The sequence below is a fragment of the Caretta caretta genome, chromosome 2 (genome assembly GCF_965140235.1).
Source record: "Caretta caretta isolate rCarCar2 chromosome 2, rCarCar1.hap1, whole genome shotgun sequence".
Taxonomy (NCBI): domain Eukaryota; kingdom Metazoa; phylum Chordata; order Testudines; family Cheloniidae; genus Caretta; species Caretta caretta.
This window is the reverse complement of record NC_134207.1, coordinates 259,180,174-259,288,457: the sequence shown is the minus strand read 5'-3', so window position 1 is coordinate 259,288,457 and position 108,284 is coordinate 259,180,174. Positions and strand designations below refer to the sequence as shown.

Below are 108,284 nucleotides of genomic sequence, written 5' to 3'. Positions count from 1 at the left end.
GAATAGCTTGGTTGGAGACAGTAGTCTGCCGGATTTGGCAGACTGCAGTCCACCCACAAAAGATAGAGGGGGCCTGGAGATAGGCCAGCCGGAAAGTATCAACATGGCTGAAGTCGCAAGGTGGCTCAGTTATTGGACATGGCTGCATAGCCCAGAGCCCGGTCGAGCTTTATCGAAAGGATGGCACACACCTCTCTGATATGGGTGCCGATGTGTTCCTGGATGAGCTTGGTATTGGATTGGCCAAACTCCTAGGTAGTCCATGTGGGGTGGGATGGAGGCAAACAAGTTGATGCTGGCATCTCTTTGTGGCATGTGCCCAATGCAGGAACTTGCTGATTTATATTCCAGATCCCCAAAAGGTAACACAGTAGGTGTGACCCTAACCGCCCCTTTGTGCCAATTGGCAAAGGACACCCCTGCACGCTCTTGTCAGAATACTTAGCCAAAGAGTGTCTTGTAAGGTATCATATGAAGATTGGTGACGTGCTGGTCATGAAAATAATCACGTAGTTTATGTACAGGTTGTGTACAAAGAGTTATGTATGTGTGCTGGAAATACGTACTTAAAATATGTTCTAGAGGCACTGGATACCCAAGCCTGCCCTAGACAAAGGAATGTTGTTTTGCTGTGTCTCCAATGCAAAGTGAGCAAGATGAGGCCAGAGCTAATTTACATTTACATCTAAGGTAAATAAAGTGATTAAGCTAACAAATTCAGCAGTCATGGGATAAGAGGGAAGATTCTCTCATGGATTGGTAACTGGTTAAAAGATAGGAAACAAAGGGTAGGAATAAATGGTCAGTTTTCAGAATAGTGGTGTCCCCCAGGGGTCTGTACTGTGCCAAGTCCTATTCAACATATTCATAAATGATCTGGAAAAAGGGGTAAACAGTGAGGTGGCAAAATGTGCAGATGATAAAAAACTACTCAAGATACTTAAGTTCCAGGCAGAATGTGAAGAGCTACAAAAGGATCTCTCAAAACTGGGTGACTGGGCAACAAAATGGCAGATGAAATTCAATGTTGATAAATGCAAAGTATTGCACATTGGAAAACATAATCCCAACTATATATATAAAATGGTGTGGTCTAAATTAGCTGTTACCACTCAAGAAAGAGATCTTGGAGTCATTGTGGATAGTTCTCTGAAAACATCCACTCAATGTGCAGCGGCAGTCAAAAAAGTGAACAGAACGTTGGGAATCATTAAGAAAGGGATAGATCAGTGGTCCCCAACCTTTCTGTGGGAATAGCACATTCGTATTCCCAACAGACTGTGGCGGGCGCCATATACCCCGCCGCTGTAATGCCGCCAAGAAGCGGCAGCGCAAAGAAGCCTCGCTGCTGAAATGCCATTGAGAAACGGCAATGCTTCTCGGCAGCATTTCGGCAGGCGGTTCTCAGGTGGCTGTGCTCGGTGGCGGCATTTCAGCGGCGCGGTGGCCCCGGCGGGTGCCATTGTGCCTGCAGGCACCACGGTGGGGACCCCTGGGATAGATAATAAGACAGAAAATACCATATTGCCTCTATATAAATCCATGGTACGCCCATATCTTGAATACTGCGTGCAGATGTGGTCGCCACATCTCACTAAAAGGAGATATTGGAATTGGAAAAGGTTCAGAAAAGTGCAACAAAAATGATTAGGGGTATGGAACAGATGAGGAGAGATTAATAAGACTGGGACTTTTCAGCTTGGAAAAAGAATGACTAAGGGGGGATACGATAGAGGTCTATAAAATCATGACTGGTGTGGAGAAAGTAAATAAGGAAGCGTTATTTACTCCTTCTCATAACACAAGAACTAGGGGTCACCAAATGAAATTAATAGGCAGCAGATTTAAAACAAACAAAAGGAAGTATTTTTTCACAGAACGCAGTCAACCTGTGGAACTCTTTGCCAGAGGATATTGTGCAGGCCAAGACTATAACGGGGTTCAAAAACAAACTAGATAAATTCATGGGGGATAGGTCCATCAGTGGCTATTAGCCAGGATGGGCAGGGATGGTGTCCTTAGCCTCTGTTTGCCAGAAGCTGGGAATGGGCAACAGGGGATGGATCACTTGATGATCACCTGTTCTGTTCATTTCTTCTGGGGCATCTGATGTTGGCCACTATCGGAAGACAGGATATCGGGCTAGATGGACCTTTGGTCTGACCCAGTATGCCTGTTCTTATGTTCTAGAGGAGCAAATTGACCAGAGGAGGATGGAGACAGCATGACATCTGCACAAGCAGCAAGGGAGAAAACCTTTATCTGGGGATACGCTGCAAAGGAATACATTTCAAAGGTTCACTGGACTATACAAAGAAGGGGAGAGAACCCCAGGGAACAGCACTCTCTGAGTCTGTGAAAGGTGGATCTTCTTGGCGTGAAGGGCAGAAGCTGTCGATAACTTGCTGTGAGTGAGAAACAGTTTTAGGCACAGTTTTAGCTTGCAGAGTGAAGTCTGAGGTGCATTATTTTTTGTTTCTTTGTAACCCTTTTCTGCCTCTTTGATTCTTGCCTGGTATCACGTAAACCTGTGTTCTTTGTTAATAAACCTATTCTTGTATTACAAAATCATCTCAGTGCTGTTATATTGAAGTGATGTGTGAGTCTTCAGCCAAACTAAGAGTCTGGCATGTGCTCTGGCTCTTTGGAGAGAGCGAACTTAACTTTTGTGAGTGTCCAGCGAGAGGGACTGGACTCTGCAGGGAGACATCTCTTAGAACTGAGGAACTGGGCTTCACTGACTGGTACCTGCAAGTCAAGGTTTGGACAGGCAGAGCTACAGGGAGTTTGCTGGCAAGGCAGACAGACTGGTGTGGCAGGAGGCTGACCCATAGCTTAGCAGCAGAAAAGTTCTCACGTGGTGAGGCACTGACGTAACGTAGTGGCTTACAGTTTTGAGGAGAGCGTCACAGTGGGCATCCCGACGGCATCTCCTTGTGAGATGGGAGGCAATGTGTTTCACCCTCTGGTGGAAAATGCAAACCAGGATCCAGGACACTACCCTCAGGCAGACCGCCCCCACCAATGCGCTGTTTGGTGGTGCTGGCTGGGTGTTGAGGTCTCCTCTCATCTCAACCTCTGAAAGAGGGAGGGATGCTAGCGGGTGGGTGGAGGTACCCAGAGACTCTCCTCGTGTGATGATTAGCTCCCCCTGAAGTGGGAGCACCCAAAGAATTGGCCAAAAAATGGGGTGTGAGTGACTGCGTTGGGCTGTCCCCAGATGGGAACCTTGGATGTAATTTGACTCATAAAGTTGTGGCCTGGCTAAAACCCACAGAGTGTGTCCTTGCTTTCTTCCATAGAGTGAGCACACCAACAGAGCTGGAGCTGGGAGAACATTTCTTTTTTCTACATTTGAAGTGAACTAGACAAGATTGAAGCTGTTTATCACAGAGTCGCAGATCCCAAGGCCCAAAGGGAACACTGTGATCTAGTCCAGGGGCGGGCAAACTTTTTGGCCTGAGGGCTGCATCAGGTTTCGGAAATTGGATGGAGGGCCGGTTAGGGGAGGCTGTGCCTCCCCAAGCAGCCAGGTGTGGCCCGGCCCCCTATCCACCCCCCTCTCCCGGTTCTCGCCCCCGATGTCCCCCCCAGACTCCTGCCCCATCCACCCCCCCTGCTCCCTGTCCCCGACTGTCCCCAGAACCCCTGCCCCTGATTGCCCCCTGCCACCCCATTGAACCCCCCCCTCCTTCCTGACTGCACCCCAGGGACCCCTGCCCCCATTCAACCCCCCTCTTCCCCGCCCTCTAACCGCCCCGACTCCTATCCACATTGCTGCCCCCTCAACACCACCCCGAACTCCTCTGCCCTCTATCCAACCTGCCCTGCTCCCTGCCGCCTTACCGCGCTGCCTGGAGCACCAGCGGCTGGCGGCACCACAGCCGCACTGCCCGGCTGGACCCAGCCACACACTGCCCAGCACAGAGCACCGGGTCAGGCCGGGCTCTGCAGCTGCACTGCCCCAGGAGCTCGCAGCCCCCCCCCCCGCCCAGAGTGTTGCGCTGGCCATGTAGTGAGCTGAGGCTGCAGGGTATGGGGGCAGCAGGGGAGGGGCCGGGGCTAGACTTCCGGGCCAGGAGCTCAGGGGCCGGGCAGGAGGGTCCCGCGGGCTGGATGTGGCCTGCAGGCCGTAGTTTGCCCACCTCCGATCTAGTCGGATCTCCTGTATAACACAGGCCAGAGAACTTCCCTTAATTCATTCTTGTTTGAAGCAGAGCAGATCTTTTAGGAAAACATCCGGTCTTGACTGAAAAATTGCCAGTGATGGAGACTCCACCACGACCCTCCATAAATTATTCCAATGGTTAATTACCTTCGCTGATAAAAATTTACATCTTATTTCCAGTCTAGCTTCAACTTCCAGCCATTGGATCTTGTTAGATCCTTGTCTGATAGACTGAAGAGCCCATTATGAAATATTTTTTCCCTAGGTAGGTACTTATCAACTGTGATCAAGTCAAGTTTAGTTAAAGAGATTGGGCTTCTTGACTCTATCACTAAGAGAGGAAATGAACAGGATGGAACAAGATAAAGGTAGACAGGATATTGAATGGTACAGAGACGGTAACCTGGCACTTGTCCTTTCCAGCAACAAAAAAACAAGTTTCAGTGAAGCTAAAAGGCAGCAAATTTGAGACAGGTAAAAGGAAATACTTTCTAGTATAGCACACAATTAGCTGGTGGAACTCATTGCCAGTGTACCATTGAGGCCAACAGCTTAGCATGAATTTAAAAAAGAAAGATTGTACATTTCTATGGATAGCAAGAACATCCAGTGTTGTAATAATAAGGATTTAAAAAAAACAACAGCCCAGTAGGTTTGGAAAGGATATAAACTCTCATGCTTCAGGATATAGGCCAACCTCCAACTAATGGGGGTCAGGAAGAAACATCTTGAAGGCAGAAAGAAAATGAGTACTTGTGGCACCTTAGAGACTAACCAATTTATTTGAGCATAAGCTTTCGTGAGCTACAGCTCACTTCATCGGATGCATACTGTGGAAAGTGTAGAAGATCTTTTTATACACACAAAGCATGAAAAAATACCTCTCCCCATCCCACTCTCCTGCTGGTAATAGCTTATCTAAAGCGATCACTCTCCTTACAATGTGTATGATAATCAAGTTGGGCCATTTCCAGCACAAATCCAGGTTTTCTCACACCCCTCCTCCCCACACACACCCACAAACCCACTCTCCTGTGGTAATAGCTTATCTAAAGTAACCACTCTCCCTACAATGTGCATGATAATCAAGGTGGGCCATTTCCAGCACAAATCCAGGGTTTAACAAGAGTGTCTGAGGAGGGGGGGAGGGTAGGAAAAAACAAGGGGAAATAGGTTACCTTGCATAATGACTTAGAATCATAGAATATCAGGGTTGGAAGGGACCTCAGGAGGTCATCTAGTCCAACCCCCTGCTCAAAGCAGGACCAATCCCCAATTAAATCATCCCAGCCAGGGCTTTGTCAAGCCTGACCTTAAAAACTTCTAAGGAAGGAGATTCTACCACCTCCCTAGGTAACGCATTCCAGTGTTTCACCACCCTCCTAGTGAAAAAGTTTTTCCTATTATCCAACCTAAACCTCCCCCACTGCAACTTGAGACCATTACTCCTTGTCCTGTCCTCTTCTACCACTGAGAATAGTCTAGAACCATCCTCTCTGGAACCACCTCTCAGGTAGTTGAAAGCAGCTATCAAATCCCCCCTCATTCTTCTCTTCTGCAGACTAAACAATCCCAGTTCCCTCAGCCTCTCCTCATAATTCATGTGTTCCAGACCCCTAATCATTTTTGTTGCCCTTCGCTGGACTCTTTCCAATTTATCCACATCCTTCTTGTAGTGTGGGGCCCAAAACTGGACACAGTACTCCAGATGAGGCCTCACCAATGTCGAATAGAGGGGGACGATCACGTCCCTCGATCTGCTCACTATGCCCCTACTTATACATCCCAAAATGCCATTGGCCTTCTTGGCAACAAGGGCACACTGCTGACTCATATCCAGCTTTTCGTCCACTGTCACCCCTAGGTCCTTTTCCGCAGAACTGCTGCTTAGCCATTCGGTCCCTAGTCTGAAGCTGTGCATTGGGTTCTTCCGTCCTAAGTGCAGGACCCTGCACTTATCCTTATTGAACCTCATCAGATTTCTTTTGGCCCAATCCTCCAATTTGTCTAGGTCCCTCTGTATCCTATCCCTGCCCTCCAGCGTATCTACCACTCCTCCCAGTTTAGTATCATCCGCAAATTTGCTGAGAGTGCAATCCACACCATCCTCCAGATCATTTATGAAGATATTGAACAAAACCGGCCCCAGGACCGACCCCTGGGGCACTCCACTTGACACCGGCTGCCTACTAGACATGGAGCCATTGATCACTACCCGTTGAGCCGAACAATCTAGCCAACTTTCTACCCACCTTATAGTGCATTCATCCAGCCCATACTTCTTTAACTTGCTGACAAGAATACTGTGGGAGACCGTGTCAAAAGCTTTGCTAAAGTCAAGAAACAATACATCCACTGCTTTCCCTTCATCTTAGCCACTCCCAGTCTCTATTCAAGCCTAAGTTAATTGTATCCAATTTGCAAATGAATTCCAATTCAACAGTTTCTCGCTGGAGTCTGGATTTGAAGTTTTTTTGTTGTAATATTGCAACTTTCATGTCTTTAATCGTGTGACCAGAGAGATTGAAGTGTTCTCCAACTGGTTTATGAATGTTATAATTCTTGATATCTGATTTGTGTCCATTTATTCTTTTACATAGAGACTGTCCAGTTTGACCAATGTACATGGCAGAGGGGCATTGCTGGCACATGATGGCATATATCACATTGGTGGATGTGCAGGTGAACGAGCCTCTGATAGTGTGGCTGATGTTATTAGGCCCTGTGATGGTGTCCCCTGAATAGATATGTGGGCACAGTTGGCAACGGGCTTTGTTGCAAGGGTAGGTTCCTGGGTTAGTGGTTCTGTTGTGTGGTATGTAGTTGCTGGTGAGTATTTGCTTCAGGTTGGGGGGCTGTCTGTAGGCAAGGACTGGCCTGTCTCCCAAGATTTGTGAGAGTGTTGGGTCATCCTTCAGGATAGCTTGTAGATCCTTAATAATGCGTTGGAGGGGTTTTAGTTGGGAGCTGAAGGTGACGGCTTGTGGCGTTCTGTTATTTTCTTTGTTAGGCCTGTCCTGTAGCAGGTGACTTCTGGGAACTCTTCTGGCTCTATCAATCTGTTTCTTCACTTCCGCAGGTGGGTATTGTAGTTGTAAGAATGCTTGATAGAGATCTTGTAGGTGTTTGTCTCTGTCTGAGGGGTTGGAGCAAATGCGGTTGTATCGCAGAGCTTGGCTGTAGACGATGGATCGTGTGGTGTGGTCAGGGTGAAAGCTGGAGGCATGTAGGTAGGAATAGCGGTCAGTAGGTTTCCGGTATAGGGTGGTGTTTATGTGACCATCGTTTATTAGCACTGTAGTGTCCAGGAAGTGGATCTCTTGTATGGACTGGACCAGGCTGAGGTTGATGGTGGGATGGAAATTGTTGAAATCATGGTGGAATTCCTCAAGGGCTTTTTTTCCATGGGTCCAGATGATGAAGATGTCATCAATATAGCGCAAGTAGAGTAGGGGCGTTAGGGGACGAGAGCTGAGGAAGCATTGTTCTAAGTCAGCCATAAAAAGGTTGGCATACTGTGGGGCCATGCGGGTACCCATAGCAGTGCCGCTGATCTGAAGGTATACATTATCCCGAAATGTAAAATAGTTGTGGGTAAGGACAAAGTCACAAAGTTCAGCCACCAGGTTAGCCGTGACATTATCGGGGATAGTGTTCTTGACGGCTTGTAGTCCATCTTTGTGTGGAATGTTGGTGTAGAGGGCTTCTACATCCATAGTGGCCAGGATGGTGTTATCAGGAAGATCATTGATGGATTGTAGTTTCCTCAGGAAGTCAGTGGTGTCTCAAAGGTAGCTGGGAGTGCTGGTAGCGTAGGGCCTGAGGAGGGAGTCTACATAGCCAGACAATCCTGCTGTCAGGGTGCCAATGCCCATTGTAAGGAGAGTGGTCACTTTAGATAAGCTATTACCAGCAGGAGAGTGGGTTTGAGTGTGTGTGTGTGGATGGGGGGTGGTGAGAAAACCTGGATTTGTGCTGGAAATGGCCCAACTTGATTATCATACAAATTGTAAGGAGAGTGATCGCTTTAGATAAGCCATTACCAGCAGGAGAGTGGGGTGGGGGGAGGTATTTTTTCATTCTTTGTGTGTATAAAAAGATCTTCTACACTTTCCACAGTATGCATCCGATGAAGTGAGCTGTAGCTCACGAAAGCTTATGCTCAAATAAATTGGTTAGTCTCTAAGGTGCCACAAGTACTCCTTTTCTTTTTGCAAATACAGACTAACACGGCTGTTACTCTGAAACCTGTCATTATGCAAGGCACTGAATTTAGCTGTATGGAGTGGAAATCTATCAACTGCATGAAAAAACTTGTACAGATACAAACAGATACAGACATCATCTTCCTTTCCAAATGCAAACAGATGGACATCGTACCAAAAGGACTGAAGGTAAAAAATCCATTACAATCTACATACCACACAGACTATGCTGACAGCTTGTGCCACACGCTCTCAAAGAAACTGCAGAACCACCTGATCAACATCCTCTACAGCAAACAGGGAAAGATTAAGAATGAGCTCTCAAAAATGGATACTCTCATAAAAAACCAACCTTCCACACAAACTTCCTCGTGGCTGGAATTTACTAAAACTAGACAAGTCATTTACAACACACATTTTGCTTCTCTACAAAAGAAAAAGGACACTAAACTTTCTAAACTACTACATGCTACAAGGGGCCACAGCAATGGTTCCCTCAACCCACCCAGCAATACTGTTAACTTATCCAACTATACTCTCAGCCCAGCAGAAGCAGTTGTCCTATCTCGGGGCCTCCTTCTGCCCCTCCACCCCCATGAACATGATACAGTGCTGTGGTGACCTAGAATCCTATTTTCAACGTCTCCGACTCAAGGAATATTTCCAACATACCTCTGAACAACATACTAATCCACAGAGACCTCCCTACCAACACTATAAAAAGAAGGATTCTAGGTAGACTCCTCCTGAAGGTCGAAACAGCAGACTGGACTTCTACATAGAGTGCTTCCGCCGACGTGCACGGGCTGAAATTGTGGAAAGCAGCATCACTTGCCCCATAACCTCAGCCGTGCAGAACACAATGCCATCCACAGCCTCAGAAACAACTCTGACATCATAATCAAAAAGGCTGACAGAGGAGATGCTGTCGTCATCATGAACAGGTCGGAATATGAACAAGAGGCTGCTCGGCAGCTCTCCAACACCACTTTCTACAAGCCTTTATTACCCACTGAGAGTTACCAAAAGAAACTACAGCATTTGCTCAAGAAACTCCCTGAAAAAGCACAAGATCAAATCTGCACAGACACACCCCTGGAACCTCGACCTGGGATATTCTATCTACTACCCAAGATCTATAAACCTGGAAATCCTGGGCGCCCCATCATCTCAGGCATTGGCACCCTGACAGCAGGATTGTCTGGCTATGTAGACTCCCCCCTCAGGCCCTACGCTACCAGCACTCCCAGCTATCTTTGAGACACCACTGACTTCCTGAGGAAACTACAGTCCATCGGTGATCTTCCTGATAATACCATCCTGGCCACTATGGATGTAGAAGCCCTCTACACCAACATTCCACACAAAGATGGACTACAAGCCGTCAAGAACACTATCCCCGATAATGTCACGGCAAACCTGGTGGCTGAACTTTGTGACTTTGTCCTCACCCATAACTATTTTACATTTGGGGACAATGTATACCTTCAGATCAGCGGCACTGCTATGGGTACCCGCATGGCCCCCAGTATGCCAACCTTTTTATGGCTGACTTAGAACAACGCTTCCTCAGCTCTCGTCCCCTAACGCCCCTACTCTACTTGCGCTATATTGATGACATCTTCATCATCTGGACCCATGGAAAAGAAGCCCTTGAGGAATTCCATCATGATTTCAACAATTTCCATCTCACCATCAACCTCAGCCTGGTCCAGTCCACACAAGAGATCCACTTCCTGGACACTACAGTGCTAATAAACGATGGTCACATAAAGACCACCCTATACTGGAAACCTACTGACCGCTATTCCTACCTACATGCCTCCAGCTTTCACCCTGACCACACCACACGATCCATCGTCTACAGCCAAGCTCTGCGATACAACCGTATTTGCTCCAACCCCTCAGACAGAGACAAACACCTACAAGATCTCTATCAAGCATTCTTACAACTACAATACCCACCTGCGGAAGTGAAGAAACAGATTGATAGAGCCAGAAGAGTTCCCAGAAGTCACCTACTACAGGACAGGCCTAACAAAGAAAATAACAGAACGCCACAAGCCGTCACCTTCAGCTCCCAACTAAAACCCCTCCAACGCATTATTAAGGATCTACAAGCTATCCTGAAGGATGACCCAACACTCTCACAAATCTTGGGAGACAGGCCAGTCCTTGCCTACAGACAGCCCCCCAACCTGAAGCAAATACTCAACAGCAACTACATACCACACAACAGAACCACTAACCCAGGAACCTACCCTTGCAACAAAGCCCATTGCCAACTGTGCCCACATATCTATTCAGGGGACACCATCACAGGGCCTAATAACATCAGCCACACTATCAGAGGCTCGTTCACCTGCACATCCACCAATGTGATATATGCCATCATGTGCCAGCAATGCCCCTCTGCCATGTACATTGGTCAAATTGGACAGTCTCTATGTAAAAGAATAAATGGACACAAATCAGATATCAAGAATTATAACATTCATAAACCAGTTGGAGAACACTTCAATCTCTCTGGTCACGCGATTAAAGACATGAAAGTTGCAATATTACAACAAAAAAACTTCAAATCCAGACTCCAGCGAGAAACTGTTGAATTGGAATTCATTTGCAAATTGGATACAATTAATTTAGGCTTGAATAGAGTCTGGGAGTGGCTAAGTCATTATGCAAAGTAACCTATTTCCCCTTGTTTTTTCCTACCCTCCCCGCCTCCTCAGACGCTCTTGTTAAACCCTGGATTTGTGCTGGAAATGGCCCCCCTGGATTATCATGCACATTGTAAGGAGAGTGGTCACTTTAGATAAGCTATTACCAGCAGGAGAGTGGGGTGGGGAGAGGTATTTTTTCATGCTTTGTGTGTATAAAAAGATCTTCTACACTTTCCACAGTATGCATCCGATGAAGTGAGCTGTAGCTCACGAAAGCCTATGCTCAAATAAATTGGTTAGTCTCTAAGGTGCCACAAGTACTCCTTTTCTTTTTGCGAATACAGGCTAACACGGCTGTTATGCTGAAACCTATCTTGAAGACAGGTTATTCCAGAACTACCTCTTGCAGAGTTTGTTGCACGTTCTTCAGAAACTTCTTGCACCGGCCAGAAACAAGATACTGAACTAGATGGACCTCAGGTCTGGCAATTCCTATGCAGGGTTCCTGCATCCTGGCACTCTAAAAATGGAGTTGTTCACCTTTTTTTTTTTTTCTTCTTTTTTTACCAGTAGGTCTCTTCTCCTCCCTGGGTGCTTTCCCCCTCTCCCCACCCCTAGTAATGGGCAGAGGGAAGCCAGCTATGTCTCCTCTTCCCAGGATGTTGCATTGTCTCATTGTAATAGACCAGGGTGTAGGGGGTCTGGCCTAGCAATCACAGCTGGGCTGGGATCCATATGTCAAGGATGGCCAGCAGACAGCATTCAGGGAGCAGAGGAATCACTACAGCCATGTTCAATAAGCAAGAGTCAGAATCAGGCCAGGGTTGGAGACCAGAGATCAGAAGCAGTCACCAGGCTGGAGTCAGAAGGCAAGAGTCAGGCCAGGGATGGAGACTGGCAATCAGAAGACAAGGCAAGGTCTGGAGCCACAGTAGTTGCCCAGACAACTTCCTGGGAACGCCCTCCAGGATTAAATAGTACACTTGGCCAATCAGAGGGCCATGGGGTACTGTCACTCTGGATCCTTTGGGCGATACTTCCTGTGGCTCCTATTTCCCACAGTGCTCCCTAGCCCGTGGCATTGTGGGAAGGTCAGTAATTCCAGGCTCTGAAGACCCAGATTCTAGTCCATGGTTCCTTACATTACCAGCACCCTTCCTCCAGGTTAGCACCTGGCCTGGTTTGTCTGAGTGGTCTTGATGAAACCTTTTTACCAGGACACGGGCAGCAGATTCCCAGGAGCACTCTACAGGACCAGAGCTCTCCCAATCCATTAGGTAGTACAGTCTCCCCCTCTACAAATTTAGAGTCATGGACAGTGTGGACTATATATCCCTCATATCCTTGGACCTGGAGCAGCAGGGGAAGCTGTTGGGACCAATTGGGAAAGGGGTCCTCTAAGTAAGGTATCAGGAGAGATACAGGGAGAACAGGATGTATTTTAAGGGATTGAGGGAGCTGCAATTTGAAGGTGGTGGGGTTGATTTGCTGACAGATCGGGAAGGGTCCAAGGAACTGGTGGTTTAGCTTGTGGGACAGCCAGTTGGTACAGAGGTGTTTTTCTGCAAGCCACACCTTTTGATCCGCCATGAGAGATGGGCCTTCCTGGTGTTGGCAGTCTGTGTACCTCTTGTAGTCCCTTTTCACCTTTTCAAGATGGTCCTTAAGCTTCCCCTGGATATGGGGAATCCATTGGATCCAGTTGGCAGCTGCTGGGTTTGGGGAGGCTGCTGGCCAGGCTGGGTGGAAGCAAGGGTGAAGCCCGTAATTTGCTTAAAAGGGACTCTGCCCTGTGGAGGTTTGGTCAGCATTGTAGTATGAAAACTCAGCATAAGGAAGAAGGGCAAACTAACTATCTTGATGGTAGTTTACAAAGCACCTTAGGTATTGCTCTGCCCATCTACCTGTGGGTATGTGGCAGAGTGCAGGTTGAAAAGCCCTTAATCAGCTGCTGCTACTCCAGCCCCAATCAAGGGGAATGGATTGGGGCTGGGTGAATAGCCTGGTGCCTGCCTGGTAACTGGCTGCACCTTCCAGTCTTATTAGCCTGGAGCTATAAATGCTGGGAGGAAGCCAGAGAAGGGGAGAGGGAAAGGGAAGGGTCAGGCACAGAAGGAAGTGGGAGTCTCCTAGTCTGTTGCTGGCCAGGCCTGTTGTAGGCAAAGTAGCTGTGAAGCCTGTATATAGTTGGGAACTTGTGGTGGGAAACCTTCTAAGAATAAAGAGCTCAGGTGTTGCACCAGACTGAAGTGTTCCTGACTCATTGAAGAGGGAGGCCCAGGAGCCAAATACCCAGGGGCACAGAGTGAATCCCATTACAGGGTAGTACATGGAGATGGTAAAAGGGGCAAATGTCCATTAACTGGAGTAATTCATGCCAAAAGCGTGAGACAAACTGCGGGCCTCGGTCTGAGGTGATATGATCCAGAAGCCCATGAAGATGGATCATGTGCACCAGTAGGATTTGAGCCGTTGTTTCAGCAGAGAGCAGGTGGTCATGAGAAGCGTATTAACGCCTAGGCCAAAAAGGCCTAGGCCTAGGGCGGCAAATTTGCAGGGGCGGCAAATTTATAATAGCTGCCAGAGGCACAAGCACTGGCAGGGAGCGGGGAGAAGCAGGACCCAGCGGCGCGCTCAGAGGAGGAGGAGGCGGAGCAGAAGTGAGCTGGGGCGGGGTGGCAGGGAGCTGCTGGGGGCGGGGGGGCAATTATTTCAGGGCCTAGGGGCGGCAAAATCATTAATCCGCCACTGGTGGTCACAGGGGATGAGATGTGCCATTTTCGTCAGTTGGTCTAAAATGCACAAGACCAATGTGTGGCCATCGGCCTCAGAGAGTTGTACTACGAAATCCAGGGTGACTGAGGCCCAGGGTCTAGGTGGGGTATCCAGGGGTAGCAGGATACTGATGGGCTTTGTGCAGAGCATCTTGGTGTGAGCTCACAGGTCACAAAAGTCAACACAGTCCTGGACTTTGGCTTGCATATAGGGCCAGCAGAAGAAATGGGAAGCTGTGTGGGAAGTTTTAAGGCAGTCAAAATGGCCTGCCAATAGAGTGTTGTGACAGAGATTGAGCACTTCTAACTGGGGGCACCCCAATGGAATGTATATGCGCCCATCAAGTTAGGTGATCTCATCCTGTGTGGAGCATTGCATTTTGGTTCTGGCTCTTGTTTCCTCAGGTTGTTCCGTCACCTCCTGGGCTACTGGATTGCCCTGCAAAGTGGGTCAGATTAGATCAATCAGGTCTTGGAGTATTGTGGTACTAAGGAAACGGTGAGGTTTTCAGAGACAAGATGGTCTTGGTTAGGCTCCTCACCCACTTGGTAGTACTCCCCTTTCAGGATAAGGTATCTGCTTTCCTGTGCCTGGTTCTCGGGTGACCGGTGATGATGAAATTGAACTGAGAGAAGACTACCCACCTGAGCTATCTTTGGTTCAAAGCTCGAGCCTTACACGGATGTTCAAGGTTCTTATGGTCAGAAAAGGCTTGTACCGGGGTGTCAGGCTCCCTCAAGGTGATGACACCACTCTTCAAAGGCTGATTTAATTGTGAGCCATTCTTTATCTAATATCTCATAATTCCACTCAGCAGGGGTGAGTTTTCAGGAGTAGCAGGCGCAGGGTGCAACACTTGCAATGGACCATGCTTCTGAGAGAGTATGGTGCCACTGGCGGCATTGGCTTCCACTATGAATGCCAGGGCCGGGTCCAGATCTGCTCAAATGGAAGCAGTGGTGAAAGCAGCCTTGACCTGTTTGAAAGCATGGTGAGCTTCAAGCAGCCAAACAAATTTGGTGACTTGTGGAGGAGGTTGATAATGGGGGCGTTTTGCTCTGAGAAGCCTGGAATGAACCATTGGTAAAAATTCACAAGACCCAGGAAGTTCTGTAAATCCCAAGGGGACCTGGGTGCTGCCCCACTGTAGATGGCCTCCACCTTCTGGGTGGTGTATCTTGATGCCCTCTGAGGAAAGAATATAACCCAAAAATTCTGTGAAAGACTGGTCAAAGATACATTTCTCCAGTGTCATGAACAGGCTGTTGTTCAGTAGTCTTTTCAGGACGGATTGAACATGGTAACAATTCTGCTCAGGATTATCTGAAAACACACATATGCCATGAAGATAAAATGACTACATACTGGTCTAGCATGTCTCTACATATGTCATTCATGGAGTGTTGAAAGGTCACGGGAGCGCTGGCCAGAATGGCATTACTAAATATTCAAAGTGCCCATAGTGGGTTCGAAAGCTGGTCTTCCATTCATCTCCTGCCCTGTTGCACAGTTGGTTGGAAGTGCCCCGGAGATCCAGTTTGGTGAAAATCCTGGCAGATTGCACATGATCTAGTAACTCCAAAATTAGGGGCATGCAATATAGATTTTGGATCATCATCTGGTTTAAGCCTGATAGTCTACGCAGAGGTGTAGCATTCCATCCTTTTTCTTAATGAAAAGGACCAGAGCCCCTGGAAGTGGAGCACTAGATGAAGCCCTTGGCCAGGTTTTCCTGGATGTATGCACGAAGGGCTGCCATTTCTGGATGTGATATTGCATAGATCAATCCGTAAGAGACCTTTGCCCTGCATTGTAAGTCTATGGGGCAGTCATTATCCCAGTGCAGAGGTAGCAAATCTGCATTCTTCTTTACAAAAACATCTGCATAATCCCAATACTTATCAGGGAGATGGGGATTCAGGTTTGGGAGTGGTTTCTCCTGATTAGCCACCACCATCTGGGGTTTCCCCACAGATGCTGTTGCTTCTGATAGGCTGCACGAGCCCCAGATCAAAAGGTTGGGGCCTGCTGCACGCAGGCAGGCCCTTGGGTAGTATTCAGAGGGGAAGTTGATCCTCTTCTCTTGCCAGGAGATGCAAGGATCATGCTGCTCCAGTTAGGTGATATTGAGAATTAGGGGGAAGTGTGGAGAATGGATCACATTGAATTGTAATGCTTCCTGATGACTCTGGCATATGCCCTCTAGGGATACTATTTCCTGCGTCACTGTCTCCAGGGAAAGGATGGACTCATCTATCATCTCTACAAAGACTGATGTAGACTTAAAACAGAAGGGGATTTGTAGTGCTTGAGTAGCTTTATCCGATGAAGTGAGCTGTAGCTCACGAAAGCTTATGCTCAAATAAATTGGTTAGTCTCTAAGGTGCCACTAGTCCTCCTTTTCTTTTTGCGAATACAGACTAACACGGCTGCTACTCTGAAATTTAACCTCTATAAAATTATTGGTAGCCCCATAATCGATCAGGGCCCCATCCATGGTACATAATTTTATTTGTCCTTGGAAGCATGGGGAGGGCCCACATGTTCCGGATTGGGTTTCCCTCAAGGGCTGGGAGGGTAGTTTAGGAGCATAGTGCCAGTGGTGGTGCCCAGGCCACCCTCCTTCCACATGGCCTGGGCTCACTTGTTTCTTGATTCCTCGGTGGTAGAGGTCCGCGACTGGCAAGGGACATGGGCATGTCCTGGTGCTCTGCCACAAAAGAATAAGTTATTGTTCTGTTGCTAAAAGAAAAGGAGTACTTGTGGCACCTTAGAGACTAACCAATTTATTTGAGCATGAGCTTTCGTGAGCTACAGCTCACTTCATCGGATGCATACCGTGGAAACTGCAGCAGACTTTATATACACACAGAGAATATGAAACAATACCTCCTCCCACCCCACTGTCCTGCTGGTAATAGCTTATCTAAAGTGATCATCAGGTTGGGCCATTTCCAGCACAAATCCAGGTTTTCTCACCCTCCACCCCCCCACACAAATTCACTCTCCTGCTGGTGATAGCCCATCCAAAGTGACAACTCTTTACACGTTTCTGTTTCTCTTCTTCCAGGGTCAAGTGTCAGTGGCCAAGATCAACCTGCATCGGTTCATGGTTGAGCCCTGGGGTTTTCAGCGTGGGATATGGGCAAAGCAGTGGCATGGTGCCTCTTCTGTCCTCCTTTTGCTCATGAAGCCGGTTGTCGATACAGAGAGAGAGGTCAATGAAGGCATCCAAGCTGGTCGGGGTCTCGACCCGGGCAAGGTCATCCTTTACTTCCTCACTAAGTCCACACTGAAAATGATGCAGTCGGGGTGCCCCATTCCACTCAGTGTCAGCGTATGAGGAAGCTGGCCCTTGCTGGAGCCTTCATAGTGAGGCTTCCTCTGAGTGAGCTCAATGAGAGTCGTTAAAAATTGTGGAAAAATCTGGCAGGAAGACATTCCAGTCCATTAACATTGGCCGGTCCTGCTGCAGCAGCAGGGAGGCCTAATCCAGCGCTTCTCCAGCTAGCAAACTGATCGTTAGTCCCACCCTGGCCTGGTCAGCAGGGCACATTCCAGGGCAGAGCAAGAAGAGGAGATGTCATTGGCTTAGGAATCCACTGAATTTCTGGTAGGTCCTATCAAAACATTCCAGTAGTGGTACTGTGGAACCCTGTTTTTCAGAAGGCAGTGGCTCAACCCACGCCTGGAGTCTGGACTTCTCTTCCTGGGACACTGCTAGCTGCTCTTGGAGTATCTGATTTTCTCCTAGGAGCTGTGCCCCTTGGGACCGCAGCAGATGGTTCTTGGTTTGGAGTTGTGTGACCCGCACCTGCAGACCTGGGATTGCATGGGGTCCAATGTGTGGTGATGGACCCACCCCTTCCGTATACCTGTTAAGGGGTTCCCACAGAGGGGGTCAAAAGTGGGTCTCAGCAAGCTGTAAGGGACTGGGGGCACAGGCATCCAGGCCTAGCAGTCACTGCTGGACTGGGGTCCACATGTCATGGATGGCCATAAGACGGTAGTCTGTGAGCAGGGGTGGGAAAAATGGCTAGAGCCAGGTTCGATAAGCGAGAATCAGAGTCAGACCGCAGTCAGAGACCAGAGATAATACCAGGCTGGAATCAGGAGGCAAGAGTCAGGATCAGGGTCAGAGACCGGAGATCAGAAGACAAGCTAAGGTCTGGAGTTGCAGCAAGTCAGAAGTTTGGATGGTTGCCCAGACAACTTCCTGGGCCACCCAGCAGGGTTAAATAGTGCGCTTGGCCAATCAGAAGGCCATAAGGTAGCATCACTGGGCGGGACTTCCTGTGGCTCTGCACAGACTCCCAGTGGCATGTGGGAATGTCAATCATCCCAAGCTCCGCAGACCTGGGTTCCACTCCATGGATCCTTACAATCCTGAGTATAAAGTAAAACCTATATAAACTCCCTGATATATGGGGAGTCTCTTCTTATAAAAAGGAGCTGTTAGGCAACATGGGGATTGGGGGCAAATGAAGAGGGGATCCAGGCTTTCTCATCACCAATAATTTTTATCAGTAGATCTCAAAGCACTTTACATTATCGATATTTTTCAGGTGGGGAAACTGAGGCACAGCTTGGTGACGTGACTTGCCCAAGGTCATCCAGCAAGCCAGTGGCTAAGCCAGAAATAGAACCCAGGTCTTCTTTGTCTCAGTCAGTGCTCTGTCCACTAGTAGAAGGAAGCAGGGACATTCAAGGCAGTGCCAGTAAGAGCAAGGGGGACAGAGATGATGCTGCGGCAAGCAGAGAGAAGAAGGGGAGGCAGGAGGCAAACAAACCCAGGAGACAGAAGAGGGGGGAGGTAATACAGAGTGGAGCAAATGAGAGACAGGACAGGAATGGCAAGGAAGGAGAAGCTGCTTTTCAAAGAAAGGAAAGGAGAAGGAATTGTTTAAAAAAGGAATAAAGTCCAACTATTGAGGAATGGTTCAAAAAATGTCAGGACGACATTATGGAAAAATTAACATACCAATTACATACCCAGCAAAATAGACCAAGGACAAACAGATACTTAGATACTAGGTTACCTTTTATGCAATACTCCGACAAAGTACATTCACCTGCAAAAAACAAAAACACACCTGTCCAATTTTTGTGACTATTACCATTTGATAGACGTGCCTGGTCTGTTCAATGTGTGTAATCAACGATTTCACTCAATTTAATCAAATCACTAGAAACGACATGTCATAGGCATTGTAAAGATGCTCGCTCTGTTATATGGTAACACCCTGTTAAAGAGAGAGATCTGATAACTACAGTCCCGGATAACATCCCTTTCAACAAAGGCTCACTGTTGTAATGATTCTTGTTTTGTTTCTGATGGTTGCATGGCAAGGATTTGTAACCCTGTTAATGATTCCTAAATAAAAAAATAGGAAAAATATGTAATAAAGAGCAGGAAAAAGCCAGTGGGACTTTAGGTGGATAGAATGAATCAGAGGTGGGAGAAGAGGGGAAGACAGGCTGGAAGGAAAAAAGCAAGAGAAGAACACACAGCTGTTTGATTTAACTTTTTTAGATCAGTGTATTTTATTGAATGTATTTATGCTCTGATGTCTCATTGCATTTCTCTGGCAGATGTACCCAATAGCCCTGTACGTCTTGGGAGAAAGGCCAAGCAGCCACTAATATCGCTGGGTTATGCAGTTCAACTGGTCGAGAAAATGTCAAGGGGAAATAACCTGAGATTCCCCAGAACTCAGGCACATTCCTCTGTGTTTCAATGATCGGACTCGATTTGCATTAAAAACAGTTTGGGGTGTTTTTTGTCCACCCCCCTCCTCCCATTTGCAGGTTATATAACTGCTGACATGAAGCAGCCTGCAAATCCCGCTAGATGGCAGGCTGTCTCCTTCCCTTTCCACGTATTTTTCTTCTTTGCAGACATTACGGTTCTTTCCTTCCCTCGACCCACCTCCCCAGTAACGTGGGGCCTCTTCAGTTTTCAACATTCCTGTTTTTTTGGACTACATAGCCTGCGTCAACATCTCCACGCTGGGGTGCCTCACAGGAGGGGCACTTGCAAACCCAGAAAGGCCCTTTACAGTTAAAACGGATTAGACATGCCTTTGAGCTTTTGCTGCCCCTTGCGCTCCCTTCCCTGAAGAGAGAATCATCTTTTTTTTAAAAGAGCCTGCCTCTTCTTGGCCTAGTATTAGATGCATTGAAAACACACAAATACATTCCCCCACTCAGGACACAAGCCAGTCTGAAACGACAGCCGTGCCAGGTTCACGGACCACGTTGTCTAGAATACTGCACAAACGGTGACAGTAGCTGCCCCTTTAATGCTCTCGTCACAGTAATGGAAAGGTTACATCTGTCTCCCCATGCATCTTGCCCTGTGTTAAACGGGTCAGTCAGTGTCAGCTGCTTTGGCTGGCCTGAGGATCTATAGGGCTCTGAGACAAGCCAGGCATGTGGGTGCCTGAGGCAGACACTAGCAAACTCTGGGGGAGGAGGGTTTGGCAGCAGTGAGATGGCCCCACTGTCATGGGGGAGGTCAGAAGTATTTTGTCATTTGGGAGCATGAATCCATCTGGATGTTACCAGCAGGGAAGTGAATCAGGGAACTAAGGATCAGGGATGGTCTGGATCTCTATCTTGCTGGGCCAGGAGGCTGGGGAGATTGGTGGGATGGGTGGGACTCCCAAAAGCGCAGTCGCATGCTTCGAATGTGGCTTCGATGAAGGATGGATAATGAACCAGTTTGGATAAAATAAGAACTGACTCGCCACACTAGAAAAGATTTTGACATGCTTCTGAATTCCCTCCTTTCATGCAGAAATCAGAAGCAGAAATACCAAAACACCAGTTCCTGGCCCCCTGGTTGAAAATAGGAGTTGCTAGAAAAGCTATGAGAAATCCTGTTTTCTTGTGATTTCTGCCAGCCCATTTTCTACAGGGCAGAAGTTCAGGTGAACTTTTGAGAAGGGTCCAGCCTTTTGGATGTTTTCCCAAACTGAATCACTGTCAGGTTCGCTCATGACTACTTACATGAGCATAAACCACGGATGTATGCAGGGTTTTAGCTCCAATTTCTTGTTTTAAATTTCTTTTCTAGCCGTTAAAATTGCAAAGTTAAATTTCTGAATGTGAAACAAGTTTAAACAGCACAGTTTCACCTTCCTGAGTCTGCAGATGGACAGCACCGGTGCCTCTGCTGCTGCTCAGAGATTTACCAAGCTGTGGCAGTGTGAAATGAACATCACTTTGGTTTGGTATTCAGAGCTCTATAGGCAGCAGTAAAATTGTCAAGAATCATGCCATTTTCCCCCTACTGATGCTTGTGAATAGTGATAGAGGCACTCGTGCTGTCTGTCTGCAGACTCAGGAAGATCACACTGCACTGAGTTTGTACTTATGTAATGTTATAATAGTGTCTTATTGTTTCTTTGTGCTGCCCCACTGGTATGTCTGTTATTCACCTGTTGTCTTTTGTCTTAGCTTGTAAACTATCTAGGGCGGGGCCTATCTTTTTGTTCTGTTTGTTCAGTACCTAGCACAATGGGGCCCTGGTTCATGACGGGGGCTACTAGTCACCACAGTCATATAATAAATAAATTAATTAAATAATATAGAGCTATTCAGGGAGAGGAGGCCCTTAAAAAGCTGGGTTGGGAGTGGGGGACAGATTAGCAGGGCTCAGGGCTGGGATCAGAAGTGGAGATGTGGAGAGGCCAGAGAAAATTTCTTATTCAATCCAGCATCTAGTTGATGTTGATCAGGCATATTATTATTATTCTTTATTGTATATACAGAAGCACCAAAGGGCCTCAGTCTGGGATCAGCACCCCCTTGTGCTCAGTGCTGTATAAACACAGAACAAAGAGAAGGTCCCTGCCCCAAAGGGTTTACAATCTAAGGAGGACAGCCGCTATCCCGAGGCTGAGTGGGAGGACGAAAGCCCCAAGCAGGGTTCAGGGACACATCCCTGTACCAGACCCAGGATTATAAAACTCCACAAGGGTATGATGCTGCATGTTCTCATGGTGTGTTTGAGAGTGATGGAGTTTGCAGCTCTCTATATTGCACTGTAGCAGGTCACTACTCATCCTGCTGTTCACACTGTTTGCACATGCTGGATATTATCCCAACACCCCCTGCCCCCCGTGGACTGACCTTTATTTGTACTTAAATAGCAGACATAAACCTCTCCCCAAGCTTCCTCTTGAGCCTGGCTCTTCCTGGAGCTTCTCCTTGCAGGACGTCTCTTCTCTGGGCCCCTAGGCATTGATCCAGCAAAAAGCTTGAGCACGTTTAACTTCAATGGGACCATTCACGTGCTTCAGTGCTAAGTTGGATCAGGGCCCCAGTTCCCTCTTGCCCCAGAGAGACTCTCAACCTCGTGTACTCTGGTGTTGGAGCCAATGTGTCTCCCCTGATCTGGCAGCAGGTGACTCAGCCAAATTGGCCTATGGCTCCGTGCCACGTCCTAGAAGCTGACCCCCATCACCTGCATGTAAGCAGGGACGTCACTTATTCATTAATATGCAGGATATACAATGTGGGCACATTAACAGTGCCTGTGAGGACCTTGAGTTCCCCCACCTCTGCCTTGCTGTTATGCTTGAGGCAACACCTGGGATGGACGCATCGCCTCTAAGGTTGAGAGGGCAGCTTGGTCTCCATGGCCCATTCCATCCTTGGCATCTCTGATTTTTCTGCCAGCAAGAGGGTCAATTAATACTTATGTAGCCAAGGGTGCCAATTAATACTGATATAGGCCTAGCTGCCAGGAAAGGTGCCCATTGCACTTACGAAGAAGGATCTCCAAGAGCTTCACAAACATGAATAAATGTCAGTGTCTGTGATCTGACATCTGTTCCCGAGGCACTGGGCTGAAGCTAACAATTCATTGCAACACAGGCTGATCGCTAAGGGCCTGGCCTGGATTGAAACCAGTGACCTACAGATGATAGCTGCTGTGTCCTATTGCCAACCCCCATTCAGTCTCCCCCCTCCCCTTTTTTGTGACCACATGGGAGTTCCATCTAATTGAAATGCTGGGGGCGTTCCAATCCCTCGCAGTGTAATGAATTTAAATTCTGCAAAGCCTAATGCAACTCAAATGCATTTTGGCAAGGGGTCTTTTATGAATGCCTTGCAAAGCATATTAAAAATAATTTAAAACGTACATTCCTGTATTAATGGCTCTGGGCTCAGGCACTTTTCAATTATTCAGGGTTGAGTTTTAATTGTAATACTTTAGTTAAGACAAACTTTTTAAGTGAGACGATATAAAGTGCCCCTCCTCGTGTGCACAGCATCAGAACGCTGCCCAAGGGCATTTGAGAGAGAGTGGATTTACGCACACTGCAGTGAGCCCTACCTTGCTGTTCTGCTGGTTACAGGGGTGCAGGTTACAGAGACGAGTCGCCCAGTAAGACCCACCTTTGTAAAGTGCTTTGGAATTCTCAGATGCCAGACACTATAAATGTGCCAAATACAATTGTTCCCCTCTGTTGTGCCTTCGGGCTCCTCCATCTCACTCCTCCTGTCCTGTCAGTTATCTATTTCCCTGCACTGATTTCTGACTCCCTGCCATTTCCCTGCCTTGAACCGCTAGTCAAGAAGGAGAGCCTGGGTAGCTGGCATACATCCTTCACAGCAGACAGGCTGGGTTTGAGGACTGGCAATGGGAAACAGAATCTCCAGGCTGGTGGGATGAATCTGGCCTAGGTTGTTCATGACTAAAAGCTGCTAATAGCTGCTGGCTCTTTGGTGGCCAGAATTAAGAGCTGGTGACTTCCTAGTGTAACCCATACACCTTCTGGGTGTGGTGGTCTGTCCCATCTAGTAGCACCGAGACCACTTAAAGAGAGAGAGGTTGAGTCTGCTTTATAGCCTTAGCTAATAGCCAGTTGGCTTTCAGCTCACGCTCTGAGCTCCAGAGGGCCCAGGTTCAATCCTGCCTGCTGACGACCAGGATCTGTTGGCATTACACTAGCAGACAGGTTGCCACTAATGAGCGCTTCAGCAGAGATGTCCAGGGTCCAGCTGACACAGACACAACTTTCCTTTCACTCCTAGAGGGGATGCCTTCAACCTGGTGTGGCCTCAAGCCCTATAAGGGAGCGAGATGCGAGCTTGTGCAAGGCCCCAGCGGGTCGCTCACGTTGCTCACACAAAAGACCAGCCTGGCAGCATTGCTGTGCACTGGGAAAGCAGGTACTAGGCAGCATTTGCTCTGCTTGTTCTGTGACCAGAGACAGCCATAGTCTCCTTGTCTGACAACCTGGCTCTTTTCTTCAGCACTTAGCAAAGAAAGTCAATACTTTCCCTGCAGTCATTCTTGCTCATGCCTACACCTCCACCTCCACCATTCCACCTCCACCACTCACAGTGAGCACAGGGCCAGTTGAGGGGGGCACTAGGACTATAGGGACTTCAGGACCCCCAAATGGCAACGTCTCTCTATATGCTTTCCAACCAAAGTGAAATCCTCCTCCATGATGCACATGGAGGATCACAGCTGCCCTGCTCTGTCCGAATGCCGGGGACAGCAAAGGAGCTGAGATCCATTGAGAGGGGTCGCAGAGGCAAGTTCTGCCCTCATGGTTGTTATTTAGGATCATTCAAATCAGGTTCTGGGTGGACGGAGTGAATGTAGGCACAGGTACTGACTTTTATCTTTCCCGGTAGGTGCTCCACCCCCACTCCACCCCGAGGCCCTGCCCCAACTCTGCCCACGGGCCCCGCCCTTGCTCCGCCTCTTCCTGCCCCTGCTCCGCCCCCTCCTGAGGCCCCGCCCTTACTCTGCCTCTTCCCATCCCTGCTCTTCCCCCCCCCCCGAGCGCTTCCTGCCACCGAATAGCTGATCTGCACCCCCGCCCCCCAAACAGCTGTGGCTGGTGGGTGCTGAGCACCCACTGTATTTTCCCATGGGTACTCGAGCCCTGGAGCACCCACAGAGTCGCTGTCTATAAATGTAGGACATTCATACAGTGCCGGAAGATACACATTCCAGGAGGTGCCTGGGTAACGGAGATAGCCTGAGCCATTTCAGGTACTCTTCTCAGACCGAACGCAGAGGGATGCTATGGATTGTTCTTCCATTTCCGGAGCCTGCACCTGCACAGGCCTGCAGAGCTGACTTCGCTCCCCCATATTATTCAACATCTGCATGGCACCAGTAGGGAACGCAGGCTGCAGGGCCAACGGTATGCAGCCGACACCCACCTACAGCTCCCGTCTGTCAAACAGCACCATCTCCCAGATCTCTCAGTACCAGGTGAAACCAGCCCTGGAAGAGCAGCAGCTGGCTAAAGCTGAATCCAGGCCAGATAGATAGTCACTATCCTGAGGAACTGACGATTTTTTGCTCTGTGTGTGTACAGCACCTAACGCAGCAGGACCCTGATCCTGAATGGTCTAGGCACAAATGCAATACAAATCAGAAATAAGCATTACAACTGGAGAAGGGATAATAAGGAAAACAGCATTGCCCACTGCTTGATTTTTTTCAGATTCCTATTTGTTGTGCTTATTCTTTGTTTTTAAACTCATCACTGAGTTTGGGCTTCCACCCCGTACTTAAGTCTTCATGAGCAGAAGATTGATAGTTCTGTCAACAACAGGGCACCAAGCCTGATCCAGGCCACCCCTGACTTCATCCTTGTTATTCCCCTACAGCACCTCTTCTGAGAAGCGATGAGCCTTTTACATCCTAACTGAGACACAGTCTTGTCTAATGGACAAAGCACTGGACCAGGACTAGGAATAGAGTTGGGCAACTCCTGCCCAAACAGAGTTGGGCAAAATTTGTCAGCTGAAACTTTTTTTGGCAAAAAAATGCAGATTTGGCAACACCGAAACACTCCTTAAATTGGTGTCAAGTATGCTGAATTCTTCATTTTGAAGAAAAAAAATCGAAATGTTTCACTTCAATATTTTCAAAATGCAACATGTCAATCTTTTGCTTTCAAATGAGTTTTTGATTCAAATATTTCCTTTAATTTTATTTTTAAAATCCCCAAACATTTAAAAAATGATCAAAATTGAAACAAGACATTTCATTTCACCTGGAACAGTATTTTTCTTCAACTTTTTGAAATAGCAGATGAACTGAAAAATCCATTATTCATAGGGTGACCAGATAGCAAGCGTGAAAAATTGGGACAGGGGGTGGGGGATATTAGGAGCCCATATAAAAAAAGCCCCAAATATCAGGACTGTCCCTATAAAATTCGGACATCCGGTCACCCTAATTATTCTCCCAGTTCTACTTCTGAATTCTAATCCCAGCTCTACGGTTTCGAGTAATCTACTTAATCTCTCAATTCCCTTAATTGATGTAAATTAGCAGAACACCACTGAATTAATTAATTTAATTACAACAACCAAGGCTACTGCACTCTGTGCCCAAGTTTCCCCATCTGTGACATGCAGGGTATACTGACGTGCCTATCCATTTCACAGAGATGTTGAAAAGATTAATTAGCTAATTTTTGCAGCCTTGCCAACATTTGCTATTTATCATGAGTCTGACAATATTTTGTGTTTTTCTTCAAGTTCCGGCTCTTGGAGTCACATGATTAGGTGAAAATCTCAGCTTTCATTTAAGAGCAAAGGAAGATTCTAGTCCTGCTGCTTACAGAGAAAAGCTGAAGGTGTGACCGTAAAGGTTCAAAACCAAAAACACAACCCTGAAAGAATGTTATTTAAAATGAAGAAACCCATGGTCATGTTTTCTAAAGATCTAGAAAACATGACCAATAAGGGAAGATTGAAAAAATTGGGTTTGTTTAGTCTGGAGAAGAGAAGACTGAGAGGAGACATCGTAACAGTTTTCAAGTATATAAATGGTTGTTACAAGGAGGAGGGAGAAAAATTGTTCTTCTTAACCTCTGAGGATTGGACAAGAACCAATGGGTTTAAATTGCAGCAAGGGGGGTTTAGGTTGGACATTAGGGAAAACTTCCTGTCAGGGTGGTTAAGCACTGGAATAAATTGCCTAGAGAGGTTGTGGAATCTCCATCATTGGGGATTTTAAAGAGCAGGTTGGACAAACTCCTGTCAGGGATGATCTAGATAATACTTAGTCCTGCTATGAGTGCAGGGGACTGGACTAGATGACCTCTCGAGGTCCCTTCCAGTTCTATGATTCTGTGATTCTAGGATTTTTAAACCAGCCCGTCTCATGATATTTGATCTCTGTGGGTTGGCTGTACCACGTTCGCACTCATTACTGAATATGTTAGCAAAAGTGTCAAGGAGTCTACTGCACGGGAGTTTTGCTATGGGAAAAGAGGCCCTCTAGAGACAGCATGAGATTTCCACACTGGTTGCACTTCATTTGATCATAAAGATACATCGGAACCTAGCCATAATTTAAAAAAAAAAATCTACAGAAATGGTGCAAAATACTACAGCTGACAATAATCCTTACCGAAGAAGAGCAGTGTATAGCTCCAAAGCTTGTCTCTTCCACCAACAGAAGTTGCATAGGTGCCGACGCGGTGGGTGCTTTGGTTTTTTGTTTTGTTTTTGCTTAAGGTGATCCTGAAAAACATTTCATGTTCCAGGCTAAGATGCCAATAAGCCCTTTTTAAGGGGACGTTCTGAGTCACATTTATACATGGGCATTGAAAGGAAGATATTGTTAACCTTTGCATCAACTGTATATGGATGTACCTGTCATGTTCCCGCTCTCTTGCATCTAGCCAGGTCCCTGGGTAGATGTGCATGACAGTCACTCCATTATTAGAGCATCCAATTTAAATCAGGCCCTGCTGGAAGGCAGAGCTGGAATTTGTTTCTCTCTACAGTCCTGGCTTTGGTGCAATTCACAACTTCCCAGCAAGTGAAGCCTTCCTCAAGGCCAGCAGTTGCAGCAATCACTCCTCTCCCGCTCCCTCCTTTCTTTCCTCTCCGCACCATGCACTAGGATGCAAGGAAATCTCCATCACGCTTTTGTTTTGAACAAAGGTCTCTCGAAATTGTAGAGCAGAATCATAGTGCCTTGCCCTTCTATAGCACTTTCTAGACACAGATCTCAAAGTGCTACCTAAAGGAGGCAAATATACTCCCACTTCACCGAAGGGGAAGGTAAGGCACAGAGTGGTGATGTGACTGCTGGTGGGAGCACTAGGACAGACAAGGTGTTTTAAGCACTGTGTCAGGACCCCTGTTCAGAATAAGTCTACACTCGGGTCTTTTCCACACTAGCGCTCTCACTCTTACCAGCATAAGAACATAAGAACGTCCATACTGGGTCAGACCAAAGGTCCATCCAGCCCAGTATCCTGTCTACCAACAGTGGCCGATGCCAGGTGCTCCAGAGGGAGTGAACCTAACAGGTAATGATCAAGTGATCTCTCTCCTGCCATCCATCTTCACCCTCCTACAAACAGAGGCTAGGGACACCATTCCTTACCCATCCTGGCTAATAGCCATTAATGGACTTAACCTCCATGAATTTATCCAGTTCTCTTTTAAACCCTGTTATAGTCCTAGCCTTCACGCCTACTCCTAGCAGGAGTAGCAATGGTGGGAAATGTTAAAGATAATGTCCCGGCTTAGACAAGGCTATTGTAACCGCGTGGGCATAGGCGGCCAGGCCTAGTGGGTGGAGCTGGAGTCAGAAGTCAGGAATCAGAGCCGAAGTCAGAAACCAGTTCTGAAGCCAGTGCAGAACTGAGCAGGACAGGAACAAAACAGAGCAGGATAAAGGTATGGCATCTCTAGCAGCTGAGGATTCACCTAGTTGCACAGACAACTTTCTGGTGTCCCCTCCAGGCTTAAATAGTGTCCCTGGACCAATCAGGGACCCTGGGAGCACTGCCAATCAGGCCTTCTGTGGGTGGTACATCCTGTGATGCTTGGGCCCTCAGGGCTCACAGCTTATGACTCAGTGCCCTCCCAGAGCTGTTGAGTGGTGGTGTAGATGTGGTAGTCATGCAAGGACCAGCAGCCCTCTAGGTTCTAAACCAATGGCTCCCTGCAGCTATAGTTGGGAGATGAGATGGTACTAAAAGGCTCGTGATATTTAGCATATTGAGTCCACATTTTTTTAAATCATCTGTTTAGCTGATGCTTCCCATCGGTGTAACTTTGGGGTTGTTCAGCATTCGAATCTAGGTCCTGATCCCAGTTTTGCTAAGAAATCTGATCTTTCTAACAGGCTGAACCAAAAGCTTGGATCAATCACCCCCTGGAGTCTGGGCTATTTGAAATCTGGAATTGAGCTTTATAACTTGAGCCAATCTCTAATTATGTGGAGTTTGTTTCCATTAGAAATCAAACAATAAGCATGAAGTGTTCCACAGGCAGAGTCCATAAATCATGGTCCTGTTCATCTATCTCCTAGACTACAGAGACAGCAATAAAGAATAAAACAAGGGTTTGGAGTCTGTGGAAGAAATCAAGGAGGAAATGTATGCAATGGTTCTCAGTAGGATGTATCTGTAGCAGCCAGTCTTTAGCCTGAAGAACAAACAGAGTAAAATCACAGCCAGCATGGGTATGTCTCGTCCAGCTGGGAATCACATCCCTGTGTAGACATTCCCTGTGTCTCAGTCCCCATCATTAAAATGGGAATAATAGTGCTTCCCTGCCTCACAAGAGAATTGTGACGATACATTAAAAAATGGTTTTGATATTATAGTGATGGGGCCAGCTAAGTATGTAGGCCATACTTACAAGATGGAGGAGTCTATCCCGGGAAGCAGTGATTCTGAAAAGGGGGCGGGGGGGTCATGGTAGATAATCAGCTGAACATGAGCTCCCAATAGACATTGTGGTCAAAAGAACTAATGTGATCCTGGGATGCAAAAAGAGGGGAATCTCAAGTAGGAGTAGAGAGGTTATTTTACCTCTGTATTTGGCACTGATGTGACCACGGCTGGAATCCTGTGCTCAGTTCTGGTGCCCACAATTCAAGAAGAATGGAAAGGTTTCAAAGAAGAGCTATGAGGAGGATGAAAGGATTAGAAACCTGCCTTATATTAACAGATGCAAGGCGCTCAATCTAGTTAGCTTAACAAAGAAAATTTATGGGTTGACTTGATTACAGTCTACAAGTTCCCCTCTGGGGAACAAATTTTTAATAGTGGGCTCTTCCATGTAACAGTGAAGGTACAACAGGTCCAATGGCTAGAAGTTGAAGCTAGACAAATTCAGACTGGAAATATAGTGTAAATTTTCTATAGTGAGAATAATTTACCATTGGAACAATTTACTAAGGGTTGTTCATGGTGGATTCCCCATCACTGACCATTTTTAAATCAATATGGAATGTTTTTTCTAAAAGGTCGGCTCTAGGAATTATTTTGGGGAAGTTCTCTGGCATGTATTACACAGGAGGTCAGACTAGATGATCACAATGGTCCCTCTGGCCTTGGAATCTAGGTAAAATAAGGAAGCCAGATCCCTTACCTAGAAGTGCCTGTGTCCACTACACCTGTCTACAGGCAGCACCACTTTCGATTTCCTGGCCTTTCTCTAACTCTCTAACCACACTCACCAGCCACCCAACTATTTAGATTCGTAATCCCTGCTCTACTGCCTTAATGATGTGGGATCTGATTCTGATCTCACATCAGTTGTATACCAGTGTAACAAGCAATTCCACTAAAACCACTGCTGATTTACACTGCTGCAAGTGAGATCAGAATCAGGCCCCTGGGTTTGAAGCCTTTCACCCGTTTTCTTTCTGCCTCTTTCTGTTCTTTTCAGTCCTACCTTGAATGGTCCCTGACCATATGTGCTAACTACTTATGCTAAACAATCTGTTCCACCTTGCATTTTGCTGTGATGCTGGGAGTTCCTTTCCCAGCCCCGAAGAAGAGCTCTGTGTGGTTCGAAAGCTTGTCTCTCTCACCAACACAAGTTGGTCCAATAAAAGATATTCCCTCACCCACCTTGTCTCAGGATGTGACAGGCCTACCCCTGACAGCTAATGCACTGCTTTTTCCATGGCCTTTGTGTTTGTTGTAAGCCATCTCAGAAAAAGAGACAATTAGGCAATAAAGAACCTACAGTGTGTGCATTGGCAGGAACAGTACATCCAACTGCTGAGCACTGCCTAATGAAACTGGTGTCCCCTGATGTTTGCCTGGGTCAGATGCAGAGTGCGGATAGATATTGCAGAATATCATTCTTGGATCAGTCTGAAATATTATGGCTAAAGCTAATATTGTTACTGTTTGGGATAACAATCCCAGATGGATAAAGTTAAAAACAATCTATGTGCATTCCATCCTGTTAATTTGTGATTCAGAGAATAATGTTGATCGGCAATGAATGGCCAAAGATGGTTAAAGATGCTTATTTTTACCTTGGCGATCAAGATACCACCTGGGGAACCGTAGCATACAAGCTTCAGCCTTTCTGGACTACCTTCCCCAAAGTGATTAAGGGTCTCTATACCATGTTGGCTTATTTCCCCCAATTTGAAGGAGGAGTGTAACAAAAATTAATGAGTTCACCATTTTTCACTGATTTATTATCAAATATAAACATGCATGTGTTGTGCTTAGTATTAATTATTCATACTTCCCACAGGTACGTTGAGCACCTTAGAGAAAGATCCTTTCTCTGAGTTGCTTACAGTGGAAGGCCTCAGTCCTGCCGTTGGATCAGCACGGGTGGATGCTTATGTCGGTATGGAGTCCCACTGAAGTTTTACACTGGCAAAAAGGATCCAAATGCGGAATCAAGGCCTAAATGTTGTTGTGACACAATGAGCAAGAATAACAAACACAGAGACTGGGACAAAGCAGGATGAGGATGTCGTTCAGATCATTTTCTTGTCCATCATTTCAGCCCAGCTCAGATCATACTTCAGTTCTCCTGGCTCTTGTTCTCTTATCCAAAGGAAGAGGAGGAGTCTTTAACAGGCCCCTCCCACTGGGGAGTGCCCCCGCCCCACATGGTGGCTGTGTGCAGCGGGTACTAAGGACTACAAATGAGCAGAGGATGGAAAATCCATTTCACAAAGGATTATGACACTTGTTTCGATTCAGATTCAGAACAAAAGCTGAACATTTTGAAATTTTCTGAATCAGTCGAAATGTATCAGATCAGTTTTGACTTTTAAAAAAGTTGTATATTGTCATATATAATGTCATACACAATAAAAAAGTTCAACATGAAAAATCAAAACATTTCACCCTGAAAATGTTGAAATGGGGCATTTCAACATTGCCGGAACTTTTCTCCCATTTTTTTCTCTAAAACAAAATTTTGTTGAAATTGACACGATTTCAGGAAGCCGTTCCATATCAATGGAACTTCATTTGGAACTTCAGTGGAACTTCAACTTTCATTTTCAATGGAAAATGGTTCTGTCAAAGATTTTCTGACCAGCTCAACTAAGAACCCTCCTGGCTCCTCAGAATACATCTACAATGCAAAGAAAAACTCACGTTGCTGAGTCTCAGAACCCGGGTCAACTGACACAGGCTTGCAGAGCTCAAGTTGCAGAGCTAAAAATAGCAGTGTAGATCTTCCTGCTGGGGCTAGAGCCTGGGCTCTGACACCCAGTGTCGGAGCCTGGGCTCCAGCCTGAGTGGGGATGTCTACACTACTATTTGAGCCCTGCAGTCCTAGCCCTAGCAGTGGACATGTTATTCCTTGACTTTAGCAAAGTTTTTGATATGGTCTCCCACAGTATTCTTGACAGCAAGTTAAAGAAATATGAGCTGGATGAATGGACGATAAGGTGGATAGAAAGTTGGCTAGATTGTCGGGCTCAACAGGTAGTGATCAATGGCTCCCTGTCTAGTTGGCAGCCGGTATCAAGCGGAGTGCCCGAAGGGTCGGTCCCGGGGCTGGTTTTGTTCAATATCTTCATTAATGATCTGGAGGATGGCATGGATTGCACCCTCAGCAAGTTTGCAGATGACACTAAACTGGGAGGAGTGGTAGATACGCTGGAAGGTAGGGATAGGATACAGAGGGACCTAGACAAATTAGAGGATTGGGCCAAAAGAAATCTGATGAGGTTCAACAAGGACAAATGCAGAGTCCTGCACTTAGGACGGAAGAATCGCATGCACTGCTACAGACTAGGGACCGAATGGCTAGGCAGCAGTTCTGCAGAAAAGGACCTGGGGTTACAGTGGACGAGAAGCTGGATATGAGTCAGCAGTGTGCCCTTGTTGCCAAGAAGGCTAAAGGCATTTTGGGCTGTATAAGTGGGAGCATTGCTAGAAGATTGAGGGACGTGATCATTCCCCTCTATTCAACGTTGGTGAGGCCTCATCTGGAGTATTGTGTCCAGTTTTGGGCCCCACACTACAAGAAGGATGTGGAAAAATTAGAGTCCAGCGGAGGGTTACACAAATGATTAGGGGGCTGGAGCACATGACTTATGAGGAGAGGCTGAGGGAACTGGGATTATTTAGTCTGCAGAAGAGAAAAATGAGGGGGGATTTGATAGCTGCTTTCAACTACCTGAAAGGGGGTTCCAAAGAGGATGGATCTAGGCTGTTCTCAGTGGTAGCAGATGACAGAACAAGGAATATTGGTTTCAAGTTGCAGTGGGGGAGGTTTAAGTTGTATATTAGGAAAAACTTTTTCACTAGGAGGATGGTGAAGCACTGAAATGGGTTACCTAGGGAGGTGGTGGAATCTCCATCCTTAGAGGTTTTTTAGGTCAGGCTTGACAAAGCCCTGGCTGGGATGATTTAGTTGGGGATTGGTCCTCCTTTGAGCAGGGGGTTGCACTAGATGACCCCCTGAGGTTCCTTCCAACCCTGATATTCTACAATTCTATGATCAGGTCCTGTGTTTTAAGTGAATAAAATGGGGACTGAGCCCTTTAGAAAATCTGTATCATATCCATGGTGTTGCCTCCAACTAGATTTCCAAAGCTTTCTGTGTGGGGTCTAATAAACTTCAGTTGTTTCTCTTTCATTCTTATCTATTCATTGGCATTTCTTTCCTCATTGGTTATGGATGCAAAAGTGGAGGTTGGCCCTATAGCCAGCCACATTCAGCTTACCTCAACTGCTGGAGATGAAGCAGGGATGGGGGGAGTCGTTCATTTTCTCTCAGGCCCCAAATCCCCTGCACAATGTGTGTGCTCTCTTCCAGAAAATACGGTATGTGTTCTGCCTAAAAATGTCAGGCTGATCTCATGACAGAGGGTGGCCCACATTCCTCACCTCTGACATAACCCGCCGGGAGTGTACTTGCAGAAAAAACACAAACAAGATGTACTTGCTGAGTGACTGGCGAGCCGGCGTCTGGCAGATGTGCTTACAGTAAAACAGCCCTGGCACAAGCCCAGATGTTCGGCTCGTTTCAGGCACAGCCAAACCCACCCTAGCTAGGACAAAACCACAGGTCTGATGGCAGTAACAAAGCGCTCCTTTTCCCCCCGCACTGGGCAATGGCAAAACTTGTATGCAATCCCCTCCAAATGCAACCTATTTCTCCCTTCCACTCACCACTCTCCCCAGCGCAATTCCAACAGGCACTGAGAATCATGAGAGGAGGTCGGGGTGGAGTCACACACTTTGCTGTACAGTCACCTCAAGAGAAATCTGAGCTCTCCCCTGGGTTATTTCACCTGCAAACTTGTTGAGGACATTTTGAATGATCTGTGAAGCTCTTTGATCTCTTTGGGACAGCTTCATTTCCGAGTCCACGCTGGCGCAGACCTGGGTGCAGACAGCCAAAAGAGTAGGCTGCAGAGGCTACTCCGAAGGGGCCTGCAGGTGGCTGAGGCTGCCCCTAAAGTGAGCAGTGTGCTGATAGGGGATATGGTGAATCAGTGCATCTCTGCTGGCCAGGCTCCAGGGGAAACTCTGGCCCTGGTCCATCACCCATTAAAGTCGATGACCAAATTCCCACTGACTTCAGTGGTGCAGCTACTCACCTTGGCTGTGCGTAAAGCTGCTTTCCTTTGATTTAACCCTCAGCCGAGGCTGGTGATGGAAAGATCGCTTGCCATGTTCTTTTGGGCAATCCCCTGTGGTGATGTAGATGTATACTCATCATTTGTACCACTGTAGAGGCAGCAGCTGAGATCCAGGCCTCAGTGTGCTAGGCCCTGTACAGACACATAGCAAAGGACCGCCCCATCTCCTAAAGAGCTTGCAATTTAAATAGATAAGACAGACACAAGGAGGAAAGAAAACATTAGCCCCCCTGTTATAGATGCGGCACAGAAGTTAAGTGGTTTGCCCAAGCTCACACAGGGATTCTGTGTCAGAGCAAGGAACCCAACGTAGGGCAGTTGAATCCCACTCAAATGCCTTAACCCTAAGACTGTCCTTTCTGTGGTGGAGTGAGCGACTGGCATCTGACGTCTATTGCTAACCCTGGGCCTAATCCTGCAGTTTGCTGAGCACTCGCAGCTCACAGACTCACAGACTTTAAGGCCAGAAGGGGCCATCACGACCATCTAGTCTGACCTCCTGTACATCACAGGCCACAGAACCTAACCCACCCACTCCTGTAAAAGACCCAGAACCTCTGGCTGAGCTACTGAAGTCCTCAAATCACGGTTTAAAGACTTACCGTTACAGATTACAGAGAATCTGCCATTTACTCTAGTTCAAACCAGCAAGTGACTTGTGCCCCGTGCTGCAGAAGAAGGTGGAACACCCCCAGGGACTCTGCCAGTGTGACCTGGGGGAAAATTCCTTCCTAACCCCAAATGAGGCAATCAGTTAGACTCCGAGCATGTGAGCAAGACCCACCAGCTCCCATTGACTTCACATAGCAGGAACAGTGGCTGCTCCTCACCTTTCATGATCTGGTCTTCTGTTTTGATGCAGCTATAGACATAACAGAAGCAGTAACGTTTTTGGCAAAGAATCGACTCCCCTAAACCATGGCAATGACCTGTTTTTGCCTCTGTTTCACAAAGCCTCTTTCCTGGAAAGAGACATTAGAACATTCAGTCACCAGGCTGAATACCCTTTGGTGCTAAGTATAATATAAATCAATGACAGGTTTCAGAGTAGCAGCCGTGTTAGTCTGTATTCGCAAAAAGAAAAGGAGTACTTGTGGCACCTTAGAGACTAACCAATTTATTTGAGCATAAGCTTTCGTGAGCTACAGCTCACTTCATCAGATGCATCCGATGAAGTGAGCTGTAGCTCACGAAAGCTTATGCTCAGATAAATTGGTTAGTCTCTAATAAGTCAATGAGTCACCCTCAGACGCTAGGCAGATTTGGTTTGGATAAGAAACACACCAGTTGGGATGCTCACTCAAACTTTATCTGAAGCGCTCACACCAGATTGCCAGCCCAGCTTTGCAGCCTCAGGGGAATCAGAGAAGCAATAATCCAGTTTTAAATCCATTCTCAAGACTTTTTTTTTTTACACTCTCCGCCACATATTTCAACATTCAAAAATACACTAGGAAAAGCCTTTTGATTAAACTTTCAAGAAATCTGCCCCTGCCCTGCCCCCTTTTTTGTCACCAGCCATTCAGCCGTCAAAATGTTTGGATTTTTGAAACAGACAAATTTTCACAGTTAAAACAAAAGAAAACGCTTTTTCGAAAAAGTTTTCACAAAATTCCCTCCTGGGCCAACTCTGACCTCTACTGTGCTCCAGAGTCTTTTATTGTTATCCCTTTTGACCCAAATCGTTAGCCAAAATTATGGGAGCTTGCAGGTTGTTTCAGTGAGGAGGGAAAATTGATGAAAGAGTCAGGTATTTCTTTGATGCAATCCTATTTGTTTAGAAAGGATGTCCACAAAGTCTTTGTTTCCCTGAACACAGCAGGAAGCAAACAACAGGAGAGAGTTTCTTTGCTCACAGTTCCAAGTCTCAGAGTAACAGCCGTGTTAGTCTGTATTCGCAAAAAGAAAAGGAGTACTTGTGGCACCTAATAAATTGGTTAGTCTCTAAGGTGCCACAAGTACTCCTTTTATTAGTTCCAAGTCTGTTTCCAGCCTGCACTTCACCCAAAAGCTCATTTTCTTAGCTTTTCTTGAGGCCATGCTCCCAGGCTTGTTCCAGCTGTTTTTTCTATCTTTAGGCTGAATAAAGTGGTTATACCCACCAGCTTCAGCACAGTTTAATCCACCCCCCGCCCCCGAATAACAACATTATTATTTATTTGTATTGTGGTAGCATCTAGAAGCCCCAGTCATGGGCCAGGACCCTCTTGTGCTAGGTGCGGTACAAACACAGAACAAAGGAGACAAACCCTGCCCCAAAGAGCCTGTGCTCTAAAACTAAAACAAGAGACAACTGGTGGATATGGGCAGAGGACAAAGAAATGAGGCAACAATGGTCATTATTCCCTTGAGTCATCAAATAAGAAAGATCTCTCTTTGTCTGATAAACACCAAGTTTGTTTATGTAGAACATTTTTCTATACGCTCCCACCTAAGTATTTTCCTTAAATCCAAGAGATGCCTCACGTGCGCCCGCTAGAATCACAGGCAGAAACAGTAGCCTATGGCAGTGGTTCTCAACCAGGGGTACATGTATCCCCGGGGGTACACAGAGGTCTTCCAGGGGGAACATCAACTTATCTAGATATTTGCCTAGTTTTACAACAGGCTACATAAAAACCATTAGCGAAGGCCGTACAAACAAATATTTCATACAATGACTTGTTTATACTGCTCTATATACGATACACTGAAATGTAAGTACAATATTTATGTTCCAATTAATGTATTTTAGAATTATATGGTTAAAAATGAGAAAGTCAGCAATTTCCCAGTAATAGTGTGCTGTGACATGTCTGATTTTGTAAACAAGTAGTTTTTAAATCAGGTGAATCGTGGGGGTACGCAAGACAAATGAGACTCCTGAAAGGGGTACAGTAGCCTGGAAAAGTTGAGAGCCTCTGGCCTATGGCACCCCAAGGAATGAGGCGCACGATGAGTTAATGACCAGGATACAATCAGTTGTGTTGCCACTTTTCTTGAGCTTCATTGGAGATCAAAGAGCCAGCTATTGCTGTCGGCTAGAGCAAGAATTGTGACACCTGAAAGCTGTTTGCAGGGAAAGACAAATATCAAAGACAAGTGCAGGAAAAGGATGCAAGATGGGGACATACCTCTGCCTGATGATGTGACTAAATGCCTGTTTCAGGCAGTGAAACTAAAATGGAGCTTTGCTGGAGCTACTGATCTGACAGCAATACCTGGCAATAACCCAACGAGAGGGATGAAATGAACACAGAAAGGGGCATGCAGGTACTCCAGGGCTGTTTTACTGGGGTGAAGGAAGAGAGATGTTTCCTTTTCAAGCCACAGGTGGCGTTCAAGCCACCCAGAGATAGTGCCTTTACTGGAGTCATTAGGCCGGATGACTGTTCTGCCTCAGGTTACAATATTCAAGCAATTGACATAAATTGACTGTTGCACTTGGGGAGAAAATATAAAGGGGGCTGCACAGGGATAGAAATTAAAAAGTCAGTCACTTCCTTACAGGGGTAACCGGCAGCTGAGATACCTCACTTGGGGCCTGATCTTGCTCCCCTTAAAGTCCACAGCAAAACTCCCATAGACTTCAATAGTGTAAGATCAAGGCCTCGCTTCCCTTGTACATAGAACAGGAAGCCACCATGGATTCTCAGACATCTGCAAGGTGATTGTGGGTGAAGGTTCTGGAGCAGCCTTCCAAGGGGAGCAGTGGGGACGAAAAACCTAACTGGCTTCAAAACTGAGCTTCATAAGTTTATGGAGGGGATGGTATGATGAGACAGCCTACAAGGGCATGTAGCTGATCTGCGACTGCTAGCAGCAAAAATCTCCAATGGCTGGTGATGGGGAGGCTCTAAGTTACTACAGAGAATTCTTTCCCAGGTGTCTGGCCACTAGGTGTTCCCCACATGCTCATGGTCTAACTGATCACCATAACTGGGGTTGGGAAGGAATTTTCCTCTAGGTCAGATTGGCAGAGACCCTGAGGGTCAGGGTTCTCTTTCCTCTGCAGAGTGGGACACGGGTCATGGGCAGGTTTAAACTAGTGTAAATGGTGGATTCTTTGTAGCTTGAAGTCTCTAAATCATGATTTGAGGACTTCAGTAACTCAGCCAGAGGTTAGGGATCTATTACAGTAGCAGGTGGGTGAAGTTCTGTGGCCTGCAATGTGCAGGAGATCAGACTAGATGATCTTGATGGTCCTTCCTGACCTTAAAACCTGTCAGTCTAAGGTTGAATTTTTAATAGACAATGCTGTGCCTGGATATTTGCCAGTTAAGGGGTGAATTCTTCCCCCTGCTTGGGTCCCTGTATGCTCCTGGTGTGGTGACAGGGCCACACAGGAGCCACAAGCACCAGGGGACCATTCTACTGGTGTAGAGCAATACAGAGCTGACCTAAGCTCTAGCATACAGGGCATCATGCAAGGGGGCCTGGCCATAATGAAGAGTACTACAGGGGATTCTGGGCTGCTGTACAGCCCATAGGCAGCCTTATGGAGGTTCTCATAAGTTAGAGCAGCCCTCCAAGGCACTTCTGTATGTCCTCTGAGGAGGTGCAGCAAAGACTCCAGTCTTAGGCCCTTAGCAGAGGAAAGGGCCTCATGGCTTAGAATGAGAACTTGTTCAAGAGACACAAATATGATCAGGGAATCTAGACTATTGATGAGGCAAATGTTTAACTAAGCTTTGCTGTGCTAGGTGCTGTCCAAACATACATGAAGACACAGTCCCTGGCTCGAAGTACTTATGGTCTATGAATGCAAAGAAGGTGAGGATCGGGTAGAGGAGAAAAGGGTATAATCCAATGAGGCAGGCTGCAGCCCACCAACTAGTTGACCCTTCTGTCTTATTCCTCTTCTGAGTGAGGTTGAGTGGCTCAGCCCCAACATGTCATATAGCCAAACAAACCAAACATACCTCAGTCTCCCAGGGAAGGGGCTTGGTTCCCCAACCAGCCTCTGATTCGAGCATTGCTCGCTCCTTGGGGTCTGGCTGTTCCTCTGATGGTGTCCTCCTTCCTGGCCAGTCAGCCCTTAACTGAGCCAGGCTCTCTCCGTCTATTCTCCCTCCAGGCTTGGCATTGGCTGCAGGTATAGTGGGGCGGGGATAGCTGGGCCCAAAGGCTCTCCTTAACCCATTCTCTGCTGGTATGGAGCCTCTCTGCCCCATCACAAGTTAAAATTAACTAACTACTAAACAGATGAGCTGATTATAAATAAATCAGTGCATGGCAAAACTCCCACTGACATCAATAGTACAAGATCAAGCCTTTATTTCCCTTGGACCTAGAACAGGAAGTCGCCATGGACTCTCATACATCTGCAAGGTGACTGTGGGTGAAGGCTGACTTTTTAATGGCTACCACTGTGTCTCGGTATTTTCAGATTAGGGGGTAAACTCTTCGCCCTGCTCTGTCCCCTAAATGGATTTGATGTGGGGACCGAGGCTACACAAGAGCCACAAGGGCCTAGAGGAGGATCCCACAGGTCCTTACTCCTGGGGAAATTCTGCGCCACTGCGGTGCAGCAGAAAAATGCCCCCCTGCAGATTCTCTTTGCTTCCTTGCAGAAAAAATGGTTTGTGTGGGGAAGCAAAGCAAAGCTGCACCAGTACTCACTCACCCCTCCCCAGCACATCTGTTCAGGCAGTCAGGGGAGAGGTAAATCACTGTGGGGAGGGGGGTCTGGGGATGCCCCGGCCGCCCAGGGACGTTAGTCCCAGCTGTGGGGGCAGAGGAGGAGGAGAACAGAGATGGAGTTTTCCCCTCCCACTCCTCTGCACAGAGCAGCTGGGGCTGGGTCAGATCAACCCCCAGAAACTTCCCCTGGGTGCAGGAAGCTCTGCACCATGGGGAGGGGTTTGCTTGGTGGGGGGGTGTCTGGGTGCGGAGTAGGGGTGAGGCTCGGGGGGACGGTTCCAAGTAAAGGGGGGTGAGGCTCAATGGCGGGGTAGGGTGTGGAGGGTTTGGATGCACAGGGTTGGGCAGGCAGGGGGAGCAGCTCCCCATACAGTGACCCCCCCACACCCATGCACCCAAAACCCCCCCACCAAGTCCCCCTGCATCAGGAGCCCCCAGTACCCAGAACCCCCACCCCGAGCCCCCCGAAACTCCCCAACGAAGCCCCACTTTTCCAGCCCCACCCCTTACTGAGCCCTAACCACCTTCACCTGGACTCCCCTGCAGAGTCCCATTCCCCCTGCACCCAGAATCCTGCACTGAGCCCCTGTACACCCAGATTCCCCCCTGCACCCAGACCCCACGCCAAGCTATCCACACCCAGATTGCGCCACACAGAACCCTTTTCAGAGTAACAGCCGTGTTAGTCTGTATTTGCAAAAAGAAAAGGAGTACTTGTGGCACCTTAGAGACTAACAAATTTATTTGAGCATAAGCTTTCGTGAGCTACAGCTCACTTCATTGGATGCATACTGTGGAAAGTGTAGAAGATCTTTTTATACACACAAAGCATGAAAAAATACCTCTCCCCACCCCACTCTCCTGCTGGTAATAGCTTATCTAAAGTGATCACTCTCCTTACAATGTGTATGATAATCAAGGTGGGTCATTTCCAGCACAAATCCAGGGTTTAACAAGAACGTCGGGGTGGGGGGTAGGAGAAAACAAGGGGAAATAGGTTACTTTGCATAATGACTTAGCCACTCCCAGTCTCTATTCAAGCCTATGTTAATTGTATCCAATTTGCAAATGAATTCCAATTCAACAGTCTCTCGCTGGAGTCTGGTTTTGAAGTTTTTTGGTTGTAATATCGCAACTTTCATGTCTGTAATCGCGTGACCAGAGAGATTGAAGTGTTCTCCAAGTGGTTTATGAATGTTATAATTCTTGACATCTGATTTGTGTCCATTTATTCTTTTACGTAGAGACTGTCCAGTTTGACCAATGTACATGGCAGAGGGGCATTGCTTGCACATAATGGCATATATCACATTGGTGGATGTGCAGGTGAACGAGCCTCTGATAGTGTGGCTGATGTTATTAGGCCCTGTGATGGTGTCCCCTGAATAGATATGTGGGCACAGTTGGCAACGGGCTTTGTTGCAAGAATAGGTTCCTGGGTTAGTGGTTCTGTTGTGTGGTATGTGGTTGCTGGTGAGTATTTGCTTCAGGTTGGGGGGCTGTCTGTAGGCAAGGACTGGCCTGTCTCCCAAGATTTGTGAGAGTGTTGGGTCATCCTTCAGGATAGGTTGTAGATCCTTAATAATGCGTTGGAGGTGTTTTAGTTGGGGGCTGAAGGTGACGGCTAGTGGCATTCTGTTATTTTCTCTGTTAGGCCTGTCCTGTAGTAGGTGACTTCTGGGAACTCTTCTGGCTCTATCAATCTGTTTCTTCACTTCTGCAGGTGGGTATTGTAGTTGTAAGAATGCTTGATAGAGATCTTGTAGGTGTTTGTCTCTGTCTGAGGGGTTGGAGCAAATGCGGTTGTATCGCAGAGCTTGGCTGTAGACATTGGATCGTGTGGTGTGGTCAGGGTGAAAGCTGGAGGCATGTAGGTAGGAATAGCGGTCAGTAGGTTTCCGGTATAGGGTGGTGTTTATGTGACCATCGTTTATTAGCACTGTAGTGTCCAGGAAGTGGATCTCCTGTGTGGACTGGACCAGTCTGAGGTTGATGGTGGGATGGAAATTGTTGAAATCATGGTGGAATTCCTCAAGGGCTTTTTTTCCATGGGTCCAGATGATGAAGATGTCATCAATATAGCGCAAGTAGAGTAGGGGCGTTAGGGGACGAGAGCTGAAGAAGCGTTGTTCTAAGTCAGCCATAAAAAGGTTGGCATACTGTGGGGCCATGCGGGTACCCATAGCAGTGCCGCTGATTTGAAGGTATACATTGTCCCCAAATGTAAAATAGTTATGGGTAAGGACAAAGTCACAAAGTTCAGCCACAGAACCCTGATACTCTTGAGGGAATTCTGTGCCAAAAAATTTAAAAATTTAAAAATTCTGCAATGTTTGCATATTTTAATTGTTAGAATAACACAGAAACACAATAACAACATAATCACACTATTTTCAATTATTTTAGTAATTTATTTCAAAATAGTTGTCAGCAAATAATTGAAAATGGTGTGATTATATTGTAAATAAAGGATGCAGAATTTTAAAATACTGTGTGCAGAATTTTTATTTTTTTGATGCAGAATTCCCTCAGGAGTAACAGATGTAGGAACAATATAGAGCTGACATAAACTCCAGCGTAAAGGATGGGATGGGAGGGCGCATGGCACTACAAAGGATTCTGGGCTGCTGCACAGCCCATAGACAGCCTACATAGGGTGGCTCTAACTCATACTGGCCTCCATCAACCACTGTCCAAGGGCATGTTTTGGTCAACCCCCTTGTTTTGTCCCTGTATTTTAATCTGCTACGTTTACAGCATCACAACACACCTAGGATTACAGTAGACGTGCAGCTAAGAGAATTCCACTTGACAAGGTTCCCTGCTAACAGCTCATTGAAACTTCAAAGCAGCCCATGGCTGCATTTCTGAAAATCCAACTTTTATGTAGATTCCTTCGGGGCCAGATCCAACCTGTATTAAAGTCAAGGGAAAGGCTCCCATTCATTTCAATGGGATTCAGATGGAGCCCTCAGCTTGCCTATCTTTTGATCATTTTGGCCCTGACAGAGAAAGTATCATATGTGTATGTGAGAATATGGAAAGGATGAAAACTAAGATGATGTATTCTGCAAATATTATACAGGAAGGACACAGACATGAAACTGCTCCTTACATTATGCCCTAGCATTCTTTTCTTCAGCTCCTCTGTGCACAATATCACTGTTCCTATTGTTGATTACAGAAATCCTTTCTATGCTATATTGGATTTTATACCGCACTCATCACTGTAGTGTCTGAGTGCCTTCCAGCGATGCATAAAGATGATTAACCTTGGGAGTAAAATGCTGCAGATTTGAACTCTCCCTTGTAGCTGGAGATTGTGCGTTACAGCTTTGCAAGTATTTTGGCTTTGCCGTCTGACCTAGGTGCCAAGAGGTATGAACAGTCTCCAAGCAAGAGAGATACAGGCAAATAAATGTGGCATTTTTTGTGCGTTTCCAAATCTAAGAGAGAAAATAAAAAAGTGCACAGGTTCCTGAAGTCTCTCCGGGACCCCTGGGCTGGGCACTGATCTTATGGTGTTCTTGCATGGATGTATATTAATGGGGACACATCTAAGGATCTAGACCTGATCCTGGCAACCAATGAGTGCCTCCCAGGATCTCACCAGTAGGCAGGATCAACCATCTGGATGCATTACCTTCTCAAGTATCATTGACAGACACCTAGCTGGCTCCTATCGTGAGACCAAGACAAGGAATTATCCAACGCCCAACCTCTCCCCAGGACTGTGGGAGGTATAGATATAATTAGTGGTCTGTAGGGCCTCTTTAATTTACTGACCCTTCAACGCATAGATGGGCGAAGTGCCTCTGTTTTCTGACAAAATTCTTACTCCCACTCACACCACAGAGACACAAGCAGAGCCTTCTTGTTAGTCAGCCAACTGTATGTATTGGGTCTGAAACATCCATACCAGTAGGTGGCAGAGTAGCAACACACACACACGGTGTGAGAGAACAGGGGAGAGCACTGCCCCAAATTAAATATATTCTGGTTCATAACTGTTGGTTTTTTTAAAAAATCATGGAAAATGTAATTGGATACATAATTTGAAGCTAAATATCCAACACTTAATTAAAATTATTAATCATTGGTGTTGCAGTAACACCTACAGGCCCCAGTCAGAAGTCAGGGCCCCACTGTGTTATGTGCTATACATAGACAGTCCCAAAAAACTTACAGTATAAGATGAGAAACAACAAGTGGATACAACAAACTGAGGGTCACGGTGGAATTTGAGGGCACAAGGTAACCGTGAGATTATCTCACAGTCCTTACTCCTACTGAAGCAACGTTGCCAGCTCTTGCAATTTTATCCCCAGGCTGGGGATATTTGGTGTTTCTCTTAAAGCTCCAGCTACTGGAGTCATGTGATTAGGTGATAATCCCAACTTTCCTTTTGAAAAGGACGTTTCTAGCCCTCATCGTGGCAGAGAAAAGCTTGAAAACATGACCCAGGTGCACCCTAAAGATGCAGAAACTAGAAGGCAAAGGAAAATACCAAAGTTATTATTAAAAAGTAAATCTTATGGCTTTTTAAACCAATCTCATGATTTTTGGGGGCCTGACTTGTGATTTGTGAATGCTTGGGGACCGCAATGCTGTTGAAATCACTATCAGCCTTGGGGTCCTTAGAAGCATCACAACAGAAGCTGCAGTTTTTAGATACAAGGAGTGATCTTCAATGTACTGGCAGCTGCTGACTTGTTTCCTTCCCCCCCGTGATGAGCTTTTCAGACCTTTCACTAAGCCTAGAGTAGTGATGGCGCAGGACTGGGCCAAGATGGCCTTGCCACTCAGGGTGACCTGTTTACAAGGGGGCTCTGGAAATCGAGCAGGTGGACAGTGAAAGAGGGGCCATCTGCTGGAAGGATGCCAGCTAGTATCTCCTGGGACAGAGGAATCCACAGGGGAAGGGCCTGGACTGTGGCCGGACAGCCAGGGGCCTGACTCCTGTTTCTCTCCCCATCGCCCTGACAAGGGGGAAAACTGGATACTGTGAAGGGAGCTGAAAAGCTCCTACTGACTATTTGAGTTTGCTTGAGCAGCCCTCCATGGGGAGGGAAGCAGAGAGCTGTGACCGCGCCCCAGACTGAAGAGCACAAGGGAAGTTGGAAGTGGCCCAGCGGAGGTGGGTCTGGGGATTCAGCTAGAGGGGCCTGACTTTCCTCACCCCTCCTTTCTTGGACCCAGTGGAGAGGGAGGGCCGGGGAAGGGGGGTGGTCCCTGTACCTTTCCCTCTGCCCCTTGTCTGACCGGGGAAACCGAGAGAAGGACAGCCTGTAACTTGGCTGCCAGGCTGTCAGATTGCCCCACAAAGCCACCTGCTGAGCCGTGGCCTGCCCACTAGACATGCGGGCCCCTAAGTGAACCTCGCTACAGCTCAGACATGCATGTCTTCTCTCCCCACTTCTCATGCCACCTCGCTCCGACCCCAACACCACAATAGCGTATTTCATTTCCAGTTAAAGTGCACTCACAATCAGAAACCAAACACGGAAGAGCGCCCAAAGTATCTGCTCCTTCCTTGGGTGTCTTGCAGCCATAGCTGATGGTTTGAATTGCAGATCTCCTGGGTTTTTTTACTCTGCACCTGCACTGCCCATACAGATGTGCAAAGCCAATTGGAATCTCTTTCCCCTCCCCTCTCATCAACAGAGCTATCAGCTGAATTCTGATTGCACAACCTGTGAATGGAAAGAAAGGGTTAACTAATTGACTTTAAAAAATCTCTTGACTTGGGCACTCAGCCACTCTTGTCTGGTGCCCACTGCGGAAGAATGAACCCCACAACATCACTTTCATTCACCTCCCAAGAGGTGCAGAGATCCCTCAGCTGCGCGCTTGCTTGGATGTTTTATCCCCAGGAAACCAAAACGGCTGCTGCGTGGTGGCATATAACTGGAAATACTGTACCTCTGCTTCTGCCTATGATATATTATATAAAGATATTTGTTGCTATTACGTCCTCGTTTTATCTTGTGTATCTTATGTGCTGTGTACCCTAGAGTAGTGGTTTTCAAATCATGGTATGTAGGCTGCCATCAGGTGGTTCCTGGATGAGTTTAATGAAAATAAAAATCCCTTGTAACTACACAGGTTATGTTACTGAGGTGGCACGCCATGTACTGTTGTGTTTTAGGTGTGGTACACTAGCTGGTCAAGACTGACCACTGCTGTCACAGAGGATGGGCCTGTGACAGAGCTGGCATTTTCTCTAAATATTTAGTATGAATACTGTGTGTGCCTCAGTTTCCCCTATATGCTGCATGGTTAATTAGGTTGGGCAGGTTACGACAAAGGTGTGAATGGCACCTACTTGTCTCAGGTTTGGGGGCCCAGGTCATTAGAGTCCGTGAAGACAATGGCAAATCCAATCATCAGGACACTTACTACAGTAGAACCTCAGAGTTATGAACACCAGAGTTACGAACTGACCCCTCAACCACACACCTCATTTGGAACCAGAAGTACACAATCAAGCAGCAGCAGAGACCAAACAAAGAAGAAGCAAATACAGTACAGTACTGAGTTAAACATAAACTACTAAACAAAATAAAGAGAAAGCAGCATTTTTCTTCTGCAGAGTAGCGTTTCAAAGCTGTATTAACTCCATGTTCAGTTGTAAACTTTTGAAAGAACAACCATAATGTTTTGTTCAGAGTTACAGACATTTCAGAATTACGGACAACCTCCATTCCCAAGGTGTTCATAACTCTGAGGTTCTGCTGTACCAATCAACTAGTGACCAGAGATGGCCCGTCCCTCGACAGAAAGCCACCTGTATTTGACCAGCTGGACAACAAAGGACTGATCAGGAACTTGAACAAAGAAGACAGAGAAAGACAGAATGGGAGCCAGGGGTGGACACCACATGGCAAGGGCTCTGGGTAACCAGAACAGACCAGGACATTTTTTCTGTTCTCTATGCTAACAAAGGACTTTCTACACTGTGTTCCAGACAGCTAATAAACCCCACTGCTTTTACAAGACTGGCTGAGAGTCACTGCAGATGCTGAAAGTGGGGGTGCATTGCTCCCTTTGGGGATACAAGTCTCCCTCAGGTGTCCCACTCAGGTGGACTCACTGAAGGGAGCTCACAGCGTGAAGCAGGGGTACTGAAGGCACCGAAGTGCAGTCCAAGTGAAAGAGTGAGACCCTAAGGGCATCTGGCACACCAAGGGGGTCTTCCCAGAGCTGTTCCAGAGCACCGGACCTGTGGATCTCTGACAGGGCTGCATCCCTCCAAGCTAGATTTCCATTTCACTGGGTTCCACTCCTTGTGGAAGAGCACTGTACTAAGGGTGTTTTGTACTGCCTGCCAATTATTACTAAATGCTCAGGTGTGATCTGCTAAAGGAAGTCTTGCCTCCACCCCCATGTTTGAAATTCATTTTCACATTCACCACGAGCTAAAGAAACCCAAGGGGAGGGAGCACAGCTACATATGCAACTGCCTGGTGGACAGACATACACAGCCAGCACGCCCCTCCTCCAGCACGCAAGAAAGGCCTTCAAATGAAGTCGGAAGGTCACACCATTTTATTGCTCTCTTGTTCTCTGCAGAGCTGCAGCGAGCTGTGTGCCGGAGTATTCAACAACCCCATTTAAGCTCACATAAGAGATGTCATGCACTCACTGCCATCCGCAGATTTGGCTGGTGATGAAACGCCAGCCTGAGGGCTGCCAATATTTGTACAGTTAGTGCATTTGGAGATCCACTCAGTTTTATCTGAGAGCAGGAGACCGGAAAGGCGTCATGATCCCAGGGCAAAAATAGCCACACTGCAAAGATTTGTTATTTTTATTTTCCATTCAGATTTCTCTAACTAAGCACAGAAGCTGTGGGAAAGCCCAGACATCTGGCAGTTTTCTCTGAGTTGCTCACTGTTGTCGTTTTGCAGTTTGTAGTTTTTAATCATTTCTTTGCCATGGCGGGGGCCTCAGGCACTGGTGCACCTCAGACCCTCCTTTTCTCTGCCTGTGGCCCATAACAGAGAGACAAAGTGGGTGAGGCAATACCTCCCGATACCTTTTATCGGACCAATGTCTGTTGGTGAAAGAGACAAGCTTTCGAGCTACACAGAGCTTTCTTCAGAGAAAGCTTGTCTTTCTCACCAACAGAAGTTGGTCCCATACAAGATATTACCTCACCCGCCTTGTCTCTCTAGTGTTCTGGGACCAACATGACTGCAACGACACTGTGGTACATAATAGTTGAATCTCCTGTGGGCTGGAATATTTTGGACTAATTTTGATTGTTGGGTTAGTGTGAGGGGATGTGGTGGTGTTGGTGGCCTGTGATATAAAGGAGGTCAGACTAGATGATCTTGCGGCCCCATCTGGCCTTAAACGCCAAACACACACACACAAAAGAAATCTGCACAGTGAGGTCAACCAATATTGTTCACTGAGCCACGAGAGAACTGATGTGGAGAATGAGGCTGAGATTTTCAAGGTCATCTGAGAGAGCTGGATGCCCAGTTCCCATAAATTTCACATAGGAACCAGGCATCTAAATCTCCTAGACAGCTTTTGAAAACCCCTAAAGGCAAAGAACACAGGAATTACATAATGTGGAACAGACCCACAACCCATCTATTCTTATACACTATCTATGATTAATAGATTCACAGATTCCAAGGCCAGAAGGGATCATTGTGATTACCTAGTCTGCTCTCCTGTATAACACAGGCCAGAGAACTGCCCCCAAAATCATCCTTAGAGCAGATCTTTCAGAAAAACACCTACTCTTGATTTAAAAGTTACCACTGGTGGAGAGTAGCAGCCGTGTTAGTCTGTATTCGCAAAAAGAAAGGGAGTACGCTCAAATAAATCTGTTAGTCTCTAAGGTGCCACAAGTACTCCTTTTCTTTTCACTGGTGGAGAATCCACCAGAACTCTAAGTAAATTGTTCCAATGACTATTTACCCTCACTGTTAAAAATGTACCCTGTATTTCCAGTCTGAATTTGTCTAGCTTTAGCTTTCACCCATTGGATCATGTTAGACCTTTTTCTACTAGACTGAAGAGCCCATTATCAACTATTTGATCTCCATGGAGGTACTTATAGACTGTGATCAAGTCACCCCTTAACCTTAATTTGTTAAGCTAAATACATTGAGCTTGTTGAGTCAATCACCATAAGGCATGGTTTCTAATCCTTTAATCATTCTCATGGCTCTTCTCTGAACCTTCTCCAAAGTATCAACATCTTTCTTGAATTGTGGGCAACCAGAACTGGACACAGGATTCCAGCAGTGATCATACCAGTGCCAAATGCCTAGATAAAATAACCTCTATATTCCTACTTGAGATTCCCCTGTGTATGCCTCCCAGGATCACATTAGCCCTTTCGTCCACAGCATTGTTGCACTAAGAAATCATGTTCAGCTGGTTATCCACAACTGCCCCAAATCTTTTTCATACTCCCTGCTTCCCCGGATAGAGTCCCCCATCCTGTAAGAATTGCCTTCCTTCTTTGGTCCTTTGTATGCTGCACCTCATTGCTGGATGTTTTGTCAGAAGCTGTAAAACCCCAGGTATGTACGTAACAGTGCCACGCTATTACCATGGGAAGAAATTCCTTCCTGGACCCATTTGGTGACCAGTTTGTCCTGATCGTGAGGACTCACAACCCTTCCGAAGAGAGCGTTTGAGGATGTTGTTCTCACTTATCACGAGCTCTTCATATGAAATCCTTTTGTGAAACTCTCTGGGTAATTTACGACAATAAGGCTACTAGGGAACTGTATCGCTCTCACACTAAGTGAAGGTGCTACGAAGAGACCTGGCCCTAGGGTTTGTATGAGATCAGACATTGAGGCCAGGAGCAGTGGAAGTGCCCTAAATATGGGGTGGGAGGGGTCAGTAGGCACCCAAACCGTGGCCCTGCCCCCCTGAGCCATACCACCCCTTCTCCTTCAGCCCCCACTCCTGCACTGCCTCTTCCCCCAAGACCCTTACCCTGTACCACCTCTTCCCCCCAAACCCCGCCCCCTGCTCACTCCTCTCCGCCCCCTCCCCCTGTTGCTTGACCTTACAGCAGATAACAAGTGGGGTGCCATGGCCCCCTGGTCCCCCTGTTCCAGTGCCCCTGATTAAGGCTCCAGGCAAATAGCCTAGTAATCACAAGGGTGCAGGGCAAGCTGGTGGTGCTTGTCAGCAGTGGGAAACGCAAGGGTTTGTCAATGGGGCGGGGAATCAGGACATTTATTGGGGAGGCCTAAGGAGAGTCTCAGGGAGTTATATTGGGGCACTCAGAGGCACTGACTTTCTAAGCTCCCTGGTCCACCCCAGGCCCAGCCCCCACCCTGCCTCTTCATGTCCCTGTCTGGCCTCTTCCCGCCCTGTTGAGCTCCCACGCCCTGACCTCACTCGTCCCCCTGCCCCATAGCACCTCCTGCACACCACTGAACAGCTGACTTTGGCAGGTGGGAGGCACTGGAAGGGAGGGGGAGAAGCTGATTGGCGGGGCTGTCAGCAGGCAGGAGGCACTGGGGGGAAGGGGAGGTGCTGATCGGGGGGGCTGCCGGGCTGGAGCACCCACGGAGTCGGCACCTATGAGTTGCCATTGGAAGACTGGGAATATATAAGCCTCTTTCTTTCACAGTGATCCCAGAAGGCAGAGGTGGCCACAGACACCTGCTCAGAGTGAGCCACCCCCCAAAAAGCATGTGTCCCATTCACAAGGATCTCCGTGGAGTCCCATGTCACTATATAGAGCAGCAGTTCTTAAACTGCGGGTCAGGACCCCAAAGTGGGTCGTGACCCCATTTTAATGGCGTTGCCAGGGCTGCCTTAGACTTTCTGGGGCCCGGAACTGAAGCCCAAGCCCAAACCCCACCGCCCAGGGCCGAAGCCAAAGCCCGAGAGCTTCAGCCCTGCGGGCAGATCTCAGGTTATAGGTCCCCTGCCTGGACTTTGGCCCTCTGCCCAAGGTGGTGGGGCCCAGGCTTTGCCTTTGGTCCCCCCACCCAGGGCAGTGAGGCTTGGGTGGCTTAGGCTTCTGTCCCCCCTCCTGGGGTCATGTAGTAATTTTTGTTGTCAGAAGGGGGTGGGGGTGCAATGAAGTTTGAGAACCCCTGCTATAGAGCCATGGGTGGCTCAAAGGAGGAACCTGCACCATGGCAATGAGAACTGCAGCCAGGACCAGACAAGGCTGTCACTAGAATGGGGGGAGCGTGACCATTTTGGAATGACCAGAACAGATGAGGAGAATACATAAACAAATGGCTGTTCCCAACATGGCTGCCTTGAGCATCTGCTCTGGGTGTGTCCTGTTTCCTCTGTCCATCAGGCAGCAAAGAGAAATACTGGTGCCCATCCCACCATTGCTCTTTATAGAAACCCCTCTGTTTTCAATCCCTGGCCTTACACAGCAGAGCCAGGACCTGGGACCAAACCCATCATCTCAGCGTGGAGAGCTGGCACCGAGTTTTCAGGAGACTGATGATTCAGGCTCTCCCTTTTTCTAGAGAGGGCTTCATTTGGGTTTGGGTATTGCTCTTGCAGTCCCAGTTTAGCTGCTGGCTACCACAGCTGAAGGACTCCCTCTGTTTCATGGGTTCTCACCTGCATCTGTCCCTCAGGCTTCCTCAAGTCAGCTTTACGTTATGCCTGTAACTCCTTGTTCTGTGTCTGTATCAATCATAATGGCAGCTGCACGTTCCGGCACCACCTCAGCTGATGGCAGGGTCTGTGGCCTGTCCATGTCGCCCTGTCTCAGCATTCTTCCCTGCTCCCCTAGCCTGCACAGATGCTGATAACTCATTCCCTGCCCATCTTTACTGACTATTAGAAAAGAGAGAGACTCTGTCATTGGGCACAGTGAAAAATACCCCCCGACAGTCCTGGAGGCTGAATGGTTATATCCAGTATGGGCAGAGAGGGTAATTCAGTCTCCAGGGCCCATTTCATCCTGGGCCTTCCAACCATGCGGTGGGCAGCAGCTCACAAGGAACTAGACTGAGATCACCAGTTTAGTTCACCCGGCCTACTCATTAGCCTGGGCTAGTCGGGAGCCTGCCTCCTGAGTGCGAAAGTCACCGTATCTCATTACCAGTGCTCTGAGCCATCCAGTCCCCCGCTGATCGCTTTTGATCAAAGCCTTTCCAAGCTGATCTATTTTCAGCCTTACCCACTCAATACCTTGATTGCTACATGGCTCTTTTAGCTGCTCTTAGGTAAACATGCTGTTGCTCCCTGGCATTTTGCCTCGCTGAGCCCAAAATAAAAGTTATGCAGAAAATAAGTGAAACTGTTTTCCTCTGCCAGGAAAAGCGGTGCTAATTCTGCAATAAGCTGTCTTTCTTTCCCCACCTCATTGGACTTATATACACCAGAGAATTATGGCCGAACGTGCCTGAGACACCACACAATACACATCCAAACATGACATTTCTGATGATAGTGCCTTGGTGATCACACCTCCCGTGGGATTGTGCTCACTTTTACGTATATTTATTTAGTACTTGCATTGCAATGGCACCTAGAAGCCCCAGTCGTGGACCAGAATCCAACTGTGCTAGGTGCTGTACGAAGACTGAACAAAAATACAGTCCTTGCTGCAAGGGAGTTTACAGTGTAATTCAGGAGACGACAGACAGAGTCAGACAAGGCAGTACCAAGAAACAATGAGACAATATTGGTCAGCGTGGTAGGCACCAGCAGCCTAATCACTGTCATTGTTTTTTTAGGCATCACAGCAAAGGAGAATGTTGAGGAGGGATCTGAAGGTGGACAACGAGGGGGCTTTGCTTGCATGAGGCAGGACACATCATAGACTAGCAGCACAGCTCCGCCAACTCTGAGGATTAGACCCCAGGCTGTATATACCGCTCAACAGTAGTTTCTGCTGCTGCTCTCACTGGTGGTGAGTGAAGATGCACCCAGTGCGGACAGGCACTGTGTCCTCCATTACCATGTACTGCAGACAGCTAGCACTGGTGCGATCCTACCGTGCTACACTTCAGAAACAGCTTTGGCAGGTGAGGGAACCAGCTTTATCACCTGTTCAGAAAGCTGCATGCATGCCAGGTGAAGAACAGCAGATGGGGTATACTTGGCTGGACTCATGTCTGCCCATTCCCCTACAACCAGTCCAGGGCAGGCTTGAGAGTAATGCAGGTAGTACTGTGCTCAGAATAGATTGAATTACAAGATATCACTTCAAGGTTGGGCAGGATTATGAAGATACCTGGCAAATCTCCACTGGTGATGATACACATTGGAACCAATGACTTGACACCATGTGGAATTACACAGATTCGGGAGAGATTCAGGATTTTAGGAGGCAGATGAAGAAGAGGAAAGTCCAAGTGATATCTTCAAATATCCTTCCGGTCTCATGAGCGAGAGAAGGCAGAAAATACTGGATGTGAACCACTGGTGGTAGCACGACCGGTGTGAAGCTGAAGATTTTGGTTTTGTGATGCTTTGGGCCACATTCCAGTGGGAGAGGGGGCTGTAGGAACAGGATGGCATCTCACAAACAACGGGCTAATCTTCTCAGCTGGAGGCTAGCTGGAGCAGACAGGAGGACGTTAAACTAACAACACAAGAGGGGGTATTGACGGGAGAAATGTGCGACACAGGAAATTTTTCCAACTGTTTATATATCGAAGCTAGGAGCCTGGGTAAGCGGGCATTACTGAAACTTGGTGGGACGACTCGTAACATTAGAATGCCAAAATCACTCGTTATAACCCGCTCAGCAAGGATAGAGAGCATAACAGAGGTGGGGGGTAGTGCTCTACATTAAAGACACCATTCCCTGTTTTAGAGTTAGCTCAGAAGTGCAGGATCTTGAACGCATACAGATCAGTGTGCTAACTAACAAAGCCCAGGAGGCGGTAATTGTGGAGGTCTGTTACAGACCACTGAATCAAACCAGGATGAGTTATTGCCTAAGCATCTGTCTGTTATGTGTGGAAGGAAACACTGTGCTGTTCTGGGGAACTTCATTTTGGGAGACATATGCTTGAAGATGCAGGCAGCCAGTAGTAAAATATCATTAGAGTTTTAAAAAATTATAGATGATTTTTCTAACACAAAAGGTATTGTACTCAACATAAGGCAACTCTATTTTGGACCTCATTATGATGGATAAAGATGAATGAGTTACTGGGCTGCATTATTATTGGTAATTCTACCATTCCCATCTAGCAATGTATCAATACCATTGTTAGGATTCTTTTTGTTCCTAATATACTTTTAAAACTCCTTCCTATTGTCCTTAACTCCGCTGGCCATAGATTTCTCCTTGTCCTTTTGCTTTCCTTTTGTCCTTTTGTGTCCTTTTGCTTTCCTTATCAATTTTCTACAATTCCTAGCTTCTGATTTATATTCATTACTATCAATTTCTTCATTCTTCAATGGGCTATATACTGTTAGTTTATTTTTTAGAGCTCCCTTCATTTCCTCTCTAAGGCAGGTTGGATTTTTTAACCAGTATGGCCTTCTTTCTTAATTGTGGGGCTGTGGCTTTTTGGGCATCTAGTAAATTGTTCTTAAACATACTTAGCACAGTTATAATTCATATTTTTCTGGCCTTAAACATATGAAGCCTATTAATCTAATCAATGTGGTGTTAGAAACGCAGTGGCCACTGGCATTTTATCTACACTTGAGCTCCAGGCCTTGGGCAAACTTTTGTCTTTTGATCTAGTTATTTTTAATGTACTTGTGGCACCTTAGAGACTAACTAAAATTTATTTGAGCATAAGCTTTCATGAGCTACAGCTCACTTCATCGGATGCATCGGTAGCTCATGAAAGCTTATTCTCAAATAAATTTTTTAGTCTCTAAGGTGCCACAAGTACTCCTTTTCTTTTTGTGAATACAGACTAACACGGCTGCTACTCTGAAACCTGTCATTATTTTTAATGTGTGCATCTCTGTGGTAGCTAGGTACCAAATGAAGAATTACCCTATAGCTGTTTGTTAATGGGCCACTTCACCTTGAATGGTCCCTTGAAATATGTGTTAACTACTTATGTTAAACAATTTGTTCCATCATGTATTTAACTGTGACACTCTTAAGTAAGTTTTCAGAGTTACAGCCCTGTTAGTCTGTATTCGCAAAAAGAAAAGGAGTACTTGTGGCACCTTAGAGACTAACCAATTTATTTGACCATAAGCTTTCGTGAGCTACAGCTCACTTCATCGGATGCATACTGTGGAAAATACAGCAGATGTTTTTATACACACAAACCATGAAAAAATGGGTGTTTATCACTACAAAAGGTTTTCTCTCCCCCCACCCCACTCTCCTGTTGGTAATAGCTTATCTAAAGTGATCACTCTTCTTACAATGTGTATGATAATCAAGGTGGGCCATTTCCAGCACAAATCCAGGTTTTCTCCCCACCCTCCTCAACAAACCCACTCTCCTGTTGGTAATAGCAGTCTCTTGCTGGACTCTGGTTTTGAAGTTTTTCTGTTGTAATATCGCAACTTTCATGTCTGTAATCGCGTGACCAGACTCCAGCGAGAGACTGCTGAATTGGAATACATTTGCAAATTGGATACAATTAACTTAGGCTTGAATAGAGACTGGGAGTGGCTAAGTCATTATGCAAGGTAACCCATTTCCCCTTGTTTTTTCCTACCCCCCCCCCACCCCCTTCCTCAGACGTTCTTGTTAAACCCTGGATTTGTGCTGGAAATGGTCCACCTTGATTATCACACACATTGTAAGGAGAGTGATCACTTTAGATAAGCTATTACCAACAGGAGAGTGGGTTTGCCACAAGTACTCCTTTTCTTTTTGAGTAAGTTTTGCAGACCTGAAGAAGAGCTCTGTGTCAGCTCGAAAGCTTGTCTCTCTGACCAACAAAAGGCGGTCCAATAAAAGATATTACCTCACCCAGTTTGTCTCTCTAATATCCTGGGACCGACATGGCTACAACACTGCATACAAGGATCCAGCTGTCTGTCACACCTTGATTACACGACTTGGACTTAGTAGATTCCTTTCTTTTTAAAACTGACCCATGGAGAATGACAGGGCCCTCCCTAGACATTTTGGTGCCCTACACAGCACACCCCCCCCGCGGGAGGGTGGGGCACGGCCCCACGCCTCCACGTGGGGAGCAGGAGCAGGCAGGAAACCGCCCCCCAGCACGAGCCGGCAGAGCAGAGCGGGCTGGGGCTGGGTCGCTCCAGGTCACTCCCTGCTGCAGTCCCCTGGGATGTAGCTCAAGGGAAAAAGTGGACTGGGGGCTTTGGGGAGGGGTGGAGTGAGGGCAGGGACGGAGCAGGGGTGGGAAGAGGTGGGGTGGGGGCATACCAGGGGCAGGGGCTTTGGGGAAGAGGTGGAGCAGGGGCGGGGGCAGCTTTCCTGGCCAGCTCAGCCGGCTGGGGGACTGGGCTGGCCGCTGGAGCAGCACGCAGCTGCATAGGGCACCAGGAAATTTGGGGCAATTTGGTGCTCCAAATTTCCTGCTGCCCTACGCAGGTGCGTAGTTTGCGTATATGTAAGGACTGCCCTGGAGAATGATTCTTCTGCCTTTTTTACTAGGGGAATGGGGAAAGATGACTCCTCAATACAGTTAGGTTTTTTGCTGCCTCTGGACTTCTATTGAAAGTGCCACACGGGATATGTAGCCTTCATGAAAAGCAAAGAGGCCCTCACTATTTTTAAGGGCAATCAACTTGGTTGGCTGCGTGCCATAGGCTCCATCTGCACTATTTACCTTTGGCCTAACTTTACTCCTGTTGATGACCATGGGAGTTTTACTATCAATTTCCATGGGAGCAAAGCCAGGCCAACACGGAGTGCGTCTGAAAATCCCATCCTATGTTAGAGCGGCAAAGAGTCCTGTGGCTCCTTATAGACTAACAGACGTATTGGAGCATAAGCTTTCGTGGGTGAATACCCACTTCGTCGGATGCATGTAATGGAAATTTCCAATGGCAGGTATAAATATGCAAGCAAGAATCAAGCTAGGGATAACAAGGTTAGTTCAATCAGGGAGGATGAGGCCTTCTTTTCGCAATTGAGGTGTGAACACCAAGGGAGGAGAAACTGCTTTTGTCCTTGGCGAGCAAGTCACAGTCTGTGTTTAATCCTGAGCTGATGGTGTCAAATTTGCAAATGAACTGAAGCTCAGCAGTTTCTCTTTGAAGTCTGGTCCTGAAGTTTTTTTGCTGCAGGATGGCTACCTTTACATCTGCTAGTGTCAGGATTTGTGCTGGAAATGGCCCACCTTGATTATCATGCACATTGTAGGGAGAGTGGTCACTTTGGATGAGCTATTACCAGCAGGATAGTGAGTTTGTGTGTGTGTTTTTTGGGAGTGGGGTGAGGGGGTGAGAGAACCTGGATTTGTGCAGGAAATGGCCCAACTTGATTATCATGCACATTGTGTAAAGAGTTGTCACTTTGGATGGGCTATCACCAGCAGGAGAGTGAATTTGTGTGGGGGGGTGGAGGGTGAGAAAACCTGGATTTGTGCTGGAAATGGCCCAACCTGATGATCACTTTAGATAAGCTATTACCAGCAGGACAGTGGGGTGGGAGGAGGTATTGTTTCATATTCTCTGTGTGTATATAAAGTCTGCTGCAGTTTCCACGGTATGCATCCGATGAAGTGAGCTGTAGCTCACGAAAGCTCATGCTCAAATAAATTGGTTAGTCTCTAAGGTGCCACAAGTACTCCTTTTCTATCTGCTAGTGTGTGTCCAGGGAGGTTGAAGTGTTCTCCTACAGGTTTTTGTATATTGCCATTCCTAATATCCGATTTGTGTCCATTTATCCTTTTACGTAGGGACTGTCCAGTTTGGCTGATGTACATAGCAAGAGGGGCATTGCTGGCACATGATGGCGTAGATTACATTGGTGGACGTGCAAGTGAATGAACCGGTGATGGTGTGGCTGATCTGGTTAGGTCCCGTGTTGTTTCTACTCTCTAATGGAACTTCTCATCTGCTAATGGAGGCTCTCTTCATGGGCAGGCAGAGCCTTCTCAAGGGGAGCACGAACGAGGGTCTGAATTCTGTTTCCAGTGCTGAAGTTGCAAGTGGCCATGGCATGCAGTACAGTAACCAGCCAGAAGAAAGCAAAACCAGGGACAATTCTATAACATTCACCCTCATTAACAGTGCTGAAAAAATAGCGGTGACAACACACATCCGCAGCTGTATTTCACCACAGGGCACTTTCCCTCCCACTTACCATGCAACTTTCCGAATTCCCTGGCAAACACAGGGCTCTTCTGGTGCAGGAGGAAAAATAAAGAACTGACGTCTCTGAATCTGAGAAGGTGGCTGGGCTCAGGAACTCGGGCTGCAGCGAGGAGGCCTGACCTTTCAGCTCTGAGAGGAAGCGGCCTGTCAGCTCTGGCTGGATTGCAGTTGGTGTTTGTGTTACAGAGAGGAGGGGGAGTTCTGAGAAAGGGCAGCAGGAGCCTAATGAAGGAAAACAAAATGGTGAAGAGCTTGAGACAAACAGCAAGACTGAAAGCTCTTATGTAACTATATGCTGGCTGGGTGTGCTGTTCACTTGTCTCAAGCTGAGTGAGTTGTTCTATCCTTCTGGGGAAAGTCCTAGGGAAAAAATAAGGGATGAAATGGCTAGGACTTTATAGAAATAAAATTGGATTCTGCAGGAACTACTCCAAAATCCTAGAAACTTTTAAAACTCTAGGGAAAGATGATCATTTACTATTAAATTCTCTCGGAACTTTCCCTACGGCATTATACTGCTGACCCTCAACACCAATAAATAAAATGAATCTGATTAAATTAAAATCAGAGACATGGTGTTTGGTGGTGTTCCTCCTCACAGTTGATAAGCCTGATGTGCAGGAGTCATCATTTATGATTACTATTGTGATCATGCCTAAGGATCCCAAACAGGGTTCAGGGCCCTTGTCCAAACAGATTTCAGAGTGGCAGCCGTGTTAGTCTGTATCAGCAAAAACAACGAGGAGTCCTTGTGGCACCTTAGAGACTAACACATTTATTTGGGCATAAGCTTTCGTGGGCTAGAACCCACTTCATCAGATGCATGGAGTGGAAAATACAGTAGCAGGTATAAATACCCAGCACATGAAAAGATGGGAGTTGCCTTACCAAGTGGGAGGTCAGTCTAATGAGACAATATGCTCAAATAAATGTGTTAGTCTCTAAGGTGCCACAAGGACTCCTCGTTGTTTTTGTCCAAACAGACAATCCCTGGCCCAGTGAGCTAACAATCTAGTGCAACACCATAACAGGGATCGGGCCTGAGGACTCTGGATCTAAATGCATGAGCCTCTACTGCTTGAACTAAAAGACCCCAGCTCTGTTAGCCAAGGCTGCATCAGACTCAGCAATCTCTGTGGCCCAGCTGATATGAGGGGACAGACCACCACACTGAGTGGGCGTGACTTACCTGTTATCTAAACCCTAGTGTAAGAGGTGAACAGAGAGTCAAACGAGGAGTGCACTGGTGATAGGTGTCTTTGCGAAGTCAGTAGTCCGAGCTGTTATCTACCTGACATGCCCCGTCCCACAGGAATACACTATTATGATGACATAGTTGGCAACTTCACTAAGGCCAAAATTGGGTGCCTAGAGTTAGGTATCTCAGGCCACACCATAGGCCCCCAAAACAGTTTCCTTGTGTCACCTCTGTCCATTCTCCTATCTCAACGCTCCCTTGTGTTCTCCGCCCACACTTCTTTTCATGCTGTACCCAGCCCTGAAAGAATAACCCTCTTCCTCTGAGCTAGTACTAATCCTCACTCTTTGAATTCCCAACTCAAACCCTGTATTCTTTGCCCTCTGCTCCTGTGCTATCTACCCCTCCCCTTTTGCCCCCTCTGCTTAAAAATACAGCTGAGTTTATAAGATTTCTGTGCAACATCCTTTGACTCAGCTGATCTTTATTGGTCATAGCCCCTCTCCATATGTTACGTTCACCTGCCTTGTCATTCTCTTATGCTTTCCATATACGTGTCATTATATTGTTTCCATCTGAACTGACATTTAGGGTTGGTTGGGGAAAAAAAGGAGGAGGAAACTTCCACAAAGAATTTAAAAATTATTTTTGTTCCATAGGCTTTGAAAAGGAGTGATTTTTTTTTTTTGCTTTAAAAATTCATGAAAAATTTGCATAGTGAAAATTTGTCATTTTGGTAATTTTATTTTTTTCCACAATTCACTCCTGAAAAGTCGAGGGAGGAAATGGACCTTGAGACACCAGCTAAATTTGTTTTCTGATTTTGTTTAAAAACAAACAGACAAACCTAAAGCTTTTTTGCAAAGGTCACCTCTTTAAAAAAGAAGTCACTTTTCAACTGCACTAATTTTTGTTTGAAAAGTTTTGAAGAGCTCTACTTTCATTTTACATTAAGAAAGAACAAAAGCAAAGTCTTTGTCAGAGAGCACAGCGTATGTAAGAACGTACCCTTGTAACAGGCTGCAACAGCTCTGAGAGAAAGATGGCTGCCTATAGGCAGAGTTCTTAGACTTCGAAAGGTGCAGTCCTCTGAAAACAACAGCACAACAGTTTCAGTTACATACACCATGTCTTCCTTTTCTTATGTGGTGTAACATAGACAATAGGCTGTTTGGGACAGGAAGCACATATTTATCTCTGTGACAAGCCATGAAAAGATACGGTGTTATTTAAATAATAAACACTGAAGAATATCTTCAGCAATGACATTCCATGCCATTACTTTCCTCTTGGACCATCCTAAATCATTCCTCTAAGGGACAGAGAGCTTGTGTCTAGAAACAACACAAGAATTCATTGGCAGAGATAGAAACTAAATCCAGGAGTTCTGACTTCTATTTCTGTGGTCTGGGCTCAGTGGCAGATTAATGCATGGGCCCATGGAACTTGTGTCCAGGGGTCCCAGCCAATTTGGAGGCCTCGGGAGTGCCAGAAACTGTGTAGAAGTGTGTGCGGGGGGTCTCTGCCCCCTTCTCCTCCTCTTCTCCCCAGGGCCCGGCCCCTCCTCCATCTGCCCTGGGTGGAGGGCCAGGGGGCTGAGAGCAGCCCCCGGCTAGTGTCCCCATCCCCTGGGGCACGCCATCCAGAGTTCTCAACAGCAGCCCGGGCTCCCTGGACAGCTCCTAACACAGCCCGGCTCTGGCTTCTTGCTTGGCCTGGGAGCAGGGCCTCAGGGGCAAGAGGAGGAGCAAGGGCAGGGCCCTGGGGCGAGGGGGGACTAAGGCCCACCTCAGCCCCCCACTGGGAAGAGTCTGGTGCTGCTAGCAGGGGCTGTGATTTGTGGTGAGGGAGCTGATCATCTTATCAGCTCCCCTGCCTGAAAGCACAGCCCTGCCACCACCACTCTGAGCCCGTGCAAGACTACTATGCATGTTAAAAAGAGGGGGGAATGGCTCCCCAGTTCCGGTGCCCCTGGGTCCCCGGGATGTGGGGGGCCCAAGTGTTCTTTGTGTCCAGAGCCCCAATAAATCTTAATTCACCTCTAGGCCTAGGATCCCATTCCCCCAATTCTTGGGATCAGACAGGAATACCCCTCTTCAGATCTGACCCAACTCCTACTGAAGTCAACAGAAAGCCTCCCACTGATTTCAGTCGGCACTGGACTAGGCCCAGCGTTAAGGGTAGAAACTGGAGAGAGACTAGGAAGGATGTGCTAAAGCAGGTGCTGGGACCCCGTAGGGAGCTGCATGGTAATTATGCTTGACTCAAAGCAGATGTGGCCCATTAGACAAAGGGGGTGAAAGTAGCTAGTTGGAAGAGTACGGGGGGGACAGGGGGACAGACAGCTCTGAGAGCAGTGGCAACAATGCCTGGGGAGAAGGCTTAGGCTGGGTTTCATGTAATGTTAGTCACGCCCTCCTAACCTATTTACGCTGAGTGCTGGAATCTTATTGTGGACTCCATCAACTTATAAACCCCCTCAGACTTAGGCCGGGTCCACACTACAGACCTATGTCTGCAACAAAAGCATCCAGATCTCTATTATACATAGAAATAGTGGTAGCCAATAGGTTCAGTGGTAGCCCGTGGACACATAGCGAGACCATGGATGACAAGCGGAGAATGAGAACGGGTATGGGCAACGGGTGAGGCTTCCCCTTGGGGACACTAGCCCCCTGCCCTTCCTCTTCCAGCCGAGGCCACACACCCCTCACTGCTCGCAGCCCAGGTGGCCCTGGCTGGGGCGGACGACAGGGGGCTGAGAGCTCAGTCGGTGCCATGGAGGGAGGTGCTGAGAGCTTGGCCCTGGCCAGGATCAAGCTTTCAGCCACACTCAGGACCGTGGTGGAGCTCTCAGCTCTGGCTGGAGCTCTGAGCCCAGAGTCCTTCCCCCATTTCACCACCTCTGCCCATGGCCCTGCCCGTGGCCCCACGCCATTCTGCCCATTTCCCTGTGGCCCCGCCCCAGTTCCATCCCCACTGAACCTCTTCCCCCCTGCTGACTCCTTCCCTCCCCACTGCGGACTCAAGAGCCCGCTGTGGCCCATTGCCATGGGAGGGAGGGAGAGCTCCTCCAGCTCCAGGGCCGTGGCAGGGGGCGATTTTTCTGGGGGCCCCAAATCCGCCACTGCCCTCCCCAACCCCCCCCCCCAGCAGCGCGAGGTTTGGGGTGGCTTATCCTCCCCCAGCCTCCATTACGCGCCACCCCTGAGAACAGATCAGAATCACAGGAGACAGAATCCATAATTGGGGTAAATGGGAGGTGGAGGAGAAGAAGAAACACCCCACTGACATGGATTTGAAAGGGGACACATATTGCTGCTATGTAGAACGTCCAACTGCGCTGCACATACAGCCTAGGGCCTGATCCAAAAGCCCATTGAAGTCAATGGGAAGTCTGGTAGGGGCTTTGGATCAGACCCTAAGTTCTGCTGTGCCCATGCCTGCCTGTCAGCCCCTGCTCTCATTCGATACACCTGTTGGAAATGCAGCACAGGATTACCTTCCGTTAAAACATTTAGTGGCAGTGAGACAAACAGGGATCCCAGATATAACAAGCAGCTGCCTTGCTCGGAGACAAATCAATCTTATAAACAAAATGTGCAATAGTCACCGTGCCTGACAGTCAGTGCTGCAGACCCAAGCGGGGAACATAGTGCTGAAAAATAAGTAAAAGGGAAATAAACGCTTAAGAGCCCATCCATGCAGGATCGGGGAGGAGCACTGGTTTCCATCAGAAAGCTCTCTCCCTCCCCCGGCACATTGATCTGCTGCCAAATAAAGCCTCTCTTTCCCCTGTGGCTGCTTTACATTTGCATGCTGTAATTTATAAGGGCCAGAATCTGATCTCAGTTCCACTGGTGTAAATCTGGAGTGGCTCCAGTGATGTTGAGAGCAGAGCTCAGCCTGAAGAGCATAAGCAGTGGGCTGGGGAAGACTCACACGTGGCACAGGCCAGATAGCATGAGCCCTAGTAATTAGTCCCACTGAATATCTTCCCAGGATCTCATTACTCCATTCTCTCTCCACTTGGGCTCTAGCAATCACCCGCTTTAGCACTGCCATGGAGGAAGCACTTCACACTGCAGACACTTGTTCCCCCCCCCCCCCCAACCCACTCTGCTATCCTTTCCTCCTTGCTAGGAGTCTGCAAGAACGGAAGCCCACGTTGTCCAGCACCCCATATTCATGTCCCAGCAGATATGGCAACCAACTTGAATCTGCCTGATCCTGCATAGCGCTGAGCACCCATGACTCCCACCGGCATCCGTGGGAATGGAGAGGGCTCAGCTGTTTGCAGGTGCAGGCTCAGCACTTTGCAAGATCAGGCCCCACAACCTTTGGAAGCCAGAGGCAAGGTTTGTACAAAAGAAGCCATGCTGATGCCTCACAGCTCTGTGCATTTTTAGTGGCACTCCAGTGCTAATTGCATCTGAACATCTCCTTGTGTATTTGGGTACTTATTTTCCAAAGACAGCTCCTCAGGGTCATTTTCTTCCTTGGCTTGAAAAAACAACAACAAAATACCACACCCTAGCTTTTCCCCTGGCTGTCTCCCTCATTATTATAACCCTGCTGTTCTGCTCCTGGTCTGTCAGCAGCAGAGGAGTTCAATCAGGCTGATGAGTAAAAGTGCATAATTTTATGGCTGCATATCAACTGCCTGTTATTAAACTAATCAATCAGCTTCAGATGCTGCCAGCACAGCTACCGGTGCAGCAGAGGAGAGGGCAAGTGAAAGAATCGCTATGTCATTATTTTTCCAAATGGACAAAACCCCAATTCCGGCCAACTGAATTCTTCAAATATCCCCTTCCGCCCACACCAGCAAATGACTTGGGTGAATTATGGGCAAGGTGACTTGCAGAAAGGTAGCTGGAATGAATGCACTGCCCTTCCAATCACCTACAGCAGGAAGCCTTAATACGTGGCACTTGGGCACAATCCAAAGCCCTTGGGAGTCATTGGGAGTCTTGTCATTGAAGTCAAGGGGCTTTGGATCAGGCTCTGCTCTTGTACCGTCCAGATGAGGATCTCCACGTGCTTTATGAATGCTAATGTGCTCAGTTGGACAGCAGCGCTGTGAAGTAAGTGCTACTAGTCCCACGTTGGGGAAGGAGAAATTGAAGATCAGGGAAATTTAGGCCAAAGATTTAAGTGCCTACACCTAGGCACTTAAATCCATCATTTAGGAGCCTAAATAATGATAGCCTGACTGGCAGGGCCAGGGCTAATTGTTAGTTTAGGGTAGGGGGCTGGGCCCCCACACCAGCCAAGCTTCAGGACCAGGTGAAGAGCCGTGATTCAGATACCAGGAATCAGGTCAAGTCAGGACACCAAGAGATCAGGACCAAGATACAAGAGCAGGTAGTGCTGGGTGAACAGTCCAAAGCAGGATGGAGCCCAGTTGTACAGACAACTTCCTGTTCCTCCTTCTGGCTTACATCGGGGAAGCAGGTCAGTCTGAGCACCAGTGTTACACCAGTTGGGGCCCAGGAGTGGAGCCTCCTATCTGAGCTAGGCTCAGTGCTTAATTTGTTCCAGGGCTTGCCAGGGCTGAGCTCCGGCACCTCTGGGCTTGGCAGTTCATAGCCCTGGCACCTCTGGGCTTGCGGTATTAGTTATGAATGTAGAAAAATTGCTTGAGTCCCGGCATCTAATTGCTTGAGCCCTGGTACCTCTTTCATTACAAATTAAGCACTGGCTGGGCTTCAAGGAGCTCTGGTTCTAGGTAATGCCAGCAAGCTGTCGGGTCCCATGATGAGTCCCTACAGACCCAGGTTCAAGCCCCATGAGGCTGACTTTGAGAGCTGATTGCATTAATGGGGGCAGTGGGTGCCCTACACTTTACAATAATCAGGCCTCTTATTTAGGTGCCTAGTGTTAGGCAACCACGGTCCCTCTCCGTCGAAGCACTTAAGCACGTGCGTAACTGGACTCACATGTTAAATCCCACTGATGTCAATGGGACTGCTCACATGCTTCTGCTTCCACCCAGGTAGACGTGCTTTGCTGGCCAGGTGCCCATGTGATCAAGGGTCATCGAGAAAGTCTGTGGCAGGGCTGGGATTTGAATCCCAATTCCCAGATCCATAAGGCTGGCCTCTTTCCCTAAGTAGGCAGAATGGAAGGTACCCTATGGATAAAACATGATGGACACAATGAAGCTCCCATCCTCCCAGGAAAGGCCAAAGACATTCATTATCAATGCATTCTAGATTCGTACAGCACATTTCCCGTGTGACACCAGACAGCTAGACACAACACTTAGGTCAAAGACCTTGCATGGGAAGAAGCAGCTTTTCTTCCACTGTCCTTCCAAGAGAGGGAAGAAGGGGGTTATCCCTGCCTTGGAGAGGAAAGGAGGGAGAGCCTACACCTGCTATGGGAAAGAAGGGCTGCTATGGTAAGGCAGGAGGTGACTCAGGAGATATGGGTTCAGTTCCTGCCTCTATCACAGATTTCCCATGTAGCGTTGGGCAAGTCACTTCCTCCCTCTCCATCTCAGCTTCCCTAGCATGTCTTCCTTTGTCAGTCTTGGCGAAATAGATTGTAAACTCTTTGAGGCAGGGACCGTCTTACTGTGTGTATGGAAAGTGTAAGGGTCCCAGGTCTCAGTGTGGGACTGTGGGCACCATCATAATACACATTACCAATAGCAGTGCAGGTAGGAAGGAACTGATTACCACATGGCTGAAGGAAGAAATTCCCTCCCACAAGAAAGAAGGGCCCATTACCCCCTCCATGGGTGCCGAGGGACAGATAAACCACTCACCAAGCTACCACCGACAAGTCTGCTGGGGGAGTCACTTTGCCCATCTCTTTCCTCTTCCATATCTCCTGGCCCAGTGCACACGGCACATCCTTTCACCTGTTACGAATGGTTTGGAGCTGGGTAGCTGGAGGAGACTGGATAGTGCTGGGTGCACAGAGTCTGTGGGGGATGAGGACCATATAGGTGAGATGGAAAGCTGTTCCTCCCCAGGTCCAGAGAGGACAGAAAAGACATCAGGGCTTAATTCTGACATCTTTATACAGTGTGTTTTGTTTATCCATTCCTTACACAAACCAAACTCTCATCGGCTTCTACAGAGCCATTGACTTATTTATTGTTTGTACTAGGAACCCCAGTCACAGACCAGGCTGTTGTTCTGCTAGGCCGGGGCGGGCAAACTTTTTGGCCTGAGGGCCACATTGGGTTTCCAAAATTGTATGGAGGGCCGGTTAGGGGAGACTGTGTCTCCCCAAACAGCCAGGCGTGGCCCGGCCCCTTCCTCCTATCCGGCCCCCCTGCTTCTCGCCCCCTGACGGCTCCCCTGGGACTCCTGCCCTATCCAACCCCCCTGTTCCCTGTCCCCTGATGGCCCCGGGACTCCTGGCCCATCCACCACCCCTGCTTCCTGACCACCCCCGGACTCCCCACCCCTGACTGCCCCCTGCTGCCCCATCCAACCCCCCTTCTCATTCCTGACTGCCCCCCCCAGTACTCCTGCCCCATCCAACCCCCCTGTTCCCTGCTCTCTGACTGCCTCGACCCCTATCCACACCCCTGACCCCTGACCACACCCCCGAACTCCCCTGCTCTCTATCCACCCCCGCTCCTCCTTGCCCCCTTTCCGCGCCACCCAGAGCACTGGGTCAGTCAGTGGCTCTACAACTGTGCTGCCCAGCCGCCCAGAGCGTTGCGCCCGGGGCGGGGCATGCTGTGGCTGCAGGGAAGGGGGAACAGCAGGGGAGGGGCCAGGGGCTAGCCTCCCGGGCCAGGAGCTCATGGGCCGGGCAGGAAGGTCCTGCAGGCTGGATGTGGCCCGTGGGCCGTAGTTTGCCCACCTCTGTGCTAGGCACTGTACAAACACAGAACAAAAGGATAGTCCCTGCCCCCAAAAGCTTACAATCTAGCCTGACCTACATAAACCCTGCGATTGAACTTGAGGATCTGGCCCCGGATGAATACTGCAGCTTAAGAGGAGCATGGCAGTTGAAGTACTTACAAGCCCATTGCCGCTGCCAAGTGATTCATGGAGCACTTTTCGAAATGAATTTTCTGGAAAACAAATTAAAGGAGCGGTGACGTCATGCTGCCTGGCTGAGGCTCGAGCGCCGCTCCAGAGCACTTAAGAATCCTTTTGAGTTTGGGTGCTGCCTCACACACCACGTTGCTAACAGCTGCTGCTTCTGCTGGGGAATTTGCAGCAAGCTGTCTAAATAGACTGTAACAATAAATTGATCAAAGCAACTAAATATTATTGTCTGCTGTCTGATGGATGGGTTAGAATAATATCACCAGAAACCTCTTTCACCATGCAAAACGGCAGACAAACAAAACAAGCCTCTCAGTGACTGTTAAGGTAGCAGAGTTAAACACCAAAAGCCATCAAAAGCCAAAATTTCCAAAGCCAGGAAATTCCAGTTCAGGACAGCCTTTTAGCAAAGGCACTGGGCTGGAAGTCCAGCTCACACAGAGCGGACAGGCGAGGTTGTGGTCATGACGGTGGCAGTGGGATAGAAGAGATGTAAGTTCAATTCCTGCCTCTGCTACAAGTTTCCGGTGTGACCTTGGACAAATCACTTAATCCTTCTGTGCCTTGGTTCCCCATCTGTGAAAGGGGAAAATAGTGTTTACCTCATTCACAGGGATGTGAGGATAAATTATTCAATGTTTGCAAGGCAATGAGCTATTACCGCATCAGGGGCCATATACATAACTAGTTAGAACCTCAACTCTATCCCATTGTAAATCTCTGTAATGCACTATGGCCATAACATGTAGATACTGTGGTTGTTTGTACAAATACAATTCAGGATCTTCATCAGCAAAACCACAGGCCACCACCCCTGGAGCCAAATGCAAACTCTACTAAGGAGCAGATTGTTACAGCTAAAAAAGGGAGACATATTCATGCTTACTTAGGGCATTACAACAGAGACTCTAGTTACATGGAAGTTACTATCTCAAATGGAATATATTGTGTCTAGTGCTAGATACAAACAAGAAAATATCCTTGCCAAAAAAAAGTCTCTTTTATTCAGGTGAGCTGATTTTTATTTTCATGGAGAACAAATACTAATGCAAATAAATATGCATGAGACCATTCATTCTGGCCACTTTGAAAAGCTCTTTATTATTTGCACAATAGATCCAAACAATGATGAAGGTTCACAAATCATTTGCAAACCAAGTAGCATTCTCTTTATATTATCTATATAATATACCTATTATCTTAGGTCTTCCAGTCGGGAGAACAGAAACCACATCATGTGACATAGACGTCCAATCATATGGCCTGAAGAGAAGAAGGCAGTTCCAATGGTTAGGGGACTAGCCGGAGATTGGGATTCAAGTCCCTGCTCTGCCAGAGACTTCCTGTGTGTCCTTAGGCATGTCACTTAGACTCTCTTAGTTTCTCAGTTCCCCATCTGTATTAAGGAGATAATAGCACTGCCCTGGCTCACAGAGCTGCTCTGAGGATGAATACATTAAAGATTGTGAGGTGTTTTAATACAGCTAAATGTACATGTATACTTCTAGGAACAAAGAACATAGGTCATACTTACAGGATGGGGGACTCTCTCCTGGGAAGCAGTGACTCTGAAAAAAATTTGGGACTATGGTGGATAACCAGGTGGACATGAGTTCCCAGTGTGATGCTGTGGCAGCCAAAAGGGCTAGCGCAATCCCTGGATGCATAAACAAGAGAATCTACCTCTATATTTGGCACTGTTGTAACTGCTGCTGGAATACTGTGTCTATTTCTGGTGTCCACAATTCCAGAAGAATGTTGATGAACTGGAGAGGGTTCAGAGAAGAGCCATGAGAATGATTAAAGGATTAGAAAACCTGCCTTACATGGATAGACTCACAGAGCTCAATCTATTTAGCTTAACAAATGATGGTTAAGGGGTGACTTGATCACAGTCTATAGGTACCTACGTGGGGAATAAATAATGAGCTCTTCAATCTAGCAGAGAAAAGGTAAACCACAATCCAATGGCTGGAAGTTGTAGCTAGACAAATTCAGACTGAAAATAAGGTATGAATTTTTAACAGTGAGAGTAATTAACCATTAAAACAACTTACCAAGAATTGTGTTGGATTTTCCATCAGTGGCAATTTTAAAATCAAGATTGGATGTTTTTCTAAAAAGTAGGATCTAGGACTTTTTTCAGGAAATTCTCTGGCCTGTGTTATACAGGAGGGTAGGCCAGGTGATCACAATGGTCCCTTCTGGCTTTGGAAACCATGAATCTATGATGAAATCAAAACTATCTATATGAACCTCTTGGGTCTGCAAAAGTAGCCTGGAAATTTTTCAAGAACTGGCTCTTGCAAGATGCTTGGTACTTCCTGTTTCCACCTGGGCTGGAAATATACTGAGACTCTCTATTACTTATATATAAGGCCCTGTGAAAAGTGTGGATTTTTTTTAGACAATTCAAAGCAGTATCATGAGTAAAGTATTGAGTTTCACACAATACGCATGGAATGTAGTCAGCAAAAGGTCACTGCTGCATTCCTTTGCATAAAACTGAGTGGCAAGTCCCCCCACAAACCGCTGCTCCAACATGATGCTGCCACATGCCACGAGCCATGCTGAGAACGGTATCAGGGTGTGCAGATGCCCGTTTCCACTTCCCTCCTGAGGCTGTGGCTGCTCACGTTCCAAGTGGCAGTGGCAGACCAGTATGCAAGGATGCCCGTTTCTGCCTCCCCGCTGGGGCCGCGGCCACTAATGTGCAGAGTGGTGGCAGTGGGGGACCGGTGCACACAAATACCCATTTCCGCCTCCTCATTGAGGCCACGGCTACTCATGGTCCGAGTGACAGCAGCGATTGGCTACTGTGCCTCCTTCTCTTGCTATAATGGTGCCGTCACAGATGCAACCTAAAATAGCAGACGGAAAGAAAGCAACAAGATCATGTGACCGTGGTCTCCATTTCTTTCTTTTTAAAAAAATAATATTGGGAAAATTGTGGTATTGGGCTAATTTCACAATTTCCACAGAGGCATAAAAATCACAATTTTCACAGGATTTTACTTATACACAGTCATCTTTTGTCTATTTTTCCTATTTGGGCAATTCATTACTGCCCACTGTTTTCCACCCCAGGATTGAGGGTACAAGATTAGAAACATCACCTTTTGCTGTCAGTTTCTTCTACAATTGTTCAGTTCTATTCCCAATAATGCCTCTACTTCCAAACTTATGATAAACAGACCCACATCCCAAGTTGCCTCTCAGACCCATCTATACAAAAAGTTTCTGTTGTATTTTAGTTGAGTCTGCAGCTGTTCAATTCCCTTGCTCCCTAATTCGATTTACTTTTCATAATTTCAGTTAATAATGATATTTATTTTAAGCCTTTTTTCAATTTTTATCTATATTCATTTTCAAACTTGCAGGTGATTATGGGGGGGATAGCACACTAATTATTTAATTCCAATAGATGTTGAGATTCAAAAAATTTAAGTTTTATAACTGTAAAAACACAAATTGTCAACATCACATGTCAAAATATACAAAGTAAAGAGCCTTAAATCAAACTCTAATAAACTCTCAAGAAGCATTTTTCTTACTTTGCCTATCTGTAAATTTCAATTATTCTTGATGGAAATATTTTTCTGTCCGTTTGTGTGTGTACAAATGTCTAACGACATTTACCAAGCCTACCTATTTGCCAACAACATGGAATAGTGAGAAAACACTTTTAAAAGACAGTTGCTTGACTATCAGGAAAACTTCCCATTGCTAGGAAGCACGGACACGGGAAACTAACGTCCAGTGGTTGCCCTTGAAAAGTTTCTTCTATTTTCAGAGATTACCAGCTCCCCATTCTAAGTGTAGGGAATGTCACTGAAATGGGTAGAATGAGAGAATTTTTTTTGAGTACTGCCACTGTGTTGCAGTCCATTTAGTCCCTCTCTGGGCCAGTGCGGGACTCATACCTGTTACAAGTGTTCTAGACCTAATACGAAACCTATGGCAGCTCTTCCATTGCCTTCAAAGGGCTTTGGACCAAGGTCCAGCCATTTTGTCCAGTTGTTCAAGCCAAGAAGTATCCTTCAGAAAACAGAAATCCAAGCCAAATGAAGCCAATAAAAGGAAAAAGGTCTGGAAGGTGAAATGTAAAATGGGAGTTAGGAGGGCCTAGGTAAGAAAGAGTTGGAAGAGCAAATAGCCAGAGAACATTATAATATTTGCAGACCCATAGTCTCATCTCTTGTATGAATGTTAAGGAAAACTTTCAGAGAGATGGCATGTTTCTGGAAAAATTTGCAGACAACCCAAAAATGGGTGGAATTATGAATAATGATGGAGATAGGTAAATTATGCAGAATAATCTAGATTACTTGGTAAAGTGGGCTCCTTTGTTGAATATACAGTTCAACACAGCCCAATGCAAGGTCATACATTGTGGAACAAAGAATGTAGGTCACACTTATACGAAGGGGGACTGTATTCTGGAGAAGAGTGACTCAGAAAAGGACATATGGTAGATAACCAGTTGAACATGAGCTCCCAGTGTGATCTTGTAGCCAAGAGGGAAAACACAGTCCTTGGGTGCAGGGCTGGGTGCCAATAGGTAGATGAAGCACGTGCTTAGGGCACCAGCAAAGCAGGGGCACCAAAAAAAAATGAGATTTTTTTTGAAAAAATTTGATATTTCAAAAAAAGCATTGAAGTAGTCACCATGGGAAAAATCAGAACTTTGTTAGATTTCCTTACACTCCGTTACACACTCTTTCCCCTGTTTTTCTGGTCTCTTTTTATTACTTATCCCCACCTAAACCAGGGGGGCGTCCTACTAACACAGATCGAAATAATGCGAGGAAATCAGATCCTGTCATGTACTGCAATAAATTTATGTTTTATTATTGATATATTCTTCTGAGTTATACATACTTGATTTGTTTTTTTTCTCATATATATATTATATATATAGACATAAAAATAGTGTACGTTGTGTAATTTGGGGGGTTTTTAAGTTCAGATAACTGAGATAGCGGGCAGGATGAAACGTAACCAACTGAGTGGAGCACAGAAACGTAAACTGGTGGAAGAAAAGAAACAAAAAACCAGTGAAATTTTCCAAAGTCTTCCAAAGCTGACATCATTTTTCAAAGTGAATCCATCTGAAGCAACATCTTGCCTCAGTAGCACAGACATCCTTCCAAAACCTGTAGGTGTTTCAGAGACTGACCCTTCTTCTATTGGTGAAACAAACACCTTTCCAGAACATGTGGAGTTGTCAGAGACTGCAACTGATCATCCTACTCCTGGTGGTAAAACAGACACTGTTCTAGAAGGTGTGGATGTGTCAGAGACTGAACCTGCTCATGCTGTAAATAATAGGAGAAAAGATCCTGGTATGTGGGTTGATTTCAGTACCAATGATGTAGCTGACTGGATAGATCGTGGACCAAATGACTGTCAACACCACACTGAGCCATTTGAGAAATCTCAAATGGCTATTTGAGAAACAAATATGCCATATTCATACCATGTGCTGCGCACTCTCTCAATCTTGTTGCCCGCGGTGCTGCTGATTGTTGTCCGGTGGCAGTACGTTTTTTATCAATAGTCCAGTTACTTGATACATTTTTCTCTGCCTCAACCCTCCGATGGGCAGTTCTTAAAACATATTTGGGCCATGATCGTGTGTTGAAATCTCTTTCTAATACTCGCGGGGAGGCACATGCAGTGGCAACAAGTGCAATCCCGGAAGCCTACTCAAAGATTGTGGATGCATTCGAAAGTACAGCTGAAGACCAATCACAAAAGGGAGAAACTATACAAGCGGCAGAAAACATTGCAAACAAGATGCAAGCACTAGTTTGTATTCATGTTGACCATGTGGAATGAAATTTTACAACACTTTTACCACACAAGTCAAGCTCTCCAAGAAAAAGAATTGGATTTCAAAACATGTGCAGACCTCTGTCAATCATTAGCAGACCACTTACACACTTTGAGGAATGATTTTGAAAGATTTGAAGACATATCAAAAGAGATCTTGCCTGATACTAACTACAAAGAAGTCCAGTCCCGCAAGTGAGTCAGGGAAAAACAAGCAAATGATAGCTGTGCAACAGAAACAGAAACAGAATTGAATCCTAGAGACAAATTTCGCGTATCTACTTACTACGCCATAATTGATACACTTGAAGCTCATATGAAGAGGAGAGGTGAAGTGAACAAAGAAGTATCAAGTAGATTTTCTTTTCTGAACGATATGGACTTATCTGACTGACAATAGTCACAAGGTTCCCAAAAGCTAGTTGTCTCATACCCTGTTGGCTTGAACATGAATCTCTGTGGAGAAGTGCGGCAGTTCCAGTGTGATATGCGCGCAAAGTTTAATGAAACAGGAAAAATGAAATTCAGTCACATTGATCTTCATGACACAATACTGAAAGACGGAATACAGTGTGTATTTCCAAATGCAGAGATCGCACTACGTGTTTTTCTAACATTGATGATTACTAACTGCTCCGCAGAACGCTCTATTTCTCAGCTGAAAAGAATAAAAAACTCTCAGAGAACAACAATATGTCAGGACAGACTTGATTCACTTTCCCTATTGTGTATGGAAGCGGACATGCTTCGTCAAGTCAGCTTCGATGAACTTATCCAGAATTTTGCAATCAGAAAGAAGCTAGAAAGAAGCTATTTTAATTTCAGCATACATGTAAGTTTTTTGTGTCATTTAGAAAAATAAAATTTTATTTTACGGTATAGTATTGTTTTTAATTTGAATTACATATGGGGGGGCACCATAATCTTTTCAGTGCTTAGGGCCTCTAAAGGTCTTAATCCGGCCCTGCTTGGGTGTATACAGAGGAACATAAAGTAGGAGTAGGGAGGTAGTACTACCAATATATATCATAGAATCATAGAATATCAGGGTTGGAAGGGACCTCAGGAGGTCATCTAGTCCAACCCCCTGCTCAAAGCAGGACCAATCCCCAACTAAATCATCCCAGCCAGGGCTTTGTCAAGCCTGACCTTAACAATTTCTAAGGAAGGAGATTCCACCACCTCCGTAGGTAAGCCATTCCAGTGTTTCACCACCCTCCTAGTGAAAAAGATTTTCCTAATATCCAACCTAAATCTCCCCCACTGCAATATGGCATTGATGAGATCATTATTGCATACTGTGTCCAGTTCTGGTGCCCACACTTCAAAACAGGGCAATAAATTTTTTTAAAGGGATCAGAAAAGAGCTACCAGAATGATTGGACATCTGGAAAACTTGCCTTACAGTGAGACATAAGAAGCTCAATCTATTTAGTCTATCCAAGAGAAGGTTAAGAGGTGATTTGATCACAGTCTACTAACACCTACAAGGGGAAGAGATTTCTGATAGTACAGGACTCTTTAAACTAGCAGGAAAGGACATAATGAGATCCATCAGTTGGAAGCTGAAGCTAGACAAATTCAGACTAGAAATAAGGGGCACATTTTTAATAGTGAGTGTAATTAACCATTGGAACAACTTACCAAGGGATGTGATGAATTCTCCATCACTTGAAGTATTAATTTAAAGACTGGATGTCTTTCTAATCTCTCTTGATCTAGGTCAAACAGAAGTTATGGGCATGATGAAATTACTAGGTGTGGTTCTCTGGCCTGTATTATGCAGGAGTTCAGACTAAATGATCATACTGGTCCTTTCCGGCCCTAAACTCTATGAATCGATGAACTTTCAGAGACAGTTAGCACAATCGTAATACTCTCCATGGACACATATATACATCACAAAGAGGGTGTTAAGTGATCCACACACAGCATTAATGGCTTGTCTACACTTAAAGTGCCACTGTGGCACTTCAGTGAAGACATTACCTGTGCTGATCGGATGGGCTCTCCTGTTGGCGGAGGTAATTCACGTCCCCAAGCGGTGGCAGCTAGGTCAACAGGAGAATTTTCCCATCAACCTACACCAGAGGTTAGGATGGTTTAACTGCATCACTCAGGGTATAGATTTTTCACACCCTTGAGAGACCTAATTTCCTAGCTTAGACCAGGCCTACGTCACTGTCAGCCCACCTGCTTTTTCTGTGCCCAAAGACCCACCTGTAGGGGTGTGATGCCTCTCCTTTCCATGTGGTAAAATAAAGCGGGAGCCACACGTGTACATGGGCACTAATGCTGCCACTCATTGTTCTGCTGGAGATGATGATTTCCGGTGGGAGAGGCTTAGTGTGCAAACCTGCGTTATCATATTGAACTGAAAGAGAACTTAGTGTCACTCTTCTATGACGCACATAAAAAAAAAAGCTGTCAGGAGCTATAATCACATTAAATTTCATTTGTGTTATTAAAAAAATGGAACAAAAGGGCCAGATTCAAAGCCTGTTGAAATCAGTGGAAACTTTCCATGCACTTCCATGCTTTGGATCAGGCACATATGCTTTTGGGTACCAGCAGGAAAACTCAACTGGGATTATCCCAATAGGAAATGAAATAGACCCTGGATGTCAATGCCGTGCTATAGTAGACTAGCAGAGGATACTTGCTCTGTGGGATGTAAAGAAGATGGAGTTAAGGCTCAGAAAGAATGGGCCTGGATAGCTGGCTTAGGCCCTTGGTTGGCACCCAACACAGATTGGAAATGTTTGCAAGTTATCATTTGACACATGGTCCATGATGGCCTCAGTCCATTTTCTACTGCACACTTGTGCACATGACAGCCACCGCCATGGTCAGGACCATGCATATTCAAATATTCTGCAGCTTCTGAATTTGCTGCAGAATCCTCCCCGGTTGCAAAATTGTGCTACAGAATCTAAACTCTATTTTATCATAGGAAACTCTGTTCTAGTTCTTATGGTTGCATAGACAAGCTTTTAAAAAAGGCAAACCAGATGTAACCGATGCAGTGATGATCTGGAGGATGGCATGGATTGCACCCTCAGCAAGTTTGCAGATGACACTAAACTGGGAGGAGAGGTAGATACACTGGAGGGTAGGGATAGGATACAGAGGGACCTAGACAAATTAGAGGATTGGGCCAAAAGAAATCTGATGAGGTTCAACAAGGACAAGTGCAGAGTCCTGCACTTAGGATGGAAGAATCCCATGTACCGCTACAGACTAGGGACCGAGCAGCTAGGCAGTAGTTCTGCAGAAAAGGACCTAGGGGTTACAGTGGATAAGAAGCTGGATATGAGTCAACAGTGTGCCGTTGTTGCCAAGAAGGCCAATGTCATTTTGGGATGTATAAGTAGGGGCATAGCGAGCAGATCGAGGGATGTGATCATTCCCCTCTATTCAACATTGGTGAGGCCTCATCTGGAGTACTGTGTCCAGTTTTGGGCCCCACACTACAAGAAGGATGTGAAAAAAATTGGAAAACGTCCAGCTGAGGGCAACAAAAATGATTAGAGGACCGGAACACATGAGTTATGAGGAGAGGCTGAGGGAACTGGGATTGTTTAGTCTGCTAGAGAAGAATGGGGGGGGATTTGATAGCTGCTTTCAACTACCTGAAAGGGGGTTCCAAAGAGGATGGATCTAGGCTGTTCTCAGTGGTAGCAGATGACAGAACGAGGAGTAATGGTCTCAAGTTTCAGTGGGGGAGGTTTAGGTTGTATATTAGGAAAAACTTTTTCACTAGGAGGATGGTGAAGCACTGGAATGGGTTACCTAGGGAGGTGGTGGATTCTCCTTCCTTAGAGGTTTTTAAGGTCAGGCTTGACAAAGCCCAGGCTGGGATGATTTAGTTGGGGATTGGTCCTGTTTTGAGCAGGGGGGGTTGGACTAGATGGCCTCCTCAGGTCCCTTCCAACCCTGATATTCTATGATTCTATGAATCTATGCCTTCTGGAATTTGCAGTCATCCCAGCAGAGGTGTGAGCTGCCCCAGTCACCTCAAGGGGATGATGACTCTGTGTCATGGGCTGCGATGACTGAAATAGGTCCAGCGCCCAGTGCCAGGGCGGGTGCTCACGCTGCGCCTGGGCTATAAAGTCTCCGAGGTCACTCAGTGAGGGCAGAGTGAGAAGAAATGGTGTAGCTAGGGGGGGAGCGGGGCAGCAGCCGCCCCCCACTGAGCAAAAGTGGCGCCTTGTCTATGTCTTGGAGCCTTTTAAATTTTCCCCTGTTGAGGGAACAAGGGGAGCGATCCAAAAAAAAGGCGCCACCCCCCGCTTTTACTCACCCGGCGGCGCTCCGGGTCTTCGGTGGCACCTCGGCGGCGGGACCTTCAGTGCCACCGAAGACACCTGGAGCGAGTGAGGCCCGGCCACCGGAGCGCCGCTGGGTGAGTAAAAGCGCCGCAGCGGGTGGCGCCTTTTGTTTGCATTGCTCCCCCTGTTCCCTCCACCTGGCTACGCGGCCGCTGAGAAGGGAGGACTGCAGAGTGAAGCTGCAGGGAGCGGGCTCCTGTAGTGGTCCCTGAAGAAGGAGGTGGAGCTGGGTAAGAAGACCCAGCTGCAAGCTTTGTTTTTGCTTTGGACGAAGGCAGGCCAGGCCTGGTATCTACTCTATCTGCTCAGACAGCAGGAAGGGATAGTGCCATAGGGAGGAGGCGCTGTGCCCAGCTCAAGGAAGATTTGTTTTTATGGTCGCTTTTTGGAACTTTGTGTTAATAAAGACGCCAGACCCCAAGAAAGGCTGTGATTGAACAAGCAAGACTGTGTGGAGATTTGTTTAAGGAGTCCTGAAGAAGGGGAAAATAGGGGCAGGGCACTGCAGAGGCACCCCTGGCCACAAGGGGACACATGAGTGGCGGCCATCGCATTATACTCTGAAACCTAACGATGGCCGCTAAAATGTCAGCATTAGCCAGCAACTTTGCCTGGTGATCAGGCAGCAGAAATGTCCAGCTGGTGTGTTTGGCACTTGAGAAGCCATACGAAGTGGCTTAGTTTGGGGTGCTGTCCCACAGTCCTATTTCTTCCCTTTTCTCCCTGTGTCCCCAACAACTTCTACAATGCAAATGCAATTATGTGCAGCTGACACAAAAATCAGCACAACGTAGAGACTGCAGGGGCAATCAGCAGGATAAAATAACTTGAATTCAGTCTCAAACTAAGTAAAGCAAGGCGCACGGTGCTGATTGCATCATTCATTTTCATATTTCATTCACTAAAAACCTCCATCCTCCAACTTTCCTGCAGCTGCCACAGCATTTCCTGTCTGTTGCACTGTCGACAGGCATTCTTGCTGCAGAATTTAGGTCCTGCTTGCAGCAGAGTAGGAGCGATTTTGACCCCCTGCCGGCATTCTTTCAGCAGTCCGGGAGACAGAAGTATCCTGGTGACCCATTCATGTCAAGAAAGACAGGGAAACAAAGCAGTGGAGGTGGAGTGGGGCGGAGCTTGTGGTGACCTGCTGATAAAGAGACATACAGGACCGACACTTTTCGATGTGACTAGTCCTGTCAGATGCCCAACTTGAGACGTCTTGAGCTGGATTTTCAGAGAGTGCCGAGAACCTGTCCTCTAAAAAACTCAGGCCCTTTTAAGGCTTCCCAAGTTGGGTCCTGAAAACTGTGGCACCCCAAATCACTCATCACTTCCGAAAAATAACTAGGCCACATGTGGCTCCTGCCAACCCAAAATACATGCAAAATGAAATTGGTTCCGAATAAATAGTTATGTGCGTTTGAGTGCACTCAAGCCATATCTTTGGCTGGTATTGAGGAGGGGCGGGGAAGACGTGTCATTTCATGAAAGAAAAAGTATCTGTGATGCCGAATTGTTTATCTGAAAATGAGTCAGGTCGTTAAAACTTCCACCTTTATGGTTTAGTGGTAATGAGCAAAACCAGAACCTGCGGGTCTTTCTTCTCCCTGGTTTGTGCTCTACGCCAAAGCTCACATTTCTCGGGCCAACGTACCTTCGCCCTCAGGCTTGCAACACTTGATACTCTGGCTATTTTACACAGTCACAGTTTGTCAGAAGGGGACTAGTAATGGGTTCTTACATCACTAGACCTACTGCCGCAGTTTCCCCACCTGTTCACATTTTTTGGTCTAGTCCAGTGGTTCTCAAACATTTTTCTTCGCAGACCACTTGAAAATTGCTGAGGGTCTCAGCGGACCACTTAATGATCTTTCCAAATGTTGTTTCTACCAATAGCTAACTACTGTAAAGCGCTTTGGTTAAAAGAGCTATATAAAAAAAAAAAACATAATAATAATTAACTTTTTCTGTTCTACAAATAAAAGCACAAAACTCATATTTTAATATCAGTAGTCTTAACTTTCTAATGCGATGAATGTGCCCTCTCTCCCCCGCCGCAGCAGCCCCTGAGCTGGGGCTGGGAAGGAGGGGGGGGTCTCTCCCAATTTCCCCCACTGCAGCAGCCCCCAAGCTGGGGCTGGGAAGAAGGGGGATCTCTCCCTCTCCCCCCTGCTGCGGCAGCCCCTGAGCTGGGACTGGGAAGGAGGGCCATCTCTCCCTGGCAGCCACAGCCCTGGAGCTGGGGCAAGTCACCTCTTTCTTTGGCCACCACAGCTCTGCACATCCCAAATTCCCCCCCACCCCGTCTTCTCACCCCACTACCCCTCCCACCTACCCCCTGCGTGGCTCCACTAATTAGACGGGTGGCCCTTCATTCTCCAGTGTGCGACCACCCAGGGGTGCATCTTAGAGGGAACTATCCGCAGACCACCTGAATGGAGCTTGTGGACCACAGTCTGAGAACCTCTGGTCTAGTCTATAGTCTCCCCTTAGTAACTTTTAGTGCTTTTGACTCTCCAGCCAATGCCAAAGTCCAAACAACAAGCCAAACAGATTCTTCATCATCAGCACTCCCTGGGTTAAACACTCCTTTCCCGTGGTGCACCGGCTGCTACAGCACTTCTGCGGGTGGCACAGCCTGCCTGCACTATGGATCCCAGGGCTGATGCCCTAACTTGTGCACAGCACAGCACTCTGCCCTCAGCCCAAGACTGCTCTGCTCCACTGTTTCCTTAAGCCACTTTTTACAGTGCTTGGCACTTGTCAGGCCGTCTTCTCTGGCTGCCCCTACACAAGTCCCTCCTCATAGAGTCCTTCTGTAGCCTGCCTCTAGGCAAATTCTTTGGCTCTTTGATGATGCCTTCTCCTTCTCCATCTCAGTATGGGAACCACTAACCAGGCCTTCTGCAGATCCCTGTGTCTAGATAACCTCCTAGCTCAATGCTGCTCCGCCCAGCCCTACACCTACTCAGAGCAGGCTGCCTTTTATGTTCCCCGCACATGGAGGTTGGGGGAAGCTGTTAGAATCCAGGTATACTAACTACATTGTATGCAGTGTAATCACGTAGTGATTCTATGAATTAGTGGTAATTACAGGTAGCAAATAGGATAACCACAGTATAATTGCAATTAACTACACTATCATTACAGTACCCTTACTCTGAGGGGCGTCCTATTTTCCTTCACAAAAGTGACATGGAAGGGAGTTACAACATCGCCCAGCCAGTGAGCCAAACTGTTTGCAATGCACCTGCACAGCCTTTCCCTGCAGGAATGAATCACTGTGTTGGTGCCAGTCAGGCCTTTAGAGTCACTGCACCACAGCAGAAACAAGGGCCATTCAGGTTCCCCCGGGTTCTACCGTAAAGTAGAGGGAGCACTCTACAGGGGACAGAATAGTTCCCTGTGTATGTGTAACTGACTCCACTGAGGACATGAGTGGGGTTTGAACCTGGCACCGTCAGAGCAAAAAGCATAAGCCTCTACCACTCCAGTTAAAGAGCTTTACTTAGTAGCCAAAGCAGACTCATTGACTGCTATGTGAGTAGCCACCAGAGGGGGGACAAAGACTCACTTTCCTGGTGTGGATTACCAGGACCCATCCAATCTTTGTCCTCTGGTTGTTACAAGAGCGCTCTACATCTGTGAGTACATACATAAATAAGGAGCAAGCAAATGGTGCGTAAGAATATGTAGCATACTTCTTGGGTTGGTGTTGGACCAATAAAACTCTTTGTTGTGCCCTGCAAACGTCCTCCTCTGGTAGCTCTTTACAAGCCGTCAACTCAGGTAATGATCTCTGTTACCCAGACATCTGTGAAGCTGGAATCAAACCTGTAACTGAGAGCAGCACGAGCGCCAAAGTCTATTAACAACCTCTGGAGTCATCCTGCCTCCTTGCTGGCTGTCCTTTAAGATGTCTTAAATTGTCATTTAAAAGATGGCGGGAGCAACAGCAAAGTAAAACGGTCTGATCATTGGCAATGTGCAATGAGCAGTGATGCCTAATGAATCCTCCAATGCACACTTGTTCATTTAAATATGGGCAATTCATGGTATCCGTGTAATATTGCCTCCATCTGAGTTAATAATACGGCAACACGACTGGATTGAACTTTGCCAGCATGATTGATCCAACCCTACTGAGCAGAGCTGGAGCGCTCGTGGGATAGTTATCACCCTTTGCAAACCGCTATAAATCCTGCAGTAAAACACCCATTAGGAAACAGTAAAACTTTAATAAGTAAAAGATTATAATTCATGAACGAGAAAAAAAAAATTAAAGATCCAAGCAGAGCGTATTTCCCCTCCCTCACGAGTAATTTTCTCTCCTAGTGGATGTGGGTGAAGCAAGGCCTGGAATGCTTTCCCGGCCAGTTCCGGCAGCTCAAAGGCATTGTATATCACTGGGCAATGCGACTCGACGTTCAGGTTGCCAGTTGAAGTTAATGGGCCAGGCACTTTGTGTTGGTGGGAGACAGCCATGCGAACGCAGTTCTAAAAAAGAAAAATACACTCGAGCAGTGACAAATTGCCGAGCGGGGGCGGAGAGAGAGGAAGCACAGAGTGAGACGGGGAGCAAGAGGGAGAGGGCGGACAGGAAATATCACTGAGAGGAAAAGAAGGCTACGTTAAAAATATATATATTGATATAGTGGGGATGTGTGTAAAAGAAAACACAAGAACCCACCCAGCCAGCGGGGGAGGAGGAAGCAGCTGTCCTTTTAGGAAGATTTATCACAGAGCAGAGTTGGCGGCTTGAAACTCACAGTCAGGAAAAAAAAAGAGGCTGATTTGATGAAATAATTACAAGAGACGGAACGAGAGGGAGAAGGAGAGTTTACAGCTGGCAGGAACCTGAAAGGGCAGAGTCGATTCGTAGGAAAGTGTTGGCGATTTTAGCTGTTCCTCACTGCAGTCTAGATTGTGACCCCATTGCTTGTGCTGAGTGCTGCCTCTGGCTGGTAAGTGTCCCACCAAAATCAGTGGACTAGGTGGGGCCCAGGTCCTGCCAGACTGCTCCAGACCTGGTGAGGAGCACAACCCCGTCTTTCTGATGAGCTGCAAAACCCAGCTCCTGACCAACTGTGGTCACTAAGGAGCCCCTGGCACTTTTTGCAAGAGCAGAATGTTAATCCTCACTGTTCTGGACAAATTGCTGCTTTGGCAGTTATATCCTGGCTACTTAATCCCCTCTTCACTGCTTTCATCAGATTCTGTATTCTTCTGCACCTCGCAATCTAAAGGATTGCATAAAGGCGCTAGACAACGGCCAGGTCCCACTCCAGAGAGAGCTGCACTCCAGTGGTGGGTAAAGAGCTTTGCATGTGAAAGGTTGCAATGTGCTTTGAAATCATTCAGGTTCTAGCATTGTAAGCTATTTATTGCTCAGGTGGTGCCATTCACACCGGGGCATCCCTGATCTGTGAATCATACGCCCCTTCTTCCTCCCCCCCCCCCCCCCCCCCCCCCCCGTATATGCTGTGAAGGATGTTTGCCATCACCCTTAGGGGAAGGGGTTAAGGCAGGAATGTTTTACATCAATTGCAGAAAGTGAACTCTCAACGGCAAAAGAGGTGTCCAGCTTTTTTTGATGTCCAGATCTCTGTAAAGACTTAAAGATCCCTGAGTTGTTTACATATAACCCTGAGACGTTTGAACAGACCCTGTCATGCAGATGGTCATGCTTCATGACATACCCAGAAAATTCCTCCTTCTATCACCACTAGGGGGCATACTGAAGTCTCATTGACACTAAGCGTATATAAGGCATTTGTCATGGTACCCCATGACATTTTGATTAAAAAACTAGGACTATATATAATTTACATGGCTCACATTAAATTAATTAACCATTGGCTAGCCGATAGGTCTCAAAATGTAATTGTAAATGGGGAATCGTCATCAAGAGGGTCTGTTTCTAGTGGGGTTCCGCAAGGATTAGTTTTTGGCCCTAGGCTATTTAACATTTTTATCAGTGACCTGGAAGAAAACATAAAATCATCCCTGATAAAGTTTGCAGAGGACACAAAAATTGGGGGAGTGGTAAATAATGATGAGGACAGATCACTGATTTAGAGCGATCTGGATAGCTTGGTAAACTGGGCACAAGCAAATAACATATGTTTTAATAACTCTAAATGTAAATGTATGTATCTAGGAACAAAGATCATAGGCCACACTTACAGGATGGGAGACTCTATTGTGGGAAGAAGTGATTTGGGTCCTGAAAAAGATTTGGGGCCATGATGGATAATCATCTGAACATGAGCTCTCAGTGTGACGCTGTGGCCAAAAGGATTAATGAGATCCCAGCATGAATAAACAGGGGAACCTACCCCTGTATTTAGCACTTGTGCAACCACAGCTGGACTTCTGAGTCCAGTTCTGGTGCCCATAATTCAAGAAGGAAGTTGATAAATTGCAGAGGTTTCAGAGAAGAGCCACAAGAATGATTAAAGGATTAGAAAACATGCCTTATACTGATAGATTCAAGGAGCGCAATCTATTTTCCTTAACAAAGAGAAGATTATGAGGTGACTTAATTACAGTCAATAAGTATCTACATGGAGAACAAATTAGGATGGGAAATAAGGTATAAATTTTTAACAGTGAGAGTAATGAACCATAAATTGGAAACATTTACCATTGGTCAAGGTGGATTTTCCATCACTGAATTTTTAAATCCAGATTAGATTTTTTTTCCTAAGAAATCTGCTCTAGGAATTATTTGGGGGCAGTTCTCTGGCCTGTGTTATATAGGAGATCAGATTAGGTGATCACAATGATCTCTCCTGGCCTTGGAATCCATGAATCTGTTTATAGTGCAATCGGAGGTGTGACTGCAGAGGGGGTAGACATTTATCTAGCTAGTGTGGTTACAAGTACCAATGAAAACATGGCAGTGTAGGCATCTGTGTGGGCTGTTCAATCATGGCCGGGACCCTGGATAAGTACTTGTGTTGCTAGCCCATGCCAGGGTCCGTGTCATCGCATCTTCACTGCTATTTTTAGCCATGCTTGCTAGATTAAAGCTTGCACAAGTACGCCTACCCGCGGTGTCAACATACCCTAAATCTCCTCACCACCACCCTAGCATAAACTTCCATCAGTCTAAGGTCCCTTTACACTGCCAGAGAGGCCTTAGTGGCAATTTTGAATCAGGCCCCAGATCTCTACAGATGAAAGAACAAGAATCTCTATACGATATTGCCAACAAGCACCCCAAAATCAGGAGTTAGTCTTTAAAAAAATGTGAGATTTTAAAAAATAAAGAATGTAGGGTGCTTTTTCTTTGATTTCTCGTCTTAGGGTTCATGTTTTCAAGCTTTTCTCCACAACTTCGACCACTAGAAACTTACTTTCATTTACAAATGGAAACCTGAGATTCTCATGTGATCATAAGACTCCAGGAGCAGGGGCTTTAAGAAAACACCAACGGTGAAACCCTAACTTGAGTGAAGTCAACGGGGCTGGGATATCACCATAAATATCACAAAATTCATGATAAAAATCACAAGAGTTGGCATAACTGTGGCCACTTTCCATAAGCATACTCACCTCTGCTCATTCCCTGAATCTCAGTTGCCCCTCTCCTCTTCCAGAGAAGATTTCCTCAGTTGTCTTTGGTGCAGTTTTGTTTAGCAGATTGAGCTCTGAGATTTCTAGAAAGGTTCTAGTTTGTGCAGTAGTGCAGCGGCTGACCCGTAGTAAACAGACTTCAAAAAGTTTTGGACAAGTGAGCTTGAGAAGCCATGGCTGATCATGCCCCAGCTTTTGAAAATATTTCCCTGGGGCCAGGATAGCAGTGAATAGGGCTTTAGTAGTCTAGTCCCAGGTGCTGTAATAAATTGTTAGGATGGAAAAGTTTAACTCCATCAGAGATTCAAGCTGTTATTTTGTGAATAAGTTCCCTCCAAAGTGAATGTCCCTATTGATCCCCCGTCATGGGTAATCCCATGTGAAAAGGCTGGTTAGCTAGAGGAGCTGAGCAGCATCATATATGAAGCTTTGCTGGAAGGGCGGGGCAGGGGGTTGTTACATTATTCTCTTATTTTTTTAAACAATTTATAGAATCCAGCGGAAGAGAAATCGTTCGGTTACATTCTATATTTTTAGACTAATTGTTACAGAATCCTATTGGTTTAATGTCTTGAAAATTCTATAGGACTGTTCCATAAAGGGGTAGAACCCCATTATCAAATCTAGGCTCCTATCTCAGTATTTAGACACACACAATAGGGTGCCCAAGTTTAGGAGCTCAGGTTTGGAAATTGGCCCTTTAAGCTCTTGTGAGCATCCCTTTTCCCAGCAGTAAAATGGGGCTGTTTATATTTACAATCATTGTAGCTAAGTAATGTTTGTACAAATAGGATGTCAGCGCAAAGTATTATAATACCAGTGGCAGAGGAATTCATGACTTCATAGCTGCTAGGGTGGTACTTAATCAACTAGACCACCTGGCTTTTGGAAGGCCGAAGCCTCCATCTTCTCACTTCAATAAAAAATTCACATGTGACTGTTCAAGGTGTTCAGAGAGAGCTCAATTAATGGGTCCCAGGTTTGGCTGCAGGCTCTGATTCTTGACAGAAAGGGGCAGCTCTGAGGCCCATGCACCACATAAGTCCTACTTAAATCCTCAAAATACTGATCAAAGGATATATGTTTTACTAAAAGCAGAATCAGCCTGCGGAACTCATTGTCACAAGAGATTGAAGCCAAGAGCTTAGCTGGATTCCAAAAAGAATTGGATATTTGTTTGGATAGCAAGAATATCCAGAGTGTAGGCAGGTTATCCCATAACTGTCTCCTGCAACTTTGTTTGCACCTGCCTCTAAAGCAACTGGTTCAAGCCACTGATGGGCACAAGAGATTGGCTAGAGATAGCACTGATCTGACCAGATGTGGCCATTCTTAGGATCATACGTGTCTAGTTCTGGTCCACTGCACATGCGTGAATTAGATGCTGGAGTCTTTATTTGGGTGACTTCCAGCCTTGGTAACGTTCAGTGCCTAGGAAATTAATGTTATTTTTAATATTAATTTGAGAAATAAGTATGCACTTGGACTCAATCTGGGAAAGCTTCCACTGCTCTTTTCATAGAATCATAGAATCATAGAATATCAGGGTTGGAAGGGACCTCAGGAGGTCATCTAGTCCAATCCCCTGCTCAAAAGCAGGACCCATCCCCAATTAAATCATCCCAGCCAGGGCTTTGTCAAGCCTGACCTTAAAAACTTCTAAGGAAGGAGATTCTACCACCTCCCTAGGCAATGCATTCCAGTGTTTCACCACCCTCTTAGTGAAAAAGTTTTTCCTAATATCCAACCTAAACCTTTTCTCTGTGGTGTTGATTTTACTTCTAAAAACATGGAGCCAAATTTACCCTTGGGGCAACTCACCTGGAGTGGGATGTGAGTCATTTGGCTCATAGACTTTTCTGGCCTTTCTGTTGCAAGGAGTCACCTTCCCTCCCTAGACCGATGTTCCTGGGGTGTTACTGAGCCATAGGTCCAGCCTTGCAGAAATCGCTTGCCACATTCATTAAAGGCAGCAGCAAAGATGTGAATTTTACCTCCCACTGTATCCCCTCCCTAGATCTCCAGAGCCCACAGGGAACTGGCTAATCCCCATGGCCTGTCACCCAGGGACTGGCTAGTTTTCTGAGGCTGGGTGGCCACTTGGCTGGGCTGTAGCAGGCAGAAGTGAGGACCCGGGACTCTGAGAGGGAGCCCCAGATACGGATTCTTGCCTGCAGTGCATACTGTCAGGCCCTATCGGCTCCTCCTTCCAGCCTATCCCCTTATTGTTCCCAGCATCCTCCCATGGCTGGGTCTTCTCCTGCCCAATTGCCAGAAAGATGCAGTGGGTGGGCTTCAGCAGCAGAGGCTGGGTTTGGGGATGTAGGGAAAAGCAGGCAAGAAACAGCCCAGAGTGGCTCCGTGGAGGAGCTGCCAGGACCGTCGTCAGATGAATGCCCCGAGGAGCTGTGGGCACCCCGAGGAGACAGAGGACCTTTGAACGAGGGAGCCCAACACCCACACTGTGGTAGGAAGTAGCCCAGGCGAACCAGACTTTAGTCCAGTTCTGCTGCTGGAGAGTGAGTCAGCCTGTTTTGGGAGAATCCCTAATAACACAGTGGAGGACCCATCCACCACTCTTAGGGCCCTGGACTAGGAGGGGACCCAGTGGAGTAGGGTGGGCCCAGGTCTCCCTACTCTCCCTGCCACTGACTCCACCCCAGGGTGGCAGCCAAACCCCCTCTTTTGGGCCAGAAGGCCAGGGCTGTGTTGTGGGCTCACCCCCAGCCAGACGGCTGGAGCCATAGACTGTTTGTGCTCTGCCCCACCCAGAGGGCCAGAGCTCCCCCATAGAAAGTTAATTACTGTTTGCCCCCACCAGGTGGCTGCAGGATAAAGACTATTTGTAGTTCAGCCCCATCCAGAGGGCTGTAGATTCCCCTATAGACTATTCCTTGCTGTCTGCCTGTAGTGAGGCGGGGCAGCCTCCCTCTCCACTCAAGAGAAAGGAACCACTACAGATGCATACAAACATGGGGCTGTGGCATCCTTTGAACTAGAGCATAAAACATTACCAGTGTGTCCTTATTAACCAATGGCTTCTCCATTCCTGTTCCTGGAGATCACATCTTCCAGGCTTTGCACCCTTCCCAGCAGCTTCAGGGTTCCCTCGCCATCTTCCACCCTATTCCCAGTTACCCCTGTGGCGCTTTCCCACTGAGACAGCTGCCCTGAAAGCCCGTGGCCTGTCCCACCACTGACCATGTCTCAGATGTAGCCTGTGAAACAGATTAGAAAGGAGCGGCTCTTTGAAGCGTCTGCAGAATTTTTCATTGCAGATTCCCAGCTGCACTTTCCTGCTGGCCTTGCATTCCTGCAGCCGCTGAGCAACAAAGCGGGATGGAACGTTTGCATAGAAAATGTATTACACATCCTCCCAGCTACTCCCCCACACCAGAAAATATTTCCTGCAGCCTTCCACCCAAAAAAGGCCAAAATCCAACAGTTGTTTTTCCATAATACAGCTTTAAACCTTTTCTGAACTGCTCTGGAAAGCTTAGAGACTAACCAATTTATTTGAGCATGAGCTTTCGTGCGAAAGCTCATGCTCAAATAAATTGGTTAGTCTCTAAGGTGCCACAAGTCCTCCTTTTCTTTTTGCGAATACAGACTAACACGGCTGTTCCTCTGAAATCTGGAAAGCTTGAATTTCATCTGAGAGTTTGTATCAGTCGCGAGTGGCTTGAGACAGACCATACGATTATCAGCGAACATTTGTATTATGGTAGCACTCAGAGGCCTCAACCCAGTCAGGATCTCACTGCAAGAGGCACCGTACAGACACAAAGTAAATGATGGTCTCTGCCTCAAGGAGGTAAGAATCTAAGCAGCAAGATGTAAAAAGCAGACACACAAGCACGTGGCCCAGGACAGGGGGACAGCAGTAAGGACGGGATGTTTTAGCACAGTCCAGCTGCGTAGCCAATCAGTAGCAGTCACAACTCACCCTCTGCCTAGACTTTGTCAGGTGGCCGTTTCCTGTAGGCATCATGAGAAAGGCGGTAGTTGAAGTAGATTGAAGGGGGAGCTCTCCCAGCCCCAGCCATGAAGGTGGCTTTTAGCTCATGCTGTAGAGGCTCATGCACTAAGCTCCAGAGGTCCCAGGTTCAATCCCACCCGCCGACAACTGTCGGCGTTACTATTACCGAAGGAGAGCGTGGAGGGAGTGGTCTCCCTCTGCTTTCAGGTGTGCTCCTCCTTACCTTAAACTCTGGAGAGAGACAACTTGTAAAGAGGGACTGAGAGGAGGATACAACTCCACAAATGTTGGGCAGTTGCTGGGCTGAACGACTGCCTGTCACCCTGACCCAGGGCCGTCCCTAGCTATTCTGGGGCCCTACGCAGCCCCCCCCCCCCACATACACACACGGCTGGGGGGGTGTGGGTCCCAGGCGTCTCCTTGGGGGGGGGGGCGCTGGCTTGGGGAACAGGGGGGAACCAGCACTCGCCGGCGGTGCGGCTGGGGCCGGATCACTGCACTTCCCGCTGCCGGTGAGTGCAGGCCTGGCCTTGCTTCAGTCCTCAGGGGGGCGGGGCGGGGGCCCTGGGGAAGAGCCAGGGCAGGGGCTGGAGCAGCATGCATCTGCACAGGGCACCAGGAAATGTGGTGCCTCAAATTTCCTGGTGCCCTACGCAGCTGCGTACTTTGCATATGGGTAAGGATGGTCCTGCGCTGACCCGTGTAATCTCATTAGAGCACAGGGCTGGAAGAGACCTCCTGGGTCACTGAAACCAGTCCCCAGCATCCCTGGCATACAATCCCATTCATAAATGTACCAATCTCCATCTTCAAACTAGTCTGGCTTCTTGCCCCCAGTACTGCTATTAGGAGGCTGTTCCAGAACATCTCAAGCCTCTGATGGTTAGAAACCTTCTTCTAATTTGCAGCTGAGTTTACTCATGATCTGTTTATCCCCATTTGGTCTTGTGCCAGACGTTTCCTGGTGCTCTCCAGTCTGCTTGCATCCAACTGTTGTGTCTTGTCTTATACTTAGATCACAAGCTCTTTGGGGCAGGGACCATCTGTTTAGTCTGTGTTTGTACCGTGCTTAGCACAATAGGACCCTGGTCCACGACTGGGGCTCCTAGTCAGGTGTGGCTCCCGCACTACAAATATGAAATGCTAATGATGAACTAGTGGCATACAGATATTGACGGGGAGGTTCTTTCCTATATATTGGAGGGGTATAGGAGAAAGTGCGAGGTGGCAGCAGGAGAAGCAAACAGGCGGGACAATCGAAGCTGGAATTGCTGCAGACCCCGGGCAGGGGTTGACATCATGATAAGATAAGAAGATGGATGCATAGGGCTAAGGCAGTGGTAGTATCCCCATTTTACATACCGGCAAGCTGAGGCCAGGTCTACACTAGAAAAGGTTTGCCTGTATAGCTACGGCAGCAACTCCTCGTAGTGGATTATACCAGTAAAAAACTGCTTTTGCTGACTCCGGTTATCCTGGTTCCCCGATTGAAATAAGTTATTAGTACTGGGGAAAGATTCTGATGTGTGCCTACCCTCAAGCAGGGGCGGCTCGACCAATTTTGCCGCGCCACGCAGTCGCCGCCGAAGTGCCGCTGCCAAAATAGCGGCGGGGCTGCCGCCGAAAGCCACCGCCGCGGGAAGAGCAGCGGAGCAGCCACCGAATTGCCGCCGTGGGACACGGCCGGCCGGCCGCCCCATTCTGAATGCCGCCCCAAGCACCTCCTTGGAAAGCCGGCCCTGCCCTCAAGTAAAGTGAAGCGACGTGCCCACAGTCCTAGAACGAGTCAGCAGGGAATGGAAACCAGGGGCTTTGACAGTCATTTACACCAGTGCAAAATGTAAAATGCTTCCATTCTGATGGAGAAGTATTTTATTCCCACTGTGCACGAGGTTCAGGGCGATGGGGAATCGGGGCCAGAAAGGGTCCTGACGCCCAATGACAAAGTCATGCAGCCCTGGTTTAATTGCAGCCTTGCCCCAGCAGTTCAGACTCCACAGGGGCAATGCTGCCCACACTCCGGCCGCTTGTGTCCCATTGCTAGCTCCTGCACAGAGCGCTGGCATTCCTTCCGCCCGGCTGAGTCACTCATCGCGCTCCCTGCCTGTTGATATGCTCTTTAAATTCCTACATGTTGTGAATAAACAGCAGATGGCCTAGTGCACCGTGGGACGGATGCCTTATGGGAGCACAGCTGGAGCTACCAGGACATCCCACCCAGGCGCACTGGCACCAGCTCGGGGATGGCGGCTAGTTGGCAGCACCAGGGAGGCGCTCGGGTTAAAAACTCTCCTGGAGAGGGGGCAGGTCAGGGAGAAGATTTACTTTTCCCTCAGACTCACCCCACTCCAACTACATGTAACCCACAGCCTCATGCACATCGCGCCTGTGTTTGGCCCACCCTGGCGAACCCACAGGCAGGGAATCTAAGCAGCTGGATTGTCCATGCCAAAGGGCCAGAAGAGAGCAAAACAACAAACAGGAGGATGCAAGGAAGGGTCAGTTACATTAAAGGCCAATCAGCCCCTACTCAATTTACCCCTTCTTCCAGCTCCTCTGAGCACAGCTTACAGTGTAGACTCATCTAAATTCAGTGCCCCTCCCTGCCCCGGACAGGAGGTTGGGTGGAGAGGGACAGATGACTTGAAGACATCTTTGCACCTCCTCAGGGGGGCCACATCAACTCTTCAGCCACTCCATTTCCCCAACCCCCATATCTACCACACTTCCTGACTTTGCAGCCTGCTTAGGCTTCTGTGCAGTGCCTTCCTAAAGTTACGGTTTTCTTTTCTTCATGGCTTCTGCACTAAGTTCTTTGCAGCCGCTCCAGCGCCCTCTGAATTTAAAGGCAGAATTCTGCATTGACATCAATAGGTTCTGTTTTGTGAGGCCCCCATCCTGCAATGTGTTGAGTGCTTTGCAATCCCCTTGAAATCAGTGGGAGTGAAGGGTACTTTGCTCCAGGCAGGATCAAGCCCTTTGGCATGACTGATCTCTCATTAATGCATCCGCGCTCGCTGGGCTGAGAGCCATTTTGTGACACCGCACCCCAAACACAACGAAACAGAAAATGCAGCTGGATTCGGGATGATGCCAATTAATGGTGGTGATGGCCTGATGGCCGGCAGCTCACGGAAGCTACTAGATCGCATGCCCTGATTCTCATGGGTGACTTTAATTTTCCTGATATCTGCTGGGAGAGCAATACAGCGGTGCATAGACAATCCAGGAAGTTTTTGGAAAGCGTAGGGGACAATTTCCTGGCGCAAGTGCTAGAGGAGCCAACTAGGGGGGGCGCTTTTCTTGACCTGCTGCTCACAAACCGGGTAGAATTAGTGGGGGAAGCAAAAGTGGATGGGAATCTGGGAGGCAGTGACCATGAGTTGGTTGAGTTCAGGATCCTGACACAGGGAAGAAAGGTAAGCAGCACGATACGGACCCTGGACTTCAGGAAAGCAGACTTCGACTCCCTCAGGGAACGGATGGCCAGGATCCCCTGGGGGACTAACTTGAAGGGGAAAGGAGTCCAGGAGAGCTGGCTGTATTTCAAGGAATCCCTGTTGAGGTTACAGGGACAAACCATCCCGATGAGTCGAAAGAATAGTAAATATGGCAGGCGACCAGCTTGGCTTAATGGTGAAATCTTAGCGGATCTTAAACATAAAAAAGAAGCTTACAAGAAGTGGAAGGTTGGACATATGACCAGGGAAGAGTATAAAAATATTGCTCGGGCATGTAGGAATGTTATCAGGAGGGCCAAATCGCACCTGGAGCTGCAGCTAGCCAGAGATGTCAAGAGTAACAAGAAGGGTTTCTTCAGGTATGTTGGCAACAAGAAGAAAGCCAAGGAATGTGTGGGCCCCTTACTGAATGAGGGAGGCAAACTAGTGACAGAGGATGTGGAAAAAGCTAATGTACTCAATGCTTTTTTTGCCTCTGTTTTCACTAACAAGGTCAGCTCCCAGACTGCTACGCTGGGCATCACAAAATGGGGAAGAGATGGCCAGCCCTCTGTGGAGATAGAGGTGGTTAGGGACTATTTAGAAAAGCTGGACGTGCACAAGTCCATGGGGCCGGACGAGTTGCATCCGAGAGTGCTGAAGGAATTGGCGGCTGTGATTGCAGAGCCATTGGCCATTATCTTTGAAAACTCGTGGCGAACCGGGGAAGTCCCGGATGACTGGAAAAAGGCTAATGTAGTGCCAATCTTTAAAAAAGGGAAGAAGGAGGATCCTGGGAACTACAGGCCAGTCAGCCTCACTTCAGTCCCTGGAAAAATCATGGAGCAGGTCCTCAAAGAATCAATCCTGAAGCACTTGCATGAGAGGAAAGTGATCAGGAACAGCCAGCATGGATTCACCAAGGGAAGGTCATGCCTGACTAATCTAATCGCCTTTTATGATGAGATTACTAGTTCTGTGGATGAAGGGAAAGCAGTGGATGTATTGTTTCTTGACTTTAGCAAAGCTTTTGACACGGTCTCCCACAGTATTCTTGTCAGCAAGTTAAGGAAGTATGAGCTGGATGAATGCACTACAAGGTGGGTAGAAAGCTGGCTAGATTGTCGGGCTCAACGGGTAGTGATCAATGGCTCCATATCTAGTTGGCAGCCGGTATCAAGTGGAGTACCCCAAGGGTCGGTCCTGGGGCCGGTTTTGTTCAATATCTTCATAAATGATCTGGAGGATGGTGTGGATTGCACTCTCAGCAAATTTGCGGATGATACTAAACTGGGAGGAGTGGTAGATACGCTGGAGGGGAGGGATAGGATACAGAAAGACCTAGACAAATTGGAGGATTGGGCCAAAAGAAATCTGATGAGGTTCAATAAGGATAAGTGCAGGGTCCTGCACTTAGGACGGAAGAACCCAATGCACAGCTACAGACTAGGGACCGAATGGCTAGGCAGCAGTTCTGCGGAAAAGGACCTAGGGGTGACAGTGGACGAGAAGCTGGATATGAGTCAGCAGTGTGCCCTTGTTGCCAAGAAGGCCAATGGCATTTTGGGATGTATAGGTAGGGGCATAGCGAGCAGATCGAGGGACGTGATCGTTCCCCTCTATTCGACATTGGTGAGGCCTCATCTGGAGTACTGTGTCCAGTTTTGGGCCCCACACTTCAAGAAGGATGTGGATAAATTGGAGAGAGTCCAGCGAAGGGCAACAAAAATGATTAGGGGACTGGAACACATGAGTTATGAGGAGAGGCTGAGGGAGCTGGGATTGTTTAGCCTGCAGAAGAGAAGAATGAGGGGGGATTTGATAGCTGCTTTCAACTACCTGAAAGGGGGTTCCAAAGAGGATGGCTCTAGACTGTTCTCAATGGTAGCAGATGACAGAACGAGGAGTAATGGTCTCAAGTTGCAGTGGGGGAGGTTTAGATTGGATATTAGGAAAAACTTTTTCACTAAGAGGGTGGTGAAACACTGGAATGCGTTACCTAGGGAGGTGGTAGAATCTCCTTCCTTAGAGGTTTTTAAGGTCAGGCTTGACAAAGCCCTGGCTGGGATGATTTAACTGGGAATTGGTCCTGCTTTGAGCAGGGGGTTGGACTAGATGACCTTCTGGGGTCCCTTCCAACCCTGATATTCTATGATTCTATGATTCTATAACTAAAATTGTGCTTCTCTCTGAAACTAAACTGATCCTTAATTAAAAGATAAGACCACTATTTTTTTTCAATCCCCAAATGATTTATAGTAAAGAAATAGCCTGCTTAGCAACTGCAGTCACTCTTCTAAATGACTGTACAGTTTCACACCAGCTGTAACCCCATTTTACAAGCCACGGTGGGTCAGTGCTTGGATAGGAGACTTGCCAGGAGTCACAACTGATTTCCCCCATTTCGGTACTTGGTCAGTACCCCAGCATAGTTAGGAAGCATTTGTGAAAAGGTGCCATCTTTCTGATGAAATGTGAATTTACTACCCTGTCTGTAATGGGTCAAAGATCCTCTGGTACCTTTTTACTAGAGTACAGCTATCAACCTTAAGATCCTAAAGAACATGGCTGCTGCTTCCCCACCCCATGTATAGTGGGAGAGAACCCTGGTTTTGCCTCTTATGAGCTAGCCAAGATAGTTAAGCTCCATATGGGGTAGGGTACTAGTAATTTGTAGGTTGCTTTCCCCCAGGAAGGGTCATGATATATGTAAACAGTCCTAAACAGCTACAACAGACACAAACAGGCTCCCACATAGCTTGAGTTCCAGCTTTGGCTCCCTTGTTTACCAGGGACTTTATACCGCAGACAGAGACACCTAGTGGTTGACTAATAAGCTGCAAGTAAACCTATATCATTACAGGGAGCAAGGAAGGAAATTCTTACACCAGGCTGTGCCAAAAGACCAAAGGCTTCTGAAGCAGGAAGTAACAAAATACAGTTAATTCCCCTCTCCTACTGGCTGAGCACCACTTTATATCCACTAACTTGAACTGAGCAGCATCTCGTTTACATGAGTGTGAGAGGATAATCAGGTCCAGCAATGTAATTTTCCCTCGATAAGACCAATACAGCCCTTCCACTGGTTGACTCACTCAGGAAGCTTATGCCTCATTATTAAAATATTGCTTCTCAGCTGAGACATTTTATAGGCTGGTTTGCTGCATTCCAATAAAGCATTTGTAAGGCATCCCCACCAAACAGAAAACCTAAGTGGAAGGTTCCATAATATAATGATTATCACATTAGCTCCTTTACACAGAAGGTCCTGGGTCCAAGCCCCAGTTAAACCAGCAACTTTCTGTGTATCAAGGCTGGCTGTTTTTCTAAAAGATCTGCTCTAGAAATTATTTCGAGGCAGTTCTCTGGCCTGTGGCATTCAGGAGTTCAGACTAGATGATCACAGTGGTCTCTTTTGACCTATGAATCTATGAAAAACCTAGAGCACAGCTACCGTATCCAGGTCTGATTCTCCTCTTGTCACTCTGGTGGGATAGTGGTGCAATGCCATGGACTTGAATGGAATTAATCCTGATTTACACCAGTGCAACTAAATGGAGAATCAGGCCTTTTGTCTTTATGATCCTCACCAGGCACAAGTGTCTGCAGGTTTCTGTTGCTTCTCCATGAGAATTAAAGATACTGCATGACACTGATTTGGGCTGTTGCCGTGGGCACGGTCCTAAAAATATGACTCTGGTCATAAATATTATGTAACAAAATGGCCTGTGTTCTTTGACATATTCCTCTGTGACAAAAACGGTTGTATCTGCCCATGCAATTAATTGCACAGTGCAATATTGTGATACTTCATGGGACTGCATTATCAATTTATGGTTCAGCTGCAAGCTTGGGAATAGTAATTGTAACAGAATTTCACTGCTTAACATCATGGTTTTATGTATTTCATTACAGCTGTTCTAAAAGTGCAATTATTTTTTAAACATTTCCTTTCAACTCCAAAAATACATTGCAACACATAGAATTTAGTTATTAGAGAGGCTGTATTTTTTTCTTCTTCACTTGCAAATTTTTTAATACTTTTAATTAAGGACCTATCTGTCCTCAACTGTAAAGCTTTTTTGGTATAGCACTAAAGAGGATTGGAATAGATATTCAAAGTTTATCAGCCCATGTGGATTTCTTTTTAACCTTCTAGTTTGGAAATTAAAAGTCACACTGTTTTATAGGAGATATGGTTAAAAAATTCTCAGCTTAAGTGTGTCAGAAATTCCAAAGGGAAAAATTACAGAGCTGGGCTAAAAAGTCATAGGAAACATTTATAAAGTTCTCTTCCTGAAAATGTGATAGATTTGATTTGGGACAATTGTTTGCTGTTGGAGTCTTGTGGGTTTTTTTAAACAGAAGACAGTAATTTGTTTCCTTAGGGCCCCATTTTGCAGTACTTTATTTTAATGGAAATTTGACCTGAGCAAAGACTGCAAGATCAAGAGCTCTTAATTTCTTTAAATTATTTTAACAGAAGAATGTGTGGTTTTCAGAGGCAGCTGTGGTCTGGTGGTCTGTGTTTGGGGTGAGGCGCCAGAACTGCTTGAGTTCTCAGCCTGGCTTTGCTGCTTACTTGCTGCGTGGCCTTGGGCTAGTCTATCCTGAATTCCCTGCCTTTACAAAGTGGATAATAATTATTCCTAGTCCCCTTGGGAAGTGGTGTGGATTAGCTCGTGTTTGTACTGTGCTTTGGAAGAATATAGATGCTAAATGTTATTTTTAGTTTTAAAAAAATAGGTCAAACTCTGGTAACTTGACTGCTTCTGGAATTGTTTATTACCAAGTTCTTTCATTATGCTGCATGTTGTTAATCAGAAGGGAAATGCTGGAAGCTCTAATTCAGAATGAGGTTTACTACCAATTAAGAAATGGCTGACAGAGACAAGTAAAGTCAACTGCCAAGGAGCCGGAGAGGTATCTTGGCTGTCCTGGGTGGCACTCAGAAAGCCAGATGGAGGATTAGGGTGGCTCTACTCAAACTAAATGAGCTATTGACAGAGGGACTGATCCAAAACCCTCTGGAATCCAGGCACTTTGGTCAGGCCCTCACTACGAATTGGGTTAGGCTGGCTCCTTGAATAGTTCTGTCCATCTGGCCCAGGGAGAAGACTGCTGAGGAAAGGCAAGACAAAATTCCCCCAAACATGCTTCCTGATTCTTGGGTCTGATCATGCTGGGGTCTGCTAAGGACCCAACAGGGGAATAAAGGAAGCTTTATGCTTTCTTGGTTCTCCAATCCAGAGGCTAGCTAGAGGGTTGGATCAGCACTGGCTGAAATTAGAGCAGGCCCAGGATGGGATTCACAAGGAAAAAGGAAAAGGAAAGCATCTAGGGAACACGGAAGAACTTAAAGAGGAGGGCATACCAGGCAAGAGCGGGAAAGAGGGAACCATCAGAGAATGGCTGGGTGAATTTAAAATTTAAAATTAAAAAAATAGACAATTAGTAATTTAAGGAACAGATTTTTGGTCCCCGAATAGGCCTGAACATGCACATGAATTCCTGATCCATATGCACCCATGGCTAGGTAGTTGTGTGTGTATAGCCATGCGCATACATAACTAGGGATTTGCAGATACACACAGGTGTGCAAAATGGGTCTGACCAGTGATTTCCCTACACCACCCCTGAATTTTCCCAATACCATCCCCACCCCCCACCCCCAGTTTTGTGAAATAGTTACATGCCAATTTAGTGACTTTGGAAATTTGAATTGAAATTGAAACATTAATACACACTTTAAAAGCATATAAAGTGTATGATAAAATACATGTATCTGAAAAAAGTATAATAGATTTGAAAAGTATGAACACAGACTAGCTTCCTTATACAGCTGTTGTTTTTTATGACAATGTCAGTGCATTCATTTCAGCGATGTTGGCCAACCTAATAATTTCAAAATATGATTTGTCAGCAAAGTCTACATGAGCTCTCCCTGGCAGCTAGTGATGAGCTGGGGGGAAAGGCTTCAGGACCAGATTGTATTTACATTCACATCTAATCTACCTAGGTATCCAGCAAACAGAGCTCTGTTGCCCAAGTGATAAATTTTGGCTGGGGTTGGGTTACAAATCACTTGAATGCGGGGGGGGGGGGGAGGAGTGTAATGAAATGTTATTCTTATTGTATGAGTAAAGGCCAGTAGAACTGTACTTAGCCTGTGTTGATTGAGCACATCAAGTGAGAGGGTGGGGACAGGTGTTTTGCTTGATGGTCTGTCTGAGTCACAAGTATGATTTGACCTGCCCCTCTCCACTGTTTAAAGACAGAGCTGATTAGGCTCCATAGATAGTCTTTTGTTTTGTTAAGTGACCACTACAGCTGAAATCACTGAAAATCAGGTCTAAGTGCTTAATCCTGCTGTGGGGACAGTGTTTCTGTGGAAGAGATGGCCCAGTCCGCACTAGCAGCAAGGTTTCCCCACTGACAGCTGGATGGAACCTCAAGAGACCAACTCACAGAGGTCACAGTGGCAGGTGGCAGCAGAAGGTGACGGCGCAGGGCCATTGGCAACAGAGCAGTGGAGTCAACGGTGGCACAACGAACAACACTGGCTAGAGCGAACAGTGAGCAGCTGGAGGAACAAACAAGGTGCCTTCTTGCCCCCCACCTGGGAGATGAACTCATGTGAAAGCACCTCTGAACTCTGAGTCTCTACTGACCAAGGACAACACCGGTGAGTGGGGTGCAGTGGAGGGAAAAGTGAAGGGCACGTTAAATAAAAGTTTGTTTGTTGGACTATATTTTAGTGACTTTGCTCCAGAATGCTAGATTTGTGACTGGGAATGGAAACTTATATACATATGTTTCCTAGTAGACCAAGATTTTTAAAATGCATTATTTGCCAAGGTTGTTATCTCACATCATTGCTATCTTGAGGTCATTATGTTGGGGAGTTTCTGTATTAAACATTTTTATTATTATAATTAATTTCTATATAAGAATGGTCATACTGGGTCAGACCAATGGTCCATATAGCCCAGTATCCTGTCTTCTGACAGTGGTCAAGGCCAGATGCTTCAGAGAGAATGAATAGAACAGGTAATCATCAAGCGATCCATCCCCTGTCGCCCATTCCCAGCTTCTGGCAAACAGCCTAGGGACGCTCAGAGCATGGTGTTGCATCCCTCCCCATCCTGGCTAATATTCTCCAGGAATTTATCTAGTTCTTTTTTTAAATCCTTTTATAGTTTTGGTCTTCACAGCATCCCCTGGCAAAGAGTGCCACAGGTTGACTTTATGTTGTGTGAAGAAGTACTTCCTTTTGTTTTTTTAAAACCTGCTGCCTATTAATTTCATTGGGTGACTGCTAGTTCTTGTGTTATGTGAAGGATTAAATAACATTTCCTTATTCACTTTCTTCACACCAGTCATGATTTTATAGACCTCTATCATATTCCCCATTAGTCGTCTCTTTTCTAAAATGAAAATTCCCAGTCATTTTAATCTCTCCTCTTGTTTTATACCCCTAATCATTTTAGTTGCCAATCTCTGTACCTTTTCCAATTCCAATATATCTTTTTTGGGATGGGGTGACCAGATTTGCACACAGTATTCAAGGTGTGCACACGTACCATGGATTTATACAGAGGCAATATGATATTTTCTGTCTTATTATCTATCCCTTTCTTAATGATTCCCAACATTCTGTTTGCTTTGTTGACTGCCGCTGCACATTGAATGGATATTTTCAGAGAACCATCCACAATGACTCCAAGATCTCTTTCTTGAGTGTTAACAGCTAATTTAGACCCCATCATTTTGTATGTATAGTTGAGATTGTTTTCCAACGTGCATTACTTTGCATTTATCAACATTGAATTTCATCTGCCATTTTGTTGCCCAGTCACCCAGTTTTGTGAGATCCCTTTGTATCTCTTTGCAGTCTGCTTTGGACTTAACTATCTTGAATAGTTTTGTATCATCTGCAAATTTTGCCACCTCACTGTTTACCCATTTTTCCAGACCATTTATGAATATGTTGAATAGTAATGGTCCCGGTACCGACCCCTCAGGGATACCACTATTTATTTCTCTCCATTCTGAAAACTGATAATTTATTCCTACCCTTTGTTTCCTATCTTTTAACCAGTTACCAATCCATGAGAGGACTTCCCTCTTATCCCATGATGGCTTACTTTTCAAAAGTCAATTTAAATTAAATACATTTTTTAAACATTTATATTTTTTTGGAAATCTAGACCTGTTAGGTATTTTGGAGTATTTTGCATTTTACTTTTGTTAAATTTGCATTATCCTAACAAAACATTTAATTTATTCATATCTCTCTTATATGTTGCAGGTCAAAGTGAAAATGAAAAGACAAAAAACAGTACAACAATTTTTCCACTCAAAAGTCTCAAAAACTAAGCAAGGTGAAGAACACATCAAGAACCAAGAATATATCAACATGTCATCTGAAGGTTCAAGTGGTGTATCTACATCCAACCAGCCCGAAGCACAAATACACTTACCTACTGAAGAAACAGTGTCTCCAAAACCTAAAGGCAATTCCCGATGTTTGTCAGTCAAAGTGTTCCCATTTATTGAAGTTACAAAAGACGGCTACTGGTCCACCTCTTGCAAAAAAACTTACGAAGAAGGAAAGCTTCCCAATGCTATGATTGGTAAAAGGGGAGGAGCTGGGTTTGTCAGACTGATCAGCAAAGCCAATGCTGACAAACTACACGAAAAGGCAGCAAAACACCAGGCCTCTGGGCTGCAGAAAGCCTTATAAGCCCACTTTCAAAGCCAATTTTAAAAGTACTTAATGAGGCTGTTAAGAATGCTGGAGACACAACACAGTTCATGCAAAGAAACACGGCCGTGGCCTCCTACTGTCTATTTAAGCAAGAGATACCACGCACTACAAATTGCAGGCCAATGGTAAGTGCATTGTCACTTGTTCATCCTGTAGCTGAACACTGGTTCCGAACAAGACCCGCAAATGCTCGCTATCTTTCTGCAAGAAACTCAACTGACTGGCTAGACGCGTGTGGTGCAACAGTGAAAGACTCAACAGTTGAAAAAGTGAAGAACTCTCTCACCACATTCAAAAAAATTGCATACATGGCTGATGAATGCACTGACGCAAATGGGCATCAAGTATTAAGTCATTGTGTACGTTATCTTGATGTCAGTGGTAAGACAGTAGATGCAATTCTAGATGTTCAAGTTATAGAAGACACATTGGCTGCATCTGTGACAACCCACATCGTAGAAGAATTAAATTCTTGTCAATTGGACCCCAAACAGATGGCTGCTTGTGCATTTGATGGAGCTGCAAACTTCTCTGGAAGCCATGGTGGAGTACAAGCTTTGCTCAGAGAAAAGTTTCAGAGTAGCAGCCGTGTTAGTCTGTATCCGCAAAAAGAAAAGGAGTACTTGTGGCACCTTAGAGACTAACCAATTTATTTAAGCATAAGCTCAAATAATGTGCTATTACCTTCAGAGAAGACTATCGCCATTCTCTCTCTCGTAAAAAGAAAAGGAGTACTTGTGGCACCTTAGAGACTAACCAATTTATTTGAGCATAAGCTTTCGAAGTGAGCTGTAGCTCATGAAAGCTTATGCTCAAATAAATTGGTTAGTCTCTAAGGTACCACAAGTACTCCTTTTCTTTTTGCGAATACAGACTAACACGGCTGTTACTCTGAAATCTCTCTCGTAAGTACACTGTTGAAACCACTTGGGTCATTAAACAATGCCATCCAGGCATCTGCTACAACAGTAGTAGATCTTTGTCCAGCAATAGAAGCTACATTTGGATCAATCAGAGAGCTAGCCATTGAAAAAGTACTGGAAGAAGCAAAGATTTCAGTCCAGAAGTTGACTAATGAAGGCATTTATATCGAATCCTTAAGTGAAGAGGACAAGAAGTGTTTGTTAAGACAACTGAAAAAGTACACAGACTTGATTCTTAAAAAACTACAACAGCGACTTCTAGATTCTTCTCAACCTCTAGCTTTTACAGATGCTTGTCCTATAAAACACCAAGAGTTGAGTGGAGTGGGGCACTACCAGCAATGGGGCTGCTATGTGATCAGGACAGAATAGAGAATTTGAACACAGAGTGGAATATCATACGACGAATGAATGAAGATTTGACTTCAACTTCTTTTTTATCATCGCTAGTGGCTCAACCCGATCTTTGTGCTATGTTTCCTGGGCTGAAAGAAGTAGAAATTCATCTCTTGCTACTCCTAGTCACAACAGCTACAGATGAGCGTTCTTTTTCATCATTGAATAGAATTTTGTGTTCTGAAAGAAGTCGCCTTCTGCCTGATCATGTGAATGAACTAATACGCATATCAATTGAAGGAATGGAAGTACCGGACAGGCGAGAAGCCACCAAAGATGAACGCATTGCATTCAAGAAGTTCATTAACAGAGTTGTGCAAAATTATAACAAGAAACCAAGAAGGATGTAGACGTAGTGCTTCATAGAAGGCTTGAGTAGCCAACTTTAATTTGTGTGATGATTGTAAAACATGAGTTAAATCTAATAAAATGGTCATGAAACATTTTTCAGTTTTTACTATGGTGCCATACAGCCCACCTTCACCCTCACAGTCTCACCCCTCATCGGCCCTGACACACCCCCCCCATAAATTCGAACACCCCCCCTAATTTCAATTCCTGGGGACACCACTGGCTGTGACCACCAGAGAGCTGAATATCAGGAGACTTATGCACATTTACTAATAACGTGACACTGGACAGAAAAAATCCCTGTGAACTACACATTGCAACATTACCAGAATTAAATACCAATCACCTACTACTATTTTTGAGACATGCTTTATTAATAAACCACCTTTTAGAACAGTCCGAGAGTTTTACAGCATGTCCTCTTTAAGAAAGCCCTGACAAAGCAGGCATCGTGACTAGGGACTGCTGGGATTGTGGGTGTGGTGAAAGAGGACTGCAAGTGGAACACCCTTACTTTCTTCCCTCTCCCCCATGTTACCTACCAGGGAGCCTCACCTGCCCTAAAATAATGCCTGACTCAGGAGGTGGTAAGCTAATTCTGTCAGGGCTCTGACTTCTCTGTGTAATGCCAATTTCTACTTCCCTGATTACTGCCTACGGGTGATCACACGTTACTCTGGCTGTCAGAGAAAAAAATCTTACCCTTCTTCAAAACCATAGTCAATTACCCCAGTGAATGTCCAGTAGTTTATAGAGTGCCTCTAGTTTACTTGGGGAATTTACTCCAAACCTAAAATTACACTTAGCCTAACTCTGACTCCTCAGCTACTGGCCTACCATATAATATATGAGATGGAGCAGAGAGGCCCTAGACCAGCAGAAAAGACCAGCTGAAAAGGGGTTAAAGAGAGCCTATGGGCCCAGCTAGCCCCACCCCGCTATGCCTGTGGCCGTACGTGTTGAGTTTCTAATGTTCCGGGGGGTGCTCCCCACGGCTCCGCCACAGGCTCCACCCCCACCCTGCCTCTTCCCGCCCCTGTTCCACCCCCTATCCCACCTCTTCCTTCCCCCTCCGCCGAGCACGCCCGGCCCTCGCTCCTCCCTCCTTCCCCCAACCAGTGCCTCCTGCACGCTACAGAACAGCTGACCGTGCGGGCGGGAGGCGCTGGGGGGAGGAGGAGGCACTGATAAGGGGGCTGCTGGTGGGTGCTTAGCATCCACCATTTTTTTTCCGGTGAATGCTCTAGCCCTGGAGCACTCCTGGAGTCAGCACCCAGGCCTGTGGCCAATACCAAGCCTGGAGGGGGAATAAAAGGAGAGCCTGGCTCAGTTCAGGGCTGACTGGTGAGGAAGGAGGACAGAGCTCTGCCTCTCTGAGTGAAGGGAGCTTTGCTGGTGGAGAAACAGGCCTGTTAGCCAGGGTAGCCACTGGGAGAGAAGTACTCAGCCCCCAGGAGAGAGCGACACTCAACTAAGAAACTGTTCAGGAGACCAGGGATGACTTAGTAGGGAGCTGACTTTACTTTTTGTCTTGGGAACATTTTGGGGCTAAGCCCCCCCAGCCGCCCGGCCCCTAAAGGGGTTAAGTCTGCAGGAGCCACACCCTGGACACATGAGACAGAGACGTCCCTCTCCCTACGCCCGGGAGCCCCACGCCCATGCCAGGGTGCTGAGAAGGTCCACAAGGAGCCGCTACCCCAGCCATGCTATTACTATACATCACACCCACATATACACACACGTACCTATCAATGTAAGAATCCCCCTTTAGGCATTTGTTGTGTATCCGTAACAGATCAGATCAGGTCACAGCTTGAGCGTCCACGGATTCTCTAGCCATGTGGCATTAAGTGACTGCCTGAGCCATTTTTAAATGCCATTGTTACGATCACTACGGCAACCTTTAAACACACTCCGGTGCCAAGCCTCCTCAATGCTGCTGCAGCTCTCACATGGAGCCCAGGGGATTGGTTCTGTTTAGCAGGATTTTATGCATAAAGCAAGAGAGCGCTGGAGGGCAAAATGACAACAGAGCCCCCTCTCATTACCAGCCAGTGCGGGATGGGTCTCGGGAGATTTCCAGACACATTTGTTTCAATGCCTTTGTGCAGCAGCCTCGTTTCAGGGAAGGAGATAGGGAGGGGAAGTTGTTAGTGTCTCATCATATTACTTTGTAGCATGACTGCTTACGGCAGGTAGCTTGAAAAATGGCCAGGTAAACACAGTAAGCAGAAGGCAGATGCAGTGGTCACCATTAAAGAGTCAATATTGCCCACAGTTACCTGATAATGGTACTTAAGGTCCTGATCATGCAAACAGGTCCGTGGAATCCCACTGAAGTCACTGATAGATTTTTTTAAGGCCAGAAGGGACCATGATTATCTCATATGACCTCCTGCATAGCACAGGCCATAGAATTTGCATCTGACGAAGGGAGCTGTAGCTCACGAAAGCTTATGCTCTAATAAATTTGTTAGTCTCTAAGGTGCCACAAGTCCTCCTTTTCTTTTTACAGAATCTCACCCAGTGACTCTTGCACCGAGCCCAGCAACCTGTGGTTGGACTGGAACATATCTTTCAGAAGGACATCCAGTCTTGATTTAAGGACTGTGTGTTAGAGAATTTACCGCATCTCCCAGTAATCTTGCAGTGGTGGATCATCCTCCTTGCATCTTATTTCTTTTGAGAACGTTGCTGACTTTAACTCTTGATAGGAGTCAACAGGACTTCTCGCAGCTACAGGGATCCATACTACGGGATCCCAAAGCAGAATCCAGGCCTAAATGATGGCAGTTTTTCCCCCTCTGCTTTGAGCAGGAAGTTGCTGTGATATCTCAGATAGTGCGCTGTGCTATGCCAAAACTTTTTAGTGGCAACTATTATAGATCCAGAAGATTAATGGCCGTGATTCTCCACTCCCTTGCACCGTGTGTTGTCATTGATAGCTGAGATACGTGACTGCAATGTGGGCAGAGAATACGACCAAGCCATAATGATTATACTTTAGATCCACTTTGCACAGATCAAAATAACTCCTCAGCATGGAAGGCAGTGGGGAGTCAGGCCATTAACAAAGAGGTTATATATTTATTTTAATTTTATTTCTTTAATTATTTTTGCAAAACGTTTTCTTTCTATACAGTTGGTTGTATTATATTTTCTATCAAAATAGAATTAGTATTTTAATTCTGATATTGCATTTTATATCACTGGGCAAAACTTTAGGCAATTTTTCTATAGATGTTTTGTGACTCCTTCTGCAATTCCAGTTTGCCCATTTTCTCATTCCATCTGTGTTTCATATTTCAGTGTAATTCTGTGAACATGGTAATTTGGCTGCAAAAGTATACAAGATCAGAAACTGGTTCATGTTTTCCCAATGAAAACAATTTCACTCAAAAATGGACCCAGGTTGGTATCAAACCCTGAAAACAACAGTGAATGGGTTGCACATGTTTGGTGAGCATGGGCTTGTCTACACATGGAGTTATTCCTGAATAGCTATTCCTGACTAACTCCAAGTGTGACACTTTTGCTCCAGAACATGTTCCTGTTTAGCTTATCCCATAGAGTTGGTCTGGACCATCCCTGACAGGTGGTTGTCTAACCTGCTCTTAAAAATCACCAATGATGCAGATTCTACAACCTCCCTGGGCAATTTATTCCAGTGCTTAACCACCCTGACAGTTAAGAAGTTTTTCCTAATGTCCAGCCTAATCCTTGCTGCAATTTAAGCCCATTGCTTCTTGTCCTATCCTCAGTGGTTAAGAAGAACAATTTTTCTCCCTCTTCCTTGTAACAATCTTTTATGTACTTGAAAACTGTTGTCATGTCCCCCCTCAGTCTTCTCTTTTCCAGACTAAACAAATCCAATTTTTTCAGTCTTCCCTCATAGGTCATGATTTCTAGACCTTGAATCATTTTTGCTATTCTTCTCTATACTTTCTCCAGTTTGTCCACATCTTTCCTGAAGTGTGGTGCCCAGAACTGCAACAGTGGAGTGAAGCTGCAAAAGTCTCTGGCGGTTGGGACCTATTGCTCTGAGTGGCTTTGTTTAGTCTTTGCTAAAATAAAGCTAGTCCCGCAGAATGGGTTCTGGAGTGGATGTTGTTGGGGATGTATTCTACCTTCATGGTGAGAAGAACAGAGAATATGGAAAATGAACTATCCTGAAAAATGACAGGTTTCAGAGTAACAGCCGTGTTAGTCTGTATTGGAAAAAGAAAAGGAGTACTTGTGGCACCTTAGAGACTAACCAATTTATTTGAGCATAAGCATCTGATGAAGTGAGCTGTAGCTCACGAAAGCTTATGCTCAAATAAATTGGTTAGTCTCTAAGGTGCCACAAGTACTCCTTTTCTTTATCCTGAAAAAGAATCTGGCAGTTGTGGGCAATACAGGAGTGGAAAAGCATGAAGATCTAGACTTTCTCACTCTTCTTCTTACACAGGTAGTTTCTAAATGCAACCGGTTGGTTTTTTTAATGCTGGCGGTGCTGAGTTGCTCCTAAGGTCTACTAAGGTAGAAAAATGTGGTTACCTTTGGATCAGTTTTGGGGTCTTCCCATCACTAGTATGAATGTGTTTTTAATACAGATGTAACTAAACTATAACATTTATTCATGTGGACTTTGTCGTACAGATGACAACCACATACAAATTAGGTGACATTCTGAAACAGCACAGAGTGAAACACCACGGCATTTCATATGTTGACTGCTCAATAGGAAACGGTTCCAAATGCAAGGGATAAGCATATTGGCCCTTAACAGCTTTCTGCAGGAGAGGTGTGGGAGAGAAGAGACTGGAAATTTCCTGCATGAGTCACCACTGTAACCACCCTTAATTTATTAAATCTCCTCTACGTTCACAGAGCAGCAAAAGACAAGTAAAACCTCCTAATGTCTGACCACCATGCATAATGGCCACTTGCTTTGAAATTATC

General features: G+C 46.6%; 2 long non-coding RNA genes across 5 annotated transcripts; one reads left to right on the top strand and one right to left on the bottom strand.

The window, feature by feature from the left end:
- Nucleotides 1–52,744: 52,744 nt before the first annotated feature.
- Nucleotides 52,745–105,252, bottom strand: LOC125631178 (uncharacterized). 4 transcript variants are annotated; one of them, XR_012667310.1, is made up of 8 exons: nucleotides 105,086–105,252; nucleotides 68,924–70,592; nucleotides 67,702–67,754; nucleotides 66,486–66,644; nucleotides 65,653–65,846; nucleotides 60,719–60,799; nucleotides 58,502–58,734; nucleotides 52,745–53,847 (listed from the first exon to the last, which is right to left on the bottom strand). It is a non-coding gene; the product is annotated as an uncharacterized LOC125631178 (long non-coding RNA). The 4 variants fall into 4 exon arrangements; XR_012667311.1 differs by lacking the exon at nucleotides 68,924–70,592 and having other exon boundaries at nucleotides 52,745–53,872; XR_007354874.2 differs by lacking the exon at nucleotides 68,924–70,592.
- LOC125631179 (uncharacterized) lies at nucleotides 82,635–102,418 on the top strand. The gene is made up of 3 exons (XR_007354875.2): nucleotides 82,635–82,864; nucleotides 99,251–99,585; nucleotides 101,212–102,418. It is a non-coding gene; the product is annotated as an uncharacterized LOC125631179 (long non-coding RNA).
- Nucleotides 105,253–108,284: the final 3,032 nt, after the last annotated feature.